The 121896-nt window shown below is 42.3% G+C and overlaps 2 protein-coding genes across 8 annotated transcripts; both read left to right on the top strand.

The window, feature by feature from the left end:
* The first annotated feature begins 9007 nt into the window (after nt 1-9007).
* On the top strand, nt 9008-43215 carry TENT2 (terminal nucleotidyltransferase 2). Of its 4 annotated transcripts, XM_080973818.1 has the most exons (16): nt 9061-9160; nt 10706-10788; nt 11927-12091; nt 12385-12501; nt 13534-13783; nt 14592-14706; nt 14810-14901; nt 17196-17262; nt 18655-18724; nt 23878-23954; nt 25422-25550; nt 28578-28621; nt 36309-36445; nt 39203-39294; nt 41187-41266; nt 42892-43215. In XM_080973818.1, the coding sequence occupies exons 3-16, from the start codon at nt 11964-11966 to the stop codon at nt 42964-42966; spliced, it is 1473 nt and encodes a 490-aa protein (XP_080829944.1). In that variant the 5' UTR covers nt 9061-9160; nt 10706-10788; nt 11927-11963; the 3' UTR covers nt 42967-43215. The 4 variants fall into 4 exon arrangements, with proteins under 4 accessions (XP_080829943.1, XP_080829944.1, XP_080829945.1 ...); XM_080973817.1 differs by lacking the exon at nt 10706-10788 and having other exon boundaries at nt 9008-9160; XM_080973819.1 differs by lacking the exons at nt 9061-9160; nt 10706-10788 and adding an exon at nt 9621-9806.
* A 2831-nt stretch (nt 43216-46046) lies between these two features.
* On the top strand, nt 46047-103337 carry CMYA5 (cardiomyopathy associated 5). 4 transcript variants are annotated; one of them, XM_080972152.1, is made up of 13 exons: nt 46055-46622; nt 55950-63672; nt 67499-67594; nt 68656-68889; nt 70970-70992; nt 73640-73758; nt 78461-78610; nt 80011-80157; nt 81372-81519; nt 96504-96637; nt 96842-96941; nt 97818-97991; nt 101901-103337. In XM_080972152.1, the coding sequence occupies exons 1-13, from the start codon at nt 46537-46539 to the stop codon at nt 102151-102153; spliced, it is 9387 nt and encodes a 3128-aa protein (XP_080828278.1). In that variant the 5' UTR covers nt 46055-46536; the 3' UTR covers nt 102154-103337. The 4 variants fall into 4 exon arrangements, 3 of the variants coding, with proteins under 3 accessions (XP_080828279.1, XP_080828278.1, XP_080828277.1); XM_080972151.1 differs by having other exon boundaries at nt 55947-63672; XM_080972153.1 differs by lacking the exons at nt 78461-78610; nt 80011-80157; nt 81372-81519; ... (2 more) ...; nt 97818-97991; nt 101901-103337 and having other exon boundaries at nt 46047-46622; nt 55947-63672; nt 70970-71022.
* The last annotated feature ends 18559 nt before the right edge of the window (nt 103338-121896 follow it).

The following is a 121896-nucleotide window of genomic DNA, read 5'->3' as shown; positions in this document are numbered from 1 at the left end:
AACCACTACACCACACAGGGAGGCGTTCATGCATTTATTCACATGTGCTGCAAAGAGGAGGATAGTGATATGAATTTCAGCCAATATGCCTTTTAGTTGCCCATTATAAATGGCAAGGCTATTCAATGTGCGATGGTGCTTGCGGAGAGTAGTGGTGTGTGAACGTCTCCATCATCAGCATCCAGCATGCCTTGAAACCCATTTGGGCAATTTGACCATTTCCTTCGAGTGCTTTTAAAACCACAGTGTTTTGTTCAAGCATTTTAAAGGAAGATTTGAAATAAATATATGGTGCTTCAGCTCCCTTCCCTGCACGAGTGTCTGCAAGGAAACAGGAGAAACAATTGTTCTGGATGAGCCATAATCCTTGGATTTCCAATTAAAGAAGAAAAAAGAACAAGTCTCAATTTGTTGTATGCTCCAAGTTTCAAGGGGAAAGATGTAGGTACAATTCTGCCTATTTATTTTGTAAGAAACTAGTCTACTCCTGCCTTTCAGTGTTTTTAGCTGATGATTCACATTTAGGAATCAGAGCTAGCTAATTAGATAGAAATAAAGTTAGAGTGCTACATCTATTGTCTGGAGAAGGAACTTGCTGGTTTATTTTTAAGCCATTTGCTGCTCTTCTGGGGTGGAGAAGTGACTGCTTCCACATAGTAAACAAGTCAGAAATCTAGGATTTTTGTGATTAGGCAGCAGTGTGTCTACCAGAAAGCAAAAGATAGCAGTAAAGACAAAGAGTTCATGATCTTTCTAACTCAGATCTTATTTCATACAAAAAAATGTGACACAGCCCATTTGATTACACTGTAAATGGCAATGGATACAAAGCCTGTCATTATATTGCAGAGTTGTGGCTAAAAAAGCATTTGATACACCAGCCCTTTCCTGCTGTAGAAGCAGTAACAAATTCTATGATAATTCATGATTTTAGTAGGTTTGATTTTGACAGAGTTAAAATAATCTATGTGAGGCATTTCAGGGCTTTCCCTTTACAGCATACAGAGAGGAAAGGCAATCTGGCCACGTGAGATCTCCTACTGCATTACCAGCTCACTTTGTTTCCTCACTGTGCACTGAGAATGAACAGCTACAGCTGGGGTTGGAGGAAGAGAAACCTGTGCAATCCAGGTTCCTGATTGGGGGGAAGATTTCAAGGGTCATACTGCTTATTGAGCATGCATCCAGATTTGTTTGAGGGGAGGTTAGATGACGTTGTGACAAAGCTAGTGTTAACCCACACTTTCCAGTGCATTTTCCACCCCTTTCCTTATCAGAAAAGTCCAGTCTTTTGGGGAAGCGAGTTTGTGTCACAAGAATTCCCAATCAACTATAATTGCACATCCTGAATTCGCCAATATGTGATTGACTCCCACTCAAAAATAGCAACAGTAAAAGCTTTAATGCCCAAATATGACTATTCAGGTGTTCAAAGAACATAAAGTGCAGAGTAGTTTAGCAGTTAAATCTTTCTTCCCAGGGAACTCTTGAGAATTTTAGCTCTGTGAGGGGAATAGCAGTCTCCTAACAGCTCTCAACACCCATAACAATACTTCTCAAGATTCTTTGCAGGAAGCCAAGACTGTTTAAAGTCCTAGGATGCTACTTTAAATGTACAGTGCAGGTAGGGCTATAGATTCTTCATGTAAGTAATTTAGAACCCTGATTACACAGTGTTCTAAATCCCACAGAAAGCCCATGTGTGCAAGGCAAGTTCCCTGCTTCAGACCTTCCAGAACTTAGTTTCCATTCCCTTCCCCCCCAAAATGAAGCCACTTTGGCAAGCACTTAGCAGCAGTCCTCTTAAACTTTGCAGCTGCTTCCTCCTCCTTTCTAGTTTTAGGCTCTGTTTGGAATCATCTTCTGTGTTGTGGGTCATGCTGATGTATCATTTGGACTAATAGTGTAAGACGTTGCAGTGGATTCCCCACCGCCCCTGCTGCAGCAAGTGATAAATGTTTCAATGCTTCAAAATTTGTAACAATAATTATTTTATAAAGAAGAGAGATGTAATGGCCTCAGAATCAGACTCTCCAAGTTCAGGAAATAGTGCCATGGATTTCTAGATGATGGGGCAGAGGAGGGAACTATGAGTCCAACTAAGTCTCCTTTTCCAGAAGCCTGGAGGTTGCACTTTCATTGTCCAACAAAGTCTGAGGAACGTGCCTAGGCCATCTCTTAACAATGCCCCTGGTGCAGAGAGCGAGTGTCTGATCTGAAAGACTCTCCAGTGTGCCTGATACAAGTTTAACAATAGGATTGTTATGCACACCCCAATCTCTGAGTGGTGTGATTTTTTTGGGGGGGGGGGTGCACCATGTTCCTGGTTATACATGGTTTTATTTACGCATATAAACTGACTGAGCATAATATGGATGGGTTCACAGCATTAGCCCTCCAGCAGATCTTGCTCCCCCACTGGATTTTGGGCGGGAGATTCCAAAACCATAGCTCTGGACCAAGGTCATAGCCAAGTGGGGATTTGAACCCTGGTCTCCCAGGTCCTAGCCCAACACTCTAACCACTATTCCACACTGAACATTTTTGTACATTCACCAATTATATCATCTCCAGATGACATCCTCTCCCACTGCAAGAGTTACCCAATGAGTTTTGACTACAGTGGTAATTTGGATTACATATGCTTCAGGTTACAGACTCCGCTAACCCAGAAATAGTACCTCGGGTACTATTTACTATTAGAACTTTGCTTCAGGATGAGAACAGAAATCGTGCTTTGGCGGCGCAGCGGTAGCAGGAGGCCCCATTAGCTAAAGTGGTGCTTCAGGTTAAGAACAGTTTCAGGTTAAGAACGGACCTTTGGAACGAATTAAGTACTTAACCCGAGGTACCACTGTATATGTGATTTTGGCTTTAGGCGTGATCCCCAGAATGTAAACCCCTGTGTAAGTTGAAATCAATTAGACTTTTGAGTAGACATACATAGTAGTGCAGTTAGATTTTCTTTTCCCAAAGGCACAGTTGTACTCTCTAGGAGCACAACATACAAATTGTAATGAAAATAATACAGAATTGGAATGGTGTTTGTAAGAATCTCAGACTGTGGGTGTATTCCTGTAGTTCAAGAACTATAGCTAATCTCTGGTCCCAGCTATGCTTTTGTTAACTATGTTTTAAGGGTTGGAAACCTCCCTTAGACTTGGTGTTTTCTGCTAGGTTCACGGAAGGACATATCTCAGTTTCATTTTTCATTAATTCTAAGCTTTTAGATAGTTCTCATCCCCCAGTGATCTGAAAACCTTATTTTAGAAAATAGTAGAATCAAGGAAAAACATTGTATAAGCTGAATTCATTATAATGCACAACTGCTGGGGCACACTTTATATAAAGTGGTTTAGTATACTCTTTGTAAGCATTTACCTCACGTGAAAGTTTCTATGTTTGTCCGAATATCAAATGATGGTTGTGTTTCAGTTCTTGATTTTTTACAGAAAGTGTAAATTATGTATTATATCTTTCCATGTATAAGACTTGGGTTTTTTACCAAAAAAAATGGTTTAAAATTGGGGCTCGTCTTATACACGGGTAGTGCTAAGGGGTGTTTTCTTAATTTGGAGTCCCCCCAAATAGGGGGGTGGGGGGTGTCTTATACATGGGAGCGTCTTATACACGGAAAAATACAGTATGTTCCCTTTAAAATGCAAACTGAATTTAATTTCTCCCCGGGAATGATGGCAAGTCACCAACCAAAGCCACTGGTGCTGCAGCACCAAGATACATGCTGCACTCAGGTGGCCATAACAGGCATTATGGGATCATGACGTATTAGGTGGCGAAGCTTCCTGAGAGCTTCGGCTTTCAGCAACTGCCCATTAATATTACAACTGCCTGATGGTAGTGACCCCTGGTTCCAGGCCTGGCTTTAATAAATGGTTGTTACGCTAGGAATAACAGTGGATCTATTACTTTTTATTCTCCCCATTTCTGATATTCATGCATGGGTGCCAATGTTTATGTAGCCAAAATGGCACCATCTACACAAAAGAGGGTGGTATCAAGTGGCTCAGTGAAACGTCAGGATTTTCAGAAATGCCACAAATATTTAGGGGGGAACCCTCCCCTCATACAAAGGGTGGTCAGGCCACAGAATGCTGAGCAAGTTTTGGGTGGAAGATGGCATAGAGTATGGCTGTCAGGCGCACTAAACAAGAACACTCCACACTGCTACATTTTGTTGCAGCTTCCACTTCCAGCTTCCACTTCTGGCTACTGCTTGCAATACTGTAACACCTGCTGTGCTGTCTTAACTAAAGCTTATAACTCAAGATACAGAGTTTGTGTCCATATAAGGATTAAAATTACAAATCAGTCATTAAAGCTTTTTGGCATAAGGCAGGTTTAAAAAAAGCAGAAGACTGGTAATAATGAACAAAGAACTACAGAACCATGTGTCAGGGAAATTTAAATATAATAGTATGAACAGCATGTTTGGAGTAATTAAACACTGGTTAATGAAATTAATAATTCAGAGCTCTTATATAAAGCTGATCAATAAAGGGGGTAATTAAACCCATAGCATATTGCATATATTAAGAGTTCCTGTTATGGTTGCCATAGAAACCTTAACTTTGAGTTCTCTTCCATTTGCAGGTTTAAATTTTTAGCCTCAGTGTTGCATTAACATACTATTTTTTTGCATTGAATAAATTTGCCAATAGAGGATTATTAAGGAGCTTGACGTTTCTAAAGTGTCTAACCCTGTAGTTAATCTGCACATCAACATTTTAAATCACAAAAGTATTAATACTCAGCTCACAGAACATTCAAGATGTTCTGCCTTTGATGTGCTTATGCAAAGTTGGACACCATTTTAAGGCTTCAGTTGCACCAGCTTCCTGAAAAAGCTTCCCCCTTTCCAACTACATGGTGTGTTAGGAAAAGGTGCAAACTTAAAATCACCAGAGCTAAAGGTAGGTGAATAAATAATCATTGACTACAAAAACACACACCCTGCAATACAAGAAATCCATGCACATTTTATTAGCCCCATCCTCCAGAGCAGGGTTGCCAACCTGGTGCCCTCCAGATGTGGTCACACTTCAGCTCCCATCAGCATCAGCCAGCATGGTGAGGAATGAAGGGAGCTCTAGCCCAAAACCTTCTGCAGGGGAACACATTTGCTATTCCTAATCTAAACTAATATCCTGGACCAAAACCCGAGTGTTCTTTATGACTGAGGAATCCTCAGCAATATCAATGGGTTTGGGGAAATAGGATCTTATTGACAGGAGGAGGGCCTCGAAACTAGGGGTTCCTTGGCCCTGCCATACCTTCTAGCACTGATCCAAGAAGGGCTAAATTGAACCTTAGATACCTGACTCTGCCACTAATTAACCCCTGCCAATTATCAAGGAGGTGGAGCTAGGATCCCCTGCTCAGTTCCAGTAGGTATACCATGTCTCTGAGGGTCAGCAGGCGAATCAACCAATTGTGCCTGAGACAGCATGGTACTGTAGAGGCTGTGCAGAGCTAAGTGCCCAGGCACACTGTCTATTTAAGGGAAACTTTCAGGAGATCCAATCTGCTGGGTGTAAGGCCAGCCTTTCAATGTGATCCAGTTCTTTGAAGACTTGCAGCATCAACCTTTAAATGAACGCTTAGAGAAACTGAAGACAACAGTAAAGTAATGCTAGTCTGATCTTTAGTCTGATCTTATATTGTGTGTGATATGCACAGAAGGATACTGAAAGTTGCATTCCAATTTTCACCTATTAATTTTTTAGGCTTTAAAATAAAGCTAGGTTGTCATTTAGAAGCTTTGTTATTTTCTTGTCGGGCTCTGTTATTTCCCTGTTTCTTAAAAGTCCATTTTAGAATTGCATTTTTGGTACTATTAAAGGCCTATATTGCCTTTTCAGAGGGATGTTTTTTCACAGGAAAAGAAAATTTCCTTTACTGCTAGCTAAGCTGATCTTTTGGCTTTCTTCCCAGAATGAACTTCAAAGTACTTCATATGGGTATTATATTTTGAAAACCACAATTTTCTCTGTGGAAACTGAACGAAATTAAACCCAATTAATGTAATTTATGTCTGTGCTGCCAGAAGAGAGTATTCAATACGTTTGGTTTAGTGGTCATATTGGTCCCTCTGATATATCATATAAATTAAATTATATGCAAAAATATCAAAAACGTCTTGTTGCAAACTGGCAACAAGAAAGAAGGGTCATGTTCAGGCTATGCATGTTTACTTGGGAGTAAGTCGCATCAAACCTTAATGCAGTGCCATTTGAATGTAAGTGCAGCCCTGCTGGATCAGAACAAAGGTCCATCTCAGCCAGGATTCTCTTACCAACAGCAGCTAGCCAGGTGGTTCCCAGAAGCCAACATTTAGGGTATAAAGGTAATAGCCTTCCTCCATTCCTCACCATGAGCCACTAACATTGAGCTATGGTTACAGTTTCCCTGAACCTGGAGATTCCATTTAGTCAACATGGCTAAGAGTAGTCAATTGACTGATCCTCCATGAATTTGTCTAATCCCAAAGCCATGTAAGTCAGTGACCCTCACCATATCTTAGGGCAATGAACTATGCATCGTGTGAATAAGTTATTTTCTTTCGTCCGTCCTTAATTGATATCAAGTCAATTATATGTCCCCAAGTTCTATCACAGAAAAAAACACCTCCATCTACTTCTCCAACACCATGCATAATTTTAAAAAACTGTTATCATATCTCCCCCACCTTAACTGTCCCTTTTCTGAGCTAAAGGTGACTACATAAGGTGCTCCAACCCCTTATTTTCATTTCTCAGTGTAATATCTCTTTTTGAAATGGAATGACTAGAACTGTACACACTATTCCACACCAATAATGTGATACTGCTTATTTTACTCCATCCCTTTTTTGATAAATACTGTGTGACTACTGCTGTTCCCTGAGTTGACCATTTCATTGAACTGTCCACTGTGATCCCAAGATAGCTTCCTATTTAGTTAACAGCCAGTTCAGATTTTATCACTGTGAAGTTGGGATTCTTTTTTGCCCCAATATGCATTGCATTGTATTTATTTATGCTGAACACTTGATTTGGCTGCTGTCCCAGAAGGAAGGCTGAATCTTCAACCATTTTGTTGTTGCTTTTGGCAGAAAGGATAAAAAGGACCTTGTTATTGCCAGTTCAGCCTGGAAATAAGTAGGTATTGTGTACCATAGTTAACTGGCAACAGCTATGTACTTATTACCTTTTATATCCTGACTTGGCAATGTAGTTGGCCAGGCCTTTATAATAAATATTCAAGGCAGCTAGCAAAACAACCCTCCCCCCCCCAAAAAAAACCCCTGAAAGCAATACAGAATAATAAAAACAGTGAAGATATTAGTAAAATTACAGCGAAACCTACAACTAAAAGACAATAGCATCATAAAAGACAGCTTAAAGATGGAACTCTGCAAAGGCATTATTCAAGGAAGCAATATCAGGAAAAAAAACCTATAGAACAAATATGTGCAGCCAATCATATACAGAAATTAGGAGAATATACCACAATCTTTCACAAGTCTGTTAGTCAAAAATGCAAACATAAATTGGAATTTTAAGGAACACATTGTAAGTGCTATGGATTTTGCTGTTCTGTGAATTTCTGTGAATAGGACTGTTGCTGTGTTTTTGCTTTATGATACTAGATGTCTTGGGCTTGACAAAGGAGTGTGAATAGCCCAGAACAGGTGATGTATACTCATGGAAAGATGTGTCCCTGTGGAAGGAAGCTAAGGTTAGAAGATGACTTCTTGATACATGACCACTGGGATATTCAGAAAAGGGATTAGGGGGCATACACTTCCCAATTCCACTTAAGGATGGTGTAATCTAGTTCTGTGTCACTGTGCAAATGCACAAGAAATAGACTGCAGTTTTGGTAGTTAAGAGAGTTTGGGGGCTCGGCAAGCTAACAGTACTAGAGAGTGAGGGAGGTACACCCTTTAGAGATTAAAGACTGATTGCCTACCTGCTTCTTCTCACCTGTAATTCATGTCTATGCACATTATACGGCCGATTTATTCATCCATCTTATTTCACCTTTACATTTTAAGTGTCCAAAGCAGTGTGCAGTGGTACCTCGGGTTAAGTACGGTACTTAATTCGTTCCAGAGGTCTGTACTTAACCTGAAACTGTTCTTAACCTGAAGCACCACTTTAGCTAATGGGGCCTCCTGCTACTGCCACGCCACCGGAGCACGATTTCTGTTCTCATCCTGAAGCACTATTTCTGGGTTAGCGGATTCTGTAACCTGAAGCGTATGTAACCTGAAGCGTATGCAACCTGAGGTACCACTGTACATCATCAGTCACAATATAAAACGTTTGAAGAAGTCAGAAGCTAGCAAACAAGAAGCATAGCTGGTAAAATACACTTCCTGAGAAGTTATCGGCTGTTATGGCCCTTTAGTTGAGGAGAAACCCGAATAATTCAGAGGAGCTTACTTCTAAGTAAATATGTATTGGGGTTGGCTCAAGGCAGTCGTGCTCAAAGCAGCCCCACTGACATTAATGTAGTTTTAACTCCATTGCCTTCAGCGGGTCTACTCTACACTTGACCGGATTCGCCTTCATGTTTCTTAGCAAAGCTGAGGAATTTTAGCATGCAAAATGTGTGAATCTTCCACCTGGCCAACTCTCCCGCTGCCTTTAAGGGAGAAACCCTCACACACACATAAATGAGTAACATGTTCTTTTCAATACCATGCCTTGCTATTTAATTCCGAAATAAAGCCTCACTCTCCCGGAAGCACCCCGGATCACGTCGCGTTCTCAACCCTCGCCTAGCGCTAAGAAATAGAAGGAAACTCCAGGCGGTTAATCGCGCTTAAACCCGGCTGCGGCGCATGCGCAGAGTGGGACGAGAGCCACTACTATGGAGAGGAACCCTGCGGAGCGGAGAGAGCGGCGACGGAAGGGCGCTCACGACGTCTTCGAACACCTTCGCTCCCCGCGCTGGCTGGTTCTGGATCCGGGGCAGAACGAGCCCACCGCCATAGAGATGGCCTGGTTGCAAGCGGTTCCGGGTTACTTCCGGAAGATCCCGCCTCTCCCTTCCCTTTCTCTCTAGAGAGGAGGAAGGGAAGAAAACAGAGCCGAGTCCGCTGGCTTCGGAGCGCGCTGGGCCTTGCCCAGTCAGCTGCCTCTCCCGCACCGGAGTAAGTTGAAGGAACGAATACCATTCGGGGGGCGGAGGCATTTTTTGGGGGGGGGGCGGGACGGACGGTTTCTACGTGGCCGTTCGCACATTTCCTCCTCAAGATTCTCGCTTGGAAGCGAGCGGGGCGCCAGACCCGGCGGGTGTGTGAGGGAAGGGAGGGGTCGTTTCTCAGATACTCGAGGTGCTGGGGGGGGGGGAGCGGCTGGGCCTGAGGTACTTATTCATGGCGGGTGGGGGGTGTTAGAAACTCTGGGGAGAGACAGGGTGGTAGACTTGAGGGAGACTCCCGGCGGTCGCGAGTGCCTTGCGGGGGTTCCGGTGGGGCCCGAAGGCCTGGCAGATGCTCCGGGTACGGATTGCCGATAAGGAACAACAGCCCTTGTGACGTCAGTGGTGTTCGGAGTGAGGGGGGGTTGCTACTTTCTCTGCTTTCTAGCGGCCACCAGAAAGTTGCCTCGCTCGCGCCGGCGATGCCCGCGTGGACTCGCGTGTGCTGCCAAATCCTTCGAACGGAACTGTCTGCAATACAGGCAGAAAGAGCTTCTTCCCAAGGCCGCGCTGGATGGTTGCTCGGTTTCATTAAAAAATAAAATAGAATGTGAAGGTTTCATTCTGTATCTGGTGGGCCACTTGCGACAGGCAAGGTTGTACCCGAGAGCAAGCTCGTTCATGATTACTGTACTGGGGAAATGCTTTATCCGTGGGGCATGGTCTGCGCACAGTGGTGGGGATGTTTTAAGGTCACCAAAGTGGCTGTCAGTAGAATTTGGTAACTGGCACACAAAAATGAATGACAGCTGTTTAAAAAGAGAGAGAGAAAGGCTGTTTAAAAAGATTGTCCTTCTTGGAAAAATTGTGTATCAAGCTATCTTGGAAGGGAACACACAGATGCTTTTATGTGCGCTGATACTAGGAGCCTAAAACGAGGACACCATTAAGGTAGGCATATGGAAATCGGTGAAATCAGTGGGGCATGTTTAATGTGGTTAGGTATGGAAATGACAGGGAATCGTAGAAAAACAGCTTTGCTGAATCAGAACAAACAGGTAGCATCATGTTTCCAACCGCAGTGGTTAGCCAGATGCCTGTAGGAATCCCTGTAGGGCAGAGTCATTTAGGAAATGTAGAAATTTTTCCTTTTCATCATGATCCAAACATGTATTTATCAGTGTGTGTTAGAGTAATTGAAGTTGCCCATTACTATGCTTTCTTCATCAGATACCTTCTTTACTTCATTCCTTATCTCCAGTTCACTCTTGAGTGCTTTGAACAGGGAGATGATAATTTGTGTCCTGTATTAAATTGCTTTTGCTCCCTGATTTAAACATATAGGAGAACAAGCCTTGTTGAAGATGAGTCAAAATGGGAGGTTACCTGTGGACAGTAACTCCTACACCAGCAGCCTTTTGGGGTTTGAGTAGGGGTGATCTAACCCAGTTCATCTTGAAAGGCTCCTGAATAAATGTAGGAATAAATGGGAACTTCTCACAGTGGAGGCTAAAAAATCCATACTAGAACTGGTAATGTTGAACTTTTTCATAAGTGATCTGGAGTAATGGATGAGCAGTTGACTAGGTTTGCAGACGACACCAGGAACACGAGGAAATTGCTAAGAAGTCTAATGAGGTGAATGAGCAACAAAATAGCAAATAACGTTTAGTTATGAATAAATTGGTGCCTATTAGCGCAAAAAATCTTAACCATGTTCACGCACATACTGACTTTCTCTGAACTGCTAGCAGCTGGTCACCTGGTGAAATTGAGTGGCAGTAGATTGAGGATGAGCAAAATAACATTTTACTTCCCATCACACATACTTGTATGTGAAAAATTGGCCACAAGTTTAGATGGCTTTAAAGGGGGATTAAACAGATTCATGAAGTACAACTCTATTAATGGTTCTTAACCATAATGGTGAAATGGGGCCTGCTGTCTTGTGGGCTCTGCTTATGCAAATATAGACAGATTGGCAAGTGGAAAAGTGGGTCTTAGACTCAGATCTGTAGAGTTAGAAGGGGCCAGCGAGATTATCTAGTTAAGCCTCCTGCAATGCAGGAATCTTTTGCCCAATGTGGGGCATGTATCCAAGATTTGTGATAGTAACAGTCTCGTGCAACTGGATTCAGCATATTCTTTTATTTATAAAATTTGGAGGCTTCATTGGATTCTATACAAGTTTAATTTTTGAAGGGAAAAACCCCACTTGGATTGTTGTTTGGCACATTATTTTATTGGCATATTGTTTTATTAAGTTGGGAGATGTCATTAGAATCTATAGAAGTTTTAACTTCTGAAGGAAAAAGAATGAACAGTTGGCTCCTACTTATAGAACAGTTGGCTCCTACTCCTTGTTCAAAAGTGGGATCTTGTTTATAGAGGAAAACATATAAATGTTTCTAAAATTATGTTCATGATTGATTAGTCTTTATTTGCTTGTAGAGTAGTTGTGGGTGCTGTTTATGAACATTGGGCATTTCAAGGTAACGTATCTGGTCTGCTTAGGCCTTAACCCCCACCGCTTTTTAAAGATAATGAATTGGAAATATTAAGAGTGCCTACCTTGCTTTCCCAATGCATCTGGAAAATAATAAATACTAATTTTGATGTGTCTGTGCTTGTGAATATTTAAGGAAAATTACGTTGTAACAACACGTTATTGCCAAAAAACACTCGTAAGTTATCAGCTTGTAGTAATGGCTAATATATGTAAACCTTATGACTTACTTTGGTGCCTGATTTCAGTTTTGTTTTTTTTAAATAATAGGTAGAAGAATACATGTTTACTTTCAGCATAGAAGAGCATGTTCCCAAATTCTTCCAACTTGGGTCATCCACCCTTCCCACTAGAACATCAACAATACAACTTCTTCATTAATCTTCCAGTGAACATACCTCCTGTTCTCTTTCACCAGCAATTCCAGAATACAACGTAAGTGTGGTAGAATTTTAATCTGAAATTTCCTGCCAGAAACAAATCTTGGATTTTTAAAAAGCCTACTTGCAGTGTTAACATTATCACATAAACTACCACAGAGAAGCAATTTAATGTCCATTTGAGCTTTAGGTTTGCAGTGAAAATAAAGTTTGAGTAATAAACTTGAGTACTGTAGTTTGTATTTCATCACAGTACTGAATGGTAGCATGCATGTTCACTTTATTACTTAAGTAATTACTGTATGAATGCTTGGCATGAATAATCATACTGCATTGTAATTTTCCTAGAACTCCAGTAAGTGGTAATCTTTTGACCATCCCACCTGTTTCACCTCCACCTTTTGCCTATAGAAATGGCAGCCCAGTGCATACATCAGCTGCACCTGCATCATTCCGAGGCAGAAAGTAAGTGCATTCTGTGGTTCTCTTCCATGTTATGTTCCCTTAGAATAAAGCACTATAAAATAATAGAAATATAATACTGAAGTGACCCCCTATTAAAGGTGTTACTCTTTGAGACTTTTTATGACAATTTGCCCACATTTTGTTTATTATGATGCCTATCTTGTTAGATGCTGACACACTCTCAAAATGGGAAGTTTGGAGTCATTTCCCACCCAGCTGTATTTCTCCACTGTTCTCAAGGGTGCATATTGCTATGTGTTTGTGGCACTGTTCATGCATTTTTTTCTATTTGCAACCGCAGAAAAGCTAGGGAGTGACTATTCCCTTCCCATACCCACAAGGGAAAATGGCTGTGAACACATCTGTTGTAGCTTTGGTAACTTTATTGAAAACAATGGAGTCATACCATATGCAGATAAACAGAGGAGACCCTGGCATTTTTAGGTGTTGGTCCTTGAATCTTTACTGGTATTTTCCAAGTTAATAATATTTTCAAGACCAGAAGCAGTATGCTGGACTGGATAGTTTGGTCTGGTCCAGAAAGGCTGCTCTTATGAGAATGTGTGAACCAGATTTACTGCTCTACTGATAAGGGTGAAGTGTGTGAGGAATAAGAACTGGTCAGTAGCCTGGATCCTGAGTCGTCATCGTCCTCCATGGACTACTTCCTCTTCCTTCCCACTTTTATCACAGGGCACACATTGCACACAACCTCTCACTGTAGCACTCTCTTCAGATTCAAAACTGCTCTCTTGAATAGGAAGTATTTCAGAATGAGAACTGTATTTGCTGTGCATAAGAATGGCTTGGCAATTTGATCTAGCATTGTCTTTCTATGGGACACAAATTGAGCGCTTGCACATACTTTTGAGTTCCCTGTTTTAAGACTTTATTTGCATCATATCAAAGTTGGGCATTCCTCTTTAAAAATAATACACAGTCTTAATTGGTAGCATTGACAGTTCAGTCTCTCCCCCCCTTGCATAGTTAAGTACCGAAATTGGAATAGTCAAACCTCTCTTACATTTTTAGGAGGCTGAAAGAGCAGGATGTTCCTTATCAAGTGAAGCGCCAGCGATTTCATTCACCTCATCATGAATCTGCTTCAGCTAACCAAGTAGTGCCTTTACCAGAAGATCACAGGCGGTCATTCCCTGGATCAATTCCTTCGCCATTATTTCCAGCACATTACATCTCTGATTTGACGGGATGTGTGCCACCCTTACAAGAAGCTTCATTTCCTGACCTTATAGAAACTGCACTCCCTGTGGCCAAAGATAAGGTAAAATTGAGAACAGGTGCTCTTTTCCTTTCTATAAAGTTTTCTGCGCAAGACAGTGGCTCCCAAATCCTGGGCTGCAAGAGGAGCTGAAGGGTATCTCAAACAGAGCCAATGTGTTGGAAACATTTACACTGAGTCTTAGAGCAAGGATGACTCTTTGAGCAAGTATAGATTTCCACTCCTGCCTTCAGGAGAACCAGTAACATCATTCCCAAGGGAGGGAGGGAGAGTGTGTTGGGATTTCTTGCCACAGCCAGTGCTTTTTGTAAAAATAATAATAATAAATAGTTAAAATATAATTGAAGAAGGCTGGGGAATGTGCATCTGAATTGTCACCTTTGCCCCTGACTGCAATGGGAATGGCAGAATGTTGAAGGATAATAGTAAATGATTTATCCTGTGGTTGCAAGGAGGATGCCTGCTTCTATTGTGGGAGCAGATTGAAGAAACACATGAAACAGGAACACTGCTTTTAATAGTAAAACTTCCACAGTTCTGATTGTGTTCAAGCAGCAATAGTAATACTATGTAGCCATGTATTATTGCGGCAAGAACAACAATTTTAATTGCCTGTGTGCTGTCCAATAACAGATGTTTGTCTGTAGAATAGCAAAGTTTAGAGTCTCACTAATCAGGCTCCTGCTAAATCATTTATTTACAGTGAATTCTCGTAGGACTTTGATTGGTGATTTGGAGGGAAAACCTTTTTAAAAGTGTGTGTGTACACAAATGTATTTACTATATATGTATAAGAGATCATACTGATAGTTGTATAGTAAATGCTGGTTTGTTTTTTGCATATGTTAAGCTAAGTCAGCAAATACTGGAATTATTTCAAGTGTGTCAACAACAAACCTATGACTTGAACAAAAAAGAGCTTTGCCGAACACAACTCCAGAGGGAAATTCAGCAGATCTTTCCAAGTATGTTATCATTCCATATGTTTCTGACACTCAAATAGTCATGTTTTTAATTATTCCCTTCTGCTAAAGTATAAGGTTTTATTGTATGGTTCTTTCCTTGCAGATAGTAGACTCTTTTTGGTTGGATCCTCACTAAATGGATTTGGTACTCGTAGCAGCGATGGTGACCTGTGCCTGGTGGTTAAAGAGCAGCCAGTAAGTACTAGAAGGAAAACCTGCTGTCTGTGAAAATAGCTTTCCAAGATTCTTAGCTTTTTTATGAGAGAGGTTGGAAGGGGAGCTGCAGTGTAGGAAGGGGCTGTGATGCCAGAGATCTTTAACAAATTTAGTTAAAAGGAAATTAATGAAATTCTAAACCTGAGTCTTTTTCATTTGCATTTTCTGCCCCTGCCTGATGACTTGGGCCCCCAACAAATCATGGTCAAGTGCAAATATTTTTATACTTGTAGAACGGTGGTGAAGAATTGGCCTGGTCCTTATCTCCCTTAACCCTTACAGGCCAAATATGATAGATGGGCAGGGCCACCCACCGTTCGATCACCTGACATCACAAGGACTTCAGAGTGGCATGCCTGTCTTGCAAAGAACCCTGCACAGTACTTTGAACTACTTCAGATCAGTTAATAATTGTTCTTTAAAGCACTCTGAGCTCTTTGCAAGTCTCTTCAAGAATTGACTGGCAATGGAGTTCCCAGGTATCCTGCTTTTCTGCTGTGATCAACTGGCTGTGGAGTTGCCCATGGAGAACTCAATTGTGCAACTGATCCTAGCTGGTTTATTTTCACTACCAATCAGCTGATTGGTGAGACAGCAAGCCACGCCACATGTGGGATAGGTAGATGTGGTTTGGACGAAGCAGCCAAGTTGGAATTGGTTGCCCCCAGGCCAAAGGTTTCTCATCCCTATGGTAGAGGCAGTTCATATTACCTGGCTGTTCCTTCTGCCTACTGGGCAATCAGATGCATAAGGTCACATATAGCCGCCCCATCAAAGGTATACTTGCAGAATTTATGTACTGTATACATTCTTTTCTGTATGTGAAGGCAGAAAACAAGACAGCTGACACAAGACAGCTTTTTAAGATGAGGGGAGGCACACTTCAGAGGAGCAGAACCTGTAGCAAAAAAAACCAAAATGAATCTGCTTCTCTGTAGCCGAGAAGAAAAAAGGGCAATTAGTGATGGATCATATGCATTTTTTAAAAAAAGAGTACCTCTTAATAGAATGGAAACTTCACCAGATAATTTGAATAAAATAATCACATTTCTGGAACCATACTATCACTTAGATTAACAATGTAACTGCATTACACGCTGCATTAGCTTTAATCGTGCTTTTAAAAAGACCTACTTGCATTATTCTCATTCCTCATGAAAGCTGTTAATGATTAGCAATACTCATTATGCAAATACACCTTATTCAAGTAGGGGTTTAAGTTGTATTCCAGGAAGGGCAACTTAACTCACAGTGTCTCTCTTTAGTTCTGATAATTTTTCTGTTTTCTAATCTTAAGTGAAAAATGGTGTGTGAGCATAACAAGTATTTTTTATGTAAATAACAGGGCAAGATCGCTCCGATTATTTTATCCCCGGTATCTCACACTCCCAGCATTATTATTGTTGTTCTTGTTATATTATAATTATTATTTATTAAATTTATATGCTGTCCTTCATCTGTAGATCTCAGAGTGGTTCACAAGATAAAAATACAAAATACATAATAAAAACTAGAACAAACCAAGCCAATGACCCCTTCCTCTAAGGTACTCTGGCCTGGAGCCTGGTAACATTTAATACCTTAAAACTTGCACTATGAACTGAGCGCTTGAAAAGATAACTAATGGAGGTGCTGTATTATCAGAGTTACATAATATAATTTGGGGGCCTGAGGTGGAAAAACCAATGTTATATCCAGGGAGTGAAACACACACACACACACACACACACACACACACAAAACACTTATCTGTCCTTTAATGATACCTCCAAACTGGACTCTTTACTTCTGGTATGTTGTAGGATCTGCCCTGAATGGGACTCCCAGTGTGCTCTTATTCAAGCACCAATCATTTTAACCCTTTTGGTCTTGTTTCATAAATGACACATGAAAGTTACGAATGCATAGGTTGTTGCAACGGTGGAAGTAGAAAGATGTGATCTTTTAATTAGCTTCTATTTAATTTCATGTGTTTTTAACAGATGCCTCCACTGGTTTGTTTTAATAGATATAAAATATTCAGGGTTGTATCCAACACTGCCATTCTACTTGCACAACAAAACCTCCCCCTCTTCCCTGCACCCCCCTGCACACCATCAAAAACTGCTGCAGAAGGTTGGGGGACCCTCTGAAGCAGATTTGTGGGTGCGTGAGAAGAAGAGGGGAAGGGGAAGTCCTGTTGTGTGAGTGGAATGCAATTCATGCACTTTTAGATACAACCCTCACTCATTTCCTGAATGCATCTGAGTATTAATGGATGTAATTTATTTCAGATTAATCAGAAGACTGAAGCAAGACACATACTCAGCTTACTCCAAAAACACTTCTGTCGGAAGCTTTGTAAGTTCTGGACTATGTTATAGTGAAATGATGGTTGGCTAATGCTTTGTGATATGCAGTAATGGGCAAGAAACCCTTACATGAAAAAGTTTACATTTAACTTAATTAAGACTGCATTTATGACTGCCCAAGTGAATGGGTTGGATTTGAGGTTCCCCTCATTCATTATTTAAGGCATATCTATGCTGCCATTCATCACTGGTACCAAGGTGGCTCACAACAATACAAATACATTTCTCTTAAAATCAGCGCATTAAAATACAGCACAAATACAAAAGCTGTAGTAAAGCCGCCCTATTGCACTAAATGTTTGACATAATCATAGTTGGTCCTTACATTCTTTTGGAAGAGGTCTGACCCGGGGGCGGAGACAAAGAGGAGAGTTGGCGGCAGCTTCCCCTCCCCTCCCCTCTCTTGGACACCGGTGCGCAAGTGCGCCCCCTGCGCCACTTTGCAAGGTGAGCTGCAGTGGGCTCCCTCAAACCCTTTGGGGGACCAGTGTGGTGCAGTGGTTCAGAGCGAAAGACTCGTAATCTGGGGAACCGGGTTCGCGTCTCCGCTCCTCCACATGCAGCTGCTGGATGACCTTGGGCCAGTCACACTTCTCTGAAGTCTCTCAGCCCCACTCACCTCACAGAGTGTTTGTTGTGGGGGAGGAAGGGAAAGGAGAATGTTAGCCGCTTTGAGACTCCTTCGGGTAGTGATAAAGCGGGATATCAAATCCAAACTCCTCCTCCTCCTCCTCCTCCTCCTCCTCCTCCTCCCACGCATGTGCCCTGGGCGGCGTTAACATACGCTCCGCCATTGTTCCCTTCTGGTTATCTCAAGATGGATCTCAGTAGACTGGTCACATTCTACAATGTCTATATAAGGGCATGGATGGTGTTCCTACTGTTCTTGAGTTGTTTAAGGCTTTATAAGGAAACAAAAGAACATTAACCTTGGATTGGTAGCAAAGTGGCAGCCAGTGCAGTTATTTCAGAAGTGGGGCTCATGGTAGGTAGCCGCACTCAGCAGCACAGCTTCCACATTCTGTACTAGCTGCAGCTTCCAGACCAGCTTTAAGGGCATAAAGTATCTTATTAAGGTCATCTGTCAGTGTGCCCAAGGCATTAATCTGCATGCTTGCTTAGTGTTTTTTTAAAAAAACAACTGCAGTCGGTCTTGAACTTGGAAATTAATGAGATCTGATGGTTGACCAAATACAATTTTATCCATGAACTGAATAAGAATGATTGAAATGTGTGCATGTTTGGTGCAGTACAGCTTAAGAATTGCTGTGTCATAAAACCCTTTATCTAACTCTTATCTAACCAGGGTAAAACAGTGTAATTGCTTTGCCCATTGCTGTTTAATATATCTGTGAGATGTTCTTTTCCCCTTCCCTTTCAGCAAACTATATTGAGAGACCTCAGCTGATTCGAGCAAAAGTGCCAATAGTGAAGTTCAGGGACAAAGTCAGGTAACTATAATTTCCATTAGTTTTTAGCTCTTGTTCTTGAAGAAATGTGCTGGGTTCTTTTTTATTGTGTGGCATAGTTCTTAATAAGATAATGGTTACTGTTACCCAACCCACTGTATGCCCCTGTTGTATAATCAGTGGGAAATGAATCAAAAGTGAGTTGTTGTATATGGATTTCAGTGGGGCTTAAGGTATGTCCTGGTATTTTGATATGCTTGCCTTTTATGCTGTTATATTTTATTTATAGCAGAGTGATTCTCTGTGTGGCAGCTGATTTAATTTCTCCAATAAATGGCTTCCATAATAAATGGATTGTCTTCCATTCATTATTTTAATACAATATAAAGAGGCCCTAATTCACTTTAGAGCTGGAGAGTAGGTTGAAAGACGTACAGTGGATCTCTTCTTTCTGCTTTGCCATGTCTTTGTGGGAGGTTGTGCTTCATCAGAATCCCAATGTGGCTAAAACACAAGTTTTCTTGTCTGTGTTTACATCTTACTTGCATTCTTTATAGAAATAGCAATGTCTGCAGGGGTTGCTTCTGCTTTTGTTTCAGCTGATTCTTCCAGCTTCTCTCTTAAGACTTCTTCTTTTAAGTCTCTGCTTTTGTTTTTTCCTGTCTTTCTGTGTATGTCTTACTATTAACTGTGCTGTACCTCAGTGGTAAGCACAAACTTTGAACACAGAAGGTCCAACCCCTAGGTCAACACCTCTAGTTGAAGGGATCTGGTGGCAGGTGATGTGATATACTAGATGCCTGCCAGAAACCCTGGAGAGCTGCTGCTAGTGAAGTAGCCTATACTGTGCGAGATGGCTCAGTCATCTGAGCCTTTAGAAGGCAGCTTCCTATGTTCTTAAGGCAGCAAGCTATGTTCAGTGATGGTGTGAGACAGCACAGAGGGTTTTTGGGTAGTGTAAATAAAGTACCGTATTTTTCGCCCTATAGGACGCACTTTTTCCCCTCCAAAAATGAAGGGAAAATGTGTGTGCGTCCTATGGGGCGAATGCAGGCTTTCGCTGAAGCCTGGAGAGCGACACCGACCCCTCTTGCTCTCCAGGCTTCAGGAAGCTATCCCCCAAGCCCGGCAAGCTCCACTTCCCAACCCAGCCTCTTCTCTCCTTTGCAGTTTGATGGGGGGGGGGAATGGGACCGTGTCCTACTTCGGAGTGAGTGTGTGTGGCCAGTGCCTGCGAGGAGACCCAAGTTAGGCAGAGGCTTTCCGCGGGGTGGAGGCAGAGAGAGAGAGAGAGAGAGAGACCGAGGAGTGCGCTCTTCCGACGGAGCTCCTGACCCACAAGCAGGCGGCTCTGGCGTCCCCACGAGCGCACACACAAACACGCCCATAGCCAGAGACGCGTCTGTCCGCACAAGCCTTAGTCAACACCCGCGGCGGAGAGAGAGGGAGAAGCAGAACTGCGCTGGTGTGTGTGCCATAAAAAGCGCCCCCCCCATTCCAGACTTCTTTCTTTTAAAGTTTAAAGAGCACGTTACATAAATCTGCAGGTCAGGTTCTTGCGCTTGTCTAGGGGCCCGAAATCGCAGAGAGCTGCTGCTGCTGCTGCTGCTGCTTCCGAGGCAGGGGTAGTAAGGGAGATGGGGGCGAAAGGAGGTAGGTGACAGATCCATTTCCCCCACTACCGCCACCAGCACGGTGGAACCAAACTGCGTTATGATTTTAAAACCTTACGTAAATGCCCCGACCCCCGCGTTAGCGGAGGAAAACATCTTTAAAGAGGGTGGGCTTGGGAAGGGAGGGCACTTGCTTCCCCAGACACAGGCGAGTTCTTGCAAAAGAATGGGAGGGGGAGATGAGAGCTCGCACTCCGGTTCCTTAGCCATCGTCCTTACGCAGAGTAGAAGCCACCCAAATCTCTCCCCACGAAGACCAGCCTTCGAAACGGGCAACCTTAATTTCTCCTTGGGCGGCGGAGCGGGAAGGATGCAGCGTCTCAAGTTCTCTCCCTCCCCCCGCCGCCCCAACCTTACACAGGCTGAAGTGTTTTCTTCTGTTGCAAATGGGCACCAGGGGGGAAAACGGAGCCCTGGAAATCGCCCGGGCGAGGCTGGGAGACTTTACAAAATGCAGCTCCAACCTCTTCCTCGCTCGGACAAAGTTTCAGCTTTATTTAGAGGCAGAAGCAGAACAACATCCCAAGTCCAGCCCCGAGGAAAAGGGGGGTAACTCAACTAGTCAGCAACCCCCGCTTCCTTTCGCCCGCCTTTTTGTGTATCTTGTGTTTGCGTGAGGATGGTGGCTCCATCAGGGACTGCTTCGGCCGCCAGCTTCCTTGCCCTCTTCGCTATATCGGAGGGTTTAAGCCCCCCACCCATCCTCCAACCCTTTTATTGAATGCAAACTCCCCCTACCCTCCCAAAAACTATGCCTGAGCTTCGCAACATCTGGGGAGGGGAGGATGAGAGGGAGAGAGAAAGGGCGCGTTCATGAGGACTACAAAGTTGCAAATATGGCTCCCCAGTCACCCTCGCCTGATCCGCTGCGAGGAGGCAATGAAAACTGGTGATCGCCCTCCCTCTGGGACCCGTTCTGGGGGCTGGGGTTGGGGGAAGCTCGGGCTTCCCCCGCCCCAGCCCCGCGCCTGGGGGGAAAAAAATAATTCCCCCCCCTTTATTCCCCCCCCCCAAATCTAGGTGGGTCCTATGGGCCGGTGCGTCCTATAGGGCGAAAAATACGGTAACTATGCGATTGTCACCATTCAGCCCTTTAGCATAACACGTTCATTTTTTATGTAGCAGCATTTTTTTAAGCATTCACTTAACTAGAAGTTTGTTTGTATTCTATCTTCCTTGACCTCTAAAGCATGTTTTTTTAAAGCTTTTCTGTTATTGCCTGGTTGGTGGGGATAAATCTTTAACACCCACATTTTATTTAATATTGGTTATGAAATTATCCCTGGGCAGATGGCTGAAGGGTGAGAGGATGGTCTAGATTGGCATGTTGGCCACTGGAGATCCCCTGGGGCAGCAGTGGAAAGCTCTGCCACTGTCCTGCTGGTGGTGGGAAGAAAAATAGGATAGAGTTCCAAGCAGCAGAATTTTAAGAAATTGGTTAAAATGTCTGGGGAAATCCAGGTGTTTAGCAGCCCAAATCGGAAGTGTTGATTTTTTTGGCTCAACAACTTTGGCCCCCTCCCAAAAAAGCTCACCCTTTTTGTCTGGATTTTCACTTTTTGAAAGATGGCAACCCTAAAATAGGATGGGGAGGGCATAGATCTGCAAGATCCTTACTGCTTTGGTTTCCCCAACATGCCCTGAACCTACTCCAGCCTTGAAGATGGCAGAATTCCCTCCCACCAAAGTAAATGAGAGAGCGGGGATAATGAACTCCCCCTATGGGGAAAGATTGTAACGTTAGCAGCTTCTCAGTTTAGAGAAAGGGCGAGTAAGAGGAGACATGATAGAGGTATATACAATTATGCATTGTGTGGAAAAAGTGGATAGAGGAGGTTTTTTTCTTCCTCATAGCACTAGAACTCAAATATCCAATGAAGCTGAATGTTGGAAGATTTAGGACAGACACTTACTCACAGTGTCATTTGTTAAACTAGGGAGATTGCTCCCACAAGAGAGAGTGGTTGCAACCAACTTGGATGGCTTTAAAGAGGATTAAACAACTTCATGGAGGATAAGGCTTGTGTTCCACCTCCGCTGTTGGGAGGCAGAATGTCTCTGAATACCAGTTGCTGGGCAAAGTGCTGCTGCACACATGTTCGCTTGTGGGCTCTCCTTAGGGATCTAGTTGGCCTAATCCACAAGACTCTTCTTAATGGAAAAAGAGCCCTCTCTTCAACACTGGCTCCTGCTAGCTGGCAGGGCTCTGGACGTGGCGATAGTTCTGCCAGGGATTCTTGCTTGCATGGATTGCTCTTTGTTTCTCTTTGCACATGGTTTTCTGCCAAGTATCAGGGGGCAAGTGCGTTATTTTCTACACTTCTGCTACTTCAAACTTTGTCAGAATTTCCTAGTTCTCTTAGTAAAGTGGAAAATAATTTTGTACCTTTTGTGCTAACTTGCTACTTGTCACGGGGCTTTGGTTTCCAGCTAAGATCAATCCATTACAGTTACCTTAATTATATTAAGTTGTTCAATCCTGCTTTAGAATTCATTAGAATCCATTTTCCCAGGACCTTGATAAATTATGTGTCTGCTTAAATATGTGGCTTGCTATGGAGCAAATTGAGAGTCAGATTGTGAGCAGCGCTTAATTGTTGCCTGTGCTCAGTACTGGAACACATAAAGCAGCAAATGCCTTTGAGCAGCAGCCAAGTGCATTTTATTTCCCACTGATCCATAGCCCAACCTTCCACATGTAGAATTCAGAGGCAGAGCTGCCAGGCCAGAGAGTACCAGATGTGAGGTGGCATGATAACCTGCTTAGTAAAAAAAGCTTGCTTAAAGCTTCACATTTCTGGTATTGTCCACTCACTAAAGGATGTTTTGGCTGTTAACACTTTTCATGGGGGCAACTTTATCTGTAAATCACATAAGGTGAAAATGGTAATATTTGGAAAACTTGCAATTGTTTGTGGCTCAGCAAAGATGCTTCTGGGTGTTTCAGCATATTCCATGGTTATATATTGGTATAAATCTTTCCAAATTTTTCATCATTGGCATGTACCCTAGGGAATGGTCACTCCAGAAAAATGTCTCATTGAAGTGGGAAATAGGTTACCGTGGCAAGAACACTTGAGTTTTATTGCCCAGCTACTGGGTGGAGATGACAGCATGCTGTACCAAGAAATTATAGGGTTTTAATCCAACTTTTTCAGACGAGTGACAGTTCTGAAAACACTAGCCCTGTTTTTGTTTACATTTGCACACAAATGAAACACAGATGGTATTCTGAAAAGCAAAGCAGGCTTGTGTTTGTAAATCAGTTCCACAACAATGTTTTTAATCATACCATAATGAAATAACTGTGTTAGGTGCCTGCTGCAAACTTTTTTGTTTCAGCAAATCTACGCAAAATACAATTTAGGGATCTTTATTTGTTTTGAAAAGTTTTCCTTAGCTGTGTGTTATTGATTATGTACACTGGTTAAAGTTTTGTGATTAAGCAATATATAAGTCCTAATAAATATATAGGATTTATTTGTTAAAGTCCTTGTGCAAATTTATTTTTTTCTCCTCTAGCTGTGTGGAGTTTGACTTGAATGTAAACAATGTTGTAGGAATAAGAAATACATTCCTTCTCAGAACCTATGCATACAGTAAGTAGTCTGTATTTTTTATATATATAGATGGTCAGTTACCTAAGATTCTCTTTCTGTGTTTGCAAACTGAGATGCTACTCAGTATCTAAGCTTCAATACTAGATAGGCATACTTGGTAGTAAATCCAGCTATTTCAGTCGGACTTATGTCTGAGGAAGCTTGTATAGGATTAAGCTGCAAATATTTTATTATTATTAAAAAACACACCAAATGTATTGAAATTCAGTTGTTGAGGCATGCTTTTAATAAATTGCTACTTTATTTTATTGTACTTTGTTCACTGCCTAATGCTTTCAGTTTAATATAGGCCTGATATAATTTAGCCTCATAATTTACTTACTGTTCTATTACTATTGTTGTTAATATTACTGTTATTTAGACAAAAGGGACCTGCAACAAAATGTTGTAGCAAGGAATGGTCCTGCAGTTTTCCACTGTACTTCATTCATTTCCCCATTCCAGGTGTACAGTTTCCCTACCATCACCACCACACAAACAGTTAGTAGACCACTGAGCTGTTTTGGTGATTCCTTCTCCCCTCCCCTTAGATTTTTTTCAAGCTTTTCTGGACTTGCGCAAACAATGAGGCACCCCCCACCAACCATGAATATATCTCTAATGCATGGCTGGTGCTAAGGATACACCTTCAGAGAACGACTTTACTGTTAGCATATAGGACATCACCATCAATGCCATTTTTACTGAACAATATAAGCTAAAAAGACAGGACTTGGCTCAAAGAAGCTTAAATATTCTAAATTTAAATTGTACCAGGAGACAGCAAAGAGAGGAGGTGGAAAGGGAGAGCTTAGGGCTTGAAAACAAAGAAGGGAAATGGGGCAAGAGAAGAAAATATAACATGGGATTAATATGATCAAATATTGTTGCTCTTTCTTATTTTGGCCAGGGAGAAGGACCAGCGATTAAGCCAAAAGGCTTCATACAAAAAGGTCACTATTAAGAGAGGTGGATTTTCATAGGTAGAGATACTTCCAAGCATAAGGGACAGCAAGGAAGTACTGGTAAAAACTATTTAAAAGACAGTACAGTGGTACCTTGGTTTAAGAATAGCTTAGTTTACGAATAACTTGGCTTAAGAACGCTGCAAACCCGGAAGTAGGTGTTTTGGTTTGTGAACTTTGCCTTGGAAGCAAAACATGTTCCACTTCCTGTTGAGTGTGTTCCATTTGTAAATTGAGTCCCCCGCTGCTATGGGAAAGCACGCCTTGGTTTAAGAACACTTTGGTTTAAGAACGGACTTCCGGAACGGATTAAGTTCATAAACCAAGGTACCACTGTATACCTTTTGGTATCTACAATTTTGGAATCGTGGGTGGCAATGATACATTCATTGAAAAAGTGGGGATACATGTATGTGTGTGGGGAGCTTTATAATTGGTGTTTATCTAATGAGATTGGCTCAGCTGCTCTGCCTGATACATTTTTGTTTTGTTTTGTTCACAGTTGAGAGTCGAGTGCGTCCATTAGTGCTTGTTGTTAAGAAGTGGGCAAGTTTTCGTGGCATAAATGATGCCAGCCGAGGCACTTTAAGCAGCTATAGTCTCGTGTTGATGGTTTTGCACTATTTACAAAGTAAGTATTTTTTTAACTTTGGTAGTCCGCCCCCAACCCCTGACTGACTTACCTGGATTGCTTCCTGCTTACCTTTAGCCACTGTTCTAGAACTTCTAGGTGCATCTCTAGATAAAGTGCTTTTTAACACCTTCACATGGTGCCACATTCTCAGTATATCACCCTAGAATATATATTTTTACATTAAGCATACATATTCCTCTTCTTTCAGAGTTTTGACATTCCTCTGTGATCTAACTTCATGAAAAAATACTGTAGGATTATTGTTGGGTTTCTTGCGATATTTTAAAATACAGCTAACAGCAGGAAACAAATTGGAAAACCCCATCCATCTTAAAAATCTTGTAACTAACTATGTTTTAAAATGTAATATAAGTAATAGCTAATGTAAGTAAGTAACTAATGCTTCTATTATTTATTATACATTTCTATTACACTTACGTGCAATAGAATGCTGTTCATCTTCCTTAAAAAATATCCATTTAGTGGATAGAGATGTGAAGTTTCAATAGTGACCATTCATTAATTTTTGGCAAATTGAATATATTTGGTTCTGGGTGCAAGTCCTTCATTTTTTCCCACTGCACCATTCTTGTTCTTGTCTTCATTCTTGTATAATGGCAGCCACTTACCTCATCACCAGGAGTGGAAAACCCTTTTTAGCCTCAGGGGCTGCATTCCCTTTGGGGCAATCTTTTCAGGAGCTGCAGGGTCATTGTTGGGCAGGACAGGAAGCAAAAGTGGGTGGAGCAAAGGATTTGACAATAGGTTACATTCCAGCCGTGGAAAACACACACACCTGCCTTTCCATCCAAGCAAGGAAGTGGCATTATCGCAGTTAAAGGACACATTCCATCTAGGCAAAAAATGCGCAAGGACTGCTTGGAGCACAGGCACCAATCATTATGACATGAGGAGTGAGGGCGTGGCCCAAGGAAAATCTCAAGGGCAGGACTAGATGGATTTCACCCTGGCAAGTGAACAAGCTTCTAGAAGAGAAACAAAACATTCTGCCCTTGACAGCCTTCTGCATTTCTGGGCTCCGTATAGAATGGGGAGGACTTCACCATTTCCCCCCATGCAGCATAGTAAGCAAGCTGGAAATTGGCATCCCACCAAATTCCTTTTCCAGGGGCCACACTCACACTTTGTGTTTATGCTGAAAGTGCAGGAGGCAAAGCCTTGTTAGTTTATCCAGCACAAAAATAAGTGGGCTAGTGGCAGAGGTATGGATAGCTCTATCCTTCCACCACTTGTCTACGACACTTCTGTGCTTGATGTGCAGGAGGCAAAGACTTTCAAGTCACTCAACATAGAAACCAAATGGGCTGGTGGCCACTCTCCAAAGCTCTCGTGGAGGAGGCACACAAAGAAGGGCCTCAGAGAGTGATCTCAGGGTCCAGGTACATTTCATATGGAGAGAGGTGGACCTTGAGGTATTGTGGTCCTGAGATGCTTAAGGCTTTATAGGTCAAAGCCGGCACTTTGAAATTGGGACTGAAAACTAATTGGCAGCTGGTGCAGTTGGGTCAGGATCAGTGTAATATGCTAAAACCATCTTGCTGTTCTGCACCAGCTGTTTCCAAACTGTCATTAAAATATTAAACTTTTTCAGATCTTGCTTTTGGTAGGAAGTTCTTTTGCTGTATAAAATGGGAAATTCGGAAGATTAAAAAAATAGAAATCCTATAAATGTATTAGTACTCAGCCTCTGTTCACCTTGTTATTGTGGAAGCTTCCATTAGAAATTAGGAAGTGGACAAGTATTTATTTTAGAAGAGGCTGGTATGAGCACTATTAGCTTTATTTAAGAACAGGATCGGGGAACCTATGGCCTTCCAGATGTTTGCTAGACTAAAACAAATCATTTCTGATGTTTGGCCATAGTGGCTAAGGCAGCTGTAATGCCTTAACATAACATCTGGAAGACCACAGCTTCTTTATACCCATTCTAGACCAATTGGAATACATATGTTGGCAAAATCAACTGGTAAGTATGCACTTTCTGAATTACAGCAGTTCTTAAGGAGCTGGATGAGGTGTGCCATAAATTGGGTAAAATGTATTGAATTCCAGGATTAAAAACATAGGGTGGATCTTAAATGCACTAGGAATATCACTAAACTTCATTATTCATTCATGCTTTCTCACAAAAAAATGAGAAAGCATGAGCACTAATGTATCGTATTGCAAACCATTTTTGGATATAGCAGAATGTGACTTCTGTAGCTACTTTTTTGTCTTCCAGTTATGTGTTTTGATGTTAAGAGACCCAGTTAAGTGTTTTGACACTCCAGTTTATAAGATTGCTGCCTCAGTACAATTGTATAGATCATCTTCATTTGGTGCGGAGTTAATAAAATGCCAGCCCATTTCAGTTCCTGAAGGGGAGCAATTGGGACAGAATGGTCATTCAGCCAGAGTTTGTAAAAGTTAATGCAGCTGGAAGAAAACTTTTTTCCCATCCTCCTTTTGGCATTGCCATATATTATGAGGCACTATCCTCAGTATTTACATGGTTTTGGGATTTTGTTAGGAATTGCAAAAAGATGTAAATAATTAGGAAGACTCCTTTTTATTTAGTATTTTTTAGTAACAGTGGCTGTTTTTATGGAGGCAGACTATGCTTTCTGTAACCAGAGAAATAGGTAGTATTGAAAGAGTCATTGCATTTTCATAGATAAGAATCTACATTTGTTCTTCAGAAGCCTGTGTTCTGTAACAAATTCCCATTGCCTTCATAGTGAAAAATGTCCACATGGCCTTAGATAAAACCCTGTGTAAACACACCAAATAGCAATATATTACTAAGTTTGGCTTAGATGAGTAACTTTCATATTATAGAATGGTTAACCAAGTTTCACACAAACTTATGAAAGGTAATTTTGCTTAATTTAAAGGCCTAGCAATTAACATTTGGAGTTAAGCATTTAATTCTAGACCTTCAGTTCACACCACTGGTGTAGCTGGTATGTTGTTTTCTGTGAAGTACATGAATCACAGCGACTTTAAACTTTTTTTTTATAGCCCTACCTGAACCTATCCTTCCATCCCTCCAAAAAAATTACCCAGTAAGTGCTTCTTATAAATTACTACATAATATGTTTATTAAAAATGGATGATCTACAATATGAATGTTGCTTTTAAATTTGGGTAATGGCAAAATATGCCTATGACTTGTTAGATTTGTGCAGTGAGCCATCACTGTATGCCCGTGTTTGTAGAAAGTTCCCCTTGCAGTCTGGCTCCCTCCCCAATCCCTTTTGTTTCATACAAGCTAAATTTTTATGGAATAAGTTCTGATCAGGTTCCATTGCTAGGAAGTAAGACCCATTTATTTCCTTGGGACTTGCTTCTAACTGTGTGCACTTAGGAGTGAAGCACATTGCGCTTAATCAGACTTGTGTCCTTTCTGTTCTGCATATAGGGCATGTCAGTGCCGTGCTAGTACTGTTCTGGATTTTAGTTATCTTTGGTGGTCTTGTAGTTTACATGCTCCTGAAGCTGGCCTTCTTTCCAGATCATCTGCATGCCTCAAGATCATGTTAAGTTAGCTCACTTTGCAGCTGCATGATTAGAGATCGCTTGCCTCCCTCCTAGATCTTCTTATCATGCCTGGGGCAAATGTGCAGTGGAGTGTTTGCTATCCTAGAATAGCTCAGTTGCCACAAATTTGTGCTGTAAGGGTTTAACAAACAAACAGAATCTGCTGTGAAACAGGTGAAAAATGTCCCAACATAATGGCCTAGATCTGACCAAGGCAGTATATCTATGTCTGGACTATTTCAGACTTCAAGTGGGGGCTCACATGACTAAATTGGTGAGATCTAGGCCACTGTGTCCCAGACTGCTGAACAATGAGATACACTTTCTTCACATTATTACTGCTAACACAGTAACCTGTTAGGAGTATCTAGGGAATTCTTCCAAGGCAGCTCACTCAATCTGCACAGGTAATACATATATTCGGAAGGTACTGCTGTTACATAAAATTGCTGTTACATTTTGCTATGTATTTAGGAAAGCGTGCTCCTTGACCTTCAAGTATAGATTTGAAAGTATAGATTCTTCAGTGCCCAGAGCGCTTGTTGTGTGGCTTTCTGGGACAGAGCAGCTGAGTGAATGGCAGTAACTGAGGCGTGACACTTGGGAAATAATTGTCTCACATTCTAGAGGGGTAGTCATATTGGTGTGTGGTTGCAAAGGCAACAAAGAGCCTTGGGGCACCTTGAAGAGTAATCCATTGTGGCAGAAGCTGTCATGGGCCAGAGCTCACTTCATCAGATGATTTAAGCGGTCTGCCGAGTGATTAGGGGTATGTTTGATTTGTTTCTTTTAAGTGAGGCCAGAAGGTTAAGCAATACAACTGAGTGCTGTAGGTATATGTTAGGACTACGCAGTGCATAAATGGATACAGAATCTAATGAAATTAATAAGCTTGCTTCCACACTAGAGCTGCTTAGCGCTGCTGAGGCATTTCTTTCCCATAATTAGCTGAGTTTGGAATAAAAATGGAGGTGCATTTCATATAGTAATACATTAAGTAGTAGTTCCCTTGTCCTGGAGCAGAATCCTTCTACAGTATTTACTCAACAAGTAAGTTCCATTCAGCAAAGGTCCTTCCTAATGTCAATTAAAAGTTTTAATTGCAGGGCCAGCTGTTTTGGTTCTACTTATTATAATAACCTGCCCAGGATGGCTAACAACAATAATTAAAATCATATTTATTTATTTATCTATCTCCAATATTTACATACCACCTAATGACAAAAGTCCTTTGCATGGTTTGCAAGTAAAAATTAAGAACATAAAATACAACAGGAAAGTAAAACCTAACACAGGGGTCGGCAAGGCTTACTGGGCATGGGCCGGATCACTCCCGCGGAGATCCTCTGTGGGCCGGACTGGCGTGTTGGCACCGGAAATAGCTTCTGCACATGCCCAGACGCCAGAAATCGCACCTGCGCAGAAGCGATTTCCAGTGCCGCGGTCATGCGCAGAAGCAATTTCCGGTGCATGTACAGAAGCAATTTCCGGCAACGTGGAAGAGAGTCACTGGGCGGCTCGGTTCGGGGGCGGCTGTTTACCTTCCCGCCAGAGTGGTACCTATTTATCTACTTGCACTTTGACATGCTTTCGAACTGCTAGGTGGGCAGGAGCTGGGACCGAACAAAGGGGGATTCGAACCTCCAACCTTCTGATCGGCAAGCCCTAGGCTCTGTGGTTTAGACCACAGCGCCACCCGCGTGCTTATTATGTGATAAAGAATAGAATGGTTGCCTGAGCAGCCATAGTGAGAGGGATAACAGAATCTCCATGAGCAAAGAGTTTCACAGCTGCAGGGCTACCACTGAGAAGGCCCAGCCACGTGTAACATTCCCATAACAAATGCCCATTGAGAGTAGCACAAGCAGGGCCTCCCCTTCTGACTGGTTTTTGGTGACGTGAGAGATCACAGCTGGAGCATTAGCATAGCCTCTTAAGTGCCCCAATGCATGTTCCCATTAGTGGGGAATTAATTACTGGCTTCTGTGCCTTTCCCCCGTTTTCTTCTTTTTCTGTTTTTACTGAAATAGCACAGTTTTGCTATTTAAAAAAAGCCAGGGAGAGGAAATGTAATTAAAGCCTCCCCTTGCAGAAAGTGGAACTGACATTGATGCAATTAAGAGACCAGCCTGACTGAAGCTGCAATTACATTTTATCTCTCTTTCTCTCTCTCTCTCTCTCCCACACCCACCCACATCAGATACTGCCGTGGGGGGGGGGCAGGGTGGAGAGAGAAACATGGGAGGACAATAAGACAGCAGGCTGATGACAGAGTAAGTAAATAAAGGATGGTAGTTCTGGAAAGCTGGGCTAATGTGGAAGCAGCTTAAAACCGAGCCCCCTCATAGGTCACAGTAAGGACTTCCGGGGCTCAATTTGGCAAGAATAAGAGATGAGCAAGGTTGCTTATGCCTTAATTTCATTCTTTAAAGCATGTTGTGAATGCTGCATGATTTGTTCAACAAGAGAGGCTAAGGTTGGATTGAAATGGGTGTTGGAAAGTTTTGTGTTGACAAAGTAATTCCCTATGCTGCAAGAGAAACCCATCTTTTAAAAAAGTTTGTCATGCATGCATGCCGAAGCGAAGAGGTTTAAACTAAACAGTATTTTAGTTTCAAGGGTGAGAAGGTCGAAGCAGGCGTCCACTCATGCGGTGGGGCTCTTTTGTCCTCCCTTCTCCCAGCAGCTTCCCACATGTCCCTAAAATCTGGAACCACACAGGGGGCTGGAAGCGGGGAGAAGAGAAACTAGAAGTTGCTTTGCGAAAGTGGATAGCCATTGTCGACCACAAGAGTATATTATTTTCTATTCCTGTCCTTCATATGTATCTGTGTGGAATCAAACCTTTATGTATTGTTCACCATATTGGTGCCCTACTACTTATTTAAAATTGTGCTGAGCAAACTGTTCTGTAAAGCATCCACACTCTCTGCATAAGTTTATCAACTCATATTGAGAATCTGCTTTTTAAAATGCTGATCATACACAGTTAGACATTTACATCAGCAGTTACATGCTCTTTTTTTTAAAGGCTAGCAAGGAACAGTGGAAAACTTTCTGACATAAGATAACATTTTAGAGTAAGCAGATTTATCTGTCTTCTTGCGATCTCATGTCTTAGGTTAGTGTTAATACAGCATTTTTAAAAATTACATAGTTTAGTAACTACTTAGTTACTGTACTCTATAGTTTCATGACTCATTTATAATGTTGCAATAAATCTGAAATTTTGTTTTACCATTTTTCTAAATGTAATTAATACTACATATTCATGTGACTTGACTTTTTAAAATTCATTTTTTTAATGCTTAATTGTATTTCACATATCAGTTAAGTGTAGCTAGTACCACACACTTGTATGGTTACACTTTACTGTGTAACTTAAAATTCCTATTTTTAAACACTGTTGCCTATGAGCATAACCTGGCTACATCATTTTCTGTTCAGTTTCCATTGAAATGAATGGGAGTTGTGGCCAATGTATTGGTGTAGCTCCTAATCATGTGCTTTATTTCTAAAATTGTATATCTTGCCCTTCAATGGCCAATTGGTGTTCCAAGGGCCGCCTACACAATGTTTTGTTTTAATAAATAAGAAAAAAATAGCATTTATACAAAGCCTAGTGACAAGACGCAATTTGTATCCAAGGTAAGCACAACTTCCCATTCTTCTTGTTTCTTTTCGCCTCATGTTGGCTATTTAGGGTGTGATACTTTTGGGGTAGTGTTTTTTTTTACATATACTGTACAATCAAGGGCCCACAACTACAGTTGAGCACTGAGTGAGATTTTGGAATACACATACCAGATGAATATGTGCCAGAATATGATAAACACCCGATTAGTAAGTTTCAGGTAGTCAGAAGGTTTGGATTATATACCTGCTGCGTCATTGAGCTGATACTTGCATTACAGAATTAGTGAATTCAGTGGTACCTCTGGTTATGTACTTAATTCGTTCTGGAGGTTCGTTCTTAACCTGAAACTGTTCTTAACCTGAAGCACCACTTTAGCTAATGGGGCCTCCAGCTGCCACCGCGCCACCGTTGTGCAATTTCTGTTCTCAACCTGAAGCAAAGTTCTTAACCCGAGGTACTATTTCTGGGTTAGCGGAGTCTGTAACCTGAAGCGTATGTAACCTGAAGCGTATTTAACCCGAGATACCACTGTAAAGCGGTTTTAAAAAACAAAAAGGTTCAGTATGAAAGGGGGAGTTGGTCTCAGGCTCCTGCTGCTTGTGTCACTACCCTTTAGAGCAGTTTCAGGATGATCCCGGGTAAACATGGTTTTGTACCAGGCATTATATTCTGCTCAGAGGAGCAGTTTGGAGTGATGGCAGATATGAGCCTGAGGCTCATTCCCCTTTATAGTGGACAGAAAAATAAGTGTTTGAGCAGACTGCATTGCTTGCCACGTACTGATTCTGAAGCATTTGCCTTGCACTAGTGCACTTTGAGTTAATATGCAATCGTGGGTCTTGTGATACTCTGGGTGCATGCCATTATCATGGGCAGTTCGTTTTTTCTTCTATGGGCTTATGAACTTAACAGTTAGTTTTACAGAAAACAAGAAGCATTGACCAAAGTCTTTTTTAGGTTTAGTTAAATGTAACAGTGATATTCAGAACTGTGCCGGTAGAATTTGCCCCCCTACTCTTCTCCCTGTGTTCCCCATCTTCTCCAGAGGGCCTCCCAACTCTCCAGAGGAGAAGGGGAGCTACAGAGGGTTGGAGAGGAAGGAGAAGTCTCATTGTGGAAATCTGTTTTACTCATGTATGGGCATAACTGGATTTCACCCACAGATCTTGGGAAACTTGTAAATCCTTATACAAGGACTACATGCCTATTTCTGGTTACTTTTGTGTACCTCTGGCAATTACCAGATGTAACTGCATTTTCCTGGCAAGTATTTAAGTAGAGTTTTATCACTTCCTAATTTCACTAAATTTCTGGTACATGATAGGAATGTAAGAAAAGCCCTATGGATCCAGCTAGTCAAACATCCTGCTCCCACAATGGCTGTCTTAAATGCTCTTGGGGAGCCCAACAAGAAGGCTATCAAGGCAATAATCATCCCAAAGTTATGAGAACTTCATTTGAGTCCCATCATGCATACTTTCTGTGCCTGGGCTTCAGCTGGTACTCCTAGCTATATTTCTCCAGTTGTAAGATGTGACTAGTGATGGACCTCATTTGATAACTTTGAGGGCAAACAAAATAAATATTTCTAAATCTTTTGCATCTAGAATGAATAACATGGTTTTACTGTGCTTTGTCAATGTGCAATAGCGTTGATGAACTTTCCTGCTTAATGCACCTTATCTACTCTATGCAGTTTGGGTTTGGGGAAAAGGCTGGGTACTGTACTATCCTCTCACCTTTTTCAGTAAAACCTTAGCAAGGCCTGTGTTAAAGCAACACAGAAAGTTAGCCCTGTCAGTAAGAAGATACCCTTCGTCATCTTCTCCCTGCTTACAGCTGCCAGCATGTTGAGTATTTTGTATAATTTTGTCAAACTTTCAACACACATTTCTAATACAGTGGTACCTCGGGTTAAGTACTTAATTCATTCCGGAGGTCCATACTTAACCTGAAACTGTTCTTAACCTGAAGCACAACTTTAGCTAATGGGGCCTCCTGCTGCTGCCGTGCCGCCAGAGCACAATTTCTGTTCTCATCCTGAAGCAAAGTTCTTAACCTGAAGCACTATTTCTGGGTTAGCAAAGTCTGTAACCTGAAGCGTATGTAACCCGAGGTACCACTGTATTAGGGCTCCAGTTTTGGAGTCAAGCTGTAGGGGCAAATTTGTACATTTGCATTCTGCTGTTCCCTCAGTTAAAAAAAGCCTGCTGGATCACACCAATGGCCCATCTTGTCCAGCATCCTGTTCTTACAGTGGCCCACCAGGTGCAAGCAAGACCTGATCACAGGAGCGTTCTTCCCTCTTATGGTTTCTAGCTGCTGGTAATCAGAAACAAACTACCACTGACTGTGGAGGAAGAGCATAGCCATTGTGCCTTGCAGCCTTGAATAGCCTTATCTGCCATGATTTTTTTCTGATCTTCTTTAAAACCCCAAGTTGGCAACCGTCACTGCCTTCTGTGGAAGCAAGTTCCACAGTTGAACTGCACTGTGTGAAGAAGTGCTTTCTTCTATCTGCCTGGAATCTTTCAGCGTTCAGCTTCAATGCAAATCCGCTAGTCCTAGTGTTTCTCCATGCCATGCATAATTCTATACTCTTCTGTCATGTTGTCTCTTTACTCGCCTTTTCTCTAAACTGAAAAGCTCCAAATGTTGCAAGTTTCCTCCTAGGAGAGTTGTTCCCTTCCCTTGATAATTTTTGTTGCCCTTTTCTGAATTCTACGGTATTCTTTTTGAGGTGAGGTGACTGGAACTCAGGGCTGCTCAGGCTTGTGTACCCAACAATTTCCCACTGTAGCCCAACAACTGTAGGAACTAAATATATGCTGAGAGATGGTAACTTGTTCAGGGCCACCTACTGACCTTCATGGCTGATTGGGACAGGAACTCAGATCTCCTTGGTCCATGTCTAACATTCTGTTCTCTCCAAAACACTTACTCCTATGTTTAGCAAGCAGAAGCTTTGCACCATTCCTTGTGCCTTCATTTTAATGGGCATCTTTTAATTACCTGATAGAGTTTAAAACCAACTTCCCTGCATGCTGCAAATCAGCAAAATAGAAGGCTATATGCTGAGGTGGCATTCCTTTGTATTACAGATGAGAACATTTATATGCAAGATACAGACAGAGGAGCACTCAAAAGGGTCAGGGAGGGGCATTCCTTGCAGATGTTAGCTTTGTGCTTGGGATGGATGAGAGAGAATCTTTCTGAGGCTAGGAAGCTGATCCTCCAGTTACCAGAGTTATATTTTTCAGCGTCTGGCTCTTCTTCAATTGCTGATGCAGTCTGTTTTTCCCATTGCACAGTCAAACATGATGTTTTGAAAATAAGCTGACAATAATATGCTCAAATCTGGATTTCTTTTTTAAAAATTGCAATTTAAGTTTGAGTTTTTCAAGTCTCTCCGATTGTTCCAAACTGCATGTTAGTTGGAAGCGAGTACTACAGATTGAATTACTTGGCCTTGGGTTTTTTTTGCATGTTTACCTTCAATAACACATTAACTGATTTTAGCACCACAACACAGACACATTAAGATTCAGTCTTTCTGTCTCTTATTGTTTTTACAGGAATCTTTTGATCCTACTATGCAGCTGCACCTTGTGCATCGAGCTCCATGCACCATTCCTCCTTACCTTTCAAAAAACCAGTCAACACTTGGAGACCTGTTGCTGGGCTTCCTGAATTACTATGCTACAGAATTTGAGTGAGTGATCAGCTTGTCACTTAATTAAGCCTAATCTGCCTACTTTGCTCTGGTGGTTCTAATTGGTTCTGCGCTAGTTGCAATTTACAAATGAACTAAAAGGTCTTGTATTTCCATTTGATAGGGAATGATTTCCTTTTTAATTTTTTTTTAAAATGCCCATGTGTAAAAATGCACATAGTGAGAGGTTAAGGCTGGGTGGCTTAATGGTTTACATGCAAAGGCAGGTTAAAAATGTACGGCACAAGCTAAGAAAAGTTAATAAATCAGTGGGAAGGTACTTGGACTTAGATCATCAATAATTTGGCAGTCTGCAATTCATAGTTTACCAAAATGGAGTCAGGGAGTGTTGTATATACAGTCATACCTTGGAAGTTGAATGGAATCCGTTTGACTTCCAAAACATTTGAAAACCAAATCTCGGCTTCTGATTGGCTGCAGGAAGCTCCTGCAGCCAATCAGAAGCCGCGGAAGCCCCGTCGGATGTTCAGCTTCCAGAAATAGTTACAAACCGGAAATAGTTACAAGCAAATAGTTACAAACCGGAACAGTCACTTCCGGGGTTTGTGATGTTCGGGATCCAAAACGTTCAGGAGCTAAGCTGTTCGAAAACCAAGGTACGACTGTAAAGGAAAACCTTCTCACAGTTGTACCCATGTGCATTTAAGTACTGAGCAAGATCTGCCTATGGGATGGACCTGCTGTTCAGAGATATATATGCCACCATAGGACTATGTAGCAGCTGGTGTAGCAGGATGAAATATTGCTGAGCACTGTAATAGAATGGAAGTCAGTTTTACAGTAGAATTGGCAAAGCGCTGTCAAAAGTACCATTTGTAAATACAAATTCAAGATTGTTTGCTTCACTTATTCCGCACAACTAAATTTGGGTGAATGCTGTTTTTACTGACTAGTACATAATTGTGGATGTCTTAAGCAAATACTGTACTTCTGTTTTACTGAAAATGCTAGCTAAATTAAACATATCCTAGAAATATATTCTGTAGGGGAGTGGGGAAATGATCTGCTTCCTGAAGTCCTTTTGACTGCAAACATTCTTAAATGTCCTATTTCATTTATACTGTTAAGGGAAGGTGGTAGGTTTTGCAGCTACCAATGAGTAGCAAAGCAGTTACTGGTGTAAATGTCATGCATATCTCCAGTGAGAGGGCGTTTAAGATTAAATGATCCCTCTAGATAAAAATTTTAATATTTGCCACTTAATAGCAAAGTTTAAATTTTATGAAGCTATTGCACTTTTATTAAGAAACATGGAACATTTCGGAAGATAAATAGGCAGTAATAACATTTTCATAAATCTTCTCTGTGTTACAATAATGCACAGTCTTAACTGCCCATTAGTTTGAATTTTTCATGGTGTAAAATTGTTTAAAATGTCTCAGTGGGACATTTCGAAAACTCCTACTTTTAAGCTGTTGCTTTTTAGTTACATAACAGACTACTAAGTTCAGATTTAAGGTCAACCTATGGTTAATCTGTATTTTGATAGATAAAACTAAAATAAGTATGGATTTGCTGTGTCCTCTTGTGGCAAAGCTTAAATTGACCAGCAACTCAGAATGAATAGTATTAGATATATCAAATGCATACACAATTCATATACATGGATTTAAATTTTCAAAAGCTTTCAAACTGGCATTCAGATTTGCTTCTCTACGTGTAGAATGGTGATTTTATACTACTCCCAGGACCGTTATTGGGATAAGTCTTGCTGCTGTCCTGGTTGTGGTGTTTCTTGCAATATGTGGTCCTTTCGTCTCTCTTCATTGCCTTTTATAATGAAGGGGTTCTCCTAGTGAGTATTTTATATGTTTTAGAGGGGTACCTTTAGGTTAAACATTGCAGCCATTATTTCCAGTGAAATAATTGCCCAACAAAAGTTCTGGAATCCTCTCCCCCCCACCCCGACCTTTTTTTTTGTAGAGCTTGGAGCAAAGAATTGTCATATTGGATAACCCTATGACTTCCATTCAGTTTCATAATTTTTGCATTGCTTCCCTTATAGCTTCAATAGTTCTGGAATTTTTTTGGAGGTGTCCATAAAACCAGAAGTGTTTACATGCCCACTTAGCGAAGAAATTACAAAATATGCTATTCTGTCTTTGATTTCCCCATGTGCATACATATATCGGCCTCAATAATTTAATATCAAAAGGCAGTTATTAATATTTGGGCTTTTTTGTTGTGCTGAAAAAGCAACTGCTTTTTTCCAGTGATTTTTAGAAGCCAGATGGATTTTGCAAAAAAATGGTTAGCTTGGTTCAGAGTGCAGCGGAATGGTATTACTGTCTGCTGTGATCTGCTTAATTCTGTTACATAACTCTTTCCTTTAGCTTATTTTTTCTTAAATTTATTGACAAGTTGGGATATAAGCCAAATGATGCTATAACATTTCTCTTTTCACTGACCTACATCCCCCCCCCCTTTTGGAACTTTGCTAATGGGAGTCATTAGCAAAAATGGGGAATCCAAGAACTGAGGTCCAGTTTCTTATCTTCCAAATTTCTACTTGGTCCTATATAGATCTTCTCTGTGACCCTGATAACTTTAGCCAAGCACAGCTTTTTCTGATTTCTGCCACCTGCAACAGCTACAGTGGCATTTGTAGTTATTTTCCATTCTTATGAGCTGCTTCAAAGTGATGTGCTTACCAAATAAATAAGGGTCATTACACAATAACTTTAAAAAATAACACCAAATTGTAAAAGTTTATTACAATTGTTTTCTCTTTGCTAGTTGGAGCAGTCAAATGATTTCAGTTTGTGAAGCCAAGGCCATTCCAAGACCTGACGGTGTTGAATGGAGAAACAAGTTCATTTGTATAGAAGGTAAATTCTGAAGCTTTTTTGTAACTTAACTGTTATACATATATAATCTGTTGGAGTGAAGAGTGTTTTGCTGCAAGCTGAGAATATTTAAGCAGTACTGGGGCTTTTTAAATACAATGCCAATTTCTGGTTTGTTGCAAAGTCCATTGCTATTTTGTCCAAGCAGGCTAATGAATGTTTTTTGCATGTGGGGATTGGAAATTGCATATTGATGTTCAGAGGATAGGTGCATGGAAGCCCAAAGCTTGTTTTCATAAGTTGAAACTAGGGGTAGCCAATGTGGTTTTCTCCAAATGTTGTTGGGCTACAACTCAACTAGTGGAAGCTGATGGAAGTTGTAGTCCACAGCATCTACCACCCATACTCTAAGCTATAGTTTGGCATTAAGTGTGAACAGCTCCACTGCATAAAGATACAGTGTTTAGTTTGTCAGTACGTCATTGTTCTTACTCAGTTAACGCTTGTACCATTCTTACAAAGCCTCTCACTACTATTGTTGTTTTTACAAAGAGAGAATAAAAATAGAGAATGATTTATCCACGGAATCATTCCCTGCTGCGTATTAAGTATTGTGAGAGATATATTTCACCATAATTTAAATATGAGTATTTCATACTTTTCATCTTGGAACAACCATTACTCAGTCCTCTGAAAGATAGCTTCCTTACCCATAGACCTCCTCAGATGCTATGGGGTGGATGGGGGCCCTTTAGTAGTTCTCCTACCCCCTGACATCTGAGGGTTGCAGCTTGGAAGAGCAGTCCCTAAGTTGCAGAATTTCCGCTCCACAGAGGTGCCGTGAAAAGTGGGTAAGAAATCTGTCAGGGAACTGCCATCGGAGCTGGAAGCGGAGGGAAGGCTCCAAAGGGATGGCGGAGAGGGTCCCAGTAGGGAGAGAGGGAGTCCGTCTGCTGGGGAAGGAAATCAGCGTAACACCAGCAGAGAAGGGGTGCAGATGGGGGAATCGGGGAGGAGGCTCCAAGACTCCTCGCCGGAGACCAGCGGAGAGAGTATGGGTACTCAACCCCCCACACCCTCCCTGCGCAGAAGACTTCCGCGCAGGGAGAGTAGGAGGAGACTTGGCGTCAAGGAACTTTTGTGCTGGAACAGGTTTAAGAAACGCCCACTGACGGATTCTGCCAGCGACTGAGACAGTCACGATGCTGGAGGCTGTTCAGTCAGAAAGGGTTAACCAGGTAACCTAGCCAGGAGTGGCGGCAACTTACGCACGAGCAACCCCTAAACCCATTACAAAATCATATAAAGAAATCAATGTTTTCCTAGCAGTGGCCTGCCAAAAAGCTGCCTTGAGCCTGTGTAGTCTGTTCTCTTTTTCACCTATTGGTGTGGTTTTTGTTTGTTCTCTCCTTTTGAAAATTGCTTTAAACATGTATGTATTTAAGAGAATCCTAAAGAATTGTGCAAAGCCTGGAGATTCTCAGGAACATGCAGCTGTTATTTGCATTCATTCAAGTAATAATTTCTACTAAAATTGAAAAAAATACTCCCATAAGGTGGATCTAACCCTTTGTATCAGTTTCATTAAGATAAGCGTACATAATTGTTCACTGAAATTGTAGTTTGCAGAGGAATATGTTCATATGGCTCAACACAACTTCATGATTGCTAGGGTTTTGTGATTTACTCAGATTATGGCCCTTGCAATGCAAAAAATAAACTGCAGTGGAAAAATATTTCACTTTGACTACCCCTCTCTCAGAAAATATAGTAAATGTAAGATCACCATCCTATACTTTCATATAGCTTTGTTGATTCCAGTGTAATTTTTCCTAAGTGAATAGTTTTAGGACTGCTGCTTTAGAATAAAAAAACACACCAAACAAACCCTAGTGAAAGTTACATCACTGGTAATGCTCTTTTAACCTTTCCAGAACCTTTTGATCGAACAAACACAGCTAGAGCGGTACATGAAAAACAGAAGTTTGACATTATCCTAGACGAATTTCGCAAGGTAAAAATGCACAACAGTCCAATAAAGCTTTACAAAAAAGTGATTACATATAATTGTTTGAAGACAATTGTCCCATCCCCCCCACGTGAAACTTGAGATCCAAGGCATATTTGTGCTTCTCTGATTTTTCTAAGCAATTAATCCTTGGCTTTCTTCCCCCCTCCATGGCTGAAATCCAAAGAACGGTGCAACTATTTCTGTGCACCCAAAGGGATTTTGGCCTTATGTTTTTCAAACAGCAACTTCCAAAGGCAAATGACTTTGAAATTGAGAGGACTTTCAAATCAGACAAATGTATGGCAAAAGTATGGCAAATAACCTGCTGTTCAAAGAAGGAAAATGCATCTCCTTAGGATCCTTGCCATAGGACCTTTTTGTAGCCGGATTGCTTGTAACTCGCATGTCATGACCTCGGTGATCAGAGTACTATCTTCAGTGTGTTTCATACTTGGAAGCTAGTTTGACTTCTAAAATGAAGTATCTGGGAACTTATACAGTGGTACCTCTGGTTACGTACTTAATTCGTTCCGGAGGTCCGTTCTTAACCTGAAACTGTTCTTAACCTGAAGCACCACTTTAGCTAATGGGGCCTCCTGCTGTTGCTGCTGCTGCGCCGCCAGAGCACGGTTTCTGTTCTCATCCTGAAGCTAAGTTCTTAACCCGAGGTAATATTTCTGGGTTAGCGGAGTCTGTAACCTGAAGCGTATGTAAACTGAATCGTATGTAACCCGAGGTACCACTGTATAGCTAGTATATACATGTAATACTGTATAGCTGTATAGCTATAATACATGTAAATCATATTTTGAAACTGCTTGCAGGAGCAGGAAGCGGGCTTTGGCCAATGGAGGTGGGAGGGTCAGCCAGTCCATCAGTCATTCAACATGACAGCTTCTGGTGATTTGGGTCATGTGAAATAATAATAATAATAATAATAATAATAATAATAATAATACTTTATTATTTATGTACTGTCCATCTGGTGGGCTTGCCCCAGCCACTCTGGGTAGCTTCTAGCAAATTAATCATCAAACACAGTAAAACATCACACATTAAAAACTTCCCTATACAGGGCTGCCTTCAGGTGTCTTCTAAAAGTCATAGTTGTTTATTTCCTTGACATCTGATGGGAGGGCGTTCCACAGAGCGGGCGCGACTACTGAGAAGGCCCTCTGCCTGGTTCCCTGTAACCTCGCTTCTTGCAATGAGGGGACAGCCAGAAGGCCCTTGGAGATGGATCTCAGTGTCCGGGCTGAACGAGCAGTTCCAGTTGCAAACTTTTGCAGCACAGCCAATCGCACCAGGGCTTGCTGTCACCACTAGTCAGCTGATCAGCACTGACAGCAAGTCTTGCTTGCCATGAAACAGTCAGAGTGCCCACTAAGAAAGCTGTGTCTCTACCTGTCCCACACTTGATGTCACATATGTGTGGGGCAGGTAGATGTGGTTTGAGGAAATGATCCTGCAATGATTCGCTTTTCAAGCGAGTCGGAAATTCTTAAGGCACACTCAACCCCTTGCACACACTGCACTGTACTTACTTTGATTGTGAATCTTACTAATTTTGTTGTCTTTCTTTAATATGTTCCAGTATGTTCATTCTTGCATTTTGTTCTGTTTCATAGTCATGGCAGAGACTGAGAGACAGGAGGGACTTGAACTGTGTACTACCTTTAAGAGCAACTCTACAGAAAAGATAATTGGCTTCCTTCTCCTTAAGTGGACCATTCTGAAATACACAAAAGACATTACTGAAACCTCGGGATGCAATTTTTCCCTCTCTTCCCACTGATCTTATTTTTAAAGAGGAGATTTTTCTTTCAAAATTTTGTTAAGGAAACTTTTGTAAGAATTAAATACAACCTTCATGAAATGCATTAACAATTTGAAGACTGGCTTTCCGAAACATATTGAATCAGTGACCAATAAAGAGACTTCTGTAATACTAATTTTGCAAATCTTTTGGGAGTTTGATTTATTGTTAACTTACGTTGTAGTGGTTTGACTCAGCCACATGGAATATTGAAATGTAAAGATGAAATGTATGACAGTCAGGCCGTGACTTTAAAGTATAGCATACTGTGCACATTTCCTTATGAGAGAGAGTAGCTCCTGCTTTACAGCTGCAAAATGCAATATGCACTTTGGCTCTCCTTGGCTCTTTTCAGCTTTTAATAATCTTGTAATAAGAAACAGCAACTTTTAAAGAAAAATAACAACTACACCCTAAATGATGCTGCTGATCTGGCTTAATTCTCAATGAGCTCGCAAATGTATTTGGTTTGTGCTACTTTAGATTGCATAGGACTGAATACTCCTCCATAGAACAGAATTCCCTTCCACATTGAAAACCAGGTGCTTGGTGGAAGGAGGCCAGGTTAAAACCTTTCCTGACTTGCAGCTTCCTGTGTGGAAGGAATTTAGTTAAATGGAAGAGCCTATTCAAGTTGTGAGCCCCCCACCTGCAGCCTGAAGTGACACAACTCATGGAGCAGGTTTGCCACCTCAGCGAGAATTTCTGGGGGTTGTATTCTTTACTGGAATTTTAAAGCAGCAGAATAACTTCAAGGCAGTTGAATCATCTGTTAGGCTTGCATAATGTGTGACATGCTGAGCTGAATGCAGCCTGCCATCCATGTATGGCAGCCCCTCGGGTTTGAAAAGCATTTTGTGTGTTTCCGGCCACCCTGGGGCTGTAAAAAATCAGGATGTTGTCAGGCAGTTTGCCTGCCATTAGGAATGGCCAGTGGGCTCTGTGTTCCTACTTGATGTACAGGCACTGCAGGTAAGATTTTTTTTTTATGGCAGACTGCTCTATGTTGCTTGATGCTCACTGCAGACTGAGGGTGGCGTTGAACATTACAGTGAAGCAGAGGGAAAGGAAATGCAAGGGAAAATTGTACTTCCTCTTAACTGCACTTCCATTGTGATATATGGATCCTACAAGGATGGTACCGTGGCTTGTACAACCCCCTCCCCAGTTTCCTGCGCCACAACAGCAGTGTAAGGAAGCGTACTTTCTTTCCACTTCCTCATACACCCATCCCACTGCTCTGTTGTAAATTGTGGAGCCGCCATGAGTTGAGCCCTCTCCTACCGTTTTCTCTCCATATATATAAAGTAGTGACAACTGCGAAAAATAGCTGCTACGATAAGCCAAGTTGTTGTTGTTTTAATTTGTTTCTATTTTTGTGTAAATATTTGTATGTTGGTCAGCTGCTATATAAAACAGGATTTAAGAAAACTTAAATTTTAACTTTCCCCCCAAGAAGTATGAGACTTATTTTAGATCTGCTGTTGCACAATTTGTGCCTCTTATATTTATTGCAGACCAATTCATATGTTAACAAATGTTTACTTTTCACTGATGTCGAACTTCCTTTCCCCTCTAAGTTTAATATTTTTATTGTGTCAAGTGGAATAAAGTTTCTGTATTGAAAATAAAGCTATCTTTTGTATATTTCAACTTTTTTCTTTCAATCCGCTTCTTGGCTCTTATTGTGTAGCCTGATAGTATTGTGAAGAGTGCTTTATCAATCTCAGTGATGTTAAGAAATTTGGATTTAAACTTTTTAGTCTTGCATACGACTTACAGGGCTAGCCTTATTATGATGGGCTAGAAGTGTATTTTGGGACACAGTTTACATGTTGCTGCTACTGCTACACACACTCACAAACACCAGTTTCTTGGTGGCTGGGCTCCATGTTGCATTGATAGTGGGTTGCATGTGCCAATGGTGTGAATCACTCAGATCACCTCTCTCTCTCTGCCTAAGTGGGAGCCCTGCTTGGGTACTCATCAGGAGGAGGTGTTAGGTTGATAGACATAAGACAGAGCATTTTCAGCAGTGATCCCAAGATAATGCCCTTTTTAAAATGTGCTGGGACCGTGTGTGTGTGTGTGTGTGTGTGTGTGTGTGTGTGTGTGTTATTTGATTGCTTTTGTGCTTTTATATTGTGTTTTTATGTTGTAACTGCCCTGAGACCTTTGAGTATAGAGCAGTATACAAATAATAATAATAATAATAATGATGATGATGATGATAGAATGTCACTTTTTGTACATCACCCTGGGAGGAGCTGGGGTTTTTTTAACAGCAGTTTATAAATCTATAGACTAACCAAAGTTGATAACAAGAAGAAACCATTTCAGTTCTGCTGCTGTGTGGTAATCTCATATTTTCCCAGCCCTGATGGGAGACTTTGGGATTGATTTTGGGACCTCCTGCATGCAAGGCCAAATGTTCTACAGTGGTACCTCGCAAGACGAATGCCTCGCAAGACGAAAAACTCGCAAGACGAAAGAGTTTTTCGTTTTTTGAGTTGCTTCGCAAGACGAATTTCCCTATGGGCTTGCTTTGCAAGACAGAAACGTCTTGCAAATTTGTTTCCTTTTGGATTTTCAATGCATTCCTATGGGAAACTGTGCTTCGCAAGACGAAAAATTCACAAGACGAAAAAACTCACAGAATGAATTAATTTCGTCTTGCGAGGCACCACTGTACTGCTAAGCTGAGGTCCTTCTGCCTCAGAACTGAGGCAACTAAATGGGAAGAGCGAATGAGCAAGCCTGGATGCTGATGGACCTCCTTCTGTTACTTGATTCCATGGCTGGACAGTAACATTTCATGAGAATCCTGTGCCCCTGTACTTTTGTGTGTTTATGAGAGTGTGTGCTGCATATAGACAAGAGAGCACATGCGAAAAGTTCTTACGTAACGCAAAGTATAAATGGCAATTCATAGCTCACTGAATGACCTTGAGCCAGTCACAGACTCTCAGCCTAACCTCCCTCACAGGCTTCTTGTGAGGAGACAACAGAAAGGGAGAGACCATCTTGAACTCCTCAGAGGGAAAACATGATGTGAATATGATAAGAAACATATGTCTTGATCCAGCAAGAGAGAATGTGATAGTAGCCTCCTGGACTGTCTGGATGCTGCAGGGGAAGACCTGTATCGGCATTCAGAGCCACAGGTGGTTAGGCCTACCTGAGCTCTGGCCCAGGAAGCCATATATAGATCAAGGCCACTAATTTGCAGGCCAGCCACCTATTTGCTGGCCCTGGAAACAAGGTGGTGTTAGGACCCAGTGGCCAGTCCAAGGTGGCAGCAGCGGTTTGATGTTTCAACTTTCCGTCATTCTATTTAAAGACTTTCCTGAGTCAGGAGAGCTGAGCTGCTGTGGATGACAGTTTGCTTCGGGCAACCCTGGAGAGTATTGAGTAGAGTGGGATAAACACAGCTAGGGAAAGTGACCTGGGGGACAAAATGGAGACCGACTGCAACTACGAGTCTGACGGATCACCTGACGTCTCCATGGAAGATGAAGAGGAGGATGAATATGAGCCAAACAGGTACGATACCTTTCAAAAATGAGACTCTGCAGCCTACTTACAGGCTGTCAAGAAGTTCTGGAGAACTGAAACGGGGGGAAGTGCCTTTGTGCAAATGCCGTGCGGCATCAAAAAGGAGATGAAAGTTTTGAGGATGAGGGGGAGCTTTCTGATGATTCTGAATGCAGCTGGTTGTGATTCTGAAAGTGCCTGGCCTGTGTGCAAAAGGCATTTTCTATTTAAAGATCCTGCGTTGTGCCAGTTGGATTGGCATCTCCTCCTGCTCCTTCCGAGCTGGCTCGTCACTGCATATCAATCTCCATTACTCTCAGGGTGTGTGTGTGTGTAATTGAAGCGGACGAGTCCTTTAATTTGTTCTTTTAAAAACGCCATAACCCACGGTGCAATAAGAGGTGGGGGAGAACTTTAATTCAAGAATCGATTGCTTGCGGGGGGGGTGTGTGTGGAAATGAGTGGTGGTTGTGACTCGGTTTGTGTTTGGAGGCTACAGGCCGTTTGGTTTTCATGTACTTTAGGCATGGCTTGTTGCTTGGTCTGATAGCACAGGGCTCCTAAAAATGGGGTGATTTCAGCTCTGCACCCAATAGATGAATGGAAAGGGCACCCCAAAAGCAGTAGCAGATGTACGTATATAGTTAAGGAAGATTCCTAGCCAGAAAAGTTTGCCATGATGGTTCCCAGTTTCTGGTTCAGGACTTTGTAGCACTGAGCCCATTTTGACTACAAAATAAAAACTCACACTGAAACCAGGGAGGTCTGAACTGCTGGAGGTGAAGACTTGGTAGTATAGGGAGCCTTGTCTTGCTGCTTTGGCTCAAGATCTGCTGTCACTTGGTTATTGAATTGTCCTTTTCTCCTCTCCCTGGAGCCGGCCCCCATGGAAACAGATCCCTAGCCAGCATGCTGGCTGGGGGGGAGGGGCTAGTAGATCACTGCCTTACCTGCACAACTGGTTTGCCCTACCTAGATTTAATAATAATAAAAGAAGAAGAAGACATCTTGCTTTTAAAAGAGGGAAACCTCTAGTGGCAAAAACTGGTTCCCCCAAAGTTGTCATGCCATAGATTGGTTTGTTTCATAAAACTGATTGTAAAAACCCTCAAAGTGGTTTACAAAAAGACAAAACAATAAAATTGAGGGAAAATTCACAACCGTACTTTAAAACATACAAAAGTTAAAATATCAAAGCAGATTAAAATCAACTCAACTTTCTATGCATCTGGGAATCTTTTTTTTTTTTTTTGCAAAAAATTTATTAGTTTTTACAATATCAACGACAAACAAAAACATAAAACAAACAAAACATAACAAACATAAATCCTAACCTTATTGAAAATAACAGTTATTTACTTTGTAAAACGACTTCCTCGTTTCCCCTTAGTTGAATTTCATTGCATATCCTTATAACGGTTTTCCAAATCCCAGTTTTAATACCCTTTAAATTAAACATTAACATCTTTAAAACTTCTCCTTCTTGTATTAAACATATTATTTTGTCAGTTAACATAAGTACAATCCTAAGCCCATTAAGTATCTGGACGCTATTTCCAGTTATTTTAGCTTAACAAATTTAGCTAAATAATCATTAAATTTCTTCCATTCTTCATGGTGTTCCTCCTCCTTCTGGTCGCGGACTCTTCCGGTTAGATCGGCTAGCTCCATAAAATCCATCATCTTCATCTGCCATTGTTCTACTGTTGGTAATTCTTGAGTTTTCCACTTTTTAGCTAACAGAATACGAGCCGCAGTTATGGCATACAAAAATAGATTAACATCTTTCTTGGGCAATTCCGAACCTATTATTCCAAGAAGAAAGGCCTCTGGTTTCTTTGTAAATGTATATTTCAACATTTTTTTCAGTTCATTATAAATCTTTTCCCAGAAGTCTTTCACCTTGGGGCAGGTCCACCACATATGAAAGAATGTTCCTTCCTTTTCTTTGCATTTCCAACATGTATTATCACAGTTATGATACATCTTTGCTAATTTTACAGGAGTCAAATACCATCTATACATCATCTTCATAATATTTTCCTTTAACAAAGTACATGCGGTGAACTTCACCCCTTTCTTCCACAATCTTTCCCAGTCCTCAAACATTATATTATGTCCTAAATCTCTTGCCCAATCTATCATCACTGATTTAACTTGTTCATCTTTCGTATGCCACTCCAGCAAAAGCTTGTACATTTTAGATAAGTTTTTACCTTCAGTATCTAACAACTCCATCTCCAACTTGGATTTTTCCAAGGCAAAACCATTTTTCTTATCCAGTTTATACAATTCGTTAATCTGGTGGCAATGTAACCAATTTAACTTATCTTTAATTTGCTCAAATGGTCTTAATTTATAACCTTCCTCTTCCTCTATTAATAAGTCATAATATCTCAACCATTTGGTATCCATATTAATTTTTTTCTGGGCCTTTGCCTCCATTGGTGAAAGCCATCTGGGCGTCTTTCTTTCTAAAAGGTCTTTGTATTTTATCCAAACATTATACAACGATTTCCTAATTACCGTATTTTTCGCACCATAGGACGCACGTTTTCCCTCCTAAAAAGCAAGGGAAAATGTGTGTGCGTCCTATGGAGCGAATGCAGGGGGGAGGCAGGCGGGAAAAGCCTCCAAGAGCCGCACACAAGCTCTGTGCACTCTTGCGGGCTTTTCCACAGGAGGGAGAAGGGATTGACTGGCAGCATCAGTCCCTTCTCCCACCTCCCAGAAAAGCCAGGAGAAGCCGCGATCTCTTTAAAGGGGTTGCGCGGCTTCTGCGGGCTTTTGCGAGAGGTGAGGGAATTCCCCCACCTCCCAGGAAAGCCAGGAGAAGCCGTGCAGCCCTTTTAAAGTGTGCGCGGCTTCTGCCGGTTTTGCGGGAGGTGGGGGAATTCCCCCACTTCCCAGGAAAGCCAGGAGAAGCCGCAATCTCTTTAAAGGGGTTGCGCGGCTTCTGCAGGCTTTTGGGAGAGGTGAGGGAATCTCCCCACCTCCCAGGAAAGCCAGGAAAGCCCTGCGCAGCGTCTCCCGGCAAGGAGAGGCTGCACGGGGCTAAAGGGGAAGCCAAAACAGCGAGCGGGATCCATCCTGCTCACTCCCTTGGCTTGTGCCATAGCCGCGCGCAACCCCTCCAGCAAGGAGAGGCTGCACGGGGCTATGGATTTTTTAGCCCTGGGCAGTGTCTCCTGGCAAGGAGAGGCTGCATGGGGCTAAAGGGGAAGCCAAAACAGCGAGCGGGATCCATCCCGCTCGCTGCTTTGGCTTCCTCCATAGCTGCGCGCAACCCCTCTGGCAAGGAGAGGCTGCACGGGGCTATGGATTCTTTAGCCCCGTGCAGCCTCTCCCGGGAGGGAGAGGCTGCACGGGGCTAAAGGGGAAGCCAAAACAGCGAGCGGGATCCATCCTGCTCGCTGCCTTGGCTTGTGCCATAGCCCCGCTCAACCCCTCCGGCAGGGAGAGGTTGTGCGCAGCCTGTACGCTGCTCTTTGGGGCTGGGGGGGGGAAATATTTTTTTTCTTGATTTCCCCCCCTAAAAACTGGGTGCGCCCTATGGTCCGGTGCGCCCTATGGTGCGAAAAATACGGTATATGATTTTTAAATGCTTTATGGGCTTTTACTTTATCATACCACAAATATTCATGCCAACCAAACACATTATCAAATCCTTCCAAATCTAGTAAATCTGTATCTTCTAATTTCATCCATTCTTTAATCCAACAAAGTGCAGCAGCTTCAAAATAGATTTTTTAATCTGGCAGAGAGAATCCCCCTCTTTCTTTAGATTCCGTAAGTAATTTGTATTTAATTCTGGGTTTCCTCCCCTGCCAGATAAATCTAGAAAGAGCTTTTTGCCATTCTTTAAAACATTTCACATTGTCTATAATTGGGAGGGCTTGAAACAAAAAAAGCATCTTTGGCAGCACATTCATCTTAATCACAGAAATCCGGCCCATTAATGACAATTTTAAGTTAGACCACACCTCTAAATCTCTTTTAATTTCATTCCATATTTTCTCATAGTTATCCTTATACAAATTCAATTTTTTCCCAGACAGGTTCACATGCATCTGGGAATCTTTTCATCGGGCACCAACTGAAGGTGCCTACTTGATCTCAATAGGCAGGGTGTTCCAAAGGGCAGGTGCTGCCACACTAAGCGATCAAGTTCTTACAAAGGCAGAACAGGTATCATGTGGCCAATTTGGCCCATCTGCCCTCCTAAATAACATAAGAGGAGTCTTGCTGGACCAGACCAAAGCCAAATCTTGTCCACCATTCTGTTTCCCATAACAGCTAACCAGATGCCTATAAGAATCCCACAATCAGGGTCTGGGTGTCATAACTCTGTCCTCCTCACGCTCCTCAGTGACTGGTATTCAGAGACATTCTGCTGCTACTGGGGGTAGCATATAGGCATGGTGAATAACTATTGATAACCTTATCCTCTAGTTTTGTCTAATCCCCTTAAAAAACTGTCCACACTGGAGGCCCACCACTATGTTTTATGGTAGCAAATACCGTAGCTCATTTACAGCACTGTGTGAAGAATTTCCTAAGGCTGAATTTGCAGCTCAGCTTTGTTCTCCCGAAATTCCCCTGGGGCAAGGTAGATTTAATACTGGGGGTGCTTTCAGATGGACGTTGCATTGTGTGATGGATCTTCTTGTAGCAAGTCCCCACATCATATCATTGGCATCAAAATGCCAGGCCATATTCCCCCAGCCATTAAATCTTCGTTTACCCTTTTTGTAGGAAACCCATTAAGTTAAGGCTGGATACTTCTTTTGTTTTCTTTGATGGGGTCCCTATTTCTTCATGCTAGCCATTTAAATGGCAACACTCCTTTGCGAGATGGTTTGCATTTTTAATTAAAGGGTAAAAGCTGCATTTCATCTGGGCCGAAGATAATTTGTTGATGCACAAAGCATTTCTGGGTTGAACGGCGCATACAATTGCAACCACCTTGATACTTATATGCATGGTGCTTATACGTCCTGATGCTCTCTGGTGTGTGTGTACATATCTCTAATAATGGTTCAATACAACTGCCTGCATTTGCAGACTTTCCTTAGCAGTGTGGTTATGGGAGCTGTCATGATCGGCTCCTGCACCTCAGCATGTACCACTACGCCACTGATTGATATAGCAAGGATAAATGGCTTTGCATTACTTACACGTAGTTTAATTAGCCAAATGGATTCTCTGTGTGTGTTGCTTCTGAAGAAGAATGGGAATGTGATTAATGGAAATGACTAACGTGACTTGATAAATGTGTTGCCTGTCTCTGGGAACTCGCCCAAATGATCTCTTACGCTGCGCCCTGAAGTGAGGGTGGCTGTAGCGTTAGTGGTTTTTAAAAATGTAGCTGCAAATTAATCTTCAGCATGAGAGCAAGCTGGATTAGGGAAGTGGGAGCAGAAAAGTGAAGTTGTCTTGCCCTTTCTCTCTCAAGCACTCAAAGTGTACTTATGACCCAGTTGTGCCAGCTGCTGTGCTGAGGGCAGAACTACATTTTATGGGAGGCAGCTGCCAACATCAGTGCTTCTAAAGCAATGATGTCAAAACACAAGTAACAGGGATTTTTAAAATGCAGATTGCATAGTGGGGAAGAGAGGAGGAAATTACACTATATTCCCCCACTAAAAGAGACCACAGGCACTCAAAACCATTGAAATAAAGAGCCCAAACTACTGAAGGTTTTTGCCTGGTGTCTAAAATAAGACAGAGATGGTGCCAGGTTTAAAAAAAATGTAAAGGTAAAGGACCCCTGGACAATTAAGTCCAGTCAAAGGTGACTATGGGGTGCGGTGCTCATCTTACTTTCGGGCCGAGGGAGCCGGCGTTTGTCCACAGACAACTTTCTGGGCCATGTGGCCAGCATGACTAAACCGCTTCTGACGCAACAGAACACAGTGATGTAAACCAGAGCGCACAGAAACGCCGTTTACCTTCCTGCCTCAGTGTACCTATTTATCTACTTGCACTGGGATGCTTTCGAACTGCTAGGTTGGCAGGTAAGCCTCTCTGGGGACAGCATCCCACAAGCAGGGAGCTACCACAGAAAGGGCCCATTCTCTTGTGACCACACTGTGGGTCTCCAGTGAAGGGGCCACATGGAAAAGGGCCTTAGATGACAATTGCAGGGTCCAGTTTGGTTCACGTGGGGAGAGGTGATCCTTGAGGTATTGAGGTCCTGAGCTGCATGAGGCTTTATATGTCAAAAACAGCACTTTGAATTCAGCCTGGGCACCAAATTGGTAACCGGTGCAGTCATGCCAGAATTGGTGTTTATATGTTCAGGTTATCCTTCCCCAGTCAACAATCTGGGCACTGAATTCTGCACCAGTTGTAGCTTCCAAACCATCTTCAAAGGCCGCCCCACATGCAACATATTGCAGTAATCCAACCAGAGGTTACCAGAGCATAGACAGCTGGGACACCAGTCAAAGCTGATAGAGAAGACACTCAGTGTCACCGAGGCTATTTGAATCTCAAGCTACAGGAATGGACCTAGAAGTACCACCAAGCTAGGTGCCCCCTCCTCCAGAAGGGTTACACCCCCATTCAGAGCAGGCCCACATCCCAATAGAATCCACATGAGACTTTGGCTCTCACATAGTGCTACCAAGCTGTAGCAAAAAGCACCCAGAAAGTCAAGGTCAAGCCAAGGTTAGGTGCAAGAGATCAGATCCAGGGTGAAATGTAATCTGGGTGCAACTAAGGAGATGTGCTGGAAATTCACTCCCCAAGATGTAGAGATGGCTGCCAGCATGGATGGCTTTAAAAAGGGATTCATGGAGGATAAGGCTACACATGGCTACTAACCGCAACGGCTTTGCTCTGCTTTCACGGTATAATAATAATAATAATAATAATAATAATTTATTATTTATACCCCACCCATCTGGCTGGGTTTCCCTAGCCACTCTGGGAGGCTTCCAACAGAATATTAAAATACAATAGTCTATTAAACATTAAAAGCTTCCCTGAACAGGGCTGCCTTCAATGTCTTCTAAAACAACTCTAAAAGGTAGTTGTTTTTCTCTTTGACATCTGGTGGGAGGGCGTTCCACAGGGCGGGTGCCACTACTGAGAAGGCCATCTGCCTGGTTCCCTGTAACTTGGCTTCTCGCAGTGAGGGAACCGCCTTAGAAGGCCCTCGGCACTGGACCTCAGTGTCCGGGCAGAACGATGGGGGTGGAGACGCTCCTTCAGATATACTGGACCGAGGCTGTTTAGGGCTTTAAAGGTCAGCACCAACACTTTGAATTGTGCTCGGAAGGCAGGAGGACTGCAGTTGCTGAGAATCGAGGAGAGCACTGCTGCTTTCAGATCCTTCTTGCAAGCATCCCATAGGCATCTGACTGGTCACTGTGACAACAGGATGCTGGACTAGATGGCCCTTGGCCTGATCCATCAGGCTCTTCTTATGTTCTGATGCTAAGTGGATTTGGCACACTTGAACACAAATCCACTCCCCAAATAAATCTACCGTATTTTTTGCTCTATAAGACTCACTTTTTCCCTCCTAAAAAGTAAGAAGAAATGTGTGTGCGTCTTATGGAGCGAATGCAGGCTGCGCAGCTATCCCAGAAGCCAGAACAGCAAGAGGGATTGCTGCTTTCACTGCGCAGCGATCCCTCTTGCTGTTCTGGCTTCTGAGATTCAGAATATTTTTTTTCCTTGTTTTCCTCCTCCAAAAACTAGGTGCGTCTTGTGGTCTGGTGCGCCTTATAGAGCGAAAAATATGTAACTTTCTTGCACTAAAGAAAGAGAGAGGAAAATGCACTGGGAAACATGGGATAATAGTCGTGTGACATGATGTTATATAACCTCCCTGCCAGCAGATCATCATGAATTCTCAATAAACCTTGGATGCCGTATAACCTTCTCACAAACTTGGTGCAAACAAATCAGGGCGAATACTTAACAAACAAGTGACCCTAAAGTTCTCTGGTTTCCATATGTAGCTCAGTCACTGGCTTGGATGCAGTTCTGATTTTGAAGGAAATTGCTCAACTGAATTGGTGGGACTTGACTGTCTGGCAGAGCCAAAGCTGGCCGGCCTCATATCATCCTACGCTGGGAGGTTTGCTTCATTCAAAATAAAACACAGAAGACGTGTCAGTGAGGCATGAGACACTGATCGATTGCAGTAGGTCTGGGCAATCTGTTCGGCAGTGAGCACTGCATTAAAAAGTGTGAAGATTTGCTGCTATTACTGTACCTGGTCAATATTTCTTCTAGTTAAAAGCAAGAACTCTTATCCTAGTACATATTGCAGGGATAGGAGAGAGGCAGTGGACGAGGAGCCAGGAGACTTCTGTGTATAATGCAGCAGAAATACTGTTCCTGTCAACATACTTGTTTATGAATCCTCTCTCACCATTCTTTCTCCCCTGTTTAATTTTAAGAGTCTAAAACAGATCTAAAACAATGGTTTGTCTCTAATCAAGCAACAAGAGCCTGGTTTCTAGTTGGGTTAATATTTCCCCATAACTTTCATGTTTTAACTGAAACACCTTAGATTAATGTAGATAGGTATCCAACTCTGAAAGGCACGTATTCTGTATCTTACAGGGTGGCCATGTGCCCTACTTTACAGAGGACACTTCTCTCTTTGAAGGAGTCCTCTGTCTGAAGGGCTGTCCAGTTTAAAGAGGAGGAACCACAAAAAGGAAGAGCAGGGACTTTGAAGTTGCCCATTAACTTTTAGTGCATAAATATCAGAATTAGTAGGCGCATAGACACTATGGTGAGATGTACTATATTTCTATTGAAAAATACATTTTTGCACCCTTCTGAGTGGCGTGTCTTGACAAATGAGGTGCATCAGCCTGTGTCACTATATGGCTCCAGGCAGCATCTGTTCCAAGGGGCCTGCTGGATCAGGCCAATGGCCCATCTAGTCCAGCATCCTCTTCTTACAAGGGCCACCTGAATGTCTGTGGGAAACCCTGATGGACAGCTGATTGTCTGGTGCTTGGCTTTGCTGGAATTGTTGTGATTTTGTGGTTTTTATTTTTTATTATGGGGGTTTAATTAGAGGATTTTAAAAAATACATTGTTGTTGCATTCCTTAGAAAGTAGGCAGGGTGCAGGTTTTTTATTCTTGAATAAATGAAAATTCTTTTTCATGAGATCACACTTACAGTCAATGCTATAATGTGCTGTAATAGAGAATAATAAAAAACACTTGTAATTGATATATTTTAATCTTCTGTGATTCTGTTTTAAATAAAATAATAATAATAATAATAATAATAATAACAATAATAATAATATAATGATAATAATAATGTTATAGTTTCTTAAAATCTGTTTTTTTAGCAGTTTAAAAAGCCTTAACCAGAATGAAGAGGTAAAATCAGATGCCATGGATGCCATTCATAGTGAAGATAGTGCACAGACGTGGGAGACAAGTTCAAGTAGATGTTCCACATCCCAAGCCTCAGAAACTAGTGCTACGTCTGGTGTTTATAGTATGGAAAACTCCTACATGGAAGGTCCTCCAGGGAAATCTATATCTTTGATGGATGAAGGAAAGATGGTACAGAAAAGAACAAGGAACTCACCATATCAGGTGCCCCTGTCTCCAAATGAGAAAATGGGTCCAGACAATGAAAAACATGGCTTTTCTGGAAGGCCAACAGAAGCAAAAGCACTGGAAAGAGAATTAGATCCTGCTGATCCACAGTCATGGACCCTTCAAGTGCAACCTTCAAAGATAAAAAACTACTTGGTACAAATTACACAGGAAGCGGTGGATCCATTGCCAGAAGAAAAAGAAAATGTTTTCATGAAGAAGGCAGAGCTGCCCCTCGAAGGAACAGTAAGAGCTAAGATTCAGCTGCTCACTGCAGCATTGGAAGAAAGAAATAAAAAGATTTTCCGGCGGGTGAACAATATAGATTTGCCTCCGCCTACAGTTGTTGTAATCAGGAAGCCAAGAGAACCACCCAAAAAATTCACCAGGCAAGCCATGTTCCAGGCATCTTTAAAGCATCTTGAACAACAAGCCACCATTAAGAATAACCAGAAGGAAATCCTGCATCTCAAGCGTATGCAGGCAATGCTTGCAAAGACTGTTCCCCGTAGCAGAGATGAGGAGCGAGCGCGGCGGTCTTTTCTGTCTGAACCTCCGGATAAGGCTTCCAAAATGGTACCACCAACTTCACCGCTCTATACTGACAAAGCAAAGAAGCTGGACACTGAATCACATTCCCCTGCCACGCGAATGACAGCCCCAGAACAGGCAAGGTTTGCTTCACCAGATCGTCATGACAGAAGGGAGAAAAGGGGAAAGCAATCTCAGCTTTCTAATACAGCAAATACTGTGTCAGAAAAGTTGCCCAGCCTCCTTGTTGAAACAGAGGAGGAGGAGGAGGAGGTGGAGGAAATACAGCCTCCTCCACTTGTTTCTACCAAACCCCTTTCCCAGCCTGCTAATGAAGCAGAGAATCAGGATGACTCAACTTTCTCTAAGCTATCAGAATCTGCAGCTCAGGATGTGAAGTACCCAAATAATATTGCTGCTGAGCAGTATGAGTCCCAAGATTCTCTTTTTACTGAAATCAGAAACCCAGATATTGGCTTCACAATCCCTTCTCAATTTGAGATCAAAGATTCAGGCTTGCTGCATTCTGCTGAAGAGGCAGGGGAGCAAGACCTCCCTATTTGCTCACCTGAACCCGCAGAGCCTGTGCCTGAGCAGGCAAAATTACCTCCTCCAGTTAGTGAAAGAGAAAAGCAAGAAGAGAAACAGCTGGAGGCGGAATATTCAAAGAAAGAAGAGGCGCAGGAGCAATCAACCACACTTTTGCAAGCAGAGCTGGCACATTTGATGTACTCGTTGAAAGAATGGGAAGTTGGGGAAGCTGAAACTGCACCCAATTTATCTTCTGCAGCTAGCAGAATAGAAACACAGGAGCCTCAGAGCGATTCCTGTGAAGTTGCAGAGGAACTTATTGGACTTTCACAGCCCACACACTTCATGGGTGAAGCAGAGAAAAGAGAAAACGAGCACCTGGAACCAGATTTGGCAAAGGAAGCTGTTGAGACACAGGTATCTGTGACAGCATCACTACAGCTAGAACAGTCAGATGCACTGCACTCAAGAAGTGAAATTAAAAATCAGCCAGCACAGCCAGGATCTCAGTGGCTGGAGTCTTCACTCCCTATTCCCGAAGCACAGAGAGAGGAAATCCAGCAACACTCTCTAGCATGTGCACAGTCAGAAAGCGAACATCCAGTCATCTCTGAACCTATAAAGGCAACACAGGGATTTGAACTCTTGGAACCACTGCATCTCAAAGGTAACGAAGTCAGTGCAAACTCTCCTGCTGAAGCACTCGACTCTTCAGAGCAACTGTCATCTGTTTCATCTGCTGAGAAGGTAGACATGCTGGAGACTCAGCAGCCTTCACTAGAAACTGTAACACTGTTTTCAGAACAGCGATGCTCTGTTTTACCCTACCCAACAGAGAAAATGGAGAAAAAAGACAGCCTGCCTTGTTCTCCCGAGACAGCTGCTGAAACAGCAGAAGTATCACTTCCCACTGCCACCTTCCAAACGGCTGAAGTAACAAAAGTAGAAGTTCATCCCTTGTCTCCCACAGAAGTTCCATCAGAAGAATCAGTGTCTATTTCAAGAGAGCCGGATGTTGCCATAGATAGGAAAACAACTCAGCTGGTTTCGCCTTTATCTGTAGAACCTCCAAGTAAAGCATCTGTTCCACCCCAAGAAGCAGCAAAAGAAGAAAACCAGCAATGCCCACCTTCAGATGCAAAGCTGAGTTTTGAGGACCAGGATGAGGAAGGCCAGCAAGATGGCTGGTTTCCTTTATTTGCAACCACACAGTTTGAACCAGAACATTCGGCTGAATGTGAATCAACAATCCAGAGCATTAAACAGGGTTCCTCTGCATCATTTCCGTTAGAAGAAGCAACTGCATTGCGTTCTGTTGATGATGCAGATAAGAAAGAGAGGCATCCTGACAAATCCATCACTGAGCCTTCACTGCATCCTGTATTCATGCCAGAAAAACAAGGGAAGATGGAGTCAGAGATTGAGCAAACGACTCATCAGTTATCACATACAGTTCTTCCAATGGAATCAGTCAGTAAACTGCAGTCAGTGGAGGAAATGGAGGTCAATGAGATCCAGCCTCATTTATCTGCAACTGGACAAGATTTATCCCAGTCAGTTTGTTTAACAGAACCACAGGAAGACCAGTGTGTTTCAGCAGCAGCAGCAGCAGCAGCAGCCGCCGCCCTTGAATCTGGTTCTTTAAGTATACCATACACTGAGGTTGAATCAGAGAAATGCGACACTACAGAACCAGTATTGAAAGAGGTGACATATCAAGCTATTCAGGCTGTCACTGCAGAAATGGAAGAAGGCTATCTGAAAGTGTCACATAAAGTGTCTGAATCAGAAAAACATTTAGAGGCACCTTTCAGAGCTCAGAACACAGAGGAAGGAAACCTTCAGTCACACATGTTTGTGTCTCCAGAATCAGAAGATGAACACCTCATCTCATCAGAAAGAGAAGAATCTGAATTTTACCCACTCTTAACTCCAACACCTGAATTGGGATATCCTATTGCTGGTTCAGAAACACAGGAGAGCCAAAGCTACTTATCTGATGCATTAAATGAGGCATTAAATGCATTAAATGAGCAGTCAAGCTACTCTTCCTCAGTTCTTGAGGATAAAGCCAAGATAGAAGAAAACCAAACCACCTTTCCTGAAACTCCAAAAATGGTGCCAGATGAGTCACTGTCCTTTGCAGCCTTCCTCATTAGTGAAGCCAAGCAAGAGCCACTTGTGTCACCTGTGGACACAAAGATGACACCAAAGGAATCAAATTCCATTCCAGAAGATTTTGTTTCTGAGGAAGTAAAGGAAATAGCCCCTCCTTACCCACCTTTATCCTCAGAACAACTTTCTAAGGAAGTAATTTCATCATATCCTGCTGCTGCTGAAGAAGAGAACCAAGATGAGTCTCATTCACTTCTGAGGGAAGAGTCAAAACATCTGGATGCTGGAGGAGCAGATGTGCAAGGCGGTCAGTCTCATTTGCTTGTTGCAGCACAGCCTGAAGCAAGGAGCCAGGACATTGAGCTACATTGCCCCAAAACAGCACAACCAGAGCTAGAAGATTTGACCTTGCTGAATTCAACTGAAGAGATCCAGAAGCAAGAAACTCCCCTATATTCACCTTCCATTGTACCATCTGTACATGAAGAAATATTGCATCACAAGGGAGAAAGAGAAAACCAAGGAACGGTAATTTTGGGCACTGAAGAGACAAAGGAGGAAGATGCTCCTCTAAAGTCACCTGACCTACCACAGGAGTTGGAACACCTACATTCTCTGCAGTCAGTAAAAGAATCCCAGGTGGAAAGGGCTCAGCCTTACTCTTCTGCAGCTGTTCAAGATTCATCGCAGCTTCCTGGTGAGACAGGATCGCAGGAAGGTCAGGGCTACTTTTACAAACCTGCAGAAGTGGATTCTGAAGTTTCTAAGTTATCAGAGCTGACGGATGCAGTTATGGAGCAAGAAATCCAGGCACCAAGGACTGAAGCTGTCAAGTTAGAACATAAACAGTCTGCTTTGTCAGTACAGCAAAATGAGAAAGTCCAGCATCCACTGGTAACTGCATCACTGGATCTGGAACATTTGGACTCATCTTATTCCACAGAAACACAATTCCCAGGAGAGCCACCACCAGATGCATCTCTTCTCACTGAGAAAGCAGAGGAGCAGGAAGTTCATTCACAACCAGCATCAGTCTCACCAGCATCTTTATTGGATCAATCCAGCTCTGCTTCACTGGATCTAATTGCAGAAATTGAGGAACAAGAGACCAAGCGTCCTCCCGAAGTAGCTAACGTGATGCCAGAAGAACCCTTGTCTTTTGCAGCCTTTCTCTTTGCTAAGGCAAAGAAAATATATACTACTTTGACCTCAGAAAAAGAGAATCTAGACAGTCAGCCTCCTTTCAAGGAAGCTGATTTGTTAATAGAAAGATCAGAAAGCATTTCAACTAGCCCCCCTGAGACAAATGTAACTATTAACGAAGAAACTGAGCTTCCTACAACACATTTTGAAGTGGAACAGTTTGCTAGTAAACCTGAAGCAGATGTTACTTATCGAGATGAAAGGGAAAATATTTCTGAGACTCCTACGCTACCTAATTTAATTCCAAATGAGCCTTCTGATGCTGTAATACCAGAGCCCATAAATGATATTTTAACACACAACTTGCATTCCTCAGTATCTTCTGCAGACTCACATACGACTGACAACAAGACAATACAAATTAGTGCAGGAGACTTTTTGAAAATGGAAGAAATCAAGTGTTTACCTAGTGCGGAGATAACTTTGAAAGAACCTGAAAAGGAATTAAAAGATCACGAGAAACTGAGGGAGGAAGCCATACCTGCTGCTGAACTTCGTCGAGGAAAAGAGATTTCTGAAGGTAACAAGGTAGTGAATATTCATGCTGCTCCACTCAGTTCTTCAGCTGATAAAGAAGAAGAGAAGCGTATGCCGGAGAGATTAGAATACCTGGAAACAGCTGCATTGCAGAAAAGAAAACCATTCCATGATGCTGGAGATATGGTTATTGACCAGGAATTTTCAAGGTGCAAAATAAGTGTAAAAACCTCAGAAGGCATAGAAGAGGACAATCATGAAAATAAGGAAATCAAATCAAATCAACTTGTCAAGGAAAAGGGGGTCCAGGAAAGTGTAGAAATGAAAAAGGAAGTTTCTGTTGTTCAAGAAAGCAATGAAGATGGTGGTGTAAATGATAACGGTATAGATCACATTGAAAAGCATACTGTCATTGATGAGACCTGCTTCATCCAGACAGGAAACAAACAGTCTTTTAAGGAAGTACAGAGGCAATTTGAAGTTACCATAGAAAATTCTGCAACACTTCCGACTGCAGGCACAAAAAATATTTTAGAGTTTTCTTCACTAGAAAGAGATTTGGATGAAGGCTTCAATAGAATGGCCGAGAAAGAAAACACAACAGCTAGTCATGAAGACCCTTCAAAAATATTAATCAAAGGTGAACTAATTGATGCTGTTAGGGAAAAGGATGAAAACACAGAGGATAAGCTTAACTTAGCGGGTGAACCCCTATCTAACACACAAAAAGATGTGCTATCCCAGTCTCCATTAATTTCTTTGCCTGCCACTGCAGTCAATCCTGAGCTTCTCGAGGTGCCACCTACTTTGGCATTTTTATATAAAGATCTCTATGAAGAAGCTGTGGAAAAACCTAAGGAAGATAGCTACAAATATCCACCAAATGAAGAGACTGAGAATACTGACGTATCCATTCACACCAGAGGCCCTACTCGAGATGATGGTACTGGAATGCGCTTTGAAAGGGATGCTTCTAAAGATGAGACTCCAACTTTGGAAGAGTCCCAGAAGAAACAAGTTCTAAAAGATAAAGCTATTAATGAACAAGCTTTAACCCTACAAAGAGTTTCAAAATGTGCAGATGAACCAAGTGAAAAGAAGCCTCAGTCTCTTCACATTCTAACTGAAGCACATGCTGAAACGGAGGTCTCGTCACCAAGGGGAACGGTGGAACGGCTGGATGACGCATTGGTAGATAGACCAGCTGAGATCATGAGCGACATAAAAGTTGGAAATGGTCAGCCCACAAATGAAATTCTTTTTGGAAGTGGGCTCTATGGTTCAGGAGCAAGTAATGAGGAACTCAGTCAGAGAAGAGAAGATGAATCCTTGGGCTTTGAAAGGGATGTTTCTAAAGCTGATGGTCCAAATTTGGAAGAATCCCAGAAGGAACAGGTTCTAAAAGATGAGCCTAGGACTCTAAAAGCCTTAAATCAAGCAAGAGTTTCAAAAGGTGACTATGAATTAGATGACAAGGAGTCTCAGCCTGTTTACATTCTAGCTGAAACACATGCGGAAACAGAGGACTTGTCTCCAAAAGGAATTTTGGAGGGGTTGAATGATGCATTGATAGATAGGCCAGTTGAGATCATGGGTGACATAAAAGTTGAAACTTGCCAGCCCACACATGCAGTTCCTTTTGGAAGTGGGCTCTTTGGTGCAGGTGCAAGTAATGATGACAGCAGTCAAAGAAGTGTAGACGAATCCTTGCCAGAAGAAACAGGCCAAGCATTACCAGAAGAAACGAGCGATGAGGAGTCTTGTCCAATACTTGATTATGCAGCAAGTGTCTTTGAAAATGCAACATCTGTGCAAGATGAGTCAGAGGAAGTTGCAGTTGGCCAAAACCAGCAATCTGAAATAACAGACGCTCATGTGGTTGTCCCAAAACCTGTTGAAGAAAGCACACAATCTCATGCAGCATTCCACCATGTTAGCCCTCCCTGGCAAAGTGAGGGACAAGCAGAAGACCAGTTAATAGCACGGGATACACAACCTTTAGACCATAAACATACTCTCTGTAGGGACACTGAGGGACAAACTTCTGAAAAAAGAGTTGGAGAAAATATTGTGGGTGATCTAACTGAGTCCAACAGAGAGGCAGCATACCAACCACCACCTGAAGCAATATCTGACAAGCCTTTTGGGGAACTGGACTACTCTCTGTTGTCACATGATTTTGATACCTATCCATTATATTCAATAAAAGAGGAAGAGTCCAGTGACATTGATGAAGATCTAGCTGAGCTCATGGACTATGAAATGGTTAGTCGAGATGATGTCTTTGAGGAAGAAACATCATCAGAAGTGGTTCATGAAGAGCTGTTGTTTGATGACAGAAAATCCTCAGACCACATTAGTGATAGTTATGAATTTGTGAATGAAAGAGAGGCAAATACGTATGCTGAGGAAGAAGAATTTCAGTTGATGGGTCTCGACAAGCTACCAAGAAATGTTCCAGAAACTGAAGTCCTACAGAAAGAATCGGATCATGAACTGTTAGATAGTTATTGCTGCCAGTGTAAATGTCCCATCTCTGCTGAGGACAAGCTTTCTGGGGACCATAAAGACCACACTGTGACAAACTTGGATACAGCTGTGACTGAATTAAAGGTAAGCAATTAACATTTTTGGAATTTCTCATTGAAACTGATGCTTAACTGGGGATGCTTCACTGGACTATATAAGATACACTGCAGGATCAGACAAGCCAATAAAGGTTAGTGACCTAATGTAGGCAGATTGTATTTGGTGACATCCAATGTTAGTCATAAACAGGCCAAGATTAAAGCCATTGATTTTCAATGGATCTACTTTGATTATGACCAACATTGGATATCACCCATCGTGTTTAATTTGTTTCACAGTTGTCTCTGAGAAAGAGCAATTCTGCTTGGAAACACACCAGGTGCAACAGCATTAATGAAAGTGTTTTCACAATTAAACTATATTCTTAGCCCCTTGTGTGGGAGTGGTCACCTCTTTTTTTCTGGCTGGAAAGAATGCAAATACTAAAAATACATCCCTTGTGCCAGGACCTCCACTCTGACCAAAATTAGTCAAAATTAGCTGGGTGATCCAATGATGGCTTTCCTGCATTGCATCTGCTTTGGCCCTTAGTTTGGAATTTTAAAGTCCTATTTGCAGAACTGGTCCAAGATGTTTTCCTGCCTGAGCTGAAGGAAAAGATGGCACTTCCCTCTCCACCATTCTACATCCATAATCCAACCAGATGGGACATTGAGTCTTCCTTCAGCACTGGTGATTGGGCAGCTTCCTCCACTGTACTTATGTACAGTGCAGGTTAGTGGGTGCAGGAGAAAATGTGTGAGGCTGCTAACACCACTTCACCTCAGCACGAGTTGCCTAAGGTGTCTTTCTTATTCTGCCTAATGGTATGGTGGTTCTGCCTAGTTCTAAATAAGCACTTTGATTCCTTGTTGGTCCTCTTGAATCTAGGTAACTGGTTGGGTTTCTCTAATATACAGACTTCAACGTGATGCTTCCTCAGATTACCCAGATCTTGAGTATTCCTATTTAAAAAGCCATTGATTAGGATCCAAATAACAGCACAATTACTCAAGGGTGTCTTTGCACCAGCACTGATTCAGCAGCAGGGCCCTATGGAACTCATTTGAAACTGAGGGGGCTTTCAAGAGTAGAAGAAGAAGAAGAAGAAGAGTTTGGATTTGATATCCCGCCTTTCACTCCCCTTCAGGAATCTCAAAGCGCTAACATTCTCCTTTCCCTTCCTCCCCCACAACAAACACTCTGTGAGGTGAGTGGGGCTGAGAGACTTCAAAGAAGTGTGACTGGCCCAAGGTCACCCAGCAGCTGCATGTGGAGGAGCGGGGAAGCGAACCCGGTTCCCCAGATTACGAGACTACCGCTCTTAACCACTACACCACAATGTAGGCAGACTAGCATTAGTATGTACATTTTACAGATGATGGATAGAGGCTGAAAAAAAAGAATTGCCTGCCTGGCAAGATTTCTAACATGCTCTTTCATGACGTTTGACTCCAGTGAAGAGGTTTTTTATGTTTGTTTTTTAAAGGGTGAAATCCATTGATGTACATAGCCAAATTCCCATTGATTTTTAATAGCGCCTCCTTCTCAGTATATAGAGAATCATACTACAACTGTGAAAGATAAGCAGTTGCTAAGAATATCAAAGAAGTCACATGCCTCCATTTCATTCCCTAGAGTGGTTTCTTCAAAGTCAAAGGACTTGAGCATGTCCCATGACATCATCCCCTGGCTCTGTAACTTGGAGAGGGAGCCAGGAATGAAATCTAGCCTTCATGTGATCTGCTTCACCAGGAAAAAGATGGCTTTCGATCATTGACCAGTGTGTCTCATTTCCACTACCCACATGTTACTGAGTTCTTTGGTACTCAGACAACAGAACTCTCACTGCTTCAGCTTTCATCAGCTATGCAGTATGCTCAGTACAATAAGCTATTGATGATGGCTATTGGGGGGCACACAGAATTAAACATTTCTCTCCCCCAAAAAACACATTCACCTTGGAAGTGAAGAATGATTTCCCCCTATTTATGCGCACAGTATAGTTTGCTGTGCATTTTATAATTCATAGGTAAAGGTAAAGGGACCCCTGACCATTAGGTCCAGTCCTGGCCGACTCTGGGGTTGCGGCGCTCATCTCGCTTTACTGGCCGAGGAAGCCGGTGTACAGCTTCCAGGTCATGTGGCCAGCATGACTAAGCCACTTCTGGTGAACCAGAGCAGTGCACAGAAACGCCGTTTACCTTCCTGCCGGAGCGGTACCTATTTATCTACTTGCACTTTGACGTGCTTTCGAACTGCTAGCTTGGCAGGAGCAGGGATGGAGCAACGGGAGCTCACTCCGTCGCGGGGATTCGAACCGCCGACCTTCTGATCGGCAAGTCCTAGGCTCTGTGGTTTAACCCACAGCGCCACCCGCATCCCTTATAATTCATAGGTGATGCTAATTTCCAGCCTTCCTTTAACCTTCCTTTTTAGGCTTATAGAGGAATCTGATTAAAGCCAAGAGTGTTTATGAAAACACAAACTGCTTTTGAATAGATGGCCAAGTGCACCAAAGGAAGGTCAAGGAGGCTCCTGCATGGCAGACAGTTATAACTCATGAGTGCTGTCTCTATTATCTCAAGAACCACATCCTGGGCAGCTTTTGAGAAACAGCTTCAGAAGCACAGGAAAGAAAGCAGATGAAATAAATAAATAAAACCAGGCTGTTAGTCACTTAGATATCATTTAATGAAGATTATTTTACTGGTTTGAAGGCAGGCATAGGCCTTTGGGGATCCTGTCCTTAGTTTGTAATAAGAAAGCCTTTTTATTTCGATCAGTATGCTTCTGAACACAAGCTGCTGGGAATCACAAATGCACACTGTCCAGCTTTTGGAGACCCCAAACGGGGATAGGTGTCTTCCAGGATGTGTGCCTGGGCAAGTCATGTGACCCGCACCTCGCTCTTGCCCCACACCCAAAAATACAGTCCCGAAAAACTGGGAGTTTTTTTCAGTTCAAGATCACTGCACCCCAAATGGCCTTGCATGAAAAAATAGGATGTCCTGTTTTTTCTGGGGCACTTGGCAGGTATGCAAGTGGGAAGAGTGCTGTTGTGGCTGAGGTTCCATGTTTGGGCTTCCCATGGGCATGTGGTAAGAACAGGGTCTTCTGGGTGGGCCTTTAAACCTGATCTAGCAGGTCTCACCTTATGTTCTTAAATGAACTGCTTGCTTAATTGATTCCATTTATTAAAAATTGTGTATTGCCCAAGCTTCAGCCTGAGTGCCTTTTGAAGGTATGGCTTCATCACTGAATTAACAATCTCTTGTTGCTAGAAGGGAGAGGCCATCTTTAATAGTTTATTTTCCATTCCCTATCTAAGTAATATCCCAAAGCCAAGGCAGGTGGTCTTTCTGTAAAGTCTGCCTGTCAGTCTCCCCCCTCTAATGACAATTAATTCATCAACTAAAGCTCTAGTGGATTAATCAGTTTACAGCTTAAATCTATGAAAACTTTCAAGCTGCATAAAGAAAGGAAAAACGAAGAAACCCCCATAGTGCCTTCCAATTTATTTAATCTTTTGTGATACTTATTGCCTGGCTTAAATTCATCACACTCATTTGTATAATTTTCCTTATCCTGCAGTGTGGTTTTTGTTCTAGTACAACCTCACCAAGTGTCCCCGAGACCCCTTTGGGGACAGTGATCCCCGGAGGTGGGGATTTGGGGAATTATTGTCAGTGGGATGCTACCAGGACAATGGGCCTGATCCTTGCAGTATATCAATGAAGCACTGAGCCATAGGATGCATTCTGAGATTAAACATTTTGCTTTGGTCTAGTTTTTATGTAAAATATAATAGCACCATCTTGCAACTTCCTGACCACTTTATTTAGATGGTTGTGAAACTTTAATATTTCAGAGCCAATTGGATGGATTCCTAGATGTTTTGCAAGAAAGATCTTTGAAGATCGAGGGGTTTGTCAGTGAGATTGAGGCTCTGTTTAATTCTCTCGAGGTAGGTGTGTGGCATCTGCCTTCCTTCTCATTTGTTGAGAATTTATTTTTGTTGAGAATTTTTTAAAAACAATTATTCAACTGGATGGGCCACGGTATGAACATAACATTTTCTTTCTACAGAAGAGGTGACTTTTAACAGCATGCAAGGACACATGGACACAAAACTCATTCCAGCTTTGTATGAAACATTCCATCCTTCTGCCTTTCGGAAGCTGGTTGTCAAAGAGACAAACTCAGTTCAAATGATTTCATTGAATCCTCTGAATTCCTTTGCATTTCTGTGGCTTTATACGACTGTTTTTAGATTCTGTATTGATATTCGTGATATTGCTTATTGTTTTTATATTATATATCGCTTAGAGATTTTTAAACTATTAAGCAGTTTTCAAATAAATAGATAAAACTACTGAAGGGTTCAAGTCAACCATCAATCTTTTAGCCCAAGGTTGGGCGGTTTTTCCCTCTCCTGCCAAGCGTTTCGTTCCCTCAGGTCTAATCTCTTGAGAGCTACATGACAGCAGTGGGCAGGGCAGGAACTGAAGGTGAGTGTGGCCATCCTTTTTCTCTCCTTTTTTTTAACCACACACTTTTCTGATTCTGTCATGCCCTTCCTCTCCTCTCTCCCTCCCCATCACTCTCTCACTTTGCCACCTCCTTTTCTTTCTTTCTTTCTTTCTTTCTTTCTTTCTTTCTTTCTTTCTTTCTTTCTTTCTCAGACCATTAGTTGAACTTTTCTGAATCAGACCATTAGTTCTACATTGACTGGCAGCAGGCTCTCCCTGGTCTCAGATACAGATCTTCCCAGTCCTGCCTAGTCCCCGAGACCTACTCACTTGTCAATCACCTGACATCACTGTGTGATTTCCCTTTCAACCGTCTATAGTCTCTGGGCTGAACTAAAAGAGACCCTCTTTGTGAACCCCATGGAAAGCTTTTGCTAGTTACCACTGAACAATCTAAGCAGGGAGAAGTGCCCCTGAAATCTCCAGTGCACAGGAGAAAAATTCACCAATGAATTTTATTTTTTTCCAACATCTGGCATTTTTTTTTAACCTCTAGGAAAACTGTAAGGAAAAGGAGCAGCTTTTGGATGAGCAAAATGAAAGCATCATCAAGACTGTGATAGGGCACCATGACAGAAAGCAGCAGAGCTTTGAGGAAGTAAAGAATGCAAAAATGGACTATCTTTATGAACAGATGGTTAATTTTCAAGAATACATTGATACAGCAAAGGACACGTTGGAGGCGATCTTAAAGGAAACTGAAGAAATGGATGATTTTGTTTTCCTAAGTGTGAGTATAAAATTACACTTAATGCTGATAAAAATTGTGCATTGTGCTGAAAAAATATATATACACAGGCTATATTCCTACCTCCATAACAAAGGAATAGAGTCTATGTCCATTTGTTCTAAATCTACATGCAAATACTCATAGACCCATCACATAACTGGGATAGAAATTTAAGGCTGCAAACCTATATACACACTTACCTGGGAGACTATAGAGGCTTAGGCTTCAATCCCTACCTAAGAGTAAGCCCTATGGAACACAGCAGAACTTACTCCTGAGTAAATGCACATAGGAATCCACTGTCAGGTTTCAATTCTGTGCACTTACCACTTAGTAAGGCCCACTGAGGAAGAGAATTCACAAAAATGGGATTGTGCTGTTGAGCTCTAAGGTAGTGACCCTAGTTCAGTGCCCTTCCCACCATGGACCACTTGAAAACTGTTGGGGGTCTCAGCAGACCACTTAAATGTTTTTTTCTGCCTGTTGTAGCAGTCATAATGTACTATGCTAGAAGCTGGGTGATCTTTAATTATATTTTTGTTGCTTCTGTTATTTCTTTTATCGCATCACAGTTTTTATACCATAGAATTAAAGAATAGAATTCCATACAATTCAAAATCAATATGAATATTTAGCACAGTAGACCAGGCATAGGCAAACTCAGCCCTCCAGATGTTTTGGGACCACAATTCCCATCATCCCTGACCACTGGTCCTGCTAGCTAGGAATCATGGGAGTTGTAGTCCCAAAACATCTGGAGGGCCGAGTTTGCCTATGCCTACAGTAGACTTTCTGAACGATGCCATAACCTCCAATAGAAAGTGGACTAAAACTGGGGTGCCAGCTTCCAGGACCACACTCCTGCACAAGTCACGAAGAAAGCACTTTTTTCATGGATAAGTTAGATAATGGACTATGTAGAGCAGTCAAAATTAACAGCAAAATTAAGAGAATCTAATGATGAGTGTTTTATGGAAGAATGGATGCCATTTTCAGATTATTTAAAGAAATGCTATAGAATGATGAACTCACAGGCAGGATTTGAGCTATGAGCAATATAAGTATTTAGATTATAATATTGTGAGATTGTGTGTAGAAAGTGAAAGTAACCTGTTGTACCAAGGCAAGATTTACATTTCCTGCCCACCCGCCACTGGTACAGTGGTACCTCAGTTTTTGAACATCTCCGTTGATGAACGTTTTGGAACTCGAACACCATAAACCCGGAAGTAAATGCTTTGGTTTTCGAACACGCCTCAGAAGTCGAACAGAAAACACGGCTTCCGCTGAGTGCGAGATCCTATAGATGTCGGCTACTGAGTTTCAGTTTTCGAAAGTTTCGGAACTTGAATGGTCTTCTGGAACGGATTACGTTCAGAAACAGAGGTACCACTGCATATGTGTTGTCCAGAAGGGAATGTGGCCTCTGGGATGATAAATATTCCCCTCCCCTGTGCTATACATCTGGCACATTGGAGAAGAAGAACCCCCACATCTCAGAAACTATACCATTGCTAATTAATTTGTACAACTGGAAGTAATCTGAAATGCAATACGGTTGAGGGATCCATGGTGGGCTCTTAACTCAGAGCCAGTGTGGTGTAGTGGTTAAGAGCGGTAGTCTCGTAATCTGGGGAACCAGGTTCGCGTCTCCGCTCCTCCACATGCAGCTGCTGGGTGACCTTGGGCCAGTCACACTTCTCTGAAGTCTCTCAGCCTCACTCACCTCACAGAGTGTTTGTTGTGGGGGAGGAAGGGAAAGGAGAATGTTAGCCGCTTTGAGACTCCTTAAGGGGAGTGAAAGGCGGGATATCAAGTCCAAACTCTTCTTCTTCTTCTTCTTCATGTTATAAAGTTATTGAAGCTTGGAAAGTCTCAAATGCAGGTATTATGCATATCACTGTGGTGTTGCACCTCTGGAGGGCAAGATTCTGCAAAATTCATATGAGATTAGGAAAGTTGAGCATGTTTAAAGTGGTACAATATCAGAGCTGGGGCATATGTCTGTGGATTTGATGTCCAGTATTATTTTGTGACACACATTAATCCGTTCCTTCCCACGTTCCTTTTCCTCCCATAGTCATCAGAAGAAATCAATAAAAGGTATATGAAATGTAGTTTTGGTGCGTTATAGTGAGTATTAGGAATGTTTGAATGCTTTTTAATACTTCCAAGCTCCGCTGAAGGCATGCAGCCATTTCCTCGCCAGATATTAAGGAGGAAATTGTGTGCTTGGTAATGCAGCTGAAAGTGTTTGAAATATTTGCATGCATTTTCTCATTCATCATTTAAATACTAATAAATATGGCATTATTCAATTCTGTCTTTCCTGCAATAGCATCTATGTAGCTGATTTTTTTAAAAAAGCAGGTGTTTATCACTGCTGTACACAACCATTTTAAAATTCCAGATGCATTCTGTTAAAATGCCAATATTTGTGAGTGTTCCTGTTTTGCTGATTTAATTTCAATGTTAGATGAAATGTTAATGGAAATGATCCTAGGCGTCTCTTTGGTAGGCTGAGCTAAATTTAGACCATAGTGAAGTCCTGCTAGGCCAATGAGTTTTGAACTTGTCCTGGTATTTCTGCTTCCTTTGCCAAGAGGATTACATTGAAGCTGCATGTAGTTTGAGATCGTTTTTAGAAGGGCTACTCCCCATAGTAAAATTAATATCAATCCAGGGACCATTTATTTGGCTTTGGAAATGATCTATGGCAAGAGATAAGACTGTAGGGTTATTGGGGGGGCGGGGGGGGAATGCGTTTCAGACAGTTGAAAGATTATTTGATAATATTGTTTTGCCCATGCACTAGTAAAACCTCCAAGGCCAAATAAAATAGTGGAATAATAATAATAATAATAATAATAATAATAATAATAATTTTATTATTTATATGCTGCCCATCAGACTGGGTTGCCCCAGCCTCTCTAGGTGGCTCCCAGCAAAATATAAAAAGCACAATAAAACCAGAAAAACTTCCCTTCAGATGTCTTCTAAAAGTCAACTAGTTGTTTATCTGTTTGACATCTGATGGGAAGGCATTCGACAGGGCAGGTGCCACTACTGAGAAGGCCCTCTGCCTTGTTCCCTGTAGCTTCACTTCTCACACTGAATGAACCATCATGGCTGGCTGGGATCCTGAACAGAAACAGTGAGGCTTACACAGTGCAACTTTTTCTTGCAATTCCCACTTGCATTATTTAAAGAAGTGCAAACTCATTAGCCTCATTAGCACATAACAGTAAAGCATGTTTAGTTAATAAAACAGGGGTAGCCAATGTCGTGCCCCTCAGAAGTTGTGGACTCCAGTTTCCATCAGCCCCAGCCAGCATGTGCAATGGTCAGGAATTATGGGGGTTGGTCATCCAAAATATCAGGAATGCACCACATTGGTTGCTCCTGCAATAAGCCATAGTCAAAGATGAGGCATTGGACAGACAATGACTTACACCTTTTATGCCTCCCTTCCTCCATTAAAGGCGGGAGAGGCAAGCCAGGTAGACCTGTTCTTCACTCATGGCTCCATAGCTTCTGGGTGGTGACTGCTTTTTACACCCATAGTTAAAAAGCAGCTCTGGGTTCACACTGAATTCTGAAATATAATTGACAATAGCTAAGTTTTATAAATCAGCTATAAAGCTTGGCTAATGAGCAATCTTTAAGCATAGTTGATAACCCATAGTTAAGCTGCTGGGTTGGTTTCCCACATAACAGTAAGCTGTTGCTTAATAAACCATGGTTTAATATTAGGTGCAAACTAGACCATTGTCTATTTGCTATTTAAGCAATAATTCAGTTGCATTCAGCGGCCCCAATCTTTTGCATAAAAAATCTTTGGATGTTTCTTCTGTCTCAGGGTTAAAAATATATTCTTTTCTCCTTCTCTAAAATGAGCTCGGCAAATAAGAGCTAATTACTTCTAATCCATTTTGCTTTCATTTTTCCTTCTTTTTTGGGGTTGTTAGCGACTCACCACCAGCTGTTGTACATTATCTCTTTGGAATCAGCTGGCTTCCTGGATGCTACAGTCAATTTTCTATTGCATTCAAGAAACACTTCAAAGGATATTGTCTGTGCATTTGAACTCCTGCATTTCTTAAGGGGCTTGCACTGAACTTTAATTCTGAACACTGCTCTGCTCCAGAACTGGGCAGTTATGCATCTGCCAGGCAGTGCTATATCTTCAATTTCAAACTCAGGCATGAAATTCACTGGGTGACTTTCATGCTTGGGCTAGTCACTATGTCTCAGCCTAATCTATCTCACGGGTTGTGGTGAGAATAAAATGGGGAGAAGGAGAACCATGTACACTGCTTCAAGCTCCTTAGAGGAAAGAGGGATATTATTATTATTATTATTATTATTATTATTATTAGCAGATTAAAAAGAGGTCAGGGCTCCTGCACTTTTAGTAGTTGTGAAGGAGAGGTTTAGTACGAGCAACCTGTTAGTCTAATTCCAAACAGGGTTTTCAGGTAAGAATCTAGACAATCATCCTTTCCCTAAAGGGTTCTGAGGCAGCAGGAGAGAATTGGGCAGCTGTGTCTTCATTCTGCTGCTTGCCAATTGTTTTGCCTGCTCTCTTTTCCTGTATGCTGTGGGGGGAATAATCAATATTCTGATTGCTGCCAGAAGACAGAAAGGAAAGGGGAGCTTGGGTCAAAGGTACATAGTGCAAACCATGAGTTGATGTTGCACACATATTATGGAAATGCCTTTCAAGGGGTATATATTTCCCTTTGCATAGGTTACTTTCTGCAGTGGAGAATATTCTGGCTTTGGAAAAGATACCACCTGCCTTCTCACAGTTTGAACATTTTGCAAGTGGCTCAGCAAATGGCAGCCAGACCTTAAAACACATGCCTGGTAAGAATCTGTGCAAACATTTGGTGCATTGCTTGAAAACGCATGAAACCTAAAAAAATAAAAAATGGGGGAGATGTACACAGGAACGGAAATGTGACATTGCTGGCTTCTGCATGTAATTAGTAATCAGCTGAGTCTGAAGTGAAGCCTGATTGTGCTTGGATTATGGAGGAGGAAACTGGAGAAGGAGCAACTATCACTTCTTGTTCATGCTGAAAAGACAAGTCACCTGCAGGTCTGGAATAATCATGATCCCCAGTCATCTGTAGAGGAGCATCTTCGCACATTACAGTGGTACCTCGGGTTAAGTACTTAATTCGTTCTGGAGGTCCATTCTTAACCTGAAACAGTTCTTAACCTGAAGCACCACTTTAGCTAATGGGGCCTCCCGCTGCTGCCGCGCCGCCGGAGCACAATTTCTGTTCTCATCCTGAGGTAAAGTTCTTAACCCGAGGTAATATTTCTGGGTTAGTGGAGTCTGTAAGCTGAAGCGTATGTAACCTGAGGTACCACTGTATAAGCAAGGGCCCAAAGAAGGAGTTCAAGTGAGCTGAGCTTCCTCTTGTTGTGCTTCCGGGGCAATATGAAAAAGGAGAGCTTGTTAACGTAACAGCCGGCTGGGTGAGGCCAGTGGCTTCTTTAGCCCAGCATCCCATTCACACAGCGCCCAACCACATGCCTGCTCATCTCCCCTGGAAGCTATCCTTGTGCTTGGAGTTTCCATCTTCTAACATTGCCCCTGCAAATACTTCTTTATTTAGTAATTATTTCTGGCCAGGAAGCGTCAACATGCCTTGCCCTCAGGTCCCTTCTGGGGCTGAAACCCACATTGCCCGTCCTCCAGTCAAACAAATCCTGATGTTCTGAGCAGTGCTGAGCAGCTGCATCTGTGACAGGAACTTCCTGATGGGACAAGCCTGCCTTGGAAGAAGGCAAGGATCCCTCTTTTGCTAGAGATTTCCTGCATCAGTTTGGAGGTAGCGGGGAGTTGACCCAGATTACCTTTGAGGTCCTTTGCATGGTCCTACATATCTAATAGGTTGGTTCCTCTTCAGGGACACAGAAAGCAACTAATTTTCCACCCCACCGATGTTGCTTTATTAGCCTTCTTGTAAAGCATTTTAACAAGAAATATGAATTCTGAGAACTGCTCATTTGCAGCCACCCACTCCTTCACCTTTCCCCCAGCATCTAATTTTATGTTTGTTGGGAGAGAGTGTGTGTGTGTGTGTGTGTCATTCTTGAGAAAAGTAGATTTTGGTGCCATAATCAGCTATGTATAACTAGCTTTTTAAAGTGATACCATTTCAAATTGTGTTTGCGACAGCAACAAAATCCATCCAAATTTTAGAAATTGGTCGCCTGCTATTTGCCCATAGGTAAAGCTGAGACACTGTGTATAAATATATGTCTCTTCACAAGAAGCCAGCTGTTTAGTTTATCTCACACCTTCCCTCAAAATATACAAGTGTTTTTCATTTGAAAAACACAAGAAAAGCAATTTTCTTTTTTAAAAGAGAATTTTGGAGAGTGTCTAGTGTGTGTTGATTAACCACATATGGGAGTTGTAAGGGAACCAAACCCATCCCCATAAACACAGTGGAAGACTACACAGTTTAGTGGATTCAGCCCTGGTGACTCCATCCAGATGAAGGATTAATGTGCAAAGTCCTGCATCAACTTCCTTCCTCTTTCTGCAGCAGTTGTACTTCCTGTACTTAGAACTGAATCACTTCCTGCATTTGTGTGTTCAGACCCAGAAACCTCCCCCCTCAATAAATTCACACTTGACTCAAATTTTTGGTTTGGTTTTTGGCAGAATTTAGGCCACAACTTTATTGGTCACAGAAAGTGATTGGTTGCACTGGCTCTGGTTTGACTAGCTCCCTGCCATGCAGGTAGCGCTGACCCAGGATTCCAGCATAGGTCAGCCAAGGGTGAACACCTGGATAAGCAGAAAGCCGGGAACGGGCTAATTCTGCCACCCAAATGTCCCCCTGGACTCAGGCACGGACACAACCCCCTCTCAGGGGTTGACCAAACCATCGAGTCCCTGGATTCCTTTAATGGAATACCCTTCACATAGGGATGGTGAGAGCGTTCTCCCATCCCTATCACCTGAACCAGAGCCTATCCGCAACCGTACAAGTTGTGATGATTTGCTACGCGGCAGGCGAAACCCAAATGGCAACAGCCATTCAGCCAAGCGGGGAAAATTTCTGCCGTGTCCCTGTCCCAATGACAGACGACACACGATGGCATAGCAAGGTCAAGCGCAACAAGCCCTAAAAGTAGGGAGAGGGGGGCGCGTGTTCCGAATGCATGCACCAAAAGAGGAAGCTCTGGGTCACATGCATGGACATAAAAAGGTCCCTCGAACCGTTTGGACTGCGTCCCATTGACCAGATTGAACCCAGTTTTGAGGGACCTACCAATCGGGTATTGTGGCTGACCAATCGTACCCACCCACAACACAGGGTGTCGATTGTCCAGGTTTCACCGCAATACATGCCCTCTTTAAGGGAGGACCCGATTTCTCGATTAGTGCTGAATCAGTAGTGTGGGAAGCTGCTATTTGGGCAAGTCCTTGTCAAGAGTATCAGAAACCCTTCCAGCTTAAATCTTGATTCTTCCGCTGCCTGTCTTGCATGCCTAAGTGAAAACTCTAATTCACATGGACTGATGTTCCATCACTACAGTGATGGAAACTGAACCACAACAAAAATGTTTTAGAAAGAAGCATTGGTACCTTGTGAGGTATGCCCTCATTTCTTTTGCTCCAACGTTGCTTCCAGACAAAGATTTTTCAGATTTTTCAGTCTCAATACCACTTCCCCATGAATACAGAGAAGTATATCACAAACTAAATAACTCTGTATGAGGTTTCATTGACAGTAATATACAAAAAACTCAGACCTTCTAATACTTGAGAGTCTTAAATGATATTTACAATACCAAAATAATAATGACATACACAAAATAATAATGATATACACATACACAATATCTCAAAGCCAAACAGTCAAAATTTCCTGCAATAAGTAAAAAAAAAACCAATTCTCTGTGTGTATACTTGTTGCTGGTGCAATTCTGACGGAACTCTGACAACGAGATAACCAGATTTCAATCTCTGTTTCGTAAATTTTCCAGTCTCCGCAAAAACTTGTTAACTTCAAATGGTAGAAAGGGGGTGAAACTAAATAACAGGGGATCCATTTTTAAAAAATATCAATCCCTATCAATCCTGGGGGTGGGATCTGATAGGGAAACACAATGTTGAAGAAGGTGTATAACGTTATTCCCCCTGCACTTCTTTTCTTAATGGAAATTTCCAAAATAGGGCAAACAGCAGGTTTTTTGGAGGGAAATTTGTTGGGGAAATGGCATTGGGTGTGGAAGGGTTAAAACTAACCCCCCAATGTTGTGATGTACACTATTCCATCTCTACTTTAGCACCTACTTCATTGCCATGGTGGGTTAACAGGCTTTCATGCTCGCTGAAATAATTATTCTGTCTCCAGCCTGAGTAAATAAGGAAATATAATCTCATTTGTGTTCCGTGATGGGAAAGATGAATGTTTTGAATGACAGGCAGCTCTTTTCCTTAATCACAGAAAATCTGCTGGTGTCAGCATGTGCTTTGTTAGTGCCACAGGAATTCATGATTGCATCAGAAAATAACCGAAAGCAGAAAACTTTTTTTTTAAAATGTGGATCTTAATGTTCATTTCACATCAAATGGAAATCTGCCAAGGAAGGAGAGGAAGGGAGTATTTTCTTTTGTTCGACCAAGTAATTTAATACTGAGAGATGTTGGTTTTGAACCTCTCTTTGCAGACATCCTACATAGTTAGGATCAATAGCCCCAATGTCTGCATGCTTAGGTGGAATAGACACATTCTTAGATTTTCGCAAATCCCCATAAAGGTGTTGATCAGTTACCGTATTTTTTGCTCTATAAGACACATTTTTCCCCTCCTAAAAAGTAAGGGGAAATGTGTGTGAGTCCTATGGAGCGAATGCAGGCGGGAGGCTCTGCTCAGCACTCCCTTTAAGAGTGTGTGTGCGGCTCTTGGGGGCTTTTACCCGAGAAGGGAGAAGGGCTGCCCTTCTCCCTCCTCGGGGAAAAGCCCCCAAGAGCCACACATACGCTCCGTGCGCTCTTTAAAGGGAGCGCAGCTCTTGGGGGAGCCTTCATCTGCTGTCCTGGCTCCTGGCTTAGCCGCATGCAGCCTCTTGAGGGAAGGGGGAGCCTTCATCCCGCTGCCCTGAAGAGGCTTTGCCCGTCTATCCCAGAAGCCAGATCCCTCTTGCTGTTCTGTGATTCAGAATATTTTTTTTCTTGTTTTCCTCCTCCAAAAACTAGGTGTGTCTTATGGTCTGGTGCATCTTATAGAGCGAAAAATATGGTACATTGAAGGCTCAAACTCCTGAGCAGCTGGGAGGGCACTTCTAAGAGTCATATACTTCTGCTTCAAAACTATATAGAAAAATATTTTTTAAGAGAGAAATTTGCACTACAATGCTAAGGAATTATGAGGAATGTTTTTAAAGAAAAATGGCAAATGGTGGAAACGTGGAGGACTGAATATACAACCAGAAAAATGAGACATATTGACAGATTTATCCATTCCTAGCTGCAGCCTGGAATGCTCAACAAACAGAGAGGTGTATGAATAACTGATTGCCTATTTTCTTGCAGTCCCACAGACTCCAAAATTACAACCTCAGGATCCAAACTCAGCTACAAGCACATCGATTGCAGTGTATTGGACTGTGAATGAAGATGATGTCATTGATTTTTTCCAGGTCTATTGTATGGAGGAATGCCCAGGAAACAGAGAACAAAGTGGTGCGTGAGTGATGGTGCCTCTCTGCTGGCTGGAGAAGCTGGAGAGGGAAAAGTTTATAGAATCAAATTATAGGAGTAAATCAAAAGCAATAAAAGACATGATACAAAAGCAATATGATAGCATCTAAGAATGTTTTAGACTGGCAGTTTTCATCAGCCACAGAAAATGTGCACTACATCAGTGATCTTTTGTTTCTTATGCTCCAGTTCCTGGGGTTATTTGCGCAAATGTTTGGACCGCATTAAACTTGCTGTTGTTTTGGTCACAAGTCTTGCACTGCACCACTTCCTGCCCATTCTCTCATTCCTCCTCTTTCCTTATTGGAGGGCAATCTTAATATATTTCTCTTACATAAGTGCGGCATCCCTATTGAAGCTAAAACGGATACTTTGCTATCTTCATTTCAAGGTGCTGTTTTCCCGTTCTTACATGTCCAGTTTTCTGACAACCCACATCAAAATCTGGATGCATAGATGCATGGGTGGAGTTGTAGAAATTCAGCATTTATTAAGGCTGGGTAGGAAGCCAAGGCTGAAGAATATACAGTGGTACCTCGGGTTAAGTACTTAATTTGTTCCGGAGGTCCGTTCTTAACCTGAAACTGTTCTTAACCTGAAGCACCACTTTAGCTAATGGGGCCTCCTGCTGCTGCTACGCCGCCAGAGCACGATTTCTGTTTTCATCCTGAAGCAAAGTTCTTAACCCGAGGTATTATTTCTGGGTTAGCGGAGTCTGTAACCTGAAGTGTATATAACCCGAGGTACCATTGTACATACAGGAAATGCACGGGTAGTAGTGACAATGAATGAAAATAAAAGTGACAAAATCATTGGCCTCGAAGTGCTCTTAGGCTGTATCCTAGGCACACTTACCTGAGCATAAGCTCCATTGAACAATGTAGGACTTGCTTCTGTGTAAAGGTGCACACTGTTAAGGAACAATATTAATAAGATACAATAGTACCAACTAGACAGAATTGTACCTACCTAGATACTATGAATAGCAGAGCTGGTTTCTAAAATATACTACAGCCATACCTTGGTTGTTGAACGACCTGGAAATCGGATGTTTTGGCCCCTTCCCCCCTAGCCTTACAGAACCTGCAGAGGTATGAAGAAGGCAGAGCAGAGACAAACAAGGTGGTGTGGTCTCAGATTGCTTGGAAAGGACCAGGAGGGAGGAGTCTTAGAGAGCGGTGGGAAGGCAAGGACCTTCAGTCCTCGCGACTGCCTTATTGGGGCAAGATCTAGCAGGAGGAGTTGCTGCGCTCATTAGGCCTGTGCTGTTTTGTTTCTTTGAATAAAGAGTTAATTTCACTGACACCTTGTGAGTTCTTGTTGACCTGCCGTGACATTCTCATGACTTCTTTCCTGTCTGTGTGTGCGTTTACTTGCTCTAGGCTTGGTAGAAGAATACCGCGTTACTGTGAAGGAGAGCAACTGCATTTTGGAAGATTTGGAACCAGGTCACTCTTATAGTGTGTGGGTTATGGCTGTGAACTACTCAGGATGTAGCTTTCCCAGTGGCAAATCCACATTTAGAACGGGTAAGTAGCTTGCAAATTTCCCTGGTGTTTGTAGTTTTTCTGTGTTTAATACAGAGGGTGTCTAATGGAATGCATGGAGAATGTGGCCTTTGTGCCCTGTATTGATCTTTGTACGAGTGTGCCCTTGGAGATGTTTCAAATAGATAGATGTCTTTATGAGATGCATATTGGGCTGGTTCATGCATGCCAATGATGATGACAATGATTTGTATACAGCTAAACATGACAAGAGGGACGTGGGTGGTGCAGTGGGTTAAACCACAGAGCCTAGGACTTACCGATCAGAAGGTCGGCGGTTCGAATCCCTGCAATGGGGTGAGCTCCCGTTGCTCGTTCCCTGCTCCTGCCAACCTAGCAATTCAAAAGCATGTCAAAGTGCAAGTAGATTAATAGGTACTGCTCCAGCAGGAAAGTAAACGGCGTTTCCATGCGCTGCTCTGGTTCACCAGAAGTGGCTTAGTCATGCTGGCCACATGACCCGGAAGCTGTACACCGGCTCCCTCGGCCAATAAAGCGAGATGAGCACCGTAACCCCAGAGTCAGCCACCACTGGACCTAATGGTCAGGGGTCCCTTTACCTTTAAACATGACAAAATGCAGTACTGCCCGCATGTACATTACTCAACACCTGGTGGCTAGCAATTAATTTAATACATTTAAAGCCCATCTCCCCCTCTCATAGTGGAAGGGGAATGTGTTCCCACACATTGTGGTACTGATGGAACTAGCTCCCTCCCAATACCTAGGATTACAGGGAGGGGGAAAATCTCCTGATGTTACTGCAAGCAACACATTTAATCTAAGGGGTAGTTAAGGCCACTAGTGTAGGATTGAAGACTTCATGAGTTAGGCTAATTGCACTCAGCTGTATTTTTAGTTTAATTGTTTTAATTGCCAGCTGTGATTCCCCCCTCCTTCCAAAAAGGCAAATGAGGCAAAGGGCCTCTCCTAATAATACTAATAATAATAATAATAGTAACAATAATAGTAGTAATAATAATAATAATAATAAGTTTGTCTAGATCTTATCACTGTGGGTATTATTACCATTTGAGGAAGGAAAACCTATGGGGGGGGGGAGAAGACTTTAAAGAAATTGATGAGGAGTGTCAGCTTGATATTAGCAATACTGATGTGCTCATTCCTTTCAGCGTATAACGACTGCAGCTATCACTACCGTATGTAGCAGAGCTAACACGGTGTTGTATTCGCAGCTCCCCCGACCCCTGTAATAAAGGCAGAAGAATGCAGTGTGTGTTGGGACGCTGCCACCATCCGATGGAGCACCAGTAACCCAGAAGCAACAGACTCTTTCACGCTCGAGTACTGCAGACAGTATTCTCCTGAAGGAGAAGGTCTGAGGTCAGTCCCCTGTGCTCTGAAATGCAGATGGGCTGGATTGGAAGCTAAAAGGAATGTTCCAGGATTGGGATTATTTTGAGGGGAAATAATTTTGTGCGGCTCGATCTTCCTAAGAAAGAGAGATCAGCTTTGCAATGGAGATTAACATTTGTGCCAGATGCTAATCTCTGAGATTATACTCGGAAAATCAGAAATACCTTTAATTTGTGTTACTAAAGAACAAAACTACTAGAGACTAAGCCCCAAAGGCTTCCTAGGGTCCTGTCCAAGCCATCCAGAAATGGATTAAATGTACGAGGCCTTGGGCTGACCTATCTGCATCCTATGCATGCTGTTGAGTTCATCTGCAAAGACAGCAAGGCCGGCATAACTGCAGCACTCTTCCTAACTGCTATCCACTCAGTGGATAATGCTGTATCAGAGATACAGCAGTTCAGATTCTATGTGGACGTATACCAGCTTCTCAGTCTGCTAGGTCAAGGGCTCTCACGCTAGGAAATGGGTGAGTTTTAATGTTCTGCAACAGAGGAATCCAACATAATGGTTGTGCCAATGGAAACTTGGTGCGTAACAGATTCCGCTTGTGCAGCTCTGCTCCACTGGTGTGAAACATTTTGCCAGTGGAACAAAAATGTCAGTTGCTTTATATGCCACTACATTGTGTACAACCCTAAACTGATATTGTTCAGCCTGATGGAATGATTGTTATAAAGAGACAATGGGATATCCCTCCTATATGCTTCCCTGAGCTGCTTGGTGGACCTGTGGGCTATGAGTGAAATAAACATGCTGAGCAGATCTCCGCTGTCTCCCCCACCTGCAAAATAATAATAATGCACTAGATCAGCTTTCTCCTAACCTGGCACCTTCCAGATCTTCCCCAGCTGGCTGGTGCTGATGCTGCATTGCAATCCTAAAAATCTGGAAGGCACCAGGTTGGGAAGGGATGCCCAGGTGATGGAGCATGTGATGGAGGGGGAATTGTACCATGCTCTGAGCTTAGGAGCCCAGTCCTGGAAGAAGGATGGTGATGTTCTTCTTATCAGTGAATTCCTTAGCTGGAAAAGGATAAGTTAGGAGGCTCCCATTTTGCTTGTGCCACCTCCTCTATAGTTTACTTAGCATAATGGTTCATTTGGACCTGAGAACCATTTTCTCTTCCTGTTTTTTGTTTGCATTTTGTTTTGCTGGCAAATGCAAGTTGTTAAAGGGAGCAATGTGTATTTGCATACTGGCCTCCATCCCGGGAGCTGTGTCGGGTCCTGGGGAAGGAAGGATGAGCTCCAGAGCAAAGACTGGGGTAATTAATTCATTAGTTGAAGGCAGGGACAGAGCACTGCTATGATTCAAAAAAGCTTCTTTTATTTTATTTTTGCAATTCATTTAGTGGTTGCACATTTTTTTTAAATTTGGGTGGGTGTGTGGGGAGTTTTAAGCAGCTTTGCAACTTTTCTGTGATATTGACTCCTGGGAACACTCAGTTGGTAGAGTATGAGACTCTTAATGTCATGGGTTCGAGCCCCAAATTGGCCAAAAAAAATCCTGAATTGCAGGGCATTTGACTAGATGACCCTTCCAACTCTACAATTCTGTAATTCTTTGAGAGGGAAAGCTCTCCCTTCCAGCTCCTCTAAAGACCTGCCACACTAAAGAAGCCATATTTCCCCAGACAGAAGGTGCGTACGCAAAATGTCCTGGTTGCATGAAATAACCACTGAAAGCGCTAGTGTGACGACTTATCTCAAGCACATGGTCTATTTGTGCTCATGATCGCCTTTGAAGAACAGAAGTGATGTTCACAAGCTCTTCATTCTTGCCACATCTGCTGTGTTTATTACAGCTTTGTGGAGACACAGAAAACTGTCTGTTCAAAACAGCATGCAATAGCAAAACTTGCTGAAGGAACACTTTTGTCTCCCTGTGATCAAAATTAAGAAGAGAGCAGCACTCGAAACCTGAGTAGAATTTTAGATGCATTAGCACTGCTTTGTGTTATGGAACATGATTTGAAAATCAGTCTTGCTCTGAGCATTTGTTACCTGGGTGAAGAGTAAGGTCCAACCTGAAACCAGGCCTACTCCACATGGACAGAAGGTGCTTTGATAACAGATTCCATCACATGTTTTTTAAAAAAATCTCTGTATCAAGTAGCTTGCTGTCCCAAACTAGACTCATCTAAATGTTGCCATAACATAGCGCTTTAATGTCAGGGTGGGGAGAAATTGGGTGGGTTTGGTTCACATTTTAATGCAAACCTGCCAAATTCACACTCCAGGGGAAAAAACAGCTATCTGATGAAATTTGCATTTGCCAAATTTCCAGTCCACAGATGAGAGAGAGATTTGGTTTGCCTCACATTTTAATGCAAACCTATTTGATTTGTATTCCCAAAATGATATGCAAACTAAAATGAAGCTTGTATTACTCTGCATTGTTTGATGCTGTTATCCAATCAAGTAATATGTTTATTAGGGGAAAGTGCATTATATTACAGATGGTGCTTTGCAAGAATGTGTCAATTAGGAAAACTTTCATACAAAAGTGTGTACAAGAGGAGAAATGCACTCTTTAATGATGCTGAATTTTCATGATGACTTTTTGGAGGCTTGGGGAAATCACAAACTGATACAGAAATCTGGACAATTGAATTTAAGACTGGAAAAATGAGAGAAGTTGAGAATTCATCCATCCCTGTTCGAGTCCCCAGTCTATAAAGGTAAAGGGGTAAAGGGACCCCTGACCATTAGGTCCAGTTGTGACTGACTCTGGGATTGCGGTGCTCATCTTGCTTTATTGGCCGAGGGAGCCGGCGTACGGCTTCCGGGTCATGTGGCCAGCATGACTAAGCCACTTCTGGCGAACCAGAGCAGCGCACGGAAACACCGTTTACCTTCCTGCTGGAGCGGTACCTATTTATCTACTTGCACTTTGATGTGCTTTCGAACTGCTAGGTTGGCAGGAGCAGGGACCGAGCAACGGGAGCTCACCCCATTGCAGGGATTCAAACTGCCAGTCTTCTGATCAGCAAGTCCTAGGCTCTGTGGTTTAACCCACAGCGCCACCCTCGTCCCTTTCCCAGTCTATAGCAAACATCAAATCCTTGCTTTTTCTCTGAGTGATGTTTCTATCCTGCTGCAAACAGCAGCAAAGAAAATGGGATAAATCCTAGCAGCCTGGCTCTCTAGCTTCACTTGAGGTCCATGATAAAGAATGCTTAGCTAGAGGGAAAGCTATGGAGAGCTATTTTTGTGGCTGGTTTCTCTTTATTTCCCTTAAATAAAAGAAAACAAATTATGGAAGGCATAATTCCTTGTGTCTTTCATACAGAAAGAGGGGAATTGAATCAGCAATAAAGCAAATTTCCTAGAATCATCAAAGGAAGCCACAAATGAGGGTCATTGATTCAGCAAGCAGTTGGATAAATGCAGCTGGGAGAATATAGCAGTAAAGTCTCTTGATGGGAAGTAAATTTTGTTTTATTTTTATTTTTTAAAAATAGAAATAAAATGCCATTTATATTCCAGCTTAACTTTCTCCTACAGTGCACCAACATTATGGCTTTACAAGTTAGAAGTAATATCATACCAGAGGGTTTCCCCTAATAACAAACCCCTAATGGAAACATAAATATTTATAATTAATTACTGTGACTGCATTATTACTTTTATAAATATATATCTGTATACATATTTATGGGTGTGGAGACTCTCCTTCAGGTGTACAGGGCTGAGGCCATTTAGGGTTTTAAATTTCAGCACCAACACTTTGATTTGGGCTCGGAAATGTACTTGGGGTCTTTCAGGACTGGTGTGATATGGTCCCAGTGGCTTCTCCCAGTTACCAGTCTACCTGCCGCATTCTGGATTAGTTGTAGTTTCCGAGTCACCTTCAAAGGGAGCCCCACATAGGGCATATTTCAATAGCTCAAGAAGGAGATAACCAGGGTATGTACCACTCCAGCAAGACAGTGTGCAGGTAGGTAGGGTCTCAGCCGGCATACCTGATGGAGCTGGTAGACACAGAATTAACCTGTGCCTCCATGGACAGCTGTGAGTCCAAAATGGCTCCCAGGCTGCACATCTGGTTCTTTAGGGGCACAGCCACTCCATTCAGGACCAGGGAGTCCCCCACACCTGCCCGCCCTCTTTCCCCCAGAAACAGTACTTCTGTCAGGATTCAACTTCAATCCGTTAGCCGCCATTCAACCTGCTTCTCTTCATTCCTTCATTTGGTAAATGGCTTATCTGTTAGCTGTAGTGTAAGGAGCAATGCGGAGATGTAGCATATTTACTTGGAAGTAAGACCCATTAAATCCAATGGAATTTATTTTTTTTATTATTATTTTTATTAATATTTTTTATTGCTTTTTTCCAGGTACAAATATATAGTCAGGTAAATAACAAAAGCAACAGAACAAAACAAAAAAAAAAAAAAAAAAGAAAATAGATAAAATTCATCTTTCCAGAACATCTTTTCATAACCGACCGGACTTCCCCACGTCTCCCTCACCCTGCATTCTTTACAATAAAGATATCAGCAAATTATTACCTTATTTCATGCGTTTTTTGTAATTTCAAATAATTATACTTTAAATTTAAAATACTTATTATCAAATTTCTTTTATCCTAAAATAGGCATACTTTAAATTTTGGTCCTTTCGTAGTTATAACTTAATTTCCCAAATCATCAAATTTTATTGCTGAAGCTAAACTTTCCCAGCCATGCAAATTCTTAACATTCGTATAACTTATGATGTTTTTGTAGATAATCCTTAAACTTTTTCCAGTCCTCCTCCGTTGTTTCTTCTCCCAGATCTCGGATTCTGCCAGTCATTTCGGCCAGTTCCATATAGTCCATCAATTGCATCTGCCACTCTTCCAGCGTGGGTAAATCTTGTGTCTTCCAATGTTTGGCAATAAGAATTCTTGCTGCTGTAGTTGCATACATAAAAAAAGTTCTATCCTTCTTTAACACTTTCTGGCCAACAATGCCCAGAAGGAAGGCCTCTGGTTTCTTGGGAAAGGTATACTTAAATACCTTTTTTAGCTCATTATAAATCATTTCCCAGAAGGCCTTCACTTTCGGGCAGGTCCACCAGAGGTGAAAGAATGTCCCTTCAGCCTCCTTACATTTCCAACATTTGTTATCAGACAGGTGATATATCTTTGCAAGTTTGACTGGGGTCATGTACCACCTATATATCATTTTCATAATGTTTTCTTTCAGGGCATTACATGCCGTGAATTTCATACCGGTGGTCCATAACCTTTCCCAGTCCTCAAACATAATGTTATACCCAATATCCTGTGCCCATTTTATCATGGCTGATTTAACTGTCTCGTCCTGAGTATTCCATTTAAGCAGCAAGTTATACATTCTTGAAAGAACCTTGGTCTTTGGTTCAAGTAATTCTGTCTCTAACTTCGATTTTTCCACCTGGAAACCTATTTTTTTATCCATTTTAAAAACCTCTTGAATTTGAGCATAATGTAACCAGTCTTGCACCTTGTTTTTTTAATTTATCTAGGCTCTGCAGCCTCCAATTATCTCCAATTTTGTCTATTATCTCCCAGTATTTTGGCCAACCAACCTCCATATTAAGTCTTTTTCGGGCCTTAGCCTCTATTGGTGATAACCACCTCGGGGTCTTGTTTTCCAACAAGTCCTTATATTTAGTCCAGACATTAAATAAGGTTTTTCTGACAATATGGTTTTTAAACATTTTATGAACTTTTACCTTATCGTACCACAAGTATGCATGCCATCCAAAAGCATTGTTGAACCCTTCCAGATCTAGGACATCAGCGTTTTCTAGTAAAAACCAATCTTTCATCCAACAGAAAGATGCAGCTTCATAATATAACCTTAAGTCCGGCAGGGCAAATCCCCCTCTTTCTTTTGCATCAGTTAATATTTTAAATTTTATCCTGGGCTTTTTGCCCTGCCAGACAAACTTCGAGATATCTTTCTGCCACTTTCCAAAACATTCCACTCTGTCCACGATCTGTAGGGTTTGAAACAAAAACAACATCTTTGGCAATACATTCATCTTTACAGCTGCAATTCGTCCCAACAAGGAAAGTTTCAGTCTTGACCAGGTTTCTAAGTCCTTTTTAATTTCTGACCAACATTTTTCATAATTATCTTTAAATAAATTCAAGTTTTTAGTGGACAAATTGACCCCTAGGTATTTCACTTTTTTAACCACATTTAACTCTGTCTCCTTCTGATACCCATCTATTTCTGAAGGTGTCAGATTTTTTCCCAAAACCTTGGTTTTTTGCTTATTCAACTTAAATCCCGCCACCCGACCAAATTCATAAATTAGTTCTAAAACTCTTTTTGTACTAGATTCTGGCTCCTGTAATGTTAAAACCAAGTCATCTGCAAAAGCTTTCAATTTGTATTGTTTCGCTCCGACCTGTATCCCTTGCACCAACCGGTCCTCCCTAATCAAATTCAGAAGCACCTCCAGGACTGAAATAAATAACAGAGGGGAGAGAGGACACCCCTGTCGTGTCCCTTTTTCAATTTTGAACTCTTCTGTCACCACATTGTTTACTATCAATTTGGCCTTTTGCTCTGAATAGATTGCTTCTATACTATTTTGAAACGCCCGTCCCACTCCCATCCCTTCCAAATTTTTCTTCATGAACTTCCAAGAAATGTTGTCAAAGGCCTTCTCTGCGTCTATGAAGATTAAAGCTGCTTTCGTGTTGATATTGGTCTGCAATAATTCCAAAATGTCAATAATATTCCTGGTATTATCAAACAAATGTCTACCTGGGAGAAAGCCTGCCTGGTCTTTGTGAATTACTTCATTTAACACTTTTTTAAGTCTGTTTGCCAAAATGTCAGCAAAAATTTTATAATCCACATTAAGGAGTGAGATGGGACGGTAGTTCTTAAGTTGGGTCTTATCAGATTCCAATTTAGGTATCAATGTGATGAAAGCTTCTTTCCACGATTCTGGTGCCCCTTTCCCCTCCATGATCTGGTTACATACCTCCATTAATGGTTGAATCAGAAAGTCTTTTAATGTCTTATAATACTTGGAGGTAAGTCCATCTGGGCCTGGAGATTTACCTAGTTGCATATTCTGAATGGCACCCTCAATTTCCTGTTGTGTTATTCTGTAGTTCAAGTTTGTTCTCTTCTCTTGAGATAGTTTTTGTAATCCATTAGTTTTTAGAAATTGGTCTATCTCAGTCTCTTCCTGAGGCCCTTGCGTGAACAGTTTTTTGAAATATCTCTGGAAACACTTTCTAATTTCTTCTGGTTTCTGAATATTTTTCCCTTCCACCTCCAGATTGGTAACAAAGTTCAATTTTTGTCTCTTTTTCAACTGCCATGCTAGCAGCTTTCCACATTTATTCGCCGATTCGAATGATCTTTGTTTCATTTGTTTAATTTTCCATTCAACTTCTTGATTTATCAATTTCGCATATTGTGCTTGATGGAATTTAATTTCTCTTAAAACTTCTTTTGATTTTGGTTTTAATCTCAATTTTTTCTCTCCGTCTCTTATCTTCTCTAATATCTTATCCTTTTTTCCATTCCAGAGTTTTTTCTTAATCGTATTCTGTTGTATCAGAAACCCTCTCATAACCGCTTTACTTGTGTCCCAGATTGTTCTCTTTTCCACCGAAGTGTTCAAATTTATTTCAAAGTAGTCTTTCAATGTTTTTTGGGCCTTCTTCACAGTCTCCTGATCTCTTAACAGGGTGTCATTCATTTTCCATCTGAAGGAACCGACTGGAATAAGTCTCAATTCCATTTTCAGAGCATTATGGTCGGAGCAGGTTTTTGGGCAGATTTCCATTTTTTTAATCTTAGGTGCCAGCCCTCTAGTTGTCCATATTTGGTCGATTCTTGTCCATGACAGATGGGCCTCAGAGAAGAATGTTCCTTCTTTACCTAGGGGGTTCTTTGTCCTCCAAATATCAATCAAATCCATACTGTCAGTTAGTTCAAAAAAAGTTTTAGGTAGTCTGCCATCTTTGGTTAAATTTTGGCTTTGTGACTTGTCCATGTAGGTGGAGACCACCCCATTCATATCTCCCATCATAATGATGTTAGTATAGTCTAAATAGTCCAGCATTGTCTCATGCAGCTTCTTATAAAATTCCGATTTCCCCTCATTTGGTGAAATCCAATGGAATTTACTTCCTACTGCATGTGCAAAGGATTACACCCATGGTTAGCAGAATGTGGAGTTTTCTATAACTGGTCAAATTTCCAATCATTTCTCCTGAACAGAAGTTGAAGCAAGTTAGTTCTGGCGGTTCCCTCACTGCGAGAAGCCAAGTTACAGGGAACCAGGCAGAGGGCCTTCTCGGTAGTGGCACCCGCCCTGTGGAACACCCTCCCACCAGATGTCAAAGAGAAAAATAACTACCAAAATTTTAGAAGACATCTGAAGGCAGCCCTGTTTAGGGAAGCTTTTAATGTTTACTAGGTTATTGTATTTTAGTGTTTTGTTGGAAGCCGCCCAGAGTGGCTGGGGAAACCCAGCCAGATGGGCGGGGTATAAATAAGAAATTATTATTATATTGTTATTATAAGGGACGCGGGTGGCGCTGTGGTCTAAACCACTGAGCCTCTTGGGCTTGCCGATCAGAAGGTCAGCGGTTCAAATCCCCACGACGGGGTGAGCTCCCGTTGCTCGGTCCCAGCTCCTGCCAACCTAGCAGTTCAAAAGCATGCCAAAAAGTACAAGTAGATAAATAGGTACCGCTCTGGCGGGAAGGTAAAAAGCTCTTCCATGCGCTGCTCTGATTTCGGTGTTTCATTGCACCAGAAGCAGCTTATTCATGCTGGCCACATGACCTGGAAAAACTGTCTGCGGACAAATGCCTGTAAAGCATGATGAGCGCTGCAACCCGCGACTGGACTTAACTGTCAGGGGTCCCTTTACCTTTACCTTTACCTTTACCTTTGGTTCATTATAAGTCAGAGGGAGGAGAAGCAAATGTTGATTAGCAATTTGTACAGAACCAACACTGAACCTGACAAAGCAGCCATTGCCAGCTGTGAAGTCCACCTTCATCCTCCCTGCCTGTAGGAGACGCTGTAAAAGAATTCCTGCTGCATTCATCCCCACTAATTCCCAGATAATTCAGTTGCATTGCTTACAATGATCCTACTGATAAAGCACTGACGTGCATAACAGCTCACCATTTTTTATGTGTAGTAAAAGATAACATTGTACATTAGAGGGGAAGAGGAAGAAGCACAGTTAGTCAAAAGCAATAGAGTTTGATTGTAGCCAAAAGCAATAGAGTTTGATTCCCATAACTTTTTTGCAAGGGGGGGGGCAGGGCGGGGCAGGGAAGAATCCAAAAATTGTAGAATGTGCTTAGGATCTTCCTGTCTTAGAGGAAGAGTAATGGTACCTTTAAAAAGTAATGTATTTTGTCCCTTTTTTTCTTATGTCCTCTGCATTCTGTCAAAAGCTCTCATAGCAACCGCGTAATCTTGAAAGACTGCCAGGATCTGTCACGCTCTGCTAGTACAACGGAGCCATTCTATTTTCAGTGGTACTTAAAGTGCGTAGCTGTAGTATATAGACTCTGCTATATAGACCATCTGTAGTGCTCAGCGTATTTTAAAAGACTGATTACCTCACCACCACCTTCTTCTGTGATAGGAGTGACATAGAGCTTATCCGCACTTCCCTTTTGCCTTGCTGTTTCTAGGCACAGATCTGTGCTTAAAAGCTCTGGGTCTGAGCATGGGGGAGGTTTTTGGCCCTGCGCTTTCTCCATGAAAAACTGCTCTTTAAAGCTCAATTGGAGCAAATGTCAATTTGGGTTCTCTGCAGATTGCTGTTTGCTCCAGGTGAGCTCCAGGTAGGTTTTCATGTGGAAAGCAAACAAAAGTCAGGCACTCTCACACAGAGCATGAACCATGCCTGGAAAGAGCAGAGGAAAGGTAAGGTGGATAAACCTATTGTTCACATTAGTTTGATAGTTTACATTATATTAAACCTCAAAGCTGATCTGGAGACTAAGAAATGAACGAACCATTCCCCCCTTTGCTGTGATCAATATCTTAGCAGTACATTATCTATGCTCTTCCCTTGCTGTCATTGTAGTTACACTAGCTCTAGGGCGGGGTACCTCAGGTCCGGAGGCCAAATGTACCCCTCTAGCCCTCTTTGTCTGGCTCCTTGGGCTATACCTCAGCTCCAGGCCACATTCCTCAATGTGCTCCACATCCTCCACAATGTGTTCCTGCTCCACATCCCCTTCTAGTTCATTTACCTGGCTGGAAGGTGCCCTTGAACTGTAATAATCCTGGGAACTATAGCTTGCCAAAGGTGCTGAGAGTTGTTTAAAAAAGGTAAAGGACCCCTGACAGTTAAGTCCAGTCGCGAACGGCTCTGGGGTTGTGGTGCTCATCTCGCTTTACCGGCCGAGGGAGCCGACGTTTGTCTGCAGACAGTTTTTCCGGGTCATGTGGCCAGCATGACTAAGCTGCTTCTGGCGAACCAGAGCAGTGCACGGAAACGCCGTTTACCTTCCCGCCGGAGCGGTACCTATTTATCTACTTGCACTTTGACATGCTTTCGAACTGCTAGGTTGGCAGGAGCAGGGACCGAGCAACGGGAGTTCACCCCATCGCAGAGATTCGAACCGCCAACCTTCTGATCGGCAAGCCCAAGGCTTGGTGGTTTACACCACATAATGCTTGGGGAAGGGAGCCATGACTGTTCAAAGTGGTACCCTAGAGACTTAAATATATGGTGTAGGAGTCATTTCACTCAAATTGTTATTTCTTTAAAACTTTTTATACCCTGCCTATCTGTCATTAAGTAAATAAACTCCCAAGGTGACCCACATTGGACATACCTTGCCATGTAGCATTCTGCCTGTGCAGTTCTGTTACGAGTTGTTCCCATATGGGAGGGTTGACTGCATTCGACTGCTTATCTCTGTTCGCAGTGAGTGTGCGTTTGTTTTCCTGCGCTTGCTGCATATGCTGGCACTTCCTCGGAAATGTGGAACAGCTAGCATTTGTTATGTGAAAATATTGTGGATGTGTGGATGATATGTAGGAGGGCACTGGTATCCGAGTGCCAAGGCCCTGCGCATATACTGCTCTAGTCTTCATTAAGGCTGCACTGAATATTCTCTAGTTTGCCATGAAATCAGCACACTTGACACAGGCAACCTATGGGGGGTGGGGAGTACCCACTTTGCTGAACGTGTGAATAATATCAGTGGTCTTTGCTACCACTTAGATCCCTTGGTTGCTGCTTTTGCCTGACTATTGGCCATGGTGACTGGGGCTGATGGGAGTTAGAGTCATAGAATCATAGAATCTTAGAGTTGGAAGAGACCCCAAGGGTCATCTAGTCCACCCCCGGCAATGCAGGAATCTCAGCTAAAGTATCCATGACAGATGGCCATCCAACCTCTGCTTAAAAACCCCCAAGGAAGGAGAGTCCACAACCTCTCAAGGGAGACCATTCCACAGTTGAACATCATTTACTGTCAGAAAGTTTTTCCCTGTTGTTTAGTCAGAATCTTCTTTCTTGTACAGTGGTACCTTGGGTTACAGACGCTTCAGGTTACATATGCTTCAGGTTACAGATTCCGCTAACCCAGAAATAGTACCTTGGGTTAAGAACTTTGCTTCAGGATGAGAACAGAAATCGTGCGGCGGTGGTGGCTGCGGCTGTGGGAGGCCCCATTAACTAAAGTGGTACCTCAGGTTGAGAACAGTTTCAGGTTAAGAATCAACCTCAAGAATGAATTAAGTTCTTAACCTGAGGTACCACTGTAACTTGAAGCCATTGGTTCGAGTCCTACCCTTCAGAGCAGGAGAAAACAAGCTTGTTCTCTCGTCCATGTGAAGGCCCTTGAAATATTTGAAGATGGCTATCATATCTCCTCTCAGTCTCTTCTTTTCCAGGCTCAACATACCCAGCTCCTTCAACCATTCTTCATAAGGCTTTGTTTCCAGACCAGCAACATCTCAAAAGTCTCAGGTTTCCCATCCCTGATTTAGGTTTTGTTCACTGAATGTGGGTATTCAGAGCAGACCCTGCCACTGACATCCCCCTTCCCAACTGCAGCACACCAACTGGACAGGTGACCTCTGTCACTGATGCTAACCAGGAGCACAAATGTTCACCTGATTGAAATTACACATGTGCCTTGTTGAATTGAGGCTGTGCAGTCACATTCCCCTTTGACAGGCTACTTGTTTTCATGAAGCTGAGTTATATTTGATTTTGTATTTATTGTATTATTCTGGGATAAGAGTGAAGGAGCCTATACAGTGGTATCTCGGGTTAAGAACTTAATTCGTTCCGGAGGTCTGTTCTTAACCTGAAACTGTTCTTAACCTGAGGTACCACTTTAGCTAATGGGGCCTCCTGCCGCCGTGGTGCGATTTCTGTTCTCATCCTGAAGCAAAGTTCTTAACCCAAGGTACTATTTCTGGGTTAGCGGAATCTGTAACCTGAGGTACCACTGTAAATAGGGTCAGATTAAAATGGCCGCTTACCACCTTTCCTGGTGAGCAGTGGTTGCAGCCCGACGCGGCACCTCCTCTCCCCTTTGCCTGTCTCCCTGTCCCCCTCGGCTGCTGCGAAGTCTCACAGGTTCCTGCCAAAACCCGTCCATTCAAATGGGCCAATCCACGGCAGCCGTGGGGGGGGGGGGCATGGCGAGTGGACCTGAGGGAGGCAGGCTTCCCTCAGGTCCGCCCTCCATCTACTTAGCCCAGCCAACCCCCAAACACGGCACCCAGTTGGGTGCGCCGGGGTTGGGGTCTCTGTGGCTGGGCATGCAAGTAGAATATGAAAGTCTTTGAAATCCACTCTAGCTGAAAACAGCTCTCTTTGAAGTTGGAATGTATTTCAACCCTTCAGGTTTTTTTAATGGCAAAAGGGCATTGTATAAATAAATGAGATGTAGCGACCAGTCCTCTCAAGGTCTCTGATGTAGAACTGTATTGACAGTGACTGCTGTTTGCTCAGCATAAAGAATATATATGAAGTAAAAAGACATTGAGTATACTTATGAACAAAGAATAATGCTTAAAAAAAGAAATCAACCATGAGAAGATATGTCCTTTATTCTTCAGCTTCTGGTGCTATCTGGTGGAAGCTGGTGAAAAAACAGCTTCTAGCATTACAGTCTGACAACATGTTTAAGAGCATTGAAGCTGTTATAAGTAGAAGCTCTGTTAATTGTGATGTGGGCATGGATATATTTTATCTCACTATTATCTTCAATCAAGTAGGGTTTTCAGGTTTTGGTGCAAAATTTGTTTATCATAAGCTTAAGGGATATCAAAACAATCCCAGTTTCACGCTGCCTTCAGCTCTCTGTTGTATGTCTCCAGTCCAACAGAAGTGTTATTGTGTAGTGTTGGTCTTTTGAGCTGGTGCAGCAAAAAAAGAACGCAACTCCTCACAAACACACCCCTTGTGCCCTGACAGGCTTTGGATACGTCAGTGAATCTGCTGGTCTGCATCCCCGGCCACTCATTAGGATTGCTGTCATCATTTTTCTTTTGTTTCCACTTCATAGTCCTCTCAGTTGTTGTTTTTTTAAATGATATTTATTAAAATTTCAGAAACAAAAAATTACATAGTTAAAGAGAAAAGAAACAAGGGAAAAAATAAAAAAGAGAAAAAACATACAAAATACAAAGTACAGAAAAAAACAAAAAAAAAACACTTAAAAACAAATTAATCCTTCAGTATCTTACATTTCATTTCCTTGCTTCCCTGACCTCCTCTCACCTCCCTTTTTTGTATTCCAGTTCAATTGGTTAATTCAGCAATTCCTTTCCCTCTTTGTTTTTGTCTTAGTCCTTTAACTTAATATATTATAGCTTTAGATTCTCACCTATTAACAATCCATTTTTACATACACCTTTATAACATTGCTGCTAAAACCACTTAACTTCATTCTGACATCATTCTAACATTCATTAAGTTTGCAATATTTCTGTAAATAGTCTTTAAATTTCTTCCAATCTTCTTCCACCGACTCTTCTCCCTGGTCTCGGATTCTGCCAGTCATTTCCGCCAGTTCCATGTAGTCCATCACCTTCATCTGCCATTCTTCCAGAGTGGGTAGATCTTGTGTCTTCCAATACTTTGCAATAAGTATTCTTGCTGCTGTTGTGGCATACATAAAGAAAGTTCTATCCTTCTTTAGCACCAATTGGCCGACTATGCCCAGGAGAAAGGCCTCTGGTTTCTTCAAGAAGGTATATTTAAATACCTTTTTCAATTCATTATAGATCATCTCCCAGAAAGCCTTAATCCTTGGGCACGTCCACCAAAGGTGAAAGAATGTACCCATAGTCTTCTCAGTTTGGACCTGCTTTTGGGGGATTTTGTTATGTCGCCTTTTCTGAAAAGCTGATGCACCAAAGTAGGTTGGCAAGGGGGAGTGGTTCATTGAGATCTCTTCTTGGAAACATGGCTTCTGACAATCTCTTACAGGGAGAGTCTCCAAAGTTCCTTCCCTGTGATCATGCTCATCTTTTTGAAAGGACTGTCTTTCCAAAGGCAGCCATAACATAGCAGTCAGGAACCTTGTGGTTCCATGGGCATCACAGTGACACCTGGTGATTGACAGTTGGGTGGCCCCACTGTTGGTGAACTGCAGGAGGCCAGGTCCTGTTCCTCACCCCCACCATAAATGTTTCTTTTTGAAAACTGCACTTTGGGCAATGGTTTCTGTGAGAAAATGCTTTTTACCTTGTTTCTTCTTAGAGTTTTTGTCTAAGTTGGAACTGTTTTGTATCGATACTGATAAAATGTGTATGTGTGTGTAGATATTAAAAAATCCCAAGTTGTCTTCCTCCCCTCTTTAAGGAGAAAAATAAAGGTCCCTTTATTTTTTCCCCTGCTGAGAGAAAAGCAGCTTGAGGGCCAGGAGTGATTTTTGAGAGGGCAAACAGTTATGGATTTTCTTCCACATAATTCAGTATATGTTTATTATATATTTCAGATCCCTGGCTGGAATTAAACGACCTGAAATGAAAGTTCACCTAGAATCCAATGTAAATTATTTCTTTTACGTGAGAGCAATTAACATCTTTGGGACAAGTGAACAGAGTGAAGCTGCTCTCATCTCGACCAGAGGTAGATAAACACTTTCTAACTTGTGGGAAAGGATTCCTTTTTGTCTCGGAAGGAAATGCAAATGCCTTTTAGTAAATTCTGTTGTACATTGTTTCAGTGACAGTGATTACTGTAGGCCTTAAGATTTTGTGATTCACTACAAATGCACAATGTAATAATAATCCCTGAAGTGGTGTTTTATTGCTTTCCTGTGAATCACATCAGGAACTAGATTTCACATAATGAAAGAAACAGCTGCCCCTACTTTGCAAGTGTCACCAAGTGGAACCATGATATGCCTTCCTGAGGAAACTGAAGCCACTGGGTAAGTCCTACTCATATTTACTCCTCCTTACTATTGAGCATTATTGTCAACAGGATGTGAAGATCTATGTAGGTTAGGGATGAGAGAAATTCATTTCAGTTTGCCTCGAAGCATGAAACCACCAAATTAGCAATTTCCAAACCAAAACACAACCAATTCAATTCTTAATTCAGTTCAGAACCAAGGAGTGTGTACAAAAATGTGTGTACTAGGGTGAAAGAATGCACAAATTGGTGAAAATAGCATACAAAATGCATTATATTATGCAAAATTGCTTTGTAAAAATCTATACTGGGCACATCTCCCTCCCTCCCTCCCTCTCTCTCTCTCTCTCTCTCTCTCTCTCTCTCTCTCTCTCTCTCTCTCTCTCTCTCATTACTGAACTGGTTGGATTAAAAACAAAGCCAAACATTCCTATCCTGAATATTCGACAACGGACAAATTTCAATATGCATACATAAAAAAATGCAACACAGGCTTGTTTCTTCTTTTGAGGCAGGTGAAATCTCACTGTTAAAGGTGAAGACCAGGGGTCAGCAAGCTTTTTCAGCAGGCGGCCGGTCCACTGTCCCTCAGACCTTGTGGGGGGCCAGACTATACTTTGAAAAAATAATAATGAATGAATTCCTATGCCCCACAAATAACTCAGAGATGCATTTTAAATAAAAGGACACATTCTACTTATGTAAAAACACGCTGATTCCCGGACCATCCATGGGCCGGATTTAGAAGGCGACTGGGCTGGATCTGGCCCCCAGGCCTTAGTTTGCCTACCCATGGTGAAGACATTGGACCTTTCTGATGCCAAAGGTTCAAACCATTCTTTGACTTTGGCCAATATAATGCTGCATTTGTTTCTGTTATTTCTGTGTGCAGCATCTCCCCAGTACTGGGTGAGCTCCTGTCTGCTCGAGGATGGCACTACTGGGAAACAACTGTGAGTGACTGTTCAGCTTACAAGGTTGGGATCTGCTATTCTACTATGCCACAAGACAGCATCCTGGGGCAGAACAATGCTTCCTGGTGCTTGCGTTGTCCTAGCAAGACAAGGTAATAAAGAACATCTTATTTTTTAAAAAAGCTGTGAAATTACATGTCCTTTCCAGTCTATTCCTTCTCCTCCCTTCCCCTATGGATGCATGGGTGTGTGTTGATTTTCTATTTGTAAGCCACTGGAAGAGGTACGTGGCAACTTTCAAAAGGTATACAGCGCTTACGGGGCGTCATTTATTATTAAGTGTTGTACTTCTGCATCCCTCAAGGTTCCCCCAGATTCACTGGAAATTTTGTTTGTGGGTAGTGCTGCTAGGCCTACAAAATGATCAGCTTGGCACCACCAGAGTTGAGCATTAGAGGGAGTGATAAATAAATAGTGATGTGTTGCCTTGGAGGACAGCTTGGATGTTATGGAAAGTGTCAAGAAGCATAAGCACAAGTGATGTCCAAAGGAGGACGTCTTTGGACATCTTCTTGTATGTTGAGATTGTGGGAATGTTCAGGATGGCAGGAGAGGATATATTGTTTATTAACATCCTTCCTAACTTGCACTAGCAACTCATATGTCTCAGTGCAGGAGAGATGTGCAAATGCTCCCTCCAGATGTTACACTAGTGGCATGGAATATGGATGCTTAGTTGCACATTGGCTAAGCAACAGCTGGGGGCAGCAAGATGAGGTTCACGATGCATTGGGAGGAATGTTAGCCCTTTATCCGTGCTCTGTAATAAGCTGCTATCAGCTGCAGGAGGGAAACATCTATTGGCACCCAGTTTCCTTTGCCATGATTACAACAACCCTGTGAAAAAGGCCCATTTGCAGCTGGGGTACTGAGTCTGAACGCTTAGGATTATAGTGTCTCAAAGAAATCCCATCTCAATATTTTTTTTCTGGATGGCACAACTTTCATCAACCAAAATAGGAGCAGAAATTCGAGCCTCTGGAATTTGTAGCTGTAATGAATACTCCAACCACAAGATCGACCCGTCTGTTCCCTGGTCTGATTTTCCTGTGTATGTGAGACATTTCTACCATAGCTGCTTCACCCGAGGTCATCTTGATGATTTAGCAGGTGACAGGGTGAAGGAGAGGGATGTTTTTTTGGAGAGAATCCAGGACTCTGAAAGGCTGGATGATTGGTGACTGAGAATAGTGCTCTGATGATATACTCCCTGTCCTCTACACTGGCAGATAAGGTTACGCCGTGGGTGCTTCTTAGGCTTCCACTTTCCATAATCTGATCAGGAGTTTTAGTATTACAGCCATAACCATCAATGGCAGGTTATATTTAATGCTTGTAATGTTGCATTTCAAGGTGCCCGCTTCCTGAAATATTTTATAGTATGTAACACATTTCAAGTGTTTAATTTGCATCACATAAATTATCTCAGGAACAGCTCTGTGCAACAGGTCAGAATTATTTGTCCTGTGTGATCATTTACTTCTGTGTAGAACTGGGTGTGCAGAGGGGATTGACCCAGAGGGGACTGGAATTGCATCGTCTAGACCCACTCCTAATCTCTGTCCATTCAAGGTGTGGTATCTACAGGAGCCTATGTGTTTTTACCCAAATGTATGTAGGCTTCCTATGCACAATGGTGGTAACTGGACCTCATGCTAAAACATGGTTTATCATGATGGGAATGAGCTGAGGCAATCTTTGGATTCATGCACTTCTCCCTCCCCATTCCTGCTTTGGTATGTCTGTAAAGAGATGCTTTCACAAACTGCAGCTTGTCCAAACCTGACAAACTGTGGTTGATCTTTAACTATCACCTGCTGAAACAAACCACCGTCAAACCATGGGCTATGACTTTGGCTTGTTTCCAACAAGCCATTGTTTAAGCTAACCACCTGGAAATGAATGAATGATTACACAAAGTTATTATTTTAATGTTTTGGGTGGGGGAGGGACTGTGGCTTAGGAGCGACCTGCGTATTTATTAGGGAAGTAAAACCCGGAATAGTCCATCCATCCAGAATGACCTAATACTTGTGTTTGGCGTCTCCTAGGTCTGTCATTTGATTAATCACTTGACTTTCAATCAATTACATTGAAATAAATTCCAGAGTTGCAGTCATGTTAGTCTGCTGCTGCAAAATCAACAGAGGGTTTTGTGGCACCCTAAAGACTAATAAATTTTATTATGACATAAGCTTTCATGGAGAGGAGTGAACCCTTAGACTGCAATAAAAGTTGTTAAGTCTTTAAGGTGTCACAGGACTCTTTGTTGATTGAAATAGATGTGCATATTATAGCAAAATATTTACAATGGGTGTCCTTTGGAGGATGCCAAAGGAAAAGCAGTTTTCTCTGCAGTGTGAAACATTCACTTTACTAAACAAAGCAAAAGCGACTGTTCAGGGTTAAAAGCTAAGGCCACCCTTGCTGCTTTGCTCTGCAACATGGGAATGTGGAATGCTTGTCTGCAATAAAAGGCCACAGAGCCAAATGCAATTCCATCAGTACCACTGAGGATCCAAAGTTAAAAGAGACATTGTCAGAAGCTTCTGTTGCTTTTGATATTCACCTTGAAATGCAAAAATATCTGCTGACTTTGAACAGATACTGCTAGTAAAAGCCATCTTAGCTTTTTTCATCAAGCTTGGCACAGCAGGTGGCTCTATATTGGGGGGGGGGAGGACAACACGCTAAAACAAATGACATAAAATGACCCTTGGAATGCATTGCTTCCTTCCAAATGAATATACAAATATGCTGAATTGGCCAAAGGACCATTAGAATGCATTAAAACAAGAGTGATGGATTGCTTGCTCATATGGCCGTTTTAAGGAACTGTCTCCAAAGGAACAACTGGGGTAAATAGAATAAAAAAGTCCTTCAAATAGCCATTGAAATGCATTGGTATAAGCTGATCTGGGTAAATTGCCGTCTTCGACACCCCATCTCTCCATCCTCATAGAAATCAACTGTGTGTGTGAGTGCTACTCATAGGTATGCATTGAGAAAACTTGGATCCAGATAAATTGCGTGGGCTGGCACTACCATTAAAGAGAGCGAGGCGATTGCAGCTGTTGAGCAGCAGTGGTGGCAGCCTGCTAGTTGTTCCTCCTCAGCCGTCTGGCCATTCCTGTCTGTTCTCAAACAGATCTGTGTGAGCCATGCAGCCAGGCCTACACCTCCTAAGTTAACCCGCCACCTTAGGCACAGTGGATGGGGACCCTTTTTGGCCCATCATGCCAAATCCTTACCTGTCCCTACCCAAGCAGGCCAACTTTCATTGCGGACAACCCACCTGCCAAGCACCTGGCGTCATTATGATACCAGATGATTGACAGGTGGGCTGTCTCACCCATCCATCAAAGTCCCTTTGTGCAGCACTCAGGGAAATCATAGATGTGTAAAGTTGGAAGGGACCACGAGGCCCCTCTAGTCCAACCCCCCGCAATGCAGGAATCTTTTTGCCCAACGTGGAGCTCGAACCCATGTCCCTGAGATTAAGAGTTTCGTGCTCTACCAACTGAACTATTCTGGGAGGGCCAGGCAGCTGGCAGTGAGCTGTGTGTCACAGAGCTTCTCAACTGCCTAACAGCCAGCTTGGAAACTGCAGCACAAGGCAGAGGGCAGATGGTTCCGTCAGGCAAGCAGACATGGAGCAATGATTACTGCTATGCTGAAATCCTCCCAAGGTTTGGCAGTTCTGACTACACCGTTCATCCGGCTCCAGACTCCATCGTTCCTTCATCGAATCATAACGCTTCCAAAATCATTGCAACCCGCTACACATTGTTGCATATATTACATAATCAGAACCAGGTAGTACTCCCTTATTTTTACAGCAGCACTGATCTGCACCAAAGGGGAGCATTTCAATGCGTGAAAATGTATTAAAGTTTTAGCTGCTAAGGGTTTCCATTTGCTAATATCTGGCAGATAGAAAGAAATATTGCAATAGGCTGTGCAGTGAATTCTTGTTGACCTAATCTTGCACTCTTCTGCAGTTTCCTATATAAGGTCCTCCATCGTGGTGAAATGAGTGATGTCATTGTGACAGAACAGCCCCCCCGCATTGGCATTCTGCTGGATTATAATGCTGGAAGACTCTTATTTTTCAACGCGGAAAGAGGGCAGCTCCTGTTTGCCATCCGGCAGAAATTCACCGATGCTGCTCACCCTGCCTTTGAGTTGGAGGAACCAGGAGTCCTTCACCTGCATACGGGCATGGAGCTTCCAGAATTTGTCAAGCAAAGCTAAACATTTTCTTTCGAACTACGTGCAAGGCACACACACACAAAAAGCGGATAGAATGTGCTTGGGGTGGCCTTGTTTCCTTCTTCTAAGATAAGTTAATGTTTAAGAACTACAAGCCAGAGAAATGCTCTGTGAACTCAGTGGCTTCAACAGGACTTCCATCATACATTCCCCCTTGCCAACACTACTTCGTAAAGTATTTTTTATACTTGGGGGAAGTTTCAAAAGCAGATCAAGGAAGCTCCTCTTAGGAACAAAAGTGTAAGGTTATTCACAGAGCCCACATAACTCACCCACATGCGAAGTCCCTGGGTGGTGGTTAACTCTCTTCCCAATTTGTTTTTATTCACTGGAATCATTCACATAAGGAGCACGTGTGCGCGCGCGCACACACACACACACACACACACACACACAGCCATAGCTCAGTATTAGAGCATCTGCTTTGCAGATTTGATCCCCATCATCTCTGGGTAGGACTAGGAGAGACCGCTCTCTGGTGCCCTGAAGAGCAGCTGCTAACACGACTGAGCTAGACTGACCGGAAGTTTGACTCAGTATTAGGTTCTGTGATCCTACATAGCACAAAGACACACAAGTTATATCTTTACTTACTACTTTCTGTGATGCATACTGAAGGACTGCCAAAATGTTTGTGCTACACTCACTGCGGGTGGGTGCCAGGAACTTCTCCATTGGTCCCTTTTGAAATGAATTGATTCCGATGCATTTTCACAGGGCCCAGTAAGAATAAATTATTGGGAGGAGTGTGCTCATTGTCTGCAATCCAGCTAGTCGAGGACTGACTCACACAGGCCTACCTCTAGTCAAGATGGGTGGGGCTGCTAGGATTTGGGGAGAGGGGACTGCTTTCAGTCTCTACACCCCATATAATCTCTGACCAGTTAGCACTCCTATTGATATTAATAACATTGCCCATCTTGATTTCAGTTACACTCATTTTTATTTTTATTTTTGACTGACAGGCAGAGCCTGGCACCTCAAGTGTGGCACATATAAACATATAGAGTTCCCAATCTGCTAGGATGTATGAGCATAAAATGCTGGATTCTTACTGTGTTGTCCTAACATTTGGGGCCTAACTGGATCAGGACAGTTTGTTCATATGAAAATTATTCTAATACTGTTTTAATGGTATTACGTGCAATTAAAAAATTAAAAACGAACAGGTTTTATTTCCAATGTCTTTGCCCAGAAAAAACAATATACCATTCAGTGCTTTAAAAAGAAGTGGGAAATGTTTCTGATGTGTGAACAATAATGTGACAGCTTTCTGAAATTGCTCTTCTTGATGGTGATGAGTGTTTATTGTAGTATCAGTACTGCACATGTATGCAGATTTTTCCAGCACCCACACAGCGTTGTTGGCATCAAAATGCCAGCCTTTATTCCCCCTACCCCCATTTAGTCTGGATTTACCCTATCTGGTTAAATATGTTAAGTAAAAAAAAGACACAACAAAAACCCATTTGTGATACCCATTTTTAATATTAAGCTATCAAATGGAAGAACACTAAAATGTAGGGAAACATACAATGTTTCACCAAGCTTTTCATACCTGTTATCTGGTGCTCACAATCACAGAAGGAGAAAGCACGTTCCACAAGCATCTGATGATGTGTCACCATTTATTCCTGTTGAGCATGCCTATTTGGGTTGTTCTCACAGAAATCCCAACACATCATTAAAAAAGGAGAGACTTCATGTTTTCCCTCTTTCCAGCCACTGCCCTACCCAATTTCTGTTTTTGTTTTTTTATAATGATGAATTTGCAATGTGGCACCTGGGCTGGATCTACACTGACCTGTTTAACGTTATTAGAACGTTATTAGTTATTATGTTCTGGAACATCACAGGGCATACTTGTAAATGAAAGCATTTCTTTACCTTTAAGATTTTGACCCAAGGCAAAATCTTAAATGACAGGCTCCTTTAAAAGGAAATGTAAAAGACAAAGAGGGTTTATTTAAGGGAAACATACTAGAAAATAAAATAAGGCATGTAAGAAAGCTAGTTAAACAACCTATGATACTTATATAGGAGTGTTGTCAAGCCTTGCTCCTGTGACTTCCTCATGACTTGTCTTGACACCATTGCGGCACTGAATTGTGCACCTTAGGGACATTGTCCCCGTTTGCTCCAATGTGAGTTTTCTGTCAGGGAACTGCCATCAGCTCAGGGGCGAGAGGGGAAAAGCCGGATGGATTACAGAGAGCCCCCAAAGATTGTGGGAAGCAGCACCTCGTCAGCGGAGGAGGGTAGCCACGCCTCTAGTGGAGATGCAGGGCTCGGGGGAGGAGAGAGGTCCTCTGTTACCCACGCCTTCTGTGCGCAGTAGGGTTCCGTGCAGAGAGAGGAGGCACAGACTGGGTGTCAAGAAACTACTCTGCTGGGGAAAGTTTAAGGACCGCCCACTCTCAGATTCTGCCAGTGAATGAGCAAGACACGGAATAGAGGTGCTCTGCATTCCAAAGGTTTTTATCACCGATAAGAAAGCTGTAAAACACACTATTGAAGCATATTGCCTGATTGCTCTGGAGCAACCAACCTATGCCCCTTACATTTTCCTTCCTCATTATTAGTATTATTTACAGTAGCAAAACATGAAAATACGTAACATAATAACAAACAAAGCAATAGCACCCCCCAATGGTAATTGCCACATGGCTTTGTGTGTGCTTTTTAGCAGTATCTCAGCTGAGAACAGTCGCTCCGACCCCAAGTCTGATATTTATTTATTTTAAACCTATAATGTAATTGCTAAGAATCTTGCTCGTTTCACATGTAGTTAGGCCTTAATTCAGCGATGGGAATCTGAGACCCTCTAGATGTTGCTGTACTCCGACTCCCATCATTCCTGATCACTGGCCATGCTGGCTGGAGATGATGGAAGTTGCAGTCCTACAAAATGTTTGCAGGGCCAAAGGCTCCCCCAACTCTGCTCTGAATGCAAGCTTTAATTCTGTTGAAGAAATGTGTTCTTTATTACTTATTGGCTCTAGCCCAGTTCTCCAGCCTGTCAAGATCAAGATCATTTTGAATCTCGAGTCTCTCTTCAGTGGTCTTGGCTCCCCCTCTTAGATTTGTATCTTCTGCAGATTTGATTAGCATTCCCTCTACATTTTCATCCAAGCCACTGATAAAAACGTTGAACAGCATGGCATTGCACTCAGTACTTCCCTCCGGCCTGATGCAGAGCCATTAATATCGTGATGGTTCTTCAACCAGCTGTAGATCCACCTAACAGTGGGCCAGATTTTGCCATCTTGTCAACGAGGATATCATGGGGGACACTGTCAGATGTTTTGCTCAAATCAAAATATTCTGCATCCACATCATGAGTGAGCATGAGTGACTGCCAGCACACGTTCTACATTTACTAATACAGAGGCCCAGACAGAGGAAGAGGCAGCCGAGACCAGGAGCCTATTGCTGTGATCTGCCACTTTCTTCCTCATCCTTCTCTGCAGGTAGAAGCAGGACAACAACCTGGTAAGTTACAGTGAATACTCTGAATTGGTTAGTTTCCTTCTCCATGAGGCAAGCTTTGTGCTGTATCTTAGGACTCTGCTCCACAGCTGCAAATAAAATGTTTTAGATGTAAAGTGCAATATACATATGCGACACTAGATGGTGAGCCATGCAAAATTTAATATATTTTTTTCAAAACGTTTTTCACAGTGTTTTCTTATGTGTGTAGATTCCACCTTAGTCTGAGGATTGCAGGCTGCATAAGTACAAAGGAGGCACACAGGTTAGTCATATTCTTGCTCTAATGTGAGAGTAGAATCCTGTTTTTAGGGATAAAAGAGCTTCCCCCACAATATATTGCAAGTTGCATACATTCACATTGCGATCCAGATGTAGTTAAATGTCAGTGGCTTTGCCATTATAACAGCACTGAAAAGTCACAACACTGGCTATCAAGGTTGGGGGCACTTTTTCAGCCTGAGGGCCACATTCCCTTTTATACACCCTTCCAAGGGCCACATGCCAGTGGTGGGTGGAGCCAGAAGCAAAAGCAGACATGGCAAAAAATGTAAATTTTACCTTTGGACATTAGGCTAGTTTCTACACACATCCAAACTCCTCTCCATCTTCCATCCAGGTATGCAAAAGGCATTATCAGAGCTCAAGGATGTGTTTCAGCCAGGGAAAACCACACAGGGTGCAAAGTATGTTGGGTAAGGGGTGTGGCCTGGGGCTAGTTCTGAGGGCTAAACAAGGAGATTTCTTCCATGGGCCTGAGCTTCCCCAATTCTGGTGTATATCTTCCACTGACAGATCAAGATGTTCCTTTTAGGGCTTTGGAGACGGATGAATGATATACTGCTGTTTTTAATTGATGCTTTCAATCATGTTTTAAATTTATATTTTAATTGCTTGAATTATATTTTGGAATTGTACATAATCCACCTTTTTGGGTCAATGGTAGCTATACATTCTATCTATCTCTGGTGGAGGAGCCATCCACGAAAGAGTGATGATCATGTCTTGAAGGTATTATGTAAATTAGATCCAACTCAATAACGATTTTAAATAGCAACTATAAAAGGATCCCCAACATCAACTTTATATTTGAATAGGGTGAAACAAGTTGAAACCAACGAGAATTCGCCAGAATAGTGGCTGTGCTAATCTGTTGCAGCAAGAATACAAAGGGCCTTGTGCCATCTTAAAGACTATCGCCTTCAATCAGTTCTATTCACTGTGCAGCACAAAAAATGGACATGAATTTGACATCAGAAATGGCAACAACTCAGAAATCATTGGGAGAACATTAAAATCTCCCAGAACCTTTTGTTTTGTTTTCACTAACAAATATTGATTAACAAACAAGTGCAAAATGACAACCCCAAAAAACTGTCTGACTTGTACAGTCATCTTTTATGCTAGATCCCATAATACTGTGGCAATTAATCTTAAGACCCGGTTTGCACATGAATGCCAAGCCAAACCATGACTTAGTGTGAACCGGAAAGGAGACCACAGCCTCTGTGCTCCTATTATTATTATGCAGCTCTTCATCAAAGAACTCAGGGTGGTTCACATGATAAAAATACCTACTCCAAGGTAATAATAATAATAATTTATTATTTATACCCCGCCCATCTGGCTGGGCTTCCCCAGCCACTCTGGGCGGCTTCCAACCAAATATTAAAATACAGTAATACAGCAAACATTAAAACCTTCCCTAAACAGGGCTGCCTTCAGATGTCTTCTAAAAGTTTGGTAGTTGTTGTTCTCTTTGACATCTGGTGGGAGGGCGTTCCACAGGGCGCCACTACCGAGAAGGCCCTCTGCCTGGTGAGCTGCAACCAAAGTTTGTTCTCATTTTATGGCTCATGGTTTGTCTGCTGGAGGCTGACTGGGGAAGCACAGGGGAAGGCTTAAGGTTATGGTACAGTGGCTGTGATCTCCTCTTTGGGAACCCTCGTGAATCCACACTAAGCCATGGTTTTGTTTGGCTTAGCATTCCCTGCATAACTGAGTCAAAGACTCCCAGTTCTACAACTGGCCCCAAAGCATACTTGTTTGAAGATGTGATCCCCATTACGTTTTCTGAGCTATATAGGCAAATAGTCTACATGGTAGGAAGCAGATTCCTATGCTAGCCTGGAGAAAGAGAAACTGGCCCAAGATCAGCCAGTGAGCTTCTAAGCTGAGGGGGATATTTGAAGCTGGGTATTCATACTGTGTCCACCATGCAAACATCTGACTCCAGCCAAAGTCTGAATTCCTAGATGTATTTTTTTTAAAACTTATTTTAAAGGATGTACCTCTGGGCTCGATTTTTGTTTCTTGCAGTGCCAGTTTCAGTAATGTACATAATTGTTTCTTCTGGTTGCAGCAGCAGCCTAGATCTAAAGCCTATTGAAGTCAGGGGAAAACCAAAACTTCAATAGGTGTGGATTGGCCTCAGTAATCCTGAGGTCCTGAGATGGAAAATATATAGCTGGCTGTAAGACAGAAGCGTTTGTTTTGCTATCAAGGGAGTGAGGAAGCAGAGTCTCAGTAGAATAGATGCAATTGATCTGCAAAACTCACAGTCTTTTCTGTTCTAGAAAAGAACATTAAGACGAGGTTAACGCTTTAGCTCGACGCCAGCACCAGGGGCCTTCCAGATATCGCAAGACTACAGTCCCCATCATCCTTGACCATTGGCCAGGCTGGTTGTGGCTGATGGGAGTTGGAGTTCAAAACCCCTGGAAGGCACCAGTCAGCCACCTTTGCAAGGTGTGAATTGTGTGTGTAAGCATATATACAAGAATTTAACAGGTTTTTTTAAAAAAATTTTTTATTAAATTTTCCATTTTAACAATCCAATCAAATCACATTGAATATTCCAAATTATACAAATACATATCATATAGTCCAAATATTCTGCCAAATTATAAATTTTTTGTTGGGACTTCCCATGCTTCAAGTTCGGGGGGGGGGGTGTTCTGATCATCTCATATCTCTGCTGCCTTGAGTTTCCAATAGTTCCTTTAAATCTTCCTGTTGTTAACCTTCCTTCTTTCATGGCCTCTGAGTTGTTTCCACAGGCGAGTTGAAGTGAGCAATGATGTGTTTCTGTGTGAAGAGTTTAACAGTTTCATTACAGGTAGTCAGATGACAGAATTAAAACAAAAACCTCACCCACCTACCTTGTCCATTACCCACACATTTAAACCCTCCCACCATATATTAAAGCAGGCTCATGCCACATTAAACAGTCATGGCTTCCCACAAAGAATCCTGGGAACTGTAGTTTGTTAAAGGTGCTGAGAGTAGGAGATCCCTGTTCTCTTTATGGAGCTACAATTATCAGAGTGGTTTCTTGGGGGGAAATGAGAATTGAAGCTTTTTTTTCTACATTGTCTGATTAAAGAAACCATGCATGCCATGCTTAAGACTACACAAACAAAAGCTAAGAATGTTAACAGTTGTTCTCTTCAGTGGAAAACAAGGTTGCATCCTAAAGCTAGGGGAAAGTTTATGATATGCTTCGTTTCCCTCAAGTGCAAATCACATGCTGTGGTCCCAATACTGATTTGGGGTGTGTGTGTGTGCTGCAGCTTCTACTCTGTTTAAAAAGTGTGTTGAATGCAAGTATGCCTTTAGCATTGCATGCAGTTTAATCCTTAAACATTGCTAAATTTAGGTACACTGGGCTTTTGGGCTTCAGACAAGAAGGCGGGAAAAGGAAAACCTCTTTCATTAGACTAAGGCTGTGTCAGAGCTCTGCAGCTATATTATCACTCCGACTCTATGCCAGAAACAACTGCACCAATTGAATTTCTGCCTGGGGTGTGTGTGTGTTAAATTCAAAGATCCTTTATTGGTGTGTGTGTGTGTGTGTGTGTGTGTGTAATTGGCAGTTCTGCTTTCATTCTTCATTGCGGCATTTCTGCTTTTATATAAATTGTCAGGGACCAAATAAGAGAAAGGCAGCAATTGTCACTTCCAGGAAGCTGCCTGCATGCAATTAATTTGGGAAGTCCCTGCACATTAGGACCCCTCTCCTTTAACGAATGCTGTATTGATTTTGTGTTAAGCAGGTTGAGATGATCTTCTGCAATTTAAAACAAAAGCAAACCCCATCTCTTAGCAACTGAGCGGAGGGTAGATGGCTGTGGTTTATAAAAAGTACAGTAAATCGGTTGATGTGACTCAGTTATTATCCATATAAAATAAAGCTCATCATCTCCAGATGCTCTTTTTGTATAGATGTTTGAATGCTTTGTAATATTATGCACGTGTTAACTTGCCATAGAAGAGTAAAATCTAAGTGTGGAGCAGAAATAACTGGCTCGCTCTACATTTTAAAGATGGTGCCTGTTTTGTGTGGCCAAAATTACCTCCCGCTTCAAAGGCCTCTCTCATTTGCAGTGCAGGGGGGTAGCAGGAGGATGAATGGCTGCTGTGGAATAGACTAAACAAGGAAAGCCGCTACAGAGTGGCAGCTTAAAGAGATGTTAATGAGGAGAGAAGCAAAAACAAATAAGGTGGCACACATGGAAGTTATAGCATGGGAGTTTCAGTAAGGAACAAGCATGATAATAAGCAAGTAAGTAAATAAAGATGTTGGTTTTTGCTTTATTTACTGAAATCTTTATTGCTTTGATGAGAATGTGCAATGTGTCAGGGAGAGCTGCCAATAAACAATTCGCACATGAAATGCAAACTTGTAAACTCTGGTTTTGGATCCCTGTTGTGTTGTCCTCAGAGGTTTTAACAAAGGAAAGATGGCCTTACTGGGCTTTAAACAGCTACACCAATTCCCAAAAGGAACTCTAATTTCTTACCCCTCATCTCTCTCTCTGTGTGTACACATTATCAGCTTAAAATGGAACTAGGTCATTTTTTTTCTTAATTAGGATCAAAGCTGGTTTGGAGAAAAACACATCAAACAGTATTTCGTAAGAAACAGCAGGATTGGTTACAGGATAGGTATGGATTGCGTGTGCATCACTTCTCAAACCAGTGATGCGAGTGCATTGGAGGCAAAGTAAACAAGAGTGTGTACACAGCCAGAGAAAGAGAGAGAGAACCAATCCACTGAAGATGCTCTTATTCTGTTACAGATATTACCCCTCTTTTATTGCCCATTTCTGGGTCGTCCAACCACTGCCACAGTGTCTTTTCTCCTGGCAGATCTAGAGGAGCAGACAACAGCAAAGGTTGCAAGGTTTTTAGCTGGGGCAATCAGAACAAGATCCACTGTTTGACTGTCTGACTGCTGATTTAGGACCCTAAACTATTTTATTATAATTGGCTTTTATTGCATTTTGTGTACATCATAATGCTGATGGCTAATGCAAATAAAGTTTCATTCATTCATTCTATTACAGATATAGATAAAAACATTACTTGTTTCCTTGCTCTCACCTGAGTTTCCATCAGTCATGTTTGACATGTACAGTGGTACCTCGAGTTACAAACGCCTCAGGTTACAAACTCCGCTAACTTGGAAGAGTTACCTTGAGTTGAGAACTTTGCCCCAGGATGAGAACAGAAATCATGTGCTGGTGGCGCAGCGCATGCAAGAGGCCCCATTAGCGAAAGCACGCCTCTAGTTTTAGTTTCAGGTTAAGAACGGACCTCCGGAATGAATTAAGTTCATAACTAGAGGTACACTGTAATGATTGCACTTCAGTGTTGATGTTATTTTGAAATATTTCCAGACTGTGCAGAATATCTAAGTGAAAAGTGTCAGGCCTTAAATATGCATAGGAATTTACACCTTTCATCCTGCAATCCTTTCTCCCAATCCCTAGAGGTGTCAGATATGTTTGTGGTGTTATCCCAAAAGACAGACTGAGCTAAAGGCTAACACTAAGCATGTTGTTGAGCAGCCTTCCTCAACCAACAGCTGTCCAGATGTTTTGGACTACAACTTGCATCACCTCTGATCATTGGCCGCTCTTCAACTTCATTGAATGACCCTGAATCTGATAACAGAGGGAGAAAAACTCTCTAGGTGCTTCAAGACACTGACTTAATACTGCAAACAGGTTATTCAGACATTACGAACAGGTTATTGGCAACAGGTCATTTAAACATTTCACTTATCAGATTTTTCGTGAAAAGAGGGGAAATACAGGTTGATAGTTTGATGTAGACAATATTGTGTGGTTGAGACAAAAAACAAAACAAAAACCCAACCATGATGAGCAGTACTGATCCCATAATAAACCCAAATGTAAGCACACACTCTCTCTTCTTCTTCCTCTAGTTTGGCCAGCATGTGTCATTTTACACCTTTGTATACATTGCACCTGCAAGTTCCTAGCATCAAATCCTGACATTTCCAGTAGAAAAGGATCACAACAAAATTTGGGAAGGTGAGAGGTCTGCATAATATGCTTATTTTGACCACATGGATGTGTGTTTATGGAGCCAAACATGAACACTTAAATGTATAATGGCCTTAATAACATCCCTATAAACAGTGCAATTTTTCTGTATAAAAAAAGAGGTGCCGGAACTCACCATGAACACCTTCCTTGTTTTCTTATAATGGCAATGACACCCACCAGAGAGGTGCCAAAACTGAGTTCCAGCGAGTTCTGGCTGGAAAAAAAGCCCTGTCTATAAGCATTTCTGAGATTTTATATACTGTATGTAAGTCACTTTGAACAACTCCTTTGTGAAGAGGATAAGATATATATATGAGATTGGTAAGGGATGGTGTTTCTTTAACTCCAGCATTTTTAAAACCAGCTATGGGAATAAGCCTGACCACAGTCTGGTGGACTATCCAGCAACTTCTGGCTGCTTGCAAAGATTTCTTGCTGGACCTGCTTGTGTTCTTAAGCCAAGAGTGTACATACCCAAGATTAGTTATACCTTCATAATCGTTCAGATATCCTGATTGTGCAATATTGCTTTCCATATTTAAACCACACGGAGTGGAAAACAGAGCTTCTTGCTGTGCAATAAAAAGTAGATCATTCAAGGCTTAAGTCAGCTCATCCCTGCCTTCAGTACTGTATAGAACTAGCCCCATCTGCTGACAATTAGTGAAATAACCATACACTATATTTAGACTTGTTTTGAATCAATGCAAAGCTAGGGACCAGGCACAGAATCATAGAATCGCACAGTTGAGAGGGTTCACGAGGGTCACCCAGTCCAACCCCCTGCAATGCAGGAATCTCAACTAAAACATCCATGACTGGTGGCCTTCCAACCTCTGCTTAAAAACCTCCAAGGAAGGAGAGTATGACACTGTCTATTTGCAATATTCCCCTTTGGAAGCAACCTTTCCGCACAGTGATAAAATATGGGAGAACCACAGAATGACAATGCTTGAATAATGGCATTGTGTGGATGATGTGGGTCACCTCCAGCCTGTACATATTTTGTAGCATGGATTAAATCACATATCAGAAATTTAGGTTTGCGCAATTATGTACAATAATCCACTTTTTTAAAAAAACAAAAAACCTAGACTTTCTGTGGTTACAAAATGATGAGGAAATGCACTCAAAAGTGTTGAATAAACCATTGATTGATGATAAGGTGTATAAGCTCTTTGCAAGCAAATCAGAGTGAACACTGAGCAAATAGACGCAAGCTTTGGGGCAAGCAAATCAGAATGAATGTACAATAAACAGGTTGAGTGGGGAAGCTCCAGTGAAGAATGAGTGAATAAAGCATAATAATTCCACACTAAATGCCTAATGTAGAAGCCCCTATTCCCCTCCAAAGAATAGAAAAAGCCAATACAGCATTGCACCAGATCTGCCAATGGGTGAGATGACAAACAGTAGCATACAGTGGTACCTCTAGTTATGAACTTTATTCGTTCCAGAGGTCCGTTCTTAACCTGAAACTGTTCTTAACTAGAGGCGTGCTTTCGCTAATGGGGCCTCCTGCTGCCACTGCACCATTGGCACACGATTTCCATTCTCATCCTGGGGCAAAGTTCTCAACTCGAGGTAACTCTTCCAGGTTAGCGGAGTTTGTAACCTGAGGCGTTTGTAACTCGAGGTACCACTGTATTAATGCATCATGGGAGGATAAGACTGAGCATGGCAGTTTAGTCTACTCACTGGCACCATTTTCTTTCACTTAACTACTTGAGCCACCATACTCAGGCCCACTTCTGTTACTTATTTTCCCTGTGTTTTTTAAATCATCACCAGCTTCCCAGTGTCAGTCAATCAGGACGGTTGCTCTAGTAATTTCCACCCACATGGCACTCACTGTGTGGTATTTTGAGGTTGGGACGTCAGAATGATATGGTGCTTTATGAGTCACAGAGAATATCCCACTCATCTCCATATTGTCAGAGGTGTTTCAAGTTAGGAGATGAAGAGGACCCCTGATGTTCTCCAAAGCCCTTTGCTTTTGGAAGAGACAGGCTGACTGCTTCATTTCCCCTCACTATGGAACAAAGTGGGAGTCTCAATACACTGGATGCCAATTCTCTATGGCAATTATTTTCTTTCGCAATGTTTTCCCCAGGTCACTATCAACAACAACAACATACCTAGTTGAACATTAAGAAATGAACTGTGATGCTTTGGCTAAACCAAACTCAGGAATATACCAAAGTCCTGATGCCCACATAGTAACCTGAGCAGCCAGCTTAGCAACCAAAACTGCTCCCATAAAAAACTTATTGCCTTAAAAAGGTGTACAAAAGCAATTATTTTGGATGGGAAACACTGGGGCTTTTGCAAACCAGCTGATACAAAAATGCAGATTGATCAGTTTTGCTCTCTGAACATTTTTGGCTTGCAGGGCAAGAAAAGGAAGCAGTTTCACTGTGTGCCCTTAGTCCTAGGAGCACACAGGGCCCACAAATAGGTGGAACAAACTCAGTTTATTCAGTGCAGGAGCTCATGGCCTGAGGAAATCAGGCTAAATTGTATGTTGTGCTTATAGATGTTTATGCAAACTCATTTCCTCGTAGCTTTGTAGCTATAAAGTCTGTCTAGAGGTTGTGAGAATTGTTACAGCCAATTGGAAGCAGCTCTGTTCTTTTAGCCACCCAGAATGGCTGGGGCAACCAAATAATAAAAATATTATGTATTATTTTTCATACATAAGGCATTCATTCACCAGGCAGAGGGCCTTCTCGGTAGTGGCGCCCTCCCTGTGGAACGCCCTCCCACCAGATGTCAAAGAGAACAACTACCACCAGACTTTTAGAAGACATCTGAAGGCAGCGCTGTTTTGGGATGCTTTTAATGTTTGATGTATCACAGTATTTTAATATTCTTTTGGAAGCCGCCCAGAGTGGCTGGGGAGGCCCAGCCAGATGGGCAGGGTATAAATAATAAATTATTATTATTATTATTATTATTATTATTATTATTATTATTTAGATTGAGAGAGAGCTTGCACAGGAAACTGTCAAACAGGTGTGGGAAATATTTGGTCCTCCAGCTATTACTGCTCTGTATTTATAACAATCAGGCAACTGGAAACTTAATGAGCTTAAACAAAGGGAAATTAAAAGAAACTAAAGGACATCAAACAGACAGAAATTGGGGTAGGGGTGGGGCATATTACTAGTTTGTACTAAGTCCAGGCAAATGATTATGCTTGGGCACTGAGTATATATATGACTATTGTCCAGCTTGTGTAGGGAATGAGCTCCTTTTCCATTCTAGAATTCATTATTCCAGCCACATGTTCAATCGTTTAAAAAACATCTCTGTGAGATGTGCCCCAAATACCCCCAGAGACACATTCACTTAGGAGAACATAACATGTGCCCACAGACTGGAGTGCCTGAAGTGATTCCTATAAACAGGGCAGCTGGGGGGAAAAGGTGCTTCTGCAACTGTGAAAGCTGCCAGGAAGCTGCAGCTGTAGCTCTGGGTGCCTGGGGCAGAGGTTATATTTTTCACATGAATTCGCATCCAGGAATAAGCAGGATGCACCACATATTGATGTTTTGACATGCCCGGATCAACCCAAACGAGTCAGTCTGCTCAGATCTCCAGCACAGAAGCTAATGAGAAAATTGTCCCTAAAAGCTAAACACTGCCTGTTGCTTAGAATCATGCTTGTGTCCTCCTTGTGGAATCGGCATAGGTATCTGATCAGCTGCTGTAAGAAAAGGATGCTAGACTAGATAGCAGAGCTCTTCTTGCACTCTTTATTGAGGATCAGCTGAAGCAATGGCAGGGAACCTGCGGCACTTGAGGTGCTGCTGGACTCCAACTCCCAGCAGTCCCAGGCAGCATGGCCAATGATAACAGAGTCATTGAATTGTAGAGTTGTAAGGGACGCGGGTGGCGCTGTGGGTTAAACCACAGCGGGTTAAACCAAAGCCTAGGGCTTGCCGATCAGAAGGTCGGCAGTTCGAATCCCCGTGACAGGGTGAGCTCCCGTTGCTCAGTCCCTGCTCCTGCCAACCTAGCAGTTCGAAAGCATGTCAAAGTGCAAGTAGATAAATAGGTACCACTCCGACGGGAAGGTAAACGGCATTTCCGTGCGCTGCTCTGGTTTGCCAGAAGCGGCTTAGTCATGCTGGCCACATGACCCGGAAGCTGTACGCTGGCTCCCTCGGCAACCCCAGAGTCGGTCACAACTGGACCTAATGGTCAGGGGCCTCTTTACCTTTTTTTTAAGGGTTGATAGGAGTTGTTGTCAAGCAGCACTAAGTTTCCATCTAGGTAGCAACCCAAAGGGTAGCCATGTGTCCTCTTTCTCCAGGACACATTCTCTTTTTCAGGGATAAAATTTCTGTCTGGGTGGCTTTTTAAAATTTGCCAAAATGCCTCTGGCTATACTTTCCTGATGAGACATAGACATAACTGGTGGTTGAAGATTTGCTTTCCTCTTCTCTTCTCCTGTCCTCCCTCAAAAATATATCACAGTTTCTATAGCCTGCATATAGTAGGGGCATTTAAAATGAGAGTTGTCATAGCGTCCTCTTTTTTTGCTCTTCAAAATATGGCAATCCTACTTGATATGTACAGGAAAGTAAATTTAAAGCATGTCCGACACACGTTTAAAGTGCATGACTTCCTCCGTAGAATCGTGGCAACTGTAGTTTGTTAAGGGTGATGGGGATCAAAGAATCCTGAGAATTGTATTTAGATGAAGTACTGAGAATTCTGCTGGATCCCTACCCTTCCTTAGAGAATCATAATTTACAGAGCTTCCTAGGGTACAGAAGGTATTTAACCTGCAATGTGGTTCAGTGATTTTCTATCAGAATAATATACCTCTTTACTCAGAAGTAATTCCTACTTAATTCAAATCAATCCATTAAAAGGACACACAGGATTGAAACTACAGAACCATGTTATGCATGTTGACGTGGAAATAATTTTATCATGTTCAACAGGACTACTAACTTTATGGTTTATATGTACCTGTACAGAAAGCTCCACAGAACTGTCTGATCATTTTTAGAAAGAGAGAGAAACATATATGTTAGGAGAAAAGTGTTACCATAAAGCACCAATGCTGCAGCAAGCAAAGGCTCTAGCAGCTCAGCCAGCTGCTTGTGGCTGGAAAGCCAGACAGGATGTTTGTGACTGTTGCCATGGGAACAAAGGGGCAGTCCATTCTGTACTGAGCACCGGATGTTAGCTCAGTGTGTGTGTGTCATATGACCCGTACTGGATGTACTTGGGAGGAGTTTTCTTCTTGCTGTTGTTGAGTGCAGACATGATTCTCTGTACTGATGTAAGAGGCAGAAATAAATGATGTAAATAGTTTTCTGTCTGCTTCTTTCCCCTCCCTGGGGACACCAAAGGGGAGAGAGGAAGAACGGTGTGTTCCTCTCATACATCTGAGAAGAATCGCCGGACCTCGCCTGCTTATCAGCAGAGGTTGGGAGACGCAGGGAGGTCGACAGGAATATCTGCCGGTGCCTACGCTTGTGGCACATTCCTCTGACCCAGGCAGAATTCCAACAGTGGTAGCAGAGGATGGTTGCGATTCATCGGACATCTGCATGAGAGGCTGGTGGATTGTCCTCCTCTGCTCCAAGGAGGAAGGCAAGTGTCTGAGAACAGCCAGAGGCTCCACAGACAGCTGGTGGAAAGAAGAGGTGTTTTCCAGAGCAACAAAGTTCAAGGTATGCTGCATTTCGGGCTAAAAGTGTGAACGCAGGAAGATTAATTCCCTGGTTCACGGAGCTGCGTTTCAGAGAAAACAAAAGCTCCGGAGGAAGAGGCCTGCAGCTTGAAGGCTGAAGCCTGCATTCCACAAATTTTTGTGGTAGATAAGAAGTCCTATTGAAATGCATTGTTGCTAAGTAACGGAAAGTTACTGGCAAAGGGGCTGGACTGTGAGCCTGGGAAAGCGAAACAAAGCCACAGAATGTTTTGGCTACAAAGTTTACGAGCTCTTGGAAGGGACTTTTCAATAGCAGCCTGAGTTTAGCTGCCAGGTGCAAAAAGCACAAACAACTTGCAGTTTTGCTGCGTGAGAAAGGAAAAAAACAGCTGTTGGATTTTGCAGCTTGTTTGGAGGTGACAGAGGCTTGGATTCAAAATGGATGCCAAGAAAGGGGGAGGTTTGCCTTGCCCTCCTCCCTTAACCCCTGACAATTATTCATCTTGGTCTGTAAAGATGAAGGCCCTGCTGCAGAATCAGAGGCTTTTTGATGTAATTGAAAACCCCATCTCTGCAGCACCAACCAGAGGTTGGGAGTCACAGAATGTAAGGGCCAGGACTGCTATAATTCTGTGTGTCTCAGATGATCAGTTGGTGCATGTTCAGCATTTAGAAAATGCGAAAGAGGTATGGGACACGCTGCGTACAACGCATCAGAGAGATGCTGGTTCTTCAGCGTTGCTGTATTTTGAGAAATTGACCAATCTGAGACTTGCGCCTGATGGAGATGTTCAAGCGCACCTGACAGAAATGAAGTTTCTGCGTCAACAGATGGTGGAACGCAATTTCCGTCTTCAGGAGGAAGTGTTTTGCTTCATGATGATAAACAGCCTTAGCCGCACCTGCAAGGTTGTTGCCAGTCAGCTTGGTTCCCTACCGGCCGCGCAGCTGACCGCGGAGAGAGTTTGTGCTGTGGTCCTGAATGAACACGACAGACTTGCTGCACTGGAAGAAAAAGACAGGGGGAGGGAAGAACAGAGTTCTAATTCCCCCACTGCTGATGCTACTGGAGAGCATGGTGTAGCATTGAGTGCTGTCCGATGCTACAATTGTGGACAGACTGGGCATCTACAGCGAAACTGTAAGAAGCCGCGCCAGTCAAGAGGAGCAAAGAGCAGCTCTACGAAGCCTCAGGCGTCAGGCAAAAGCCGTACCAAGTGCCAGGTGAAACCTGCAAAGGCTATGATGGCGAAAGGAACCACGCCAGATGTTGGGAACGCATTCATAATCGACACGGGCTGTACAAAACATTTGTGCCCGCACAGAGGACTGTTTTCGACGTTGAAGAAGCAAAGCTTCACTGTGAAACAGGCCAACGGTCAGGAGTTGGAAGCAACCGGAATTGGGACTGTGTATCTTGAGAGTCTGAACTTGACTATAAGCAATGTTTACCTGGTTCCAGAACTGAGATTTAATCTGCTGAGCGTGTCGCAGATTGCAAAGAAAGGACTGAAACTGTCCTATGATGCTAAAAGCTGCAAGATCTACAAAGATGGAGAACTGTTTCTTACTGCCAAAGAGAAAGATGGACTGTATTTGTTGACTTTTGATCAAAGTGATTACATGAAATGTAATTCTTCTGTTTCTAACGAAATCTCTCTTGCAGGAGTGACCAGTCTGAGCACCAGGAAGGTGACGAAGAAGGTCGACAGAGCATTTCAGCGGGTGTATGCTGATGTGATTGGTCCTCTAGAACCATCTAGAGGCGGTGCACGATTTTACCTTGTGTGTGTGGATTGTTTCACTAATTATTCTTGGGTTTATATGATGGAGAAACCGCAAGAAACTTTAGAAAAGTTTCAGGAGTTTTGTGACAAGGTTAAAAGTATGCATGATGCTAACATTGATTGTCTTTTCACAGATGAGAAGCAAATTTTTCTGTTACAGAAGTTTCAGAAGTTCCTGGATGGAAAAGGGATAGACCACAAAGTGGCAGTTTCGCAAGAAGCGTGGAACAGGGGGGTCTGTGTAAAAGTGAACAAAGAATTGCAAAAGGGGATGAATGCGCAATTGCTAAGTTCACATTTGCCACATGAATATTGGGCCGAATCGCTAGCGTCCTATCTTCATGTGTGGTTGAGAAAAGTCTCAACAGAGTTGGGATGTTCTCCTTTTGAGAAGCTGTTCAATAGAAAACCTTCTGTTGCCTATTTTAAGGTTTTCGGGTCTCATGTGAGAACAGAAGCTCCAGGTGGAGTAAAGAATGCCAGAGGCATTTTTGTGGGTTATGAAAAGGGTCTCTACAGAGTAATTTTGTCTGAATCTGGTCAGGTGATTCTCACAAAGTTCCTAGAGAGTGCTCCAGAGCAAGAGCGAGTAGTACAAACATTTCCCACAGGTGGCGATTATGATGATGATGATGATGAGTTTGATCTTATTGAGTTCAGTAGTACTGATGATGACAGCGATAGCTCAGACAGCTCAGTTGTCACAGTCATTGAGAGGAAATCTCACATAATGACTAGACCCTCAGAAGAGGAGGATGAACCATTGATTAAGCTTAGTACTGGTTCTCCAGAGAGTTCAGAGGCTGAACCAGAAAGCAGAGAAGAGCAGCAACTTTTACGTAGGTCTGAGAGAGCAACGAAGGGTGTACCACCCAAGAGGTATTCAAAGGAGTTTGCTAACCTTGCATGTGTTGCTATTGTAAACGACCAAGGACAGATTGAAGCTGTGTCTGAGTCAGAGACAAAGGCACAACAGAGAGTTGTTAACCGAGGTAATGCGAAGTCACACAACCAGAGAGGTACATTGGTTAAACCAGTGGCGGGTAGTTCCAAGGGTGGAACTGAAACAACAGGGGAATGTTATAAATATAACAACTGTTTGTTTTCTTCTCTGGATGACGCTTTGCTCGCAGCACACATTGATACTTTAGGGGGAGTATGTTACCATAAAGCACCAATGCTGCAGCAAGCAAAGGCTCTAGCAGCTCAGCCAGCTGCTTGTGGCTGGAAAGCCAGACAGGATGTTTGTGACTGTTGCCATGGGAACAAAGGGGCAGTCCATTCTGTACTGAGCACCGGATGTTAGCTCAGTGTGTGTGTGTCATATGACCCGTACTGGATGTACTTGGGAGGAGTTTTCTTCTTGCTGTTGTTGAGTGCAGACATGATTCTCTGTACTGATGTAAGAGGCAGAAATAAATGATGTAAATAGTTTTCTGTCTGCTTCTTTCCCCTCCCTGGGGACACCAAAGGGGAGAGAGGAAGAACGGTGTGTTCCTCTCATACATCTGAGAAGAATCGCCGGACCTCGCCTGCTTATCAGCAGAGGTTGGGAGACGCAGGGAGGTCGACAGGAATATCTGCCGGTGCCTACGCTTGTGGCACATTCCTCTGACCCAGGCAGAATTCCAACAAAAAGAACCTGAATTCTTCTTCCCTCATTAGCACTATGACACTGATTCGCTCATAATCTCGTCCCACACATCTCTAGCTGAGTCAACCACCAAGGACTAAGAGAAAGCATCATAGTCAAGAGGGAAGCGAATTGAAAGAGGATAATGATTCTGCAAAGGCTATCTCTGCAGAATGATTCAGAAAAGTGACGCTGAAAGAAAGAAAACAAACTCAGGAAATATAAAAGTGGAAAGGACGTAACAGAGACGTAAACTTATGAAATAAACCTACACCAAGGATGGGGAGATGGGTGTCCTAAGATTACAAAAGGGGAGTGATGTTTTGCGTACACAAAAACAAAAGGTGGAAATGGGTCTTTTGATGTCTGAAGTGTAGCTTTACATCTATAAAGGCTTAATGCCTATTAAGTTTTATCTGTTTTTTAGTCTTAATAAGTTGCTTCACGTATGATTTTTAACAGTTCAGCACTCAGTTCAAAAGCTCAGCAGATGTCTACTGAGAAGTAGACCCCCCCTCACATACATATTCATAAAGACCCTGATTTAGCTCAGCCCCCACCCCCCTGTATTGGCTGAGTTAACAAAAATCAGCTACACATTGCAGTACTACATGACAATTGCCATATCTAGCTAAGCCCAAACATTGCCACCACGATCACAACAGGAAGGAGCCAGCTGTCATTTTCAGACAATTGATAAATAGATTGATGTATCAACATATGATCTTAGAAACGAAGCTTTATAAACTTGGAGCATGTATATGAGGCGTTGTATGTCAAAATCCA

The sequence above is a fragment of the Podarcis pityusensis genome (genome assembly GCF_964106645.2).
Source record: "Podarcis pityusensis genome assembly, chromosome: 11".
NCBI lineage: Eukaryota > Metazoa > Chordata > Lepidosauria > Squamata > Lacertidae > Podarcis > Podarcis pityusensis.
Note: the sequence above shows the minus strand (reverse complement) of the source record. Positions and strands in the feature narration are given on the sequence as shown.

Excerpts from the sequence above, each read along its gene's own strand:
- TENT2 (XM_080973817.1), top strand. The coding sequence starts at position 11,964 with ATGTTCCCAAATTCTTCCAACTTGGGTCATCCACCCTTCCCACTAGAA. Across the intron at positions 13,784-14,591 it reads TCCCTGTGGCCAAAGATAAG|CTAAGTCAGCAAATACTGGA; the intron begins GTAAAATTGAGA and ends GCATATGTTAAG. Across the intron at positions 14,707-14,809 it reads AATTCAGCAGATCTTTCCAA|ATAGTAGACTCTTTTTGGTT; the intron begins GTATGTTATCAT and ends CTTTCCTTGCAG.
- CMYA5 (XM_080972151.1), top strand. The coding sequence starts at position 46,537 with ATGGAGACCGACTGCAACTACGAGTCTGACGGATCACCTGACGTCTCC. Across the intron at positions 80,158-81,371 it reads CAAATCCACATTTAGAACGG|CTCCCCCGACCCCTGTAATA; the intron begins GTAAGTAGCTTG and ends TTGTATTCGCAG. Across the intron at positions 97,992-101,900 it reads CGTTGTCCTAGCAAGACAAG|TTTCCTATATAAGGTCCTCC; the intron begins GTAATAAAGAAC and ends ACTCTTCTGCAG.